The sequence below is a fragment of the Rattus rattus genome, chromosome 7, assembly GCF_011064425.1.
Source record: "Rattus rattus isolate New Zealand chromosome 7, Rrattus_CSIRO_v1, whole genome shotgun sequence".
Taxonomy (NCBI): domain Eukaryota; kingdom Metazoa; phylum Chordata; class Mammalia; order Rodentia; family Muridae; genus Rattus; species Rattus rattus.
Genome location: NC_046160.1, coordinates 12,039,084 through 12,157,899, shown reverse-complemented (window position 1 = coordinate 12,157,899; position 118,816 = coordinate 12,039,084). Strand labels below are relative to the sequence as shown.

At 45.1% G+C, this 118,816-nt stretch overlaps 1 protein-coding gene across 1 annotated transcript; it reads left to right on the top strand.

The window, feature by feature from the left end:
* The first annotated feature begins 50,569 nt into the window (after nt 1–50,569).
* On the top strand, nt 50,570–109,395 carry Tmem178a (transmembrane protein 178A). The gene is made up of 4 exons (XM_032908810.1): nt 50,570–51,066; nt 93,651–93,764; nt 97,403–97,540; nt 108,414–109,395. The coding sequence occupies exons 1-4, from the start codon at nt 50,667–50,669 to the stop codon at nt 108,653–108,655; spliced, it is 894 nt and encodes a 297-aa protein (XP_032764701.1). The 5' UTR covers nt 50,570–50,666; the 3' UTR covers nt 108,656–109,395.
* The last annotated feature ends 9,421 nt before the right edge of the window (nt 109,396–118,816 follow it).

Here is a 118,816-nt window from a genome sequence, read left to right as displayed (position 1 = left end):
ACCATTGACAACCCCAGAGATCTACATTATGGTTCACAGTAATAGCAAAGTTATAGTTACGAAGTAGCGATGAAAATAATGCTATGGCTGGGGGTCACTACAACATGAGGAGGTGTATTAAGGGGTCACAGCATTAGGAAGGTTCAGAACCACTGCTCTAGGATCATACAGCAAACGAAGTACTCCTCCTTTATTCCCGCGTCCTGAAGCCTCATCATTCCATGTCCCCTTTGCCTAAACAGTTCTCTTCTTTGCCCATCCATAATATCGCTCTTGGAAAATGTCTGTCTTGAAAAGCATTCTAACATACCAAGAAGAAGCTTTTGCTGGGCAACTGAACCAACGCTTCTGCTCATCTCTGCAACCTTGCACAAGGTTTCAAATCCCTCTCTCTGGCTCATCAGTCAGATGGACACCAGCAGTCCCTGCCTCTGGCTTGAGGTTGGATTTATCAATACAAAGCACTAATGGCTATGGAGTATGGGGGTGAGTTTGGGGCTCTGTTATTCTGGTTCCTTTCTTGGGGACCCAAGGGGATATCCATATGTCTTGGCCATAATTCAAAGTCAAGTGTCCCTTCAGGTGACCTAGACACAGATGCCACTATCATTTTATTCTTCTAGTCCACCCTGAGGGACTCCCAACAACCCAGGCCTTTTTAAACTACCCCTTTGTTACGCCCCCTTAAAATTGTCAGTCTGAATGTGCCATCTGGGTACTGAACGGGCCTGGGGGAACCTGGGACCTGGTCTGTCTGGTTCCCTTGTTGAGTTCAAGTGACCTAGCCTAAAAGAGAAGGCTATTAAAATTCTATATGAATGGAACTCATGAATGAATGCGCAGCCAGCATTTAATGCATGGGACGGTGTTAGCCCGGGCAGAGATGGAGAGAAAAGCGTTCCAGAGAAGAAACAGTAGAACGAATGTGCTGTAGAGAAAATAATGACGTGTTGAGTAAGTTGAAAAAGAAAAAAAATGACGGCTGACTGTGAGAAGTGAGTCTGATGAAGAAAGAGGCATTTGTCATCGGAGTCCCTGTCAGCTGCATGGAGGAGCTAAAAATCTTATAGTCAATGAGATTATGTCTTAGTCTGCCTGGGCTACGCTCAGGTTGCTATAGCAGAAATGTCTGAAACTGGATACTTTATAAGTAACAGAAATTTGTTTGCATTAAGAAGGCTGGGAAACACTAGTTAGTATTCTGGGGCCTCTTTTCTAAGGGCACTCAGAATTCTCATGACCCAGTAACCCCCCAAAGGCCTCACATTCTATTATCCCATTAGGGAGGTGTGCTCTGGGATAGGGTGGAGGGCACACGTATGTAGACCACAGGAGATAATGAAGGAGGAAAGTTGTGGAATGATGTGTGTATAAATATATACACAAACATAAATGTATATTTACGAAAATCACAAATCTATGGTCTTGCTTCGTCTTAGAAATACATTGTGTGTGTGTGTGTGTGTGTGTGTGTGTGTGTGCATTTGCATGTATGTGCATTTGAATATGGAGACCAGAGGACAACTGCAGGTGTTATTCAGTTGCTTCCCACCTTTTCACTAATTTTCTTCCATGAGATGGGGTGTCATGGAACCCCAGCTAATCTGGAACTTACTGTGTAGACTAGAATGATCTTGAACTTGTGTCTACTACTCCAGTAGTAGGATTTCCAGTATGGGCCACAGCTTGCGGTTTATGTGGTACTAGGGTTTGAACTAAAGGAATTATGAATGCTAAATAAGCATGGGTTGCACCCTCAGCCTGGTATTAGGTTTTAAAATACAGAAATTCTTAAAACTTGAGAAAGAATTATGTTGTTTCATGAGTTTTTGTCTTCATTTTGCTGTGGTTATCATTACCGTGGCCTAGCTAATCATGACTATCTGAAATGACTTATCAAAAGTGTGGGCATGCAAGTAGGGCCAATCAAATCTATGCATGGAAAGTGAGCCATGCGGATGTAGGGTTAGCCTACCAGTTGGCCTATATTTCCTGTCATTTAAACAGAGTCTGTTTTTAATGGAGAGAGTGAAGCCAGAATAAATAAAATTAAGCAACAAAGAACAGAAAAAAAAGTAGAGAAACAGAATCTGTAGTCAGATATCTAGAGTGGTGATTTGAATGAGAATGGCCCCCATGGCTCATATATTTGAGAGCTTGATCCTTAGTGGAACTGTTTGGGAAGGACTAGGAGGTATGGCAGGTGTGTCACTGCGGTGGCTTTGAGATTTCAAAATTCCACACGATTTCCAGTTAGATCTCTTTCTGCTTTGGGTTTGTAGGTGATGGGTGAGCTCCTATCTGCTGCTCCCGTGCTGTGCTGTCTGTTGCCATGTTCTCTGCTATAACGGCCATGGATGTACCCTCTGAAAGTGTAAGCTCCCAATAAACTCTTTCTTCTATAAACTGCCTTGGTCACGATGTCTCTTCATTGCAATTGAAGAGTAACCAAGGCATCTACCTTTAGAGAGAGAGAGCATGGGCAAAGAATAAACCACGGTTAAGGATTTGAGGTCCTTGATCCAGCTACACCTGAAGTCTTACTCTTGGCTTTTTCCATCACAAAACCCAATAAATTCCCCTCTAGATAGTTGGGGGTTTGTCTTCTACACCTGGGAAACCATATTTATTTGGTACCAGAAAGAGGCCATTGCTTGAAACTGACACACCAACGAGGAGTGTAAGTGTGGCGTGTGAGCTCTTCCCTGCTAGAGAGCTCAAGACTCCACAATGCTTGCCCGGCTTTTTGAATCATGTGATTTTAATGGTCACCCCTTGTTTCTCTATACTTAGATCAGATTCCTGCTGAGATTAGAGCTTTAGAGGAGTCATTAAAATTTCAAGATGTTGTCTGCCTCTTGCGTGTCTTTCAAGGAAGGAAAAAGCTTCGGTATAAATTGGTCCCTCTGAAAGCAGGAAGGAAGTAGTTTGTGACTTCATTAAGAGATACCTTGTTCCTATTCACTTGTGGGAGTGATCTGTGGCTGTTGTGGATTAGACAATCAGGCAGCCCGGGGACCTGCAAATGCCATGGCCACCTAGGCTGAGTGTGGCAGAGGCTAGGAGGCGGGACAGATAAGTAGCAGATGTGACTGGAACCCGACGCTTTAAGCCTGTCTCCAAACTACCCTACCGAACCAACCGATTTCATCCAGGCACAGCCTTTCACTGCTTCAGCCTCAGCACCTCAGCTGGAGTCATTCAGGGGTTGTTCAGTTGAGACCTGTTGCTAAGGGACAAAGAGGCAAAAAGAATTCAACAAATAGTCAACCACAGGCCAAGATCTGTGGTGTTTACTTACAGAAGTATGCTCAGACCAGATGACCAGAGACATGCCAACCCAAGGGGACTTGGAATTTCTGGATTTGGAAGGCCACAAGACTCTAGGTAAGAGGGACGCCAAGGAGTAATGGAGGGACTCCCTTCTGACATTAATTTCAGGAATAGCCTTGGAGAATAATGAATTTAAGGTTATCCATCCATAAGGCAAATCCTAAGGCAGTCAAGATATGAATTCTTCTTGTACTATGACATATGTCGTCTTTTGTAAATGGTGTTTGGATAGGAGTCATCTTGTTATTCCTCATAGACAATGCTATAACGGTGTTCTAGTTTAATTTCTCTCCAATATATAAGCCAAGGTAAATATTTTGATTTTCAATTAAAATTCTATTATTTGTGTGTGTGTGTGTGTGTGTGTGTGTGTGTGTGTGTGTGTTGATGCCCTTGGGGGTCAGGAGAGGGGCTTGTCTCCCCTGGAGCTGCTGTCTCCAGTAGTTGTGACTTGCTGGGTTTGGGTGCTTGGAACTGAACTCTTGGTCCTTAGCACTCTTAACCACGGAGTCATTGCTCCAGCTTCATATGCAATTGTTTTTAAAGCTGTCTGGATGCTTATAGAGTTTCTATTTATATTCATATTAAAATTCCTTTCAAGAATACGCTTCGGTGTTTAGACTTTTGTGTGTGTGTGTTTTCTTGGAAACCTTGTGGGCTTTTTAAATGCAAATACTTGAGGCATAATTGTATAATTAGCGATTTTTTTCACTTATGTCTTAGATTATAGTTTTCACTCTGTTTGCTTTGGTTTCTTATACTCAAAATTTATAAGTTGGATATTCACAAAGTGGAGAAGGCAATATTCTGGCAACCCAAAAACCAGTGCTTTAAACAAGGGCAAGCGGCCAGTTTCTGGGGTGTGAGAGATCCCGGATCCTTCTTCCAGGCTTCCATACAGGTTCAGAGAAATGTGATGACCTTTGTACCTCTTTTCGGATGAGCTTCCAGTTAGGAGACTACTCAAGCCTTTCGTCAGTTGCATTCTTTAGCACAGTTCCATTAGCCAGGCGGCTAATTAAAATATCTAAGTTTTTAAGGTTTTTTTTTTTTTTATTTACCTCCTTCAGATTTGTAGATCTTTTAAGAGAACTTTTAGAAGGCTGGTGTCGGATGTCATTCGACACTGGAAGCCTTTAGACTATTTAAAAGGCAGCTAGAGAAAGCACTGAGAACCCGGTGCTCTCAACCTCACTTAATTAGTAACAAAGTAGCTGCACTGAGCTGCGTTTGTCTGCCAGACCCTGCGTTTGCTAGACGGCAAAGCTGAGGAAAAAGCGGTTCCAACTCTTACGGATCTAGCAATCTACTGGGCAGGGTAGACATCAAAATAACCAGCGGATGTGACATGCAGATAAGTCTATGACACACACAAGACCTCAGAGCAACTCGAGAAGGCTTCGTGGGGGAGGCAAAGAAGTTTGCATTTTATAAAGTTGGAGGCAGCAGCGTGCCAAGAAAGCAGAGAGGCGATGACCTACGCCCTACTTAAAGAGTTCTGAGAGGGCTGGGCCTGCAAGTGGAATTTCTTTCTAAATCTTTATCCCACTGCTGTTAAGGTCCACGTTGCCGTCTTATGGCTGACAGTTCTGCATGGGTGGGATCTCACGGTGGCTTGGCCTCCCTCCTTAGTTTTGTTATCTCCATGTGCTGGGTACGGGGTTCCGTGTTCACACTTTAACTCCTGGTGCATTAACAGGTACTTACGTTCATCTTTAAGACAAAGGGATGATTTACGTAAGCAAAGAACGTCAATATTTGAAAGGATAACGTAGTTCAACCTCCCCTTCCGGTTTGCCACTTATGGTTGGAAGAGTTTGAGTGAAAATACCCCTCATGGGATCATAGAAAGCGGCACTATTGGGAGTTCTGACCTGGTTGGAGGAAGTGCATCATTAGGGAGTGGTCTTTGGGGGCCTCAGAAGGCCAAGCCAGGCCTGGTGTCACTCTCTCTTCTTGCTGCCTGACGATCAGGATGTAGAACTCTCTGCTGTCTCTCCGGCCCCATGTCTGCCTGCGAGTCGCCATGCTTCCCGCCAAGATGATGATGCACTAAACCTCTGAACCGTAAGCCAGCCCCAGTTAAATGTTTGCCTTTATAAGAGTTGCTGTGGCCATGGTGTCTCTTTACACAGTAATAAAACCCTAACTAAGACAGGCTGAGGACTGAACGGGAATCCTAAAGATTGGCCAGTACTGGGAAGTTAGAAGACCGCTCTCACAAATGTGACATTGCATAACAGACCCCCTCTGTGTCTGTGTTTGTACCAGTAAGGGAATTAAATTCTAGCCAAACCAAATTATTTGTTTAAAAAATATCATACAAATCTCTGAATTGTCAGTCTGGCATTTTCCGTATTACTCAATGGCATTCTTGTTAATATTTATTTATTTTGTTTCTCTAAGCAAATTCTGCTTTTAAAAAAAAACCCATCCCCTTAGCTGACAGCGTTCTTAGAAATTTTATGAAAAGTCTACAAATGATACTTATTGCCCAAGCTCATTTTCTTGTGTGTCTTGACACCTGAACCACACCTGACACTTTCTGTTGCACACAGCGTTGTGTTGGTCTCTGGCTTGCCTTTCTGCGATTTGTGTTGTCTGAGTCAAGGAGACTTTTTTCCCTGCTTGGAATCTGGCGGATTTCTCTGGCCCCCTCCTTTGTGACTTCCTTAAGTTCACCACCACAACAGTTCTTCCCTGCCTCTCCATGGCAGCCTGCCAGACTTCATCCATCATGCCGTTGGCTGTTCTCCTCAGCTGCTGCAGCAGAATTTTTTGGGGAAAAAAAAATCTTATCAACAGTGTGTTGCAAGGCCAGCAGCCTCTGCTCCAAATGCCTTCCTCTCTTTCTCTTAAAAAGAAAAATACAATGAAATGAAAAATAAAACAATAAGACCCCAGCAGGCAATCAGTAAGACCCTGGTTCAGACTGGTTCCTGTTTGCTGTAACAGAATGGGTTGAGTTTGGATAATTTATAAAGAGGCTGATTCTGGAGACTGGGAGTCCAAGATTACATGTCCGGCCGCACCTTGCAAGTGCCTTCTGCTGTGTGGAGTGTGGCAGAGAAACAGAAGGAGAAGAGGATGCCTGAAGAAAAGGGGAATTTGGAGTAGCCTGCTTGGGAAGGACTGGCCTCACCCTGACTAACCGATATGCTCTGAGAGTAAACTGTCACTCAAGAGAGAGAGGCATCACGCCATTCCTGAAGGCTGCCGCTTAGCGGTCCACTCCTCTATGTCCTTCCTCCCACACCAACTGAAGAATTAAGCCTCCACAGGGGTATTGGCAGTAATAAACTTTATTCATCTTAGCAGATGCTTAGGAGTTAAGACCATTTCTCCTTTCTTCTGTACAGCTGGGATTTCCTAATGATTTAGTCCAGCAGGCTTTTAAACTTTTCATGGTGAAAGACAGTTTGTCTCTTCAGTCAATCCATCCCGTTGTTCCTTGAATTCTTGTCATCCCGCAGTGGAGTAGGAGTATTGAACACCTTCCTCCTGGGCTGCAGCAGAGGTGGATCATCTTGGGCAACCTCAGAGACTTGTCATGAATTAGGATAGCATTGTACACATAAATACCTGGCTGGTCTGAGTGAGATGAGAATGCAAATTGCCTGAGAATAGCATTAGATACACAACATAAAATGCTAATTTTGTGATTGCTATTCTCATAAAAATAGCTCTTAGACTGAGGTTTCTCTCTGCCATTCATTCGCATACTATACATTCAAAAAAATATTTTCTTGTCTTAGAACTTTATGTAAGCTTTGTTAGCTCTACCTGGTTTTTTTATTTTTTATTTTTGAGCATGTTAATTTCCCCCCACCCTATCCCATCTCTGAGGTTGGCCTGGAACTCACTATGTAATCAAAAATTACCTTGAACTTCTAATCCTCGTGACTACCCCTCCCTCGTGCTGGAATGGACCCAGGCTTTTGGTGCTGAGTGACTGAGTTAAATCCCCAGGCTGAACTGTCTTTTTTAGTCTAACCCACAGGAGTTTTCCTGATACACTCTCCAGCATCTTAGAATAAGAAGATAATCCCTCTTAGTAATTCCCCTGATTGTTCAAGTCATTTTTTAGTTTCTACAACTGTTTGCCAACTTCAGGTAATCCAATGAGCCAGTTTCTAAGACGTGAATTTCCATTCATATTTTAGAAAACTTGGTGTCTGTCCCTTTACAGCGATGAGTTCTGGTGGTTCCATTGGCTCATTTCCCATTTTCCTAGGTTCTTAAAGTATTCTGATAAATATTTACCAACTCTACTCATCACTTTGGCTCACAGGCAGTGGCTGCTTAGTTTCAATCTTGCCTTTGTTGGTCGCGGAAAGGTCAAGTTCCCTCCAGATGCTTTTTATATTCAAGAAAGTTGCTATTTGGGGAAAAACAATATTATTGACAACAATAGCAATAAACAAATGACATGAAGGCTGTCTGTCCTTAAGGAACTCACAGTATTTCTTTAAAAATGTATTTACCACCACCACCACCACCATCATCATCATCATCATCACCATCATCATCACCACCACCACTACCACCACCATCATCATCACCACCACCACCACCATCATCACCATCATCACCATCACCATCATCACCATCACCATCATCACCATCATCATCATCAATGTTCAGTGTGCACCACCATCACATGTAGGAAATGAGGAAGGTGACTTTTCTGGGTTACTATTCTTTTCCCCCTTTATGTGGGCTCTGGGAACTGAACTCCACGTTTCAGGCTTCCTGTGAGCACCTACTGTTATCTCACCTTTGCCTATTAGTCCTTACTTTAAAGTTACTCCTATGATTTTTATTTTTATTATCATAGCACTTGGTCTCTTATACAAATCAATATATAAAAGTCTCCTACCTATGAAATAATTGTTACCACTGGGATTATCATAAGGCTTTTTTTTTAAGACAGAAAAAAAATAGGACCCAAAAGAAATGGTTTATGGTTTGGTACAATTGACTTAGCATTTGCATGTCCCTGTTTTGAAAAGGTGTCTTGTTTCAGATGGGAACACCATTACAAATGACAGCGGACTTTTTTTTTTGGCGTTTTAGCTACCTAATTGTTATCATTGCTCTTTAAGAAACATCCAGTCAAAGTTATTTGACAGTTAAATGGAACATGGAGGAACAACACAGAAAAGAAACAGGAACTTAAGAAACCCTCTCAGACAGTAATAGCTTCCATCTGCCTTTTCTTCTGTGGGAGCTTCTGCAGTAAATGCAGCCGGACCGGAGGGAGCTGGCTTGTCTACCGGGAGCTGATGATCTCTCCTAGTCAGCTCCACACTCCATTGTTCCCCTTCCCAGTCTTTGAGCTGGACCATGGGAGGGCTTCTTGTCAAAATACAAACATCAATTCATAGAATTGTACTGCTAAGGAATTTTACAGATCATTAGACCACAGGGTTCCATATCAAACATGTCTTGGGTTTCCTCAGAGTGCCACCAAAACAAACAGCTCTCAGGGATTGAAAAGGTATATAGCATGACAATAGACCTCTGAAAAGCCAGTAACCACTTCACCGGAATTGAAATGTTATTAGTCACAATAGATTATGCTTCAAATGCATAATGACGCCCATGTGAATGAGACATGTTACTTCATCTGTGACCTGCGGGGCACGCAAACCCCATGGACCTGGGGGCTCTTAGAGTCCTATACCTCTGGAAACATTGATCTGAGATGCCGAGTGTGAACAGACGAGTTCATGTGACTCAAGGTTGTGAAGTGACTTCCCAATGCTGCCACTCACTGCTGGCAGTGTCCACATCATGGGCCCCTTTTCTACTGGATCATTTTTCTTCTGGAATGGTACTAGCAGAGAAAATATTAAACATCTCAGTTCTGGGAAACTGTGCACATATGCACCAAACACTGGAGGGCCTGCTCTTACCTAACCATGGCCTGTGAGAGGATTGGGTGGTTAAGTAATCCTTACATCATTTGACATCTGTGTCTATTTGACTGATATTCCTTGAGAATTGTTTTGATGCTTAGTTTTGTTCCGTTTGAGAGGTTCTTTCTCTTGAGAAAGCAGATACAGGCTTTTTAATTGCCGTAATCCTCTCACCTCTGCGCCCCAGGTGCCAGGAGTGTGTTTAGCCAACATCCAATTTTGTATTTGGTACCTTTTAACCCACATAGTGAGCTTGGATAACATTTTTGGCCGGAGGAACTCATTCTTGTTGAGAAAGCAAAAAGCAGCTAAAGGCAGCTGACACTACCATAGAGTTTTGACGGTGTACAGGCACAAAAGTCAACAGAATGGACAGTCTCAACCTCTGCCAAGATGGGGAGGATGCGCTCTGGCTACTGCGTTGAGGAAAACAAATGGGAAAATCGCCAGCCAAATCATACATTATCACATCGGCGAGGCAGGGTGGAGTGTGGAACCACATTCAACAGCCATTGGGTGTTGAATGACTCAATCAGCTGGAGAAAGATGGGAAGAACAATTGATATTTCTTGGACAGCGGCTTACAATGTTTTAAAATGGATATCTCAGGAGCTTACAGATCGGGCCTTTAGCCAGGGAGTTTCTATGATTGATTAACCCAAGGTTGAAGATGAGGAACTAGGCGCTAATCAAGCCCATGCTTTCCCCAATGACCTGTTTCTTCTGTAGCCCTTTCATCTACAGAGCGTCAGGGAGCCTGATTGTCCTTATGCCTCTTTGGATCTACTGGCTTCGGTGGAGCATCTGGGTTCATTCTGATTCTCATTAAGCGTGGTTCATTTGGGGGCAGATGGTGAACAATCCAATCAGATCCTTTTTTTTATTGGTTGTTTATTTTTTTACATTTTCAAATGTTCCTTTCCCCAGTTTCCCCTCCACAACCCCTCCTTATCTTTTACGTGGATATAGCAATCATGAAGTTTCATCAATTAGATCAACGTGTCTTAAGACAAGGCCGCCCCTTGAACTAGTTTTACTCTTCCTTTTCCAAGATGAAGGGTGGATAACACAACCGAGGTTGTAATCTTCACCTTGACCAGATGATGTATGAAAGCAATGAGGTTTTCACTTAAAGAGTCTTAGGAAGGACCCAGAGACAAACCATGATTAATCTCTCTGTCTTTGAATATGTAGAAACAGCCAGAATGGGTTTTAGGGGACAGCATGTGGGTCTTAAACAAGCAAAGTGATTTTAATTGGTGTCAACAGGAAAACTGCCGACAGTGAATTCACAACCCCCTCAATATGGATAATAAAACTGGGTTCAGGGGTGTTGCCTGGCACTTGGACCTCCCACTCTGACCATTCCCAAGACTCCGGGGCTCAGTGAGAGAATGATGTGCCATAGGCAGAAAGTCCTTTCTCATCCATTAACCCTCTCACAGTGCTGCTGGCTGGCACGTGTCTGAGAAGGGCCCTGAAAGCAGGCTGGGTCAACAGGCACATTTTCACATGGGCAGCTCAGGTTGCCTTGGTGAGTGGCTACACATCTGAAGGGGATCCTGTGTCCCTGCTTAGGAACCACTCACAACTACTCTGGCATGGCCCCGTAAGAGCCTCCACCTTGTTGAAGCCAGCTGAACTATGAACATTTACTAAGGGCGAGAATAAGACAGTTTACCTCATTACAAATAAGAAGGCTGGGTTTCTTAGTAAGTAGCCGTGGATGATTTTGGTCATGGGGACCAGGGCTCAGCAGCAAAGTGATGAGGTGGGGGTGAGCAGGACAAGGTGAAACTTCTGAGACCCCAGAGGGGGTTTAGCACAAGGCGAGAAGCTTTGGGAGAAATACCTAACACAGGATGTTGGGGAAACATTTATGGTATGTTGGTTTCCCAAAACATTTTTGCCTTGCCTTCTTAAAGAAACCAAGTCACATTTTGCTCTGGTCAGTAGTGGGACTGTGTGGTAAAGTGTCATACATACTGGACTTTGAAGACTTAGTATAAAAATAAGAAAGAAAATCTAAGTCACCAATGTCTTTTACCGTGAAGATACATAGACAGCATACTGTTTTAATATATGAAGTTAAAGAGAGCATATTGCTGGCATTAATTTGGCCTTCTGTTTTTATATTTTAAGACCCAATCATCCAGTTTGAGGCAGTGTGTATTTTATTCTCCTGGACCCCACTGATCTCCGTTGGTTTTTGAAGCTTCGAGAGTTTAGCTTATGCTTGTCTTGGTTTAGGATTGGTGCTGCTACAGGGTTATAAAATCAAGCACTCACTTCTTTACTCTATTGGTGGTCAAAGAGGAAGTGGGCCAGATGTGATAAATTTCAGACCTCAAATGAAGGGATAGTGTAGCCTCCACTGTCCGCATCTGCTCAGCTTGCACCATAAGCTGGATATTCTCCTTCCGCGTGTTTGCCCATCTCTTTACTGTTGTGATGAACAAGTATGGTAAACTATTATGCCTAGCCTTAAGTATTTTTCAGGGTGAACTATTGAAAGAAAATTGCTAAGTTAAAAATATTAATACTTTTTTAAGGTTTATTTTTTAATTACCTGTATATATGTGTATGTACAGATGAGTTTAGGTGCCCTTGGAAGCCAGAGGAGGGGGTCAGGGCCCCAGGAACTGGAGTTACAGGCAGTAGTGAGCTGCCCAATGAGTGCTGGGAACACAGTCTGGGTCTTCTGCAATAATAGTGCCCTTAGCTACTGAGTCATCTCTCTAGCCCAATATGAGTAAGCTTAAAGCATTAGAAATTCAGATGCAAATTTCCTTTGATAAGTACCTGTGTGCAAAGAGACCGGAAGACATTTAAAGAGAATGGAGTCTGCATGAAATTGTGTCACTTTTACATATGTACAAAGACCAAATTCCCCTATAGAAACAGAGCTGAACCGAGAAACTATGTTGGGGGGGGCAAGTGGGGAAGCTTACACAGGGAGAACTTGAATGAGAGACGAGGGGAGGAAGAAGGCTCCATGTCCACCATGGGTCTTTCCTCAGGGATTCCTGAGAGGACGGAGACACAGGCAAAGAAGAAAGGGGTGGGGGAAGGAGAAAGGAACCAGAGGGAACACACCCGACATAGTTCCTGTGCTTTTGAATAGTTTTGGGGTTTCAGAACAGCTCAAGGATGAACCCTCCATAGCATGAAATCTTCTGTAAAACCTCTGCAGGGCTGGAGCCATGCAGATAGCAAGTGCTCTGTGGCTGCAGCCTGAGCTTATTTATTTGGGAAGTGGCCTTGGGCAGCCCCAGTCTTTGTCCACCCAGAACCAGGCTGTGTGGGGTGGGAGTGAGACATCTGTAAAAGCGACAAAGTAAAATGGCCCTCAGGCACTTCTAAGTCTGAAGTGCTCCGTGAATACATCCTTTGGCGTTCTCTATGGATGGTGGAGGAGACAGGGGGTGAGAGTGGCCAGGCACAGGGGTCTGCAGTGACAGGGATGGCAGGGTATCATTGTCTAGTACCACAAGTAGCTATCTAGAGCACAATTGGGCCCTTCAGTCCATCAGAATGGCACTCTATTTCCCATGGAGACGGGACACGATACGCATTCTGAAGACTTAGTAGAAACATAAAAACCCTTCAACGGAGTTCAGCCTATGGCTTGGGTCTGAAGAAATTCAGTGCAGTTTCTTATGCCATAACTCCTGCGTCTTTGGGGCAGAGCAGTGAAAATGAATGCCCTAAATAATGACCCCGAGGCGCTGCAAGGGTGTGAAGTGCCTCACAAATCATCGAAGAAAGATTAAATTATGTCTTATACTTACCGAAGCCAGAAAGGGAACTGATAACACGTTTTAGAAACCGTTGCTCCAGGAGCTAAAGCTGTATGGCATGGTCCGGTTTAACCCCCGCCTGACCAGAACACCTAAGTCACCAGAAGGTCCCATAATTAAAAGCTATATGCAATGCCCTTGTGTATTGGTAATAGGTATAGAAATACTTTTGTGTAAAAATCCTTTTTTTGTATATATGGTATATGTGCATGTTTGTATGTGCACATAAGGGTGAGTGGGCGCAAGTACCTGTGGAGGTTGATGTTGGGGTCTTCTGAATCTTTTCTTTCTACTGTGTTTCTTCCAGTTTTACATTTACTTCATTCTCTCCCTCCGGCCCCTGCCCCTGCATACATGTGCTGTGTTCATGTGCAGAGAGAGAGATGGAGAACAACTTAAAGGGATAGTTCTCTCCTTCCTTTATGTCTTAGCTACTTTTTCTGTTGTGTGATAGAAAAAAAAGCTTGGGGAGGAGGGTTTATTCAACACAACTCTCAGGTCACAGTCCGCCACTGAGGGAAGTCTGGAGCAGGAACTTCAGGCAGGAACTGAAGCTAGAGGCCATGGAGGATGCTGCTTATCGACTTGTTCCTGCTGACTTGCTCAGCCTCTCCTTACTACCCCACACAGGACCATCCGTGCAATGCAGGTGGCACTGCCCTGAATGCTAGGACCTCCCACATCAATCACAGTTCCCTGAGCTTCCTACAGGCTCCTCTCTTGGAAGACATTTTATCAATTGTGGTCCTCTTAGATAACTCAAACATGGATTTCAAGCCCCAAAAAAAAAGAAACAAGCAGGCCATTGGGCTATAATTGGCAAATAAGAGAAGTTTACTGGAAGAATAGAAACGTGCTTTATTGAATACACATGCATATGGTAAATAATTACTATTGAACTAACCAATACATGCATCACCTCATGCACTTTTCACATGTGTCTGTGTGTACGTCTGTGTGTATTATGAGAATACTTAACTACTCTCAGTTAATTTCTAGTATACCATACAATCTTCTAATCATAGTAACCATGCTGGACATTCAATACTTAGAATTATACCTGAAGATTTACTCTCTGTGACTCAACATACCCAGAGTCAAGGAGGCTTGTTTGACAGTAGACAGAGATCAAAGACTCCTGAAACACTTACTCCATTTGCTTGTTTGCCCCTGTCCTTTTTGCTGACAACAGTGCTCTCTCCTGTGATTGCAGGTGAATGATAATGGCCACTCTAATCCCAATCTGACAATGTCTTTCAGTGTATATGTCAATAACGTCATGACCCTGGTCTCTGCCTATTTCCACAGAAAAGGAATCTCAAGTGGTTTGTCAGTTCCTTACAGCAACTCACCAAAGTTAAGGTGTTATTAAAAAAAGAAAAAGAGCCACCAAGCTCTCCTTTTTTAAGAGGAGTTATGGTGGGTTGGAGAAGGAGGGGGGCAAGGAAGGAAAGAAGGAAGGGGAGAGGAAGGTGGAGGAGGAGGGAGGAGGAGGAGGAGGAGGAGGGAAGGAGGAGAAGGAGGAGAAGAAGCAGAAGAAGCAGAAGCAGAAGCAGAAGCAGAAGCAGAAGAAGAAGGAGAAGAAGAAGAAGAAGAAGAAGAAGAAGAAGAAGAAGAAGAAGAAGAAGAAGAAGAAGAAGGAGAAGAAGAAGAAGAAGAAGAAGAAGAAGAAGAAGAAGAAGAAGAAGAAGAAGCAGCAGTAGTTTGTCATGATGGCCATACACCTTTACTCCCAGCACCCAGGAGGCAGAGACAAGTGAGTCTCTGTGAATTCAAGGTCTACATGTACATATATACATACATACAGCTTGATTTACATAGAAAATTCCCGGACATCCAGGTCTATAGAGAGACCCTGTCTCAAACAATAAGTTGTGGGTTGGGAGTGATATCATATGGCCTTCCTTTCCTTGAATCTGAGGTTGATCCCAGGATTTCCTCTCACATACAACATGTGGCTATTAAATTTTATAAATGACAATATATATGCACAACCACCCACGAGATGATAACATTAATACTACAATGTAAGTGTTATGTAAATTGTAGTTGCTGTTTTGTTTCAGAAATAATTAAAAATCTACACATGTCCACTGTAGGTGCAGTCTAATTTTTTAAGGACAGGGGGTATAAGCTCAGTCAGTAGAATGCTCTTTACCTAGCACATGAAAGTCTGAGGCTCCATGCCTAATCCATAAAACAAAATGAATCAGCCAGATGATTTGACACACCTGTAACCTACACTCTCAGGTTCTTGAGGCTGGACAAGAGTTCAAGTTATCTTCAACTACATTTGTGAGTTTGAGGCCAGCCTGGACTACATGGAATCTGTCCAAAAAATTAAGCCGTAAATTAAAGCTTTCTATCTGGGTCACTAACTTCATGGATACAAAGCCCACATGGATACAAAGAACCAAAAGTGACAGGTTGTGGGTAAGGCTGTCCCTCTGGTGTAAATTACATGGTTAGTGTGATTTACTCAATACAAGAAATTATATCATACCTTTGGTAGCTATGTTTTACAGAATACTTTACTATCATACTTATTACATTTATTCATTTTTTATTTACTTATTTATTTGTATATGTATGTATGTATTGTGTGTGTGTGTGTGTGTGTGTGTGTGTGTGTGTGTGTGTGTACTACAGTGCATGTATGAAGGTCAGAGAACAACTTGAAGTAGTTTATTTTCTCCTTTCATCATGTGGTCCCGGGGGTTGAACTCAGGTGACAAGTGGCTTTGCCCACCATGCCATCTCACCAGCCTCTCACTCCTCATTTTGTAGCCTGTGTAGCCTGTGTTCTAGCACCTGCCTCAGTTCTTCAACTAATCGTTGCTGCTGGATATTCTTCCACGGGGTTGTCAATATATTCAGTGCTGCTGTGAGCAACCATCCTAAAACCTTTATGCCAGGTTTTAAATATTTCAGGTTAATTTTTTAGGATAAGCTACTGCTAACAAATTGCTCTGTTTTATATACAAAAAAAACCAGGCTGTCAAATTGTCTGGGTCAGCAAAGTGCTTGGCACAAGAGCATGAGGACTTGAATTCGGAACCCAGCACTCATGTAAAGAGCTGGGTTCTGTGCCGTGTACCTGTAATCCCAGAGCTGGGAGAGGACGCTAGAAGCTTCAGAAGTCCACTACTCAGATAGTTTGCAAATCAGTGAGCTCAGGTTCAGTGAGGGGCACTCAAAACTAAGGTGGGAGCTATGGAGGGAGGAAGATAGCCTGATGATGATTTCCATCCTTTAAATAAACACACACATACCACACACACACACACACACACACACACACACACACACACACACACACACGTACCTGCCTAACACACAGACACAGAGGTGTACACAAAAACATACACATTCATACACCACACATATATGTGTTTGTATATACACACAGAGGTGCACACCTACACAAGCATGGACACATTCATACGCCACACATATGTGCATACCTATACACAGACACACACTTTTATGGCTCACTCCAAAGGATAAACACATTGGTCTTTTGTATTCTTATAGCACTGGGGAAATCTCTTACATGTGCATTGGCTTTTAGTATTTATTTTGCAGCACACTTCTATTTAAAGCTCAACTATACTTTACAAGGACGGATGGCTTCGGCAGCTGTTGTTAGGTGTCTATTTGATCCCAGACCTAATTGTATTCTGGGGCTTCCTTCAGTTCATTGTCTCTGTGTAAAAATAAGCCTGTATCACATGCCTCCCCCGGGGAAATATTGGAGTCATAAGACAGTATGTAAAACAAACCTTTGATGTAGTTTCCATCAGTGTCCCAGTGAACCTTTCTGGGGATAGTCTAGGCAATGTGAGCTGATCTGCTAGCTGATTTGATCAGATGTGTGAGACTAGAATACCCAGGTGACTTAGGGTGACGAGTTGGGGATGAAGGGACGATATGAGAGATAATGAAGTCATCTGCTTCAATATGGTGGTGGAATTTAGAAGAAAGTTGTTTTAACCATCTTGATCTCCAAGAAAGAAGAGGAGAAAGCGTGTAGGATTCTGACTGCTCTGAAACCCTCACTTTACGTCCACTGGCAGGGCTCCACTGTTGAAGAGTGGGCAGGCTTGGACTCTTCACAATTGCTCCCCAAGACCTTGACATGACTCAGGATAGAGAATTCTGAGCGTATGAGCCAGTCCACAGAAGATTAAAGGCAAAGACCTTTAGAGATAGAGGTACAAGATGGTGGATCTTGACTGTGCCCAAGTCCCTTCATGATAAAAACCACCAGGTGCTCCTACTTAAGTTAGACATTCCCAGGCTCCTTCACCAACTTACGCTTTAGATGATGTCTGATGAAGTCACATTTAAAGATGGTGATCTTTAAGGGCCGAGGGATGGTTAATTAGCTTCTTGTAGCAGGTAGCACTCAGGATGTCCACTTAGCCTGTAAACGGTTCTCCAGTTACACCTCTAACTCATAGGTAGGACTCCAACATTGATATTTAAGTTCTGTCGTCTCTATATCCCTGGCCGTGAAGGAAGCCATGCTGCGTGAGTCAGAGTCTCTCTGTACAATTAAAGACTGAATTCAGGGACAGCCAGTCTACCTCCAAAGCCAACAACATAGACCAGTCTTATTCTGCTATATGAATAATGAGACAGATCAAATGACCTATGCAAGAAATAGAAAAAAGGAAACATAGGTTCTTTCATATCTTGAAGTAGATTGGTTTGGTTTCAATTACTAGTTTACAGTCAGCCCACCCTGAACACACCTGATCTCATCTGATTTCAATAATCACGAGACTTTAAGAAGTCACATACACAAACACATACTTATAGACACATAGCGCCATCTTCAAGTTGGAGGTGAATTGAAGTCAACAAGTCCTCTATCTTAGCACACCAGCTCTTCTGGAAAGGCTATCAAACATTTGTAATTTAATATACACTACTTTAGCTGGGGGAACAGAGTGATATATTTGTAGAAGGGTGAGGGATGGGTGAAGGAGGTGACATGGGGAAAGCGAGGCTAGGCGGAGAGTTACAAGAGCACTGTCAGAGGCTGCAGGGCATCCTAGATGGGTTCTGCTAAGTTCATAATTTCCCCTTGTAGCAGGAAGAGTTTGGGTATTGTCTCAATCTGTGCTTCGTCTGTGATGCAGCATGGATATCGGATGGCATTTTGCATGTAAAACAATATCTGATTGGGATTGTAGATAAAGCTTAAAAACATGAATGGGTTGTTTAATATAATTCAATGTGTTCAGCCAGTTGGGTTGATGTATGCTCAGCTGGTCTGTCCACTGCAGTATCACCCTTGGGCTCCTCACCCAAGGATGAAACAGGTTCTTTCTCAACAGAGATCAGGCGATGGTTGCCTGACTCTTGGGGCTGAATGTAAGTTTGTCCTGGGTATCTTGAGCGAGTGGCCTATGCATCTTGATCTATTGGTTGGGTAGTATGAGCGGTTGTTTTGTTTTACACACATTTTGAGGGCTTTCAATGTATCTCAGTGCTTCACTACGACCAGTCTCAAGATTCTTACATGAAACTGTTAGTTTCTTGAGAATTTGTCAGAAAGTACCCGAAGCGTCTTTTGCTTTCTGAGCACAAAATGAGAAATGCTGCCTTCCCCAGTCCTCTTTTAACCCACCAGCTCCAGCCTTGTAATAGGTAGTGTCTGTGTGTGTTTGCGGGGGTGGGTTTGGTGGAATTCAAGCCCTAAGAAGTCTTGTGTTCTAGAAGGGAGCATTTCATGCCTCTTTTTTTTTTTTTTTTTTCTTTTTTTTTTGGAGCTGGGGACCGAACCCAGGGCCTTCGCTTCCTAGGCAAGCTCTTACCACTGAGCTAAATTTTCATGCCTCTTAAACATTCTTATATGATTTCTCTTTAAAGGAAGTCCACCCTAGAGAAAGGGTAAAGCTAGAGGAACTTGAAGAGTTGGGCAAACCTTTTAGGACCCTCTGAATACCAACCTTTGACCCTTTACTACTGGGGGAATAACTTCAGATTGACTGTAAGATCCATGTAAGGCTAAAGGTGTAGTTTGAGTAGTAAAAGATCAGTGTAGGTCGTTTGATATAACCACGTTTATATTTGATGATACATTTAGAAAAGGGATGTCTGAGGGCTGGTCCTGGAAGTCAACCCCAGAAGCTTGCTGAATTCACAGGAGGGAAAAGGTACAGAAGACTAGATCTCATCTCTTAAGTCAAATGGACCCCAAAGCTACACTTGACCTGAGTGTGATGGACCAGGACCTCCATGTGTGGGCTGAGAATTCTCATGAAAACAGCACTTATGAAGTCTGCACTTTCTTTGATATTAGATGATTTTATTTTACATGTGTGAATGTTTTGCCTACATTCATATATATATATGTCATGTGTATTCCTCATGTCCATGGAGGTCGGAAGAGGGTAGTAGATCCCATGGAACTGAATTAAGGATGGTTGTGAACTATCATGTGGGTGACTGGAATTGACCTCAGGTCCTCTGCAAGAGCAATAAGTGCTTTCCGCCACTGAGCCATCTCTCCAGCCCGAGTCTGTACTTTCTTAATATCGAGTATAAAGCCGTGTAGTTGTTTGCATGTTGAATTATCCCTTTTTATTATTTTTAAGATTTTCAGGATGTTTTGGAAAGGGTAAACTCTCATTCCTTGCTAGATGTGTGCATAATTTATTTATGGTTGCTCAAAGATAAGTATATGGAGGTATGAGGAGAAACTTCTGTTGTTAAGATGCTGAGCACACAGTCATGAAGACCTGAGCTCAGATCACCAGCAATTATGACAAAACCTGGGTGTGACAGCATGTACCTATAGTCATAAAGTGGTAGAGAAAGAAACAGGAGAATCCTGGGGGCTGCCAGCCAGCTAATGTAGAGGAACTAGTAAGCTGATGTTTAGTGAGGAATCCTGCCTCAAAAAGTAAGGTAGACATCAACACCAGGAGACATCAGATGTGGACCTTGGCCTCTACACATGCGTGTGTGTGCCCATTCACCAGCACATGTATATATTCTTGCTTACATACATGCATACCTTCCCATACACAAACAAAAGAAGTATATGGACAGGGCTTGCTGAAATCATGAAATTAGAGAAACAGTCCAATTGCTCCTGATATTAGTCAACCTACCACATACACTGTCTACTGATTCCACTGCTGTCCATGCTTACTGGAGGAAAAGGAGAAAGTCAAGTGTAAATGAAGGAAAAGAAGGGGTTTCAGTCGAACATTCTGTTAACATTTAATCCAGACCCTTGCCACCAGGTTTGCAGCACCCATTTGATTTAATATAATCATGATTAAACTCACTACAGAGGCAAGAAAATATTAAGAAAGTGTACTAATGCATATTTGGTGAGAAAACTGTAAACTCAGGGAAAATATATCTTCATTTCAACATCATGAACAAATGAGATAGTTCTTTGTTTCTTGTCCATTGAGGTATTAAACCGAGACCAAGAAGCCTGGGATAGCTTCAGGATGCCTCCTCCAAGCCATAGGAGGTGCTTGGTGACCTGGATTTTATAGCTCTGGGCTCTGCCTAGACTCTCCTACAGACTGACTTATTCTCGAGGTGTCTGTGGTGTTAGAAAAAGCAGTGTGATATAACGCTATGGGCGTGCACTCTGGAGATGGGAGATCGTAGGTTCATGTTCTATTTAGTCACGCTACGACCGGGAACTCTCTGAGTACCTCTCTCAGGTGATGATCAGACTGGAATATAGGGGGAAGTAATAATGAATAAACACCGCAGTTTATTAGGCGGCATTTTCCATAGAAATAGAACACACACACACACACACACACACACACACACACACACACACACACACATACACACGCATACAGACAGAGAACTGCAGATTCAAAAAATATACATTTATTTCAACCACACAAGCAAACAATATTCCTTATTCTTCCTTATTTCTTTCTGTCTACTCAGGAGTTAAATTGATATTACAGTGCCTGGAATAAGGAAACTTACAAATAGTATTTTGCTTAGATTGACTTACATTAAGTCATTATTAAGGAGGCTGATTTCAGACAATGGCTGCCTGTAAGCTGGAGTGGGAGAGGACCTGGTTACTGTCTGTCCAGGGGCCTGGCAGCCTGGAAACAGAGGATCCAAGGATACATTGCCCAGTCTAAGGATGAAAGCCTGGAGGTCTCCTTGGAAGTCCTTGTGTGTGTGTGTGTGTGTGTGTGTGTGTGTGTGTGTGTGTGTGTGTGTGTGTGTGTGTGTGTGTGTGTGTGTGTGTGTGTGTGTCTCTGTGTGTGTGTGTGTCTGTGTGTGTGTGTCTGTGTCTGTGTGTATGTGTGTGTGCGTGTCTGTGTGTGTGTGTGTACATTAAAAGACTGGATAGATGGAGTCTAGGATCATAAGCAGAGACTGTAGGAGTGTTACACATTCAGGAGGAATGGAGTTTGTGTGTACGGACTGGCTGTTCCCTTACAATCTTACCTCACCCAGGGCTACCACATGCAGATGGCTCTGCTCCCACCCAGAGCAGGCTGTTCCCTTTCAATTGCCCTTCTGCACGTGCGTCTTTTCCAGGAATACTCACACAGACACTTCCAGAAGGTTGTTTTACTGACCCCCATAGGGCTTGCCCTCCTTGCTGTGACAAAGTACCCAAGAGGAATAACCCACATAAGGAAGGAATTATTTTGGTTTGCTATGTCATAGATTTCAGCTTATAGTCCTTGGTTCCATTGATCTCGGGCTGTGAAGATCATCACAGTAGCAGAAGCATGTGAAGAACAAGACCATTCGTCTCCTACCAGGTAAAAACCAAAGAGCAAGACAGGTACCTGGGGCCACATAGAACCAAGCTTTTAAGACACATGATCCATTTCATCTAACGAGGCTCCACCTTCTAAAATTCCTACAACTTCCCCAAATACTGTCTCCAGCTGGTTTCCACCATGCTCAACATATGAGCCTGTGGAAGGACATTTCATATCAACCCATAGTACTCCACCCTTATCCCCAAAGTCCTCATGGCCACAATTTAGTGCAAAATATATTTAATCCATTTTCAAATACCCATAATCTTAACATTTCCAACATTCTTCAGAAATGCAACTCAAGAGTCTCTACCAAGACTCAACGCAATCTTTTAGCTATGATCCCTGCAAAAAAATTTTTTTAAAGTCACTTTAATATACACATTTTTTTCCAAAGGGCATAGAGAGGGATGAAACCAAAGCAAGAACAGCGCCCAACAGGGCAAGCAATAAACCCAGTGGCTCTGTGTCTGTATCCAGAGCCATGGTGATATCGCCTCAGCTCTAAAGGGCTTGGATGGCTCCTCCCCCTAGGACCTTCGTAAACTACATGGCCTCTTCTCTTGAGCTGGCTGCACTCATTATCTGCAATACATCCAACAATCCTGACATCTCCAGAACCCTAGAGTCTCCCTGGCAGATTAGATTTCTCTCAGAATCTTCATGCGTTGTTTGCTCTGGCAACCCCTACGGGAGTTCCAAACCCACCACACATTGGTTAGCCTCCTTGGCTGTCCCTTGATATCTGTTTGGAAGCCTATATGACTCTGCAATCTTTGCATCCTGCATGACGGCAAAATCAAGGCCACATGGATGCAGACAAGGTTAGCCATCAGCCTGAGCAGAAAATAGGCCCATTGCACCATAGTGGTAGCGACCACTGAGTGACTGAGCCAGGAAAAACACTTCTCTAGTCACCTCTGTGTGTACACGGTACTCATGAGCTCTCCCCTCAGAGCAAAATTTTTTCAAATGAGTTACACCCCTTTACATCTTTGATGCCTTCATGGGCAGAAAACATCCTCATGGTCCTTCCCATTGCACCATAGTGTTTGTTTGTTTGTTTACAAGAGTTGTTTTTAATATTTGGGCAACTGTTTTCTCTGCTAACCAGTGAGAGGAAAGTTCCTGTTTGATTATACTTTTATAGAAGACATAAAGAAATCAAATTAGGTACAATTAATTGACATTTGGACACCTGTATTGTTTTCCTATGGAACTGTGTTCATCAATACACTTCATTCGTCCACTCCATTCAAGGATGGGCAAAGCACTCACGTTTTGACAAGATTTTAAAGCTTCCATAAAGTTAAATCAGGGATAGGGTAATGAATGTAAGACAACCACAAAATGAAATATGAATGTATGACGTTTTTGTTTCAGGAGTGAGTCCTTGAAAATATATGTGGTCACTATAGAGATGTTTTAATCACGAGACAGCATATGAACATGTAAATAACTCCCTGGGACTGCTATGTCCAGTCACTTGTGACGTTGTATGGTTTTCCTTTTCCTTCGTTTGAAAAAAAAGTTAATTTTCTGGAGACATCCATCACTTCTACTTCCGGGGGCTGTAATTGGTCCTTCCCACGTTGTTCTCTGTTTGTAGGCAGATTACATCTTGTCTCTGTGTTGGTGTGCTTTTCTGTTCGATGACAGAGTGGGGTCTTGCTGAACTGCACACACAGACAATAGATTGTTGTACGTCTCCAAAATCACATCCATGTACAGTGCCCGCTGAGCATTGAGACTTTCCCATTCCTCTTGTGTGAACTCTGGAGCCCCGTCCTTGAAGGTTAAGAAACCCTGTAGAGTGTTTCCCAGTCTTTTTTTGTTGTTGTTCTCACAGATTCAAATGTTGGAAGTGTTCTTGAAATTTCACAACCAGGTTTGAAAACTACAAAGCTGGATCCTTTGTTAGAAGTCTCTGTGGCCTTTACCATCCAGGGCTCTTAGTTTTGATTTACAATTATGGAGATTGACTGAGCATATAGAGACCTGGAGGACTCAGGCCTAGTCTCCCACCAGGACTTCCTGAACGCAAAGCAACCAAGACACACCGAGAAAGGCCGGGAGTATTCAATATGTTCCTCATGGTTGGGTGGGAGACTCATGTTCCAGTCCCTTTCATGGCTATAGTAAAACTCCGAGGGGAGCGGGGGGTCAGCCTTCCCTTTAAACTACAAACAACCTTTATTGTCATGGTAATCAGACTTGCATTCTTTATATGCTCTTTGGGTGATTAATCATCGCATGGATGGTGTGCTGTTGGCATCCTCAACGAATGGACAGGGCACAATAGGCATTTTAGGTAAGATGCTGAACCTCACCAAGGAACTTATCCACCACATCCGTCACTTGCCAACTATCTGGTGGATAATTGGCAGGCATGATTGGTGTGAGCTTTCTTCCTTCCTTCCTTCCTTCCTTCCTTCCTTCCTTCCTTCCTTCCTTCCTTCCTTCTTTCCTTCCTTCCTTCCTTGCTCCCTTCTCCTTCCTTCTTTCCTTCCTTCTCCTTCCTTCTCCTTCCTTCCTTCTCCTTCCTTCCTTCTTCCTTCTTCCTTCTCCTTTCTTCCTTCCTTCCTTCTTCTTCCTTCTTCCTTCTCTTCCTTCTTCCTTCTTCCTTCTCCTTCCTTCTTCCTTCCTTCCTTCTCCTTCCTTCATTCTTCCTTCTTCCTTCTCCTTCCTTCCTTCCCTTCCCTTCTTCTTCCTTCCTTCCCTTCCTTCTTCTTCCCTTCCTTCCTTCCTTCCTTCTCCTTCCTTCCTTCCTTCCTTCCTTCTTCTTCTTCCTTCCTTCTTCTTCCTTCCTTCCTTCCTTCCTTCCTTCTCCTTCCTTCCTTCCTTCCTTCCTTCCTTCTTCCTTCCTTCCTTCTTTTCCTTCCTTCCTTCCTTCCTTCCTTCCTTCCTTCCTTCTTCCCTTCCTCCCTTCCTTCCTTTGTCTTTTTCCTTTCTGTTCCATTCCCTGGAAATGAGTTTGTGTCAGGATTTATTGAAATGGAAGTTTCTAGTTTCTTTGGAGACTCAGTTGTGTCATGCGATGTTTTTCTGGATGCTGTCTTACGAGAAAATGCTTGCTGAGAACAGATCCATGGTGTTTTCCTGGAAGCTGTTTTGTGAAAGGGCAGTGATGTTTTGCTGGAGTGGATGCTTGAGAGGGTGTGTGATGTTTAGAAAGAATAGAAACATAACCCCACAGAGAGTGCGAGGATGCTCTTGTGTTGGTTTACCTTGTCTCACTTCAGTGGTCTTTGCTGATCTTTTCCTGTCTTGAATTCATAGAGAGAAAAGTGCCAAAGAGCTTCTGTGGTGTTCCAGCTGCTTCTTGCTGGTTCCGCAGACTCATGCCATTCAGAGGAGCCTTGCAGTTTCTTCTGGATCAAGCCGCTGCTACTGATTTATGTTTGGTATTTTGGACTGGACTGTTGTTCTGACAACAAAGACTGGAATCGACCTAGAAAATTACTTCTAAACAGGACCACATCCCCCATCGCCCATTAATCTTTCTTTTCCCTACCTCTGGGAGATTGGCTAGAAGGGAGGTTGAAGAGTTTAAAATTCCTTATTAAAGTAGGTTTTGAAAAATCTAAACCTACAAATTATGATTTAACTGGAAATTTCAGATGCAGGAAAAATTAAAAGAAAAACAAAACAAAACCTACAACCCCGGATGTTTTGACTACGAACCTGCAGAATTTAATTTGTGTCAACATTATTTGGGTTACAAAAAAAAAAAAAAAAAAACTGATAGAGTTTGTGAAGCAAGAGTGAGTCGTGTCTGAAAAGGAAGTCATTTTTAGCATTGTGACAGGAGGATGTGGTCTACCAAAGTTAGAAAACTGTCACCTTTGGTAAATGGAGCAACCAGCTTCCAGAGGAAAGGTCTTGAGTTGTTAGACAGGAATTCTGAGTTCAAGTCCTAGGATCTCCTTTGCTGAAGCATTTGGACAAGTACCTTATGTCTCTGATTTTCAGATGTTGTTGTTTTGTAAGGGATGGGTGATTTTTCTCAAGACAGGGTTTCTCTGAGTAGCCCTGGCCATCTCAGAACTCACTTTGTAGACCAGGAAACTATGTGCAGATCTGCCTGCCTGCTACCGCCTCTTGGAGTTCTGGGATTAAAGGCATGTGTCACCTCGTCTGGCTTGCATTTCTGCTTTCTTGATAGTGTGGTAGGCAAGATTCTATCAGCAATTCTGTGCGTCCTTTTCTGTGTTTATGATTGTGTGCTGTGTGCGTGAGTACGAGACAGTATGTGTGAGTGGGATGTGCATGTGGCACCACAGAGATCAGGGGTCAATGTCAGCTGTCTTCCTCCATTACCCTCACCTTTTTTGAGAAAAGGTCTTTTCCTGAGCCTGGGGCTTGTCAATTTGTCTTTCCTGACTGGCCTGCTTGCTCCTGGAATCCTCCTGTTTCTGACTCCCAGGTTAGGGGCCCACTTCACCATGCCTGCTTTTATCCAGGTGAGAGGGATACAAACTCAGATTCTCATGCTTGCACAGAAAATGCTTTTCCCACTGAGCCATCTCCCCAGCCTCCATAGAAACCAGCATTTACTGCAGTGCAGTAGTTAAATGTGGTGTTTTCAGAAGTTAGATAAGACTTAGTCTCGGGCTGATATGCTCAGGTCAATAGCTATGCGATTTTAGAAAAATTCAATTTTTCCATTTTCCATTATTTCATCACCCTTAAAACTGCTCCAAGGGTAATAACTCCGGCACGGACTGTCCTGGAGGTTAAACACACTTGAACTGTTGGTAAGTAAGAGCTGATGTAGCTGGGCACGCTGTGCCACATTCTTCCAAAACAATCAGCCACAGGGGAAGGGAATCAAAGTCCCTCGGTGTCACAGAGAAAAACAAGTTAAGCCAAACATTTGCATTCAGCTGTCCCAGCCTCACGAGCACCTTGCTCTGATGCGGGTCGAGCATCCGTGAAGAAAAGAGGCCTTGTCAGCTCTTTGCCAACTCAAGGCTCATAGTCCATTGCATTCACTAACACAGGGAGCTGACGTCACTCGCTGCCTTCTGGTTTCCGGAGGGTCCACGGCAGCTTGGGATGTTTCTAGTGTCCTATAAGGGATTGGGGTAGCAATGGCAGATGCAGGCACGGGCAGTATGTTACCTACCCCCCCCCTGGTGTTTGCTGAACATGTATCAGCTTTGCAGCTCAGGAGCCCGTGGCGTTTAGGTTTGTCCTAACTTTGACCTTCATAGGATTCATGTTTGATTCAAGATAGATCTCTGCTAATACGGCTCCCTCGACCTCAGAGTGCCCTTGTTGAATTTACAAATTGAGTAAATTCTTCTCTCTCTTAGAAGAGTTTGTGTGCAGTCATTTGACACCAGACAGCAAACGAAGCAAGGGCCAGAGGGTACCAGTTACAAATTAAAAGATCTGAAACCTAACTAAAATGGGCTGAGCCCTCACAGCGGGCCCGGCAGTGGCCCACGGAATCTTCCCAACAGTTCCCTTAAAAAGATTCTCTTTTAATCCCGATTTAACTGGGGGGAAACCTGAGGGACAGACAGATTGAATCATTTGTTACCCAGCTAGCGAATGGTGAGATTGGGATTTAATCGGTTATGGCGTGGCACTAGGACAAGACAGGTCAGCTATACTTGCTCAATGGCACAAGATACATGTAATAGATTTTTATAGTTTTATTAAATATTGAACTCAGGAAAATTAAATCATAGCAGGCTGCAAATATAATTCAAACTTTTATTAAATGTCAGGATATTGGATCTTTGGATGCATTTTACTTCTGGGCAATTGCCCAGGCTTGAAGCATATATTTAAGTATTTGCTGTCGTGATTTTGCATTGATTTACAATAGCAAACCAAATTACATGGCGGGGAAGATTAAATTACTGGCACACTTTTGGGAGGAGACCTTTTGATCTTGGTGAACAAGTTCAAATGTGACCCGGTAACCAGCAGGCTTCTTTGACCTGGGTGTTTCTTTTTACTCACTATTCTATTGAATGACGTGTTGTCCGATTTGGACCTTCCAAAAAGGAGGGTCATTCCGTATCTTTAAACTGTATTACTGCAGTAAACAAATGATCTTGGTTTGGGAAGAGATGTATGGGTGCTTTCAAAACTATTTTCTGCTTAGTTTAGAAAGCCTAAAATTGCTAACTGTGCCAACTTCCTTTTCTTTCCCTGAAGTTCTCTATAATATTCTGGGAGTCGAAAGAAAGATCGACTTTTTTCATCACAATAATGTCAAAGGCCACACCCCTGCAGGAAGTATCATCATTACCCTGTCTCTGCCCACCCTGCTTTTGACTGCACCCTGTATCTCTTACATTAAACTAGATTCCAGACGGCTCGAACTCCATGCCCACCCAGTTATGAGATCAACTCTGGTAGGAACTATATACACCTCTCCTTTGGAATTAGTTTCCATCAGGGCCCAGGGGCATGGGCTTGGTGTATAGTTCCCGAGTACTTCCTGGTTGACTGGCCTGCACCTCCCACTGCCAACTAGCTGCCTGATGCCTGACACGGTAAATGGACTTCCCCATGAGTCTTCTGCTCCTGTGTTCCTCCCTCTGAGCTTAAGTTTTGTGTAGTCACTAACTGGGTTATGGTTAATCCACTACGTTTTTAAGGATTGTCCAAAGAGTTTCCTATGTCCAAGGACCCAGGGAGAGCGCCTGGCTGGGAGCCTGGCCTCTCCAACAGAAACAATCACAGGAGTGGGTCCCCAAGGCAGACTAAAGGGACCTTGACACTCATTGTTTTAAGAGAAGCCATTTAAGCATTACCAAATAAAGAAGAAACGGCAGACCCAGATGTGAAGTGGGAGGTTGTTGTTGAAAAGAAAATGTAGACGGGGTGCCAGGTTGAAGCGAGCTCAAAGAAAAGAGCGGGGGGTTCTGAGTGCAAGCGGAACAGAGCAGAGCACGCAGGATAACGCAGGGCAGGGCAGGGAATGAATCCTGCGGGTTCTGTGATCCTTTAACCAGCAGTGACTGGCACCTGTCAGCATGGACACAAGACCTTCAGGTTTGCAGCTGGCCTGGCTTGTACTCGGCTCCTTTTGCCTGTTTCTGTCTGTCTTTCGCTGCCAAGACCTCAGCAAGCCTCTCGCCTGCTGGACTCTGTGCTCTGTTCCATTTTCAGTTTAATAGAATTGATGTTGCTCCGCGCTCCCAGGACACATGGCATTGCTCTGTCTGGCGCTGGCAGTGCCTTCAACAGAAGGGGGCGGGGCGGGTGGAGAGAAAGAGGACTGCCAAGAAGCTATTTCCTTCAGCGGCGGTCCCACTGTGCCTCCTGCTTCTTGTGAGCGACAAGCCTGAAGGACTCTGAGTGGGCTTTTTAAATTAAAATGTTTGATGTTTTCTATCACGGAACATAGGAGATCATCTCTAATTAAAGTCAGCAAGTGTTTATTGAATGCAGGGTTTAACTAGCATCGCTTACTTTCCTAACCTGTTATAAAAATCATAGAAGCAAAATAATAATAATAAATTAATAATAATATAATGGTGATGATGATGTAATAAATACAGTGAGGTTCCAGAGTTCAAGGACATTCTCACAAGCCATTACTGTCTTCCCTTCCCCTCGTTCAGTTCTATAGATTGAACTCAAGGCTTGGTGCACGCTAGGCAGTCATTCTACCACTGAGTACAATCCCGGGTACCTCCTGGCTTGAAATCACCTAATGCATATGCGAACGTAGCTAACATCACAAACCACTTCAGAGCTTTCTGTATATCGTGACTCAGATGATGCCAGCTAAAACCGAACCACACAAAGAACATTTATTTCAGTCTCACTCCAGGATCTGAACAGATTCCGATCTTTTCAGCTTTGCCAACGTATGAAGAACTGGAACTGTGCGTTTTTAAGACATTTGAGAGGTACAGCCCGATGTTCAGGTATGTGTGTACATTACGAGGTGACTGCCACGGTCAAACTATTAACATATCTGTCACCTCACAGAATTTCCATTTTCTGTGCTGCCTGGAGTGAGAACATTTAAGAAAATTTCTAGGCTATGACACAATATTGTCAAGTGTCGTCACTCACCAGGCTAACAGAGGCATAGCCATAAGCAGTAGGAATAGACAGCTGAGAGTCTCAGGCATGAAGCAGAGAGAGAAAACCGGAAGTGGCATGAAGTTTTAAACTCTTAAAGCCTGCCTCCAGCGATGTACTTCCTCCCACAAGGCCATACATTCTGTACCTCCTCCAAAAAGCCCCATCAACTGAGGACCCCGTGTTCCGACATCTGAGTCTATGGAGGATAGATATTGTCACCAAACCACCATAGGGTTATATCTTAGATTCCACACAGACGTGATATCAAGTCATATTTATTGTGCAGAGTCTGGCTCATCACCGTAAGGTACCCAGGATCATCCACATGGAAACATCTAGACTGTCAGGGGGGCAGACATTTTAGTTATAATCCCAGCGCATTGGCTTGGACCCTGGAATGAGTTTCAGGACATGCAGATCCCCAGCTGAGTGTGAGGTGCCACCCATGATACCCAGACTGATGCTGGACATGTTTGTAGTTTGGGGGAGGTTCAGGTACGTTCCACTGTTCCGTCTTTCTCCAGCTTAGCATAAGATCCCTTTCCTCTGGTGTGGGAGTATGAAGATCCACCTGTATTGCGGCCCCTTAAGTCATTTTTGTCCATGAGACCTCAATACATTATTCTTCGTGCCATCCTGGATCCGTCTGTCTGTTTTTGGTTTCATGGTACCTTCTACCTTCATGGCCAGTTCTTGCCAGGACTGGGTTATTCTGAAATATCATGATGTCACCAATAACAAAGTCCTTGGCAAGGTCCCAGTGTCTGTATGTATAGTCTCTCTCTGTCTCTGTCTCTCTGTCTCTGTCTCTGTCTCTGTGAGTGTGTTCTCAAGGACCACCTAGAGAACTCTGCATACTAGACAAGCACTCTACCTGTGAACTATAACCACACCCCGATGCCACGTTTAAAAAACAATGCAAGTTTTAGTTGGGAAAGCGAACACCTGTGATGGGAGCATTCAGAAGGCTGAGGAGGAGTTCAAGGTCAGCCTGAGCCAAGCTCGGAGACTCTCACTCAAAAACAAAAACAAAAGCAAAAACAGAAAGAGTTCTATGGATCTTTGAAATTCTAATCAGTAATAAAACCTCTTACACACACACACACACACACACACACACACGCACGCACGCACGCACACACACACACACGAATACACTTGCACTCCACCAAATCAAATTAAATACATACAGCCAGCAAACAAATCGCTAGTGGCTGGCTGGATGATTAACCCATAGATTGTTGGAAATGTTGAAGCAAATCACAGAAAAGGGCCCTCCCCCAGACTAACCGAAAGGGTTAGCTTCCTTGACTTCCTCCTACCAAAAGGGCTCTGTTTAATTTTCACATCCCCACGTCTGGTGTCCTTTGATGAAGTATGTCATCTGCTCTTCAAAACTTCCCTGCTGGTAAAAGACCATGCATTTATTTTTAAATACATTCATAATTTCTGCTCTATAGGAATAAACTATGCCTCCGGGAAAGATGCGCATTGCATGGATCCACTGCGTGAAGGTAAACACACAGAGGCATTCCGCTTTCTGTTAATTAATGATAGCGATGCCAAGCTTTTATAGGAAACCAATTTTGCTTCTGAACACCAGGGAGATCTTTGAGCCTAAGAAATGTTTCAATTTAGGAAAGCCATAGCTCAGCTAAAAGTGCAAACGTAGCAGGTGAATTGCGGTTGGTCTAGAAATTCGGATGCATGAAGCGTCTGTCCACGATTGCTCAGTAAGTACAAATGGGTCCCCGGAAGTGTGTTCTTGAAACTACAGACAACCCTGGAAGTTGGAATTCGTTTCTGCGTTTTCCCAGGAATGGGAGTGGAGCTGCTCGGACTGGGGCTGTGGAGGCTGAGGGAGGTTGGAGCTGTGAGCAGCCCACGGAGGTAGAACCTTGCCTTGGGCATGCAAGGCCTTGCTTGGCTGGCGAGGGATCGATGCTCTCTGTCTCCAACGGAGAAGCGTCTGATCTTTTGGCAGAGTGGAAGTTTGGTGTCCCCTTCTTTTTATTCATTGGGAGGTTATTTATGAAACTCACTAACTGCGACATGACCTCTTTGGTATATTTAAAGCGATCCTGGGCTGATGCTCTTGGAGGCTGTTTTGTACATGCAGATGCTGCTTGTCAGCAGGAATGCGTGATTAGACAAGGTGAAAGGAGAAGGATATGAATGCCAAGTCTTGCTGCAAAGCTCAGTAGAGGCCTGCTTGGTGACCAAAGAATAGTAGAAATCATTGTTACTTAAAGCGAAGGCAGGGGAGCTGGGTGGCGGTGGTGCACACCATCAATCCCAGCACTTTGGAGGCAGAGGCAGGGGAATCTCTGAGTTTGAGCCAACCTGGTCTACTGAATTAGTTCCAGGACAGCCAAGGCTACGCAGAAAAACCCTGTCTCAAAAACGCAAAACCAAAAGGAAAGTGAAGGAAATAGTTTTTACTGGGTGAATACTAGGCATAAATTCTGCATAGATAAACCACGTCCACCAACGCACATACACAACGAGACTAAGCATGGTACCATATGTAAGATTTACAAACTGGAGGGCTGAGATATAGTTCATTTGGTCCATGCCTTAGATTTGATCCCAAGCACCAACCACATTAACCTGGAGTTGTGCCTCAAGCCTGTAATCCCAGCACTTGAAGGTGGAGGCAGGGAGGTCAACTGTTCAGAGTGCCACCCTCTGTGACATCCAATGTGAAGGCAACCCTGAGATACATGAGACTCTGCCTCAAAAATAAGTATGGACTGGGAATAACCCAACACAAGAGGGCAAGCTCAAATGATGCTGTATTTCTACAGTGGAGTATTATGTAACTGTGAAAACAGCTTCCGGCTTTGGAAGAGTGAAATGCCCACCTCAGATCCCCAAAGACAGCCATCAGGTATAGTCAAATATGTACACACACATACTAGGTATATGTTTTGAAACTCTGCGTATGGACCAATGCTACCTATGGGGGACAATATTGGGGACTGTGAGAGGGCCATTCCTCGGTCTTGGCATATTTCGGTATTAATGCAAAGATTGTAATTAGCACGTAGTATTCCTGTAGTTAAATATATACATATTTTAAACAGAAGTTTAAATAATTTAAAAGCGTTTCAGCCAAGTTTCTCAGAGTAAACCTAGGACAACAACACAGTAGCCAAAAAGAGCAAATCTGTAGCTGTCAAGGGGGTTTTATGGTAGCTTGAGGCTATCAGTAGATTCCATTGGAGCGTATTTCTAGAGCATGCACTGGCTTCTGAGACAGGGTGGGATCAGGAGTCTAAGTCAGTGGCTCTCAACCTTTCTAATGCTGGCATGGTTGAACCCTGATGGGGTCCAGACTCACAGGTTGAGACCCACTGACCTGAGTGTTCACTGGTCTCACCACCCCCTCCCCCGTCCCCATTCCATCAGCTTAATGAGACTGCTACCCATATACAGTCAGTCTTTACTTCTTCAGGATTTACAAAGCACTTTTTGAGTCTTGAGCAAGATAGGAAACCTGTGAGGGGCCGGCCCTATTGTCCCCATTTTCAGGGAAGCTAATGGAGGTTCAGGGGAGTTAGTTTATATGCTCCAGTGACACACACAGCTAGTCTAGAGCTGCGCAAGAACTCCGACAAGGAATCTATTCCCAGTGAGGACATTAATCCCAGGTAAATCACTACTTTTCTAGGTCTCGGGTTCTTCAGCTATAAAAGCAGGCTTACAGCAGTTTCCTAAGCATGAGAGTTTAGAGGAAAGCAAGTGCCTTACCCACCCCATTTCCAACTTTGAAACAGCGACCCCACCCTCCAGAATACACAAGCTCATGGTTCTGTGGAAGGGGAAAAGGCTGTTGTGAACCGACTTAAGGGACTGATTGTTTTCTTGCAGAACATCTGGAAAGGGCCAGAGAGAACACATCACATCATTCCTGTCATCCTTGTCAACACTGCCATCCCTGATGCTGATGCGGTCCTCCTCCCTGGGTGTGGTACAGGCTTGCAATCTTGATGTTCAGGATGGTGAGGGAGAACTGCTTTCTCCTGACCTCAATCTTTTCAGCCTCTTATGTAAGGGCTTGGCTTGAATGCAGAGTGAAAAGATGGTCCTGTGCTGTTCTGACTGGTGCGTCGTGACTCTAAATAAACATTCTAAATGATCAGATTTGCTGTGTCACTGGCAATGGGTCGGAGTAAAACAAGTCATCCTGTCTCACGACACGGCCACTGCCTTATTTTTATTGTTTTTCTTGTACTCTTTATATGTGTATATAATGTGTATGTGCACATGTGGGAGGGTTATGTAAGGTGTTTGGGCAAGAGTACACCCTGCATAGCATGTGGTGGTCAGAGGACAGCTCTGGGTATCAGTCTTTGCCATCTACTTTGTTTGAGATTGATCTCTTACTGTTTGCTGCTGTGCACGATAAGTTAGTTGACCTGTGAATCTCCTGTCTCTGCCCACCTCACTGTAGAAGTGCTGGGATTATAGACGAATACTGTTGTGTTTGGCTTTACACAGGCTGTGGGGCATCCAAACGCAGGTGTTCATGCTTGTGTGGCGAGCACTTTATCTACCTAGTCATCGTCCCAGCCCCTACAACTGTCACACTATTAATAGCATCTGCCAAGCAACTGAGCCTGAAACCCGGGCTAATCAACAAAGCTTCATGCACCTATGGCCACAGGGCAATGCTTTAAGGTATAGTTTTTATTAGTATTCTGATACACTGTGGAAAATAAACCAGAAGATGCCTTCCATTGGAAAGGAAACGTATACCCCACAGACCCTGAGAGAAGGAAGGAACAGCCTATGGGGACCCCAGAGAGGAGTATACGCCTTTTGGGAGCCTGGAGAAGGAAGTAATAGGAAACACAGGACTGAGTCTTTCTTGGAAGAGTTTTTCCTTCAGAAAGGAGTGGGCAAGTGAGGTAAGCAGGCTTAGGGATAGCTAATTTGAACCTTCTAGAAGGTTCTAGCCTTAGTAAATATTACCAGTTCAGAGCATTATCTCTCAGGGCATATACTTTCTTTCAAAGGGCTCAAGTCAATTCTTTTTTTAAAAATTTACCAATGAATCTATATATCTAGGTATCTACTTATCTGTCTGTCTTCTTTTTCTTTTTCATTATCATCATCATCCATTTATTTACCTATCCATCATCATCATCTATTATCAACTTGTATCTATCATCTATCTATCATCATCAACTTATTTAACTGTCTCCATTTATTATGTATGTATATATGTATGTATATATGTAAATATGTATCTGTCTATCATCGATCTGTCTATTGTGTCAGTGTATGTCTTGTGGTGTGGCTGCACATGTGTGTGGAAGTGAGGGAACAACTTTCAAGAGTCAGTATTTTCTTCAACCTTGTGGGTCTTGGGGATTGAACTCAGCTCCTCGTGCTTGGCAGTGAGCTCTTTACCCTCACCTGCTGAGCCGTCTCGTGGACTCCCACATGGAGTGTTTACATAGAACTGACTTCCTTCTTCAGTGGCTCATTCCTTGCTTCATAGCCATTCTTCCACCAGCCCTACTCAGGTCTCTCCGTGTGGTGTCTGGTCAGTAACACGACCTCCCACAGGTGACGGATGGACCTTTGTCTTGCCATAAAACCATTAAAAACAGAAGCCCCAATTCCAGCACAAACCTGCTGTAGCATGCTTACTTCACAGGAAGCCTCTGCCCCTGCTGTGTCCATAACATTCCCTGTTCATTCCCGTGGTAAGTAGGCTAGCATCTACAACACCCCCGTACTCCCCACCGTTGTCATTATTTTCCTCATGAAGTCTTTCTGTCTAGTCCTCCACATTCATCTGGATTTATTTGCTTTCCCCTTTTATTTTTACCAGTTAACCTCTATGTCTTTGCCCTCTCCAATACAGCTACTCACTCAGTGTAGAGCTATCTGTCTGTAACTCTCAAAAAACTTGAGTTCTTTTGTGGCATCCATAAGCAAAAGCCAAAGGCTCCGTCTGTGGTCTTGGCAACTTGAGTTCAGGTAACCAAGGCAATTGCTACACATGCTTCATTCTGTAAATGTCAGGTAAAGATCCATTCTGCTAGCATTCTGTGTGTTGGAAGGGAAAGACATCTTCACTACTGTATGATACTGGAAACACCTCAAGGTTCTGGATGAACACTAAGGTCTCTAGACCGATCATGCCTAAGACTGTTATTGACACAATAATCCTCGCCTGGGCTTCTTTTTGCTTTCTGGGGAATCTGTTACAAGAATTCTCCAACCCTTACTGTCCTGGATGGCACACAGAGCAGCGCCTTGGGCAATAAAGGGAGAGTGCTCAAGTGAAATAACGCCTGAAGAAAAAGAATGCAGGAAGCTCAGGAGATCTCTCAGTCGCCCTCCAGCTGTGAGGTGCTGAGAATTCTGCCATCTCTTGGAATTCATTCAGTACACTGAGGGGTCATGGAGGCGGGGAGGCCATGGTGTGTGGTGAGCTGTGGTGGGGTTGGGTGGTCCTGTCGGAAAATAGCAGCTTAATAACCAGGTTTGCTTCCAAGGCTGCCACAACGAATTATTAGTAACTTAGCCACTTAATACAAGTTATCACATTATAGTTCTGTAGATCAAAACTTAGACCCTTTGGGGTGAAGGCCAGTGATTTCAGATGGGTTCCTTCTGGAGATCTGGGGACATTGGGTTCCGTGTTCCTTCTGTCTTCTGGAGCTCAGCCTGCATTCTGTAACTCACGCTAGCGCCTTCCTTCAAGGCCAGTAACACTGTATCCCCCTGGCCATTTTTTCTATTGTCATACCGCTTCCTTTCCCAGACTATGGCAGGGGAAAATTCTATGATTATAAGATCTCACATTGATTAGATCGGATATATGTATATAATTCAGGATAATCTCTCATTTCAACAAAATCCTTAAGTTTTAAGTTTAATGCTTAAATTGCGTGCATGTGTGTATGCGTTTTCACGTATGCGTGAGTACATTTGTGGGTTGCACAGTGGCAGGGTTAGGGGTTGGGGGGGGATTGAGATACACCCAGAGGTCAACCTCAGCTGTTTCTCAGTCAATACCCACCCTGTGTTTTGAGACAGGATCTCTCACAGTCTAGGGATCACCATTGCAGCTAGCCTAGCCGGCCAGCAAGCCTCAGGGATCCTTCTGCCTCTACCTTTCTAACACAAAGATTACACACATAGGCCACCACACCCAGCATTTTAATGTGGTCCTAAGACTGAACTCTGATCCTCTTGCTTGTACAGCAAGCATTTTACTGACCAAGTTATCACAGCTGCAAAAATTCCCTTCCGCTATGTAAGGGAACTTGTTCTTGGGTTGTGGAGGAAGCTGGCAATTACCGGATCCCACCCCAGTCCCAACGCTGATATTTCTACTGAGACACAAGATTCTCACCTTAGACCTGACTTTTCCATCTCCTGAGGAGCTAATTACTCTCCAAAGATATTTTTTAAACTGTCTGACTGATTGGACATCAAATCCGTTTATAACAAGGTTTTATAGACAAGCAATAATAATACTGACAATGGCTTAATTTTTCTTTATTCAAATTATAAGCTCAATTTGCTACACCATAAGCTTGGTGTCATCTTCTCTATGCCTCTTCTTCAAACGTACATGGGTCCCCTCTACTTTAGGAGATTGGGACTTAGCTCAGTGGCAGAATGCTTATATACAAAGCACGAGAGGCTGGCTTTGGTCCTAAATATTGAAGAAAACAAACCAATCAACAAACAAACAACATGACAGAAAAAAATCTACAAAATAGCCTTTACTTTTCCTATCATTTGCAGCAGGACAATGATTCCTCTCCCTTTGTTGCGATAAAGAAAAAAAAATTTCAACATCTGCTACCTATTTTTTTTCCTCACATTTTATTTACCCCTCAGAATCCAAAGGCTTAAGGTCTGTTTTAGTTTCTTTCTGCTCGCTATTGAAAGCATTCCTGAAATTCTTTCAGTTCACCTTGAAGTCCAAACACCATGGTTCCTGTGGCTCTCCTGATTCCTCACATCTGACTTCTGATTCTTCCACCACCTCTGTCTCTCATGGACACCATCCAGTGAACATTTCTGCACAGACATCGTCCTGCCCTCTAAGTCTCAGTGGCCAGGGCCTCAGTCTTTTCAACTGTTCTCCCGCCTGGCTAGTTTGCTTATCCATCTACATAACTCGATCATTGCTTTAGCAATCTTGGCCTAAGCATCTGATCTTCAGTGTTCACTTGACTTCTTTCCCCATTTGATTGACTTACCCAGTGTTGTTTCCTTAACCACAATGTCTGTGTCATCTCTTGCCTCTGTGCTGTCCTTATGAGTCCTCTTACTCATGCAGGAATGATTCTGGGTGCACTGTTACCATTTTCTTTGTCACCACGGCTACAGTAATCGTCATCTTTCTTTTTCCATGGATAGTGTGACAGCTCTTTTCCCCATTGCTTAATATCTTGATGGCGTTTTAAACCCCCTGGGCTCTGAATCAATGTATTGCCATTTTATCCAATATTCTTCCTCAAGAGTCTCCCATCTTTGCTGGACCATGGTGTCCACTGGCCATGAATGAAATGCTTCTTCCTTACCACCAAAGTGTTCCCATTCATCTACAGCCAACCACATTACCACTGCCTGAGAAATAGCTCATCTCCCTGCTCCTTCTGCTGTGTCCTTTAGCATTCCTTTAAGTGACATTTGACCATTCCTATAGGTGACAATGTTGTACACACCTACGACAATCTTTCCATTTATCTAGAAGATCCTTTTATTTCTGGCTTGCATATGTGAGATGAGAGATTAGGGAACAGATTAGCAACCAGTGATCCATTTGGTTTGGTCTATGCACACCCATCTTCTAGTATTGTGTTAGGCATAGTACCTGTAAGCACTATGATAGAGACCTCTGAATATGGAGGGTATGGGGGCAGATCCAGCACAAACTGGATTGGAGTACAAGGCAAATTTGTGTCTTTCAGTAAACTTTTAAGGAAGATCTTCTATTAGCTACCTAATACCTACCAATAATAGGGTGTAATAGTGACATCAGATGAATTAAGGAATCATTCACAGTGAGCAAATGTTGATGTAATCCAAGCTGATAGTCAACATAGAGACTCCCTTACTTACAGCCCTAGCACCAAAGCTCCCTCTTCTTGTGTATCCTACAACGGGAAGCCCCAAACAGTACTTTGGAGCCTTGAGTCTCTCATACATGTAGCCCAATGTTCTCTTGCAGAATATTCTGTTCTGTTGCTTCTCTTGAAGAAAGTCTCCTCAGTAGTTTGTAATCTGTAAGGGCTTTGGTTTCAGGCCAAGAACCTGGAAATACCTGACCCAGATCCTGACTGCTATCAACATACCACCTTTGCCCAGGTTAATAACAAAGCAGAACAAAACAAGACAAAAAACAAAGAAACAAACAAAACAAAAAACAAAAATCCCAACCCCTCAAAAATCCACAAAATTCTTTTGTGCTTTATTTTCCTCATTAATCATTCCCATTAGTGTGCACACACAGGCCACGCCTCATCAAAATACACTGTGCCTTCTTTCCATGTCACCCCTCCCTACTTATTACTCCTATGAACACGAACACTCTGCTCATATTTTCTTCCTCCTATTCTTCCTCGGATCTACTCCAGTCAAGCACACACCCCAACGCTCTTAAAGCTCTTACAGTTAGGCTTGTGGTGACTTCTGCACTGTCAGGCCCCACACTGAAGTCCCAGCCCTTGTCTTGGACAAGTCACTGTCTCTGGGGGCTGATGAATCCCTCCTGTCTGAAATACTTGCTTCTCTTGGCTCCCGGGACTCTGAACTCTTGTATCTCTTTGACCGCTTCCTTTCGGCTCCTCTTGCTTCCCCAGGCTCCGATAGCCAGCGATTTTCCATGTCTCAGCCCTTGACCTTTCCTGTCAAGGCTTACTCTCTGGCTGACATCATCCAGTCTCATGGTTGAAGCCTCGTCTATATTTGGATTCTCTTGGTCCCCAGTTTCTATCTTTAGCCTGAACTTCTTCCTTTAACTCTGTGCTTGCACATCCCATGGCTTGCTCAGTGTCTACTTTGGTAGCTAAGAGAACTCAGTGCACTCCGCCTGAGTTCCTAATGTGGTCCACACTTCCGCTTCCCTCCAGCAGCCTGTGCTTTGTCATCCTCCGTTTTGTTGTCACATTGGAATTCCTTTGGTTTCACTTTTAAGACCTCCCCAGAAACCACATGCTTGTCACCATCTGACAGGCCACCTCCATCATGGTCTAAAAGCTGCTACCTGCCTATGCATTAAACAAACAGCAGGTACCAGTCAGTACAAACCCCGAAGTCCCACCATGCAGACTGGAAACTGCGGCCCTGCCAGTGAAGAAAGACCTGAGCAAGGTGCTCAACTCTGCTTCTCCAGTTTCCTCACTGAGAAGGCTGGGCTACTGGCAACAATGGTGCTACTATCACTAGGAGTTGTAGAAAGGTTTAAAGAAAAAAAAAATATATAAAATACTACCAGCTGTTGCGGTAAAAGATAAAAAGGCGCAACCGGTTCCCGCGCATGCGTACCCTTGCGGTCTTGCTCTCCTTAGTTCTAGCTCTAGCAGGGCCATTGGAACAAGCGCTAATTCATCCCAGCGGCTTCATGCTGCCCCCAAAGTACTCTCTGACCCAGGCAGGTCTCTTGTCACGCCAGTTTCATACAGAGACCGCCTATCTCGCGGCTCTCTTACTGCGGACTCTGAGCACATTCCCAGCATCCGCCCCCTGCTCCCAGCTGAGGCTACCCTCTCGTAACTCTCTGCCTCCGCTCTGTTTACATCCCCAACTTCTGCCCCCTAACGGTTATGGTAGAAACTCCCAACAACCCGTTAAAATCAAGACTCTGCAAACGACAACCCAACAATCAGATTTATATATTAAATTTTCAATCCACTATCCATCCACACAGTAAACTCACAACCAATTGGTAAGGCTATAAACTGTCCACCTAGATAAGATAAATTTGCCTACAGAAATCCATCCCAACATCCCAGCTACCTTGGCAACTCAAGACTGCCCTGATCTGGGTCATCCTTCCCTGTCTCCATCTTGATTCTCCTTCCTTGTCCTTCTCTCCTGCCTTACAGAAGCTTTGTCCTTATTTATTTTTTTACTGTCCAATCATGACCTTGACCTAACTGGTGCCAGCCCTCACCTGCATATTGACATCAACCTACAACCAGCCCCTGTCAAATAGTATGTGACCAATACATGCTAAGCCTTATCTATGAACCTAAAAAGACTCTGTGGCAACAGGCGAAGGGTGGTCTGCAGAATCAGAGAAGTTATGGGAATGACTACTCTGCTGAGCATAAACCAAGAAGATCTTTAGATCCTAAACCTAAGACAGGCGTGGTGTTGTGTGCAGTAATCTAGGTGCCTTGGAGGCAGAGCAAGGCGATCAAGACTTCAAGGCCATCCTCAGACAATAGTGAGTTCAAGGTCAGCCTGGGCAGCATTGAGATGCTGTGTCAAAAATGCAAACATGACTAAGTAAGTAAAAATTAATTAATTAATTAATACCGAACCCATGCCGAATCAGGATAGAGAATGTTTGCGTCAACTACTCCGACCTGTGCTTGTTGCTTGGTCCATTGCATCTTGGTGCAGCTTGTATCTGTCTTGCAGTTTTACAGACAGCCCATTGCGGAGATGCCTTGATCTGGTAGTATTTAGTGTCATCGTGCTGCTCTCCTCGGCTTTAAGAACAATTCCTTCTCCAAATCTCCTTCCACATCCCAGAAATCACAGAGGGCCTTCATCTCAATCCTGGCTCTATTCTAGGTCGATCCCCCAATAACTCTTAAGGATACCATATCTGGTTTACTGTCGCTGCTACCAATTATCACATATAAAAGTGGGCCCTATACATCTAGCCTGCGTGGCTCAGGGTCAGGTCCTCTGCCTCTATACTATGGCTCCCAGTTTAGTGTTTTATGGGATTCCTGAGTGTACGAACAAGCAGGTCTCTGATTCTTGTGCCTCCTCTTGGGCTCTTTTCCTTCTGTTGGTCTGTCTTGTCTAACTTTGATGAATAGTTTTATTTTATCTTATTATATTTAATTTTGTTATATTAAGAAGTGAATGCATGAATGAATGAACGAATGAATGAAAATCTAGACAATAGGGTAAAGGTTAACAACTGAACTGTCACTTAGACTTGCTGGGAGGGACACAGAGTGACACTGGGTATATCAACCACTCCAGGACAGGGCCCATGTTCAGGAGCAGCTGACCAACACATAACTGGACTCCACAATTATTTTTTGTATGTGTACTTTTGTCTGGTTACAGTATGGGTATGGTTCTTACCTTGTTTCCTTGGTTTTGTGAGGCTCTGTTCCACTGAGTTTTGTTTTTTTGAGAAAGAACTTAAAGTTGGGTAGATAAGGAGGGAGAGGGGATCTGGAAGGACAGGCGAGGTCAAGAATATGATCAAAATATATTGAAATTTAAAAATTATTTTAAATAATAGGATATGATTAAAGCTAAATTTAAAACGAGCCCTATAAATATAATTAATGCAGTCATGAATACCATTTTAAATTCTCATTTTATTGGGAGAAAGCAGGGCCAGAATTTTTTGAGAAAAGCGGTTACTACAGAAAATTGTTAGCCACCAAGCAAGACTGGAAAAACTAATTATTACCCACAAATTCCAAGGTGAGCCCAGCCAACCAGGCCTCTTTGAGAGAAAAAAAAATGGAGTAATTAAATAATTTTCCTGAACACCCGAAAGTAACCTTTCCTATGTACGACTAAAGGTCATCAGTTGAAACTTTAGGAATTTCTTTTGGCTAAATGTTGGGGTTTCTCGGAGAGAACCATTTTCCGTGGTGTTGGGATTTCCTCAGGGTTCCTAAAGCATGAGGTGCCTTGGCCGGAAAACACTAAGAGACATCTCCCTCACTGCCAACCCTCTCTCTGACTTGCCACTCACACGATCCAAGGCTCTCCATCACAAGCAGGTTGCCGACACCAAATAAATTAGGCAGATGGAGCTCATATATCAACGCCACCTACGCCGATTCCTTTTTGGCCACTGATGCGTTCCCCTTCTCTCTTCTAATCAGCCTCATAAATCTGACCCTGACAAGGTCCTGCCCATCTCCATCCTGTAGTCGGGGGTGAGATGGTAATTTGTCCCCAGGCTTTCATTCGAGTCTCTCCTTGAGTGACCACCAATGCCATGCGGTACCCACTCATTACAGGGGCTCAGGTGTGACCATGAGGGTCTTGTGCCAAGAGCTGCCAAACAGGTAACTCCTTCCAGGACAGCATGGCTCTCCAAGCACTGTGCACATCAGATGCCACACTCCGCAGTGCCGATGAAATCCTGGCGTGCTGAGCGCTGTGCCGAATAGATCGCACCCTGGGCTATTCTTCCGAGCATCCAGTTGTTGATAGTTTTTCACATCCAAGCTAATGAATGCCAGGACTCACCCTGTTTTTTCCAAGAGATTTATCCAAAACAAGAACTGAAGACAAAAACAGAGCTGTCCAGGGTGTGACTTTGCTCTCCCGAGTGGGGACAAATGCTTATGTGACCCTGTTGATTTGAGTTTGACTCGACCTTTGTCTCCAGATCTTGGCCAGGAGAATCAGGAACATTGACCCAGCTCATGCTGGTGGTGGAGTTTATGTTCCTCATTACGTAAGCAGTGGTGCTTTCTGCCTTCTAGGAGATATGTCTTTCAGTCTGGACTGTGTCCAAATCCTTGTTCTTCTCTCATTCCCTTCTTAAAAGGGAAGGTGGAGAACATATCCCATCCCATCAGAGAAGAAGGAGAGGGGGTGATGGGAGAAAGGATTGTGGAAGGGGTGACCGGGAGTGGGCAGTGATTTGGATGTAAAGTGAATAATAGGTAAGTAAGTGAATGAATGAATGAATGAATGAATGAATGAATGGGGAGGGTAGCTTTCTCTCTCTTCTCATACAGGTGCTGTTCAAGGCTGACTCGATGTCCCCGTGTCCTCCGAGAGCTTCTCAATGGTCCAGATACTCTTACCCATACCGTATGATTTGTGCAGCTGTGGGCAGTCATTTCACACACAGGCCTTTCCAGATCGTCCACTTTAAAGAGCTTGGAGGGTGAAGACACCTCATCGGGCCCAGCAGCTCATCTCTGCTGCCCGCAAATCCGCATTGACCCCCCTCTGTGGGCCCATAACAAATAGGCTATTGAAAGAGCACAATGGCCCCTCCTAGTTTGGGTACACATCATCTACCTCACTGACACTACAGGGAATTTATGTATCTGGGGGCTTTAAACCAGGCCCTCATGCTTTCCAAGGGCCCAGTCCTTGGAAGGGTCATGTTCTGAGCACAGGATAATGGCCGGCCAGAGTGAGCAGTCTCCAGAGCGTGCTGTTGGAGATGCTGAAGTGATGAGAATGAGCGCAGCCATTGGTTATGTTGAGTGCTTGCTGTGCGTCAGCTCCACTCATTGTCTCTGAGGGCTTGGTCTTTGTCTTCTTTAGCGTCTTCCGGCATCCTCAAGGAGGGTCCCATTCTTACCCCCACTTCACAGACGAGGAACCAGAGGCTCAGAGTCTTTTCTTTTAATGAAGTTCCGTATTTTCCAGGGTCCCCGAGCCTCGGCCCCAAACTCCCAACCTCTCAGCTCTTTAAAGCCATACTTCCCTTGGGCAATCTCACGTAGTCCCATGAACTTAATTGTCCCTATGCAATCTGTACCTGTATGTCGATATCACTAAATCTACATCTCTACTCTAAACCCTCCCCACTCGCTCTGCTTGGGAACAAACCCAGGGCCTTGCACACATCAAGAAAACATTCTACCGTCAAGCTACAGCCTCAGCCAGGCTGCCTGTCTTAGTCGTAAATTCACACATCCGACTGCCTTTTCCACTGGGCTTGCTAAGTGCCGTCTCAAAGTCAACATGTCCAAAACATTCTTCTGCTTCTCTCTCTAAATGCTTTTCTCCTCCGGTCTTCCCCTCGGAGCTCCTGGCAAACCGTTTAGAAGCTCACAGCATCGCTGTGAGTCAGACCTCCACCCGTCTCCCTGTTTCAACTCCTGCCTCCTTGACTCATGTGCTAATGGTATCTACCGTGACTAGGTCATCCCCTCTGACTGGTTGTCCTGCCTGACACTGGCCATCCCCAGGCCCTGGCCAATTTCACACAGCAATCTGAGTGACATTTACAGACATGAATCAATTCATGCCCTTTCCCTGCTTAAAACTCCTTAAAGATTTTCTTTTGATTCAAGTCCAAGCTCCATGTATGGTTGGACTTGACTAATGCTGCAATGTCATCTTGTACTTGAGCTATTTCCCATTCCTTCATCCCTCATCAACTGTGCTCTATCCACGGCACTCATTTTCAGTTCCTTCTTGATACAAAGTTCTGTCCTTCCTCGGGGCCTTCGTGCTTGGAAGGCCCTCTCCCTGGCCTATAGGAACTCTGCAAATAGTGTTGAATCAATGGAGATGATAGGTTGTCTCTTTTATTTGAATGTAAATAGCAACATGGACATGTGTCACTAATAAATTACCTAGCCATTTGCATCTATGACATCTACATTAGATTTTCTTACTATTACAGGCACAGGGGAGGGAAGAGAGTGGGAAGGATAGGATGGCCCTGCAAGGTAGACGTTTATAGCCTGGTCGCTCATATTTATGTATCCGAGAAGGTGGGTGACTGCTTGCCTTGCAGAGCATGGTTAGAGAGCATTGAGCCTCTGTTAGGCAGGCTGTTTTGGCCTAAGCACCCATGTGGATTCCCCAGGTCCTGGGTTCTTTGTACAGATACAGCTGTGATAGAAGGTTTATGTCTGAGAAAATGGGTAGACATTTGGCAAATCTGACCCTTTTGTCCAGCAGGGCAGCCTCACAGATGGTTGTGAATCGGAGGCATTGGACATCTTAGCTACATCCAATTCACTTTAGTTGTGGAATATGGCCCAAGAGCATAGAATCGAACCCTAGTATCTGCAAACACAGACAAGGTGGGGGGAGGGGTGCAGTTAGGTATGACAATTAGCCAGCCGCCATCTGCCAGCACATCACACTTTGAGTGGGACTTAACATGGTTATGGGTTTCTTTGAACATTTCCCCCCTACCATATGTGCTTAAAGGATCCAAAAAGGAATCAGCTTAATCCAGGAATGTGTAAAAGAATGGTGACATTCTGTGCTGTGTCAGTGAGATGAGAAACGTATCAGCCACCATCTATTTCAGGGCTTTTGTGGTATTTTGTGGTTTCAGGCATCTAGTCTGTGACAAAATGGCACTGTCAGGATGATTTGCCACATGTGTGGGATCCAGAAGAGAACCATGGTGTGGGTGCTGCCTCTAAAATATACCTCTGGGTTTTCCCTGGACTTAGCTCAGAAGAAATGACTTCCTCTCATCCAAGGGCCTGAGATGGTGTTGCCGCCACGTTCTCAGAGCGGTAACTTCTGTCTCTGGACTAGGTTTTCCTCTTGGATGTTGTTTGTGACCCCGTGACGTCATTTGCCCAAGCTTCTCCTTGCTCCTTACATTTCTGTTTTCCTCCTCTAGCAACCTAAAGCTTCCTGAGGGCATGCATGGGCCACGTTTCCCTCATACTGGCAGAAGCCAGTGAGACCTAGCACCAAGACTTACATTGGAAGTGCTTAATATATCCTGAGTTAAAATAACACTGCTTCCAGAGAAAAACTTAGAGAACATACCCCAAGTATTTTTAGAAACGACATATTGTAGATCAAAAACATAATTGACTACATCCTTACATTAAGTACTGGAAAAAAAAATGTGTGATATTACCAGGAAAAAGAAAGCCTCGCTTTTCATGAGTTGGTTCCTAGTTTTGGTTAAATGACATGGGCTTGATCCAAGTTCAAAATAAGGAAGGGTGGTACTTGGAATCTTGGCACTATAGCAGAAAGGCAAAGGTCTCTTAGAATATTTATGACCAGCAATGTTAGCTTAGCATTGACGTGTCAATAAATCATTGTCATAGTGCCATAGCTCTGGGATACATGGAGGGGTGTGTGTGTGTGTGTGTGTGTGTGTTGTAGATCTTTTTATGAGGAAATATTTGTGCAAAGAACTTCTGACTCTAATGATAAATACAATCAAAGTTTGGCAATCAGATATTATGGCAAATGTGTTTAAGGAAGGCGAAAAGTGTTGTTTTCTAATATTTCAAGATGGCCAATATAACAGTTGGGGCGTTTAAATGCTTTGGGAATGATGACTGTAGGAAGAGCTTGTTCTAAATCCTAGGGACCAAGAACACCGCTATGCCAATCCACAGGTGAGGTGCTAGAGACACCGCAATGGCTACTGGAGAAGACCCAGGATGGTGGACACAAATGACACTTCAAAGGAAAAAGCTGCATAATTTGGAAAATTCTGAAATACCGAATTTGAGGGGCTTATACGGATTATCAACAGGAGAGGAAAAGAGAGCGGGGGCAGGGCAGCTACAGTGTAGGGAAGGACAAGCTTGACATTTAGACATGCTGTTCAATACAGCGGAGTTCCCAAGCAGAAATTCTCTGGATTTCTCTCTGTCCCCTTCAAGACAGGGCCGATTGGTGAGGTACTGGGGCATTTGGTCTGGAGATAGCAAAGACAAATTTTAGACGAGTGTATTAAGCAATGTTTGAAAACGTTGAGGTCCCAGCCTGCTGATGCCGGGCCATGTAAGAAGCCATTAGAGCAGCCCGACTAGATGACAGAAAGACTCGGAAAAATATTTGTTTTACAATGTCCATAAACACTGAAATTTCCAAATGTACTAGATGGACATAAAAATGGAAGAGTTATAACCTGAGTGGGACGCTAATATCACCAATATCATTTCCTTGGCCAAACTGAATCTGTCCTTGGAGAACTAACTCAAATGTCTGTCCACAGCCCTCCTGACTCCCGCTCCCCAGGCAGTGGGTCATTTTACTGTCCACCTTCCCACAACACTGTTTACGTTTCTGTCACAGCCCTCGCCTCTAGTTCTGTGCATGTTTTCCCCCTTGCCACCGGGTGGGAAACAACATGTAGATGGGAAGTGTTTTCCCATCTCCGCATTCCTCACTTCCCAGCCAGCGGTGCTTGGTGGGTGACAATTCATCACTGGCGATCTCCAGCCAAGGGGATGCTGAAAGCGTGGACGAAGCGGTGTGCTGTAGCGAGGCCAGTATACACATCCCATGTCACTTTTCTCCGACGCAGATAATGCAGAACCAGCAGAGGCAGTACTCTCATTACACACTGCTGGCCTGTATTTGTAATGTGTGACATTTTTTATGAAATACTGTCAAAGGCAATCCATCACCGAGTAACCTTTAGATTATATGCCGAGGTTGGTTTTAAACAGAGACGTAAGTGAACTCCAAGGATGATGCTGGCTTCTAAGAAGGGAGTGATCAAAGAGTTCCACAGGGGCAGAACACCATGTTCTTCTATACGCAGGACATTATGTTCCTTCAAGTCACATGGCAGTGACTGAAGCGGGTTTCTGCTGTCTGTTTTCACTTGGGGATAGGGTGATTGAGATGATAATCATGTGACTATGAAATGTGGCTGACTATTTGTGTCCTGTAGTACATCAGGTGAGGACATGACAAAGAAATGAAGACAACTAAAGGGCAGGCAATCTTTGACACGCTCCAGGTTTGTAATAACTATCTTGAGAGATATATATTTGCACATATATATACATACATTCATATATATATACATTAACACACGCACACACACACACACATACACACACACACACACACACATATATATATGACACAGGGCACCATAAGTTAATTTCAGATGCCAATTGGACTCACAGTTCAAGGGGCTCTGTAGATCTGGAAAGGTCTACAATCTTATACATATTATTGAATATAAATAAAAGAAACCTTCTAAGTCCCATCATTTCTGTGTAAATCCTGAGTGAAGCTGCCTCTGCCGGGCTTAGTGCTTCCTGTTAAGGCAAGGCTGATTGTGAGAAGAACACTAAAATTGTAATTCTTTGTCTTCCTTAATTAGACCCAGAGCTCACCACAGTTCTTGCTGAAGCTATGAGAAAATCCAAGCAATAATTCACTTTGTCAGGTCAGCAGAAATGGACACAGGGGTCTGATATGACCAAGATTTGCTTAAGGGATCTTTCTGTGGATTGAATAGCTCAGAAGAGGTACGTACTCTTCCACAGAGAAAAAAAAACAAGCCCCAAAGATGTTGAGCACAAGCAGCAATGAAAATGGATGGCAGTGGCATCTCATGCCACCTTTCCAGATGCCATTCCGTAGGAGGCAGATAAAGCACCTCGATACCAATTGACGTGGGGCGCTAATTAATAAGTCCCATTAAATCACGGAGTAATGACATTTAGCATCTAATGAATGCCTCATAATCTCTTGAATCATTAATATTTCATAGCGTCAGAGCATAAGGATAGCCGTTCGAGGCTGGTACAGCATGGTTTTCTGCCTCTGACGTGGCCCCCAAGGGTGTAGGTGGGACCCTTGCCATGCAGAATATATGTGCACGTCGTTCACTCCGTACCTTGGACCTAAGGATTCCTCTTTTAGAAAGATCATGCCTGCCATTTTTGGAGTGAACATCTGTGACTCCAGAAAGCCCCGGGAGAGCAGAAAGTCTCAGATGTTGACTGGTGTAGAGCACTGGTTTGTTGTTGACCCTCGATGACCACCAGAGAAACTGGCACAGGAGAAAATCGTTAGTTTGATTTATCACTGGAGGGAGGGCTTGCCTTATTCAAAGGCAATAATCACTTGGCAGAGCAGGTGCCACTGCAAGGCCATATTGATCCAGGAGGCCAGTCAGTCACTCAGGCGTGGAGATAGCCCAAGAAAAAGAAGTCTATCTCGGAGCAGGCAGAAATGAAGTGGGCGGCTATTATCTCTGACTGTGGCTCTGTGGCCCCAGGGGCACTGGGCATCTTCTTGCAGAGGAGGGGCTGGAGCAGAGAAAAGGGTTCCGGGCTGCCACGAGCAAGGTGAGAGGGGAAGGTCTGTCTACAGAGCTGGCTGCCAAGGTCTCTGAGACTGCATTCTTCAGAAGTCTAGAAGAGAGGCTGGCTGCTCTAGATCAAGAGTCTGAATACTCAAAACCGCCCACGTTCAAGGATGAGATTTGCTCCTGGGGGCAAAACAGAGACAGTGATCAAAATCGACTTGGACAAGAGGCAAGATCCAGCCTGATGTTGGTGGATGTCTTGTAAGGTCGTGGGAGGGACAGAGGACCGGAGGCGGTGTGCGCGGGGGCAGGTGGCGAGAGGGTTGGAATCTAAGGCAGGTATATAAAGGCAGAAGGAGCCAGGGGCGCAGAGGCCCGCGGGAGTGGGGGAAAGAGCCTCTGGAAGAGTTGAAGAAAAGTAAAGAGAAAGTAGGGACTGGGTTAAGAGGAGAAAGGACGGGAGAGAGAGCAAAGGGAGGACGGAGAGCAGAAGTGAAGAAAGGGAGAGGGGGCTGGAGAGAGGGGGCTGACCGCGGGAGCTGGAAGCAGGGAGAAGGACGAGGGGCGTGCTCGGCCCGGGTAGGGGGTGGGTTGTGGAGAGTGTGGCTAAGGGGGAGGGCCGCGGGAAAGTAAGAGCGCCGCGGGAGGGCGCGGGGCCGGGCGGGAGGAGGCTCCCGCGGGGGAGTGGGGCGGGCGGGCGGCCGTGGGAGGGAGAGTGCGGGGCAGGTGGCGGGGAGGGAGGGCGCTCGGCGGAGCGCCGAGGCCAAGTGCATTGTGTCTGGCGGCGGCGGCGAGCCCACCGGCGGCTGCTGCGGCTGGCCGGGAAGCCATGGAGCCACGGGCGCTCGTCACGGCGCTAAGCCTCGGCCTCAGCCTTTGCTCCCTGGGGCTGCTCGTCACGGCCATCTTCACCGATCACTGGTACGAGACCGACCCCCGGCGCCACAAGGAGAGCTGCGAGCGCAGCCGCGCGGGCGCCGACCCCCCGGATCAGAAGAACCGCCTGATGCCGCTGTCGCACCTGCCGCTGCGGGACTCGCCTCCCTTGGGGCGCCGGCTGCTCCCCGGCGGCCCTGGGCGCTCCGACCCGGAGTCCTGGCGCTCGCTGCTGGGGCTCGGTGGGTTGGACGCCGAGTGTGGCCGGCCGCTGTTCGCCACCTACTCCGGCCTCTGGAGGAAGTGCTACTTCCTGGGCATCGACCGGGACATCGACACCCTCATCCTGAAAGGTGAGCGGCGGGCGCGCCCGGCGTCCCTGCGTCCGCGCGCGGGGCACAGTCCGGGCATCCCAGGGGCGCGCTGGTCCCCGCGGTTGCCTCTCCAGTCGCTGCGCTCCGTTGCCCCGCTCATTTTTCACCCTTCCAGGCTGCTTCCCTGCTTTCCTTTTCCAGCTACTCTTCTCTCTCCCTTTCCTTGCTGCTTCATCCTACCTATCCTTCTTTTACCATTTTCCTGGACTCCGTTTTACCCCTCACCGCTGTCTCTCTTCCCCTTGACTCTCCTCTGATCCTTTTCCGCCCGTGCACCTGGCTGACTTGGGATGTAGATGTGAATTTTCTTGACACTGTTCCCAGGGAGGGTGACAGCCCAAAGACTGATCTTTCTCAACTAGGTTTCCTCCCTCAAGTTGCATTTTCCTTTGAGGCATGCCCTCTGCAAGGGATGAGGTATAAACCCTAGAACGAGGGAGGAGGGCTTTCTCGTGCATTGAGCTGGGTGATGTATGTGGGCATCCCAGCCTGGAGGGCTCATGGGGAGCGAAGGTCTGTCCCCCAAACACTCCCAAGTTCAGGGTCTGTTTGAATTGGACTTTGCATTCCCTAATTCATTAATAAAAGCAGCTAAGACACCTGCTTTATTCATTATTCAACATTCCCAATGACCACCCTTCTCAGGGTCAAAGTAGCTAAGGAGAGCCAAGGGCCAAGTCCTTGAAAGTAGACTTGGGCTCGGAGACTCTACCTGTCACACTCTTATGGTTGTGACACTCTGTAGGCTGTCCTTATTGTTTGGTTTTTGGGCTTTGTGTTGGTGTAGCATCACTTTGCTCTTCTGGAATCTATGCAACACCCACCTTCTGTATGTAATCAGGTAGTTTGAATTTTTTTTTCAATCCCATGCATGTAAAAATATTCAATGTGACAGTCCTCTTCTGTAGCGCTTCCTTTAACTTCTAAAGCTCAAACCTCCACAGAATGTTTGTCCCCTGATAGAAAAACAAATAAACAAACTTCTTTTCCTTGGACTCACTGTTCCCCCAAAAGGAAGTCAGAGGTCAGCCCGTCTGGAAATATTTAGAATCAAGTGAGCAGATGTGCACTGAAATACAGCTCGCCGTGAAACTACCGAGAAAGGAGGGGGTTAATAACGTGCTGGCCTTCCCCATCTTGTTGGTTGGCATAGTCTTCATTTCTCAAACATGTCAATTTCCTCCTTCCCATGGCTAGCCCAGCTGGGGACTGCCATCCAAATCTGTCTGTACATGGAAGGGTTCCAGCAATTCGGAGAGCAGTCGGATCCAGTAATCTTCCTTTGGGAAGCAAACCCTTTTCTTTTCTGTTCCAACTTGCATCCAAATCTGATTTCTCCTCATGAAGACACTGCATAATTAATCCTGATAGTAGCGTGCTACATGGACGAGCTGTAAGAGCTGGCTGTGGAGGCTCGGTTATGGAGTGCTCATTCAGACGAGGCAATTTTGAAAGTAAGCAGTTCAGTTTGTCTTTGGAAATGGCAGAATTGCATTTTCCACACACACACACACACACACACACACACACACTCCTCTGTGCATAGATTATATCACTGCATACAATTTGGATAGAGTGTGATGTTTGAAACAGCAGAGCAGAGTCTGGCCCACAGCAGGAGAACTCGCTCCCACGGGGATGCTCCAGGATCCTTATGGAATTATGCTGGCTAGCTGAGGTGCCCAGCTCCTAGAGTGTCCAGAATCAAGTGATCTCAGGAGATGAAGAATGTTATCAGAGGTCAGTGAATCCAATCTTTCAACCCTCTGTTCTAACCCTGCTACGATTTCTGACAGATGGCTGCCCAGTACAGTACCCACACAACAGAACTCATATACTAATTAGATGGCTTACATTGTTCTGGTCATGAATGCATCTTTTAGATGAAAAAAAAATTACCTCACATTGATAGTTGCTAGCTAATTCTTTGTGGAGAACACTGGGTCTTTCTGGCCTGTCAGAAAAATAAGGGGTCCCATACTGCGCCTGTTACTAAACCCCAGCGTATTTTCTCCCACAATCATTCGACTCATTTGGCCTTTGGTTTGGTTGTCTCTGTCTATGAGGGCTGACTGTCCTTTGGGGGACTTGCTAGATCTGAGATGTATCGATGTTTTAATAACAGCCATGTGAATTTGGAATCCTGGGAAGTTAATGAGCTGATAATGTTAGGAATGAGATGCTCAGGGCAAAGCAGGACACCCGTCATTACAGGGTCACAGTTTGTCGTTGGGGGAAGGGGAAGGCCGGAAGAGCCTCTAGTCCTTCCAGCAGCAGTTTGCTGCTAACCCACTGTTAGGCTGGAGGAAACTAACTTCCTACTTCTGGTAACTTCTGGGTCTGCTTCACCTCTGGGGAAAGACAGGGACATGGACGTTTCATTAAAATTCTGATTCTGTGAATAATATGGAAAAGCAAAATCATCCAGATTTACCTGCCTCCAGCAGATGGTTCGGGCATCTATATTAGGAAACATTGTTTAGCATTGTTTCGGCACCTGATATCAGATGACTGTGGTCTGACTTTCCTAGTCCTCATGTGCACCTCAAACATCCCTTTACCCAGAGCCTCAAGGTCTACTTCCTACTTTCCTCTCTGAACTGCCTTGGGGGGTCTTATAATCATTTAGAAATTTTAATTATTGATACGTCGACTCAGATGGGAGACCAGATAGGGGTCAGAATGTGGCTTACAAACTTTCTGGTATGCCTAGTGAACTTTTTTTTTTCATGTTTAGTGAACTTTTGAGATGGGAATAAGTCAAGCTTTTAAACCCGTGGACACAGAGGACAGAGGTGGGATGCTGATGAAGGCCGCAGAGGGGCAGCATAGAAATGTTCTCCCACCATAAATGTTAGTATATCCCATTCCTGGAGACTCTAAGCATTTCTCATGATTAAGAGATAAAAGCACACAAGACAGATTGGTTTGGAAATGATGTGTGTAGACTCTATAGTATTAATCTATCCAAGAGAAATCACGACCAGGAAAGCATCTGACCTTGAAGTTCCACCTTGAATCTTTCAGGCTTCCTCTCCCAGACGCTGGGATTACACATGTGCTGGGGATCAAATCCAGGGTATGCTAGACAAGGGCATGCTCGCTAAACTCCAGCCCGTGGCTGAGGCAAAGTCATTGGTAAGCATTTTAAGGACTGGGACTATAAGCCTGTGCTGCCTTTCCAGGCCACAATGAGCTATTCCCCAACAGTTTGAACACAGTGTTTCTCTGGCATCAAGCTCTCCCCGCTGAACCGTCTCTGTCTCACCATCGTGCTCACTTGGTGTGTTAATCAATCTTTTCTTGCTGTGACAAAATACCCGAGAAATCCAACTTACTTTTGGAGCATGCTTTAGGCTCATAATTTGTTGCGGTAAAAATTAAAATGAATCGGCAGCTACCGGTCCCCACGAGGGGGGATCCACTCACTCTGGCTGCTACTCTGCCACGAGGTCCACATGCCGCCCTCTCCTGGCTGTCTCCCTTTTAGCCATCCTCTCTGTTACCATGCCTGCGCGCACACGCGTGCACGCACACGCACGCACGCACACCTCACATACTTCTCATTCTGCGGGCCCTTCGAGTTCTCACTCCGCGGGCAACAGAACCAGATTGGCACAGTCCAACTGCCTCTCAGCCATTTCTTTCACACACTGTCCACTTTAGCCCGGTAAAATCAAAGTCCCAGAAACTTGTAATTTAGCAATTAGATTTACATGCTAAATTCTCAATCCACAATTCATCCACCCAAAAAAATTCACTGCCAATTGATAAAGATATAAACCTCCCGCCTAGACAAGATAAAAATCGATCTAGTTCTCCTAAATCTGGACCATCCCCCTCTGTAGACTCCATCTTGATCTCCTTCCTAGACTTTTCCCCACCTACCCTCTTCTTCTCATCCAATGACAGGCTCCGCCTTATCCTGGACCCGCCTTACTGCTGAATGACATCATCCTACAATGCTGGCTGGCTAGTTTTGTTGCATTTAGTAACTGAGGGAAGCAGAAACACTGTGCTGGAAAGCTGCTTACCTCTTGTGGGCCAGGAAGCAGAGAGTAAGAGGAGGACCTGGGAAGGGTACAACCTTTCAAAGCATACGAGAGTACACCCTGGTTCACCAATTCCTCCAACTTCCCCGAAATAACACCATTAAGTTTTGAATCTGTCAGTGATCCAGTCAGTTCCCTTGACGTGCGTCTCTGAACATTAAGTCCATGGATTTACTCTATCAGGGGGGGAGGGCAGGATTCACGTTGAAATATAATTCCAGGGTAACAGGAAATCTTATAAAATACTTAAAAAAATAGTCTGCACTATACTTCTTTAATTTACTTTCCAGTTCAGTGAAAAACAAAGCTTATGTGTGGAAGGTACAATTAGAAGATCTCGGGACATTTTGAGGGTTCTTTTGTGTCTCGTTGTAAGTTACTTTTTCTGCGTGTTCTTGTGGTTCTGGCTTTTTAAAAAGATCATTTTATGTGTATAGCTGTTTTACCTGCATATATGTCTGTGTACAATGTGCATAGCTGGGGGGAGGGGGAAAAGGGATTGGATCCCCTGACACTGGAGTTACTGATGGTATGGGCCATTAGATAGGTGCTGGGAGGAACCCTGGCTCTCTGGAAAAGCAGCCAGTGCTCTTAACTATTGAGCTGCCTCTCCAGCTGGCCACTGCTTGTTTTGGCTCTGAGAAAGCAGAAAGCTTTCTCCGGTCAAAGGATGAGCTCTGAGAATATGCAAATGAGTTACTTCTGCCTAATCAATGAGAGGTGTGGAATAGTTGGGCAAGCCAAGTAGGCACTTCAACAGAATGGACTTAACGCCCTGGGCTTCAGGTTCCTATGAGCTGCTGGGAATGCAGGAGGTTTGAAAGAAGCCCTATTGTCTAAAAGTCAAAGAAAGCCTAGGCCGGTGGACTTGTCGTGGTCTCTGTAAGGTCTCAGAAAATAGAAACTGACCTAAAGATAGATGCTACATTCGTTCAGTCATCATCCATTTATTTACTCAAGAAATAGATCATGAAGTGTCAGGCATCGTCTTGACGTAGAAGACACACTGAGAGCTGCACAGAGTGGACAAATCCCTTCCTCCTTAAGGGTGCATTTCAAGGAGCAGAGTTTGTATTTTCTAGTGGATTACACAGAAGCTACTCATAGTAGGTGGGGGAAGATTACCTGAAGGGAGTGGAGAGCACTTTGGGAGAGCTGATGGAGCTAGTAAGGAAATGACAGAGAAGCCAGCCCAGTGTGATGGAGTGTCAAGCCCTGTGGGGACAGGATGTCAGCATCCTGTCCAAGTGCAGTAGTTACGAGCTAGAAGCGCAATGGAAGGCGGGCCCTTCGGAAACGTTTCCCCTGCTTGCGTTCAGTTCTTGGTAGCCTTCACTTTAGTAAATAAATATTGGTGAGACCCGTGGCTGCGTCCTACAGAACTTTGGGGAAATCAGGTGTGAATTGGAAATGGCCGCTGGACTCTATAGGAAGTCCTAGCTATTTGATTAACTCTGATGTAAAATTGTTTTCATTACAAGTTCTTATTAAGAGCAATTAGCTTTACTCTTCAACTCTATGCCCTTTGAACGTGCAAATCAAATCTTAGTCCTGCATTCTGCCTACAATAAACAAAATGAAACTTAGTGTTTTGCTTTTACGAAATGAAACATGACGGGATTTCAGAGATGCGAAGACTATGACTCTCATGTTTGTAACATTAACTTGTGAAAGTCAATGGGGATCGAACTGAGACCTGAAGTAGAAATACATCCTAATGGTCTCTGAAGCAGTCTAATGAGGTAAACAGAGATATCAAAGACACTGAGTGGTACATAAATACCCTGTCATTTTGCTCTCTGTATGAAAAGGAGAGAGAGAGAGAGAGAGAGAGAGAGAGAGAGAGAGAGAGAGAGAGAGAGAGAGAAAGATCTGGAAGGAATTTACTGGGCCCGTTCTGCTTTGTGCTAATGATTGATCTGTCCCTCCTGTTGCTTATTCTCAACAAAATTAATAGTCTGTACAGGACCCACCAAGTCCTACCTGACACAGGAAGAGATTGATGATTTTTCTACAGCTCATTTGTAGACCAAAGCATCGTCTGCGTGGGAATAATTATCTACCAAGGGCAGATCTATCTAGGGAAGCGAAAGGCCAGCATTCTTTCTCCTTGGACCAGGAGGGTGCAGATTGTTGCCGACCTTGCCTTACACAGCTGGCACGGTGATGCCTCCATGTTAGGGAGTCTACAGCTGTGATTAAGAGTGGTCAGGAGCACCTGCCTCTCTTTCAGAGGACTTGAGTTCCTTTTCCAGCCAGATTGCTTGCAGCCTTGTTTATCTACAACTCCAAAGACACTGATGTCCTCTTCTGGCTTCATCCGTGTTTTGTGTGTGTGTGTGTGTGTGTGTGTGTGTGTGTGTGTGTGTGTGTGTGTGTGTCCAGTTTCAGGGGTCCCATTACCCTCTGGCCTCTGAAGCCACCTGTCTATACTAATATATATGGTGCACATAAACTCTTACACACACACACACACACACACACACACACACACACACACACACACACACACAATCTTAAAAAGATTTCCTTTGTGTCTCCAGACAAGTGGTATCTGGGATGTTTTTGAGAATGCATTACTCGGATGCTCATATAGACGTAATTTTTCTTATTCATTTAAAGTTGTGCGCAGGGGCTGTGTTAGTAGGGAACCATGAAGCAAAGGCCAAAGCAACCTTTGCGGGGGGATAGTATTAAAATGGTATAAATAGACATTTTGCTTGAGCACCCGATGCCTCCCCACACACACTCAACCCTGCTGCTCTTGATGCTCATTACTTAGGCTGCGCCCTTCTGGGCAGAGGAAGGAGAGGTTTGCTCATCATGGCTGAATGTGTGCGTGCTCTCCCCAGTGTTCCGTTATACCACACACATTTGTCTTGTGCAGAGGAGAGGAGACGAATTTTATTTCCACATCAATTCTGACACTAGGCGCAGTATTAAATGAGCCCTTTTGATTAAACAACTGCTACTTCATCCTGCCCAACTCCTAATGACTAGATTTGTAGTTTCATCTTGTCCCACGGCGTGTGGAGGCGAGTGTGATATTCCGTTTGAACACATTCTGTCACCAACACTCATGAAGGTTGTCTGGAGCAGGAATTAAGTTCTTGCTACTCTGTCATCAAAGGAAGCGACTAGTTCCCTTCTCGCCTGATGGTACATCGGCAATGTCTTCGAAACGTCATTTAGAAATGCGAGAGTCAACGGTGCTGTAAGTGGCTTGTGATCGAACTTTCCAGAACCACTGACATTTTCATTTTCTATGTCCTGTGGATAACATTTAGCAATGGCCTTGAGGGGGGAAATGGAAAGTTTATTTTTTGCCATGTCATAGAAAGTTCACATTCAATTATACCCGAGTTGCTGTGTTTTTTTTTTTTCTTCTCCCCCTTAGCTACTGATTTTTCTTCTTCAAAGCTTGGAGAAAGCCCTCCAACTCCATCAGCAGACTGCTCATAATTGCCAGTGTTCTTGATTGCTGTTCAACACGCGCTTCTGTTGGAGGAGCATCTGGGGTCACAAAGACTGCCTGTGTCACTGCTAATCATGAGGTCCAAGGACAGGGAACATCAGTGGGATGGGGGAAGGTCTCAGGATTTTCCCGACACGACCATTGCATCACTGTGAGCACCCACAGTGCCCCGGACTCCAGCTCATCAGCCTGTAATGACCGACTGTCACAGCCTCATCATAGATTGCTAATACTGAGACCTCTGCCAAGCAAGCTGTCTGAGGTGACATCTGTACCCTCCGTCCCTCAGCCCACCTTTCTTTTGCCCGTCTTATCTCCCAGAGAAAGTCCACTGTCTTTCTACGAGTCTAAAGTGTGTGGATGAGATCCGTGGTCTGTTTTCTTCTGCGGGTTTGCTGGTTTCCAAGAAGGAAAGCAATCGGACTTTGTCGGGCTGTCTTCTCCCTACCTCACCCACTTCCAACAACGGCGACTGGTGGGGTGGGAGGGGGAAATTGAAAACAAACCACCCCAAAAGATTGGCAGTTAATACAAATAGCAAATAGGTCTCCTTCAAAGCAAAATATCAGCTCATTATTTTGATGACAGAGATAATTTTTAACCAGGTAGATCTGCCTTAGGCTTCAAGATATTTGGTTTTATTCCCGTGTGCATGCATGTGGTGTGTATGAGTGTGTGTGTGTGTGTGTGTGTGTGTGTGTGTGTGTGTGTGTGTGTGTGTATCATGTATGTGAGTGCAGGTGCCTTCAGAGGCCACAGGGTGTTGAAGCCCCTGAAACTGGAATTACAGGAAGTTGTGGCAACTGAGGCTGGGTCTTCTACAAGAGCATTTACGTGCTTTTAACCATTGAGCCCTCCTTACAGCCTGAGTTATTATCTTAAAAAAAAACAAAAAACAAAAAAACACCAAGTATTGATATTATCTGTAGCCGTGCATAGCTTTTGGTAAAGAGTTTTTTTTTTTTTTTTAAATCAAAACAAAGACACTGTGACTACAGAACAGACTTTATCTTCCAAAGCTGCTAAAATTGATAACGTTTGTCTGTTGGCTTGCTCATGGCGTTTCCCTGTGGTTAAAAGTGATTGCGGTAATTAATCTGCTTTATTGCAAATTTTAACTGAAACGACATAAGTGAACTTCTTGGAGTGTGAGCTTTGGAGGTAGTGTGGCAGACAGCGTCTGCTTGCAGTGCAAGGAAGCTACAGGCTGCATTTGTCTTTCCTGCAACTCAGGCCTGATCAGCTGACTGGAGACCAAGCAATCATGTCTCCAGGGGACCCCATCAGGGAACTCAGCAGCGGTGGAAAGGAAGAAGAATAGGCCCTATGATTTACTTTCTCCTTTCTTGAATTACGGAGGATAAAGTGAATTACTTACTGGGTGTCCCTCCCCACCCCACCCAGCTTGAATTTTTTAAAAATATTTTGTTCATAGGTTTAAAAAAAGGAAAGAAATCAGTCCATTCTCTCTCCCCCTTCAGAATCTGAGGGATTTCTGTTCCTTTCGGTTCCTTCAAGGTTTCTGACATATTTCAGCCAGAAACAGATTCCTGAAATTCTTGAAGTGGCAAATTATGTCTGTTCAGATGATTCTAGAAGGCTTGGCTGTCTTTATCACACGACAGTCACCTGCAAATCAGCAGCGATGCTTGCGTCGGCCTGACGCGCTTACGGTGTAGCTGTAGCAATCACAGGACGAGTTGAGTGGGGAATCAGGACAGGGTGGGGGATGTTTTATTTGGCTGGAACCTCATTTCACTACATTTTAAGGAATCTTTAATTTGGTGGGGGAGATGTATTCGCCTCATTCAACAGTCAATAAATATTGCCGTTAGAAAACCCTATTTTTAAATAGTGGTTTGTTAGTCAAAAATGAATGCCAAATGCTGCAGCTTCCGTGTTGACCGGGTTGCCCTCTTTATCCTATCCACAGAAATGGACAAGGACCTCTGAGTTGGGATTAATTTCTTGTATTCTAGCGATACTTTATAGAGTTTTTAAGTCTGAGCATTGTGGAAATGCTATTCATGAGGTTACTGAGGGAAAACCCCCCACACAAAGTTTATCACTTATGGTATGGTTGAGAAGATAGGGAGCAGGTCACCAGAGCAGCAGTTTGACCCTAGATAACTTTCCAGAGATGGAGGCAGGGGAGAAATCGTGATGGTCTACTGTACCACTGAGAGCTCAGGATCTGTGCTGGGCCACCGATGGCTAGGACTAGCCCATTGTAGTTCATTTATATTGAGCATCTGGCATACTGGGGAAGCTCTGCCTGTCAGTCAGACAATCAAGGTGTTGGTAGAAGAGAGCTTAGACTCTCCAGCAAACAGGAGAGCAGCAGCCATGACGAGAGTGAAGGGCTCTGAAAAGGACTGTATTTTTCTTCAGGTGCTCGAAACAAAAGACACGATTTACTGCTCAGCAGTTAACAGGGGAAATCTAGCCAGATGTCTGCTGAAAGAACATGGAAGCTGTGTTGTGCCGCTTTCTCAAGGGCTATGCGTCTCTTTCTCTCTCTCTTGGATCTCTCTTCCTCTGTCTATGTCTGTCTCTGTCTCTCTTTATCTCTCTCCTGCCTACCCTGTCTCCCTTCACCAACCTTTCTGTCCCCCACCTTCTTCTTCCCTCTTTCTCCCCTCCCCTCCCCTCCCCTCTCTCTTCTGAAAGAAACTCAAATTAGTAGGAGGTAAGTAGGAAAATACAGGCAGAATCAGGTTCCTGGCCACCTGATTTTGAGCTGCAAACTTCCATCAGTCGCTTGCCCTTCCTCTGACTCCCCCTCCCCCACCCCTCCCTCCCTCAAAGCTTGTTAGCTGTCTATGCACTGGGTGAATGTTGTCAAAGCATGGAGGGTGTAGGGGGGCAATTGACAGGTGCAGTGGCATGGGCGTTTCAGTCCTTTAAAGTCATCCTTAGGTGCCACCACTGATTTAGAAAAGTGGCAGCTATATAAATAACTCATTACCCGTTGGTCCCCTGAACAGGTCCCTGAACACCTGATTTGGAGAACTTCAAAAGGAAATGACAGGAGGGGCCAAAGAAGGGGATAAGTGTGCGTGTCCTCCGAAGGTGACAGCTACTGAAATGAATATGTCCTCCGGGTCCTGCGTGGAGTACTCCCCTGCTCCCTTATGCATGCACACAGATGCTGTGCAGTGGCATTTCGATTGTGCCATGGTGGAAATGGACTGCTCTGTACCAACAGGCACCAGAGTTTCACGCTGGAAGTTTGTGGCAGGTGTACCTTGTCAAGGTTTTTCTTCCTAAACTCTCACAAGATCCCCACTTCTGGTCTCATTTGCAAATTAAAATGGCAGGCCCACCCCCGTGTCCCCAAATTCTTCCGTGTATTTAGTTATTTTTCTGAAGTTGTTTATATTTCCCAAAGGGTCAGATACAGTAGCGTTTCTGACGGGGTCTGACACATTATAATTTGGGTTGTGGGTATAATTTTTTAAAGGGAGTAAATGAAGTACTTGATAAACATGTATGCACTCCTCTGGGTAGGTTGATTGGTTACGAATCTTTTAGTGTCAAATAACAGAATATCCAAATTAAAACGGCCTAACCTAAGAGGAAAGGCATTACTGTGCATAATAAGCAGTCTGGAGGAAGTCTGCATCCTGGCTACTTAATCACAGAGGTTAGGCGCTGGAGGGCTGTACAGCTCCAGCAGTGAAGGCTGCTTTGCCTTACGCCCGCTTTCTTCCTGGACATGGCTATTCTGAGTCACTGCCTCACGCTGTGACAGTTTAAAAGCTAGGCACGACAAGAGGCTGAACCCTTCTCTTGGCCCACTTCTTAGGAAATGTTCGTTAATCTTTCCACAAGTCTCACTGGCCGGAATTATGTCCTGAGATCATTTCTAGACTAACTCCTGGCAGATGATGATTGGTTCTCACAGACTAGTCAAGCTCTTCAGCTTGGGTGGAGGGGTGTCAGTCTTCTCTGGAATCTCGTGGCTAACTGGTTTTCCTCAAAATCGAGCTTCGGTTAGCTGAGGACACGTACGTATACATGTGGAGCTGCCATAGTGGGGGACATTCAAATGGGAGCCCCAGCCTAGCTGTGGCCATTGCACCGTAGGGTTAGACTGAGGCTAGAACTTGGGTTTTGTCACTAGCTCTTCCAGTTTATCTCTTCCTCCACACCCTGCCCCCTGGGTCTGCCTTTTCCTTTCTGGAAATCCCATTGTTTTCCCTTAATCCAGAACGACCCACAGGTTGTACTATTGTTTCTAACAGGCTTGTTTATAATTGCACTTTAAAAATGCAATACGAAATGTCCAAAATTATGCATTTTGGGGGATATAAATGTACTCTACATGAAGTAGTGCAGTTGTTAAAATCCAATACACATTAGGTTGGTGTGGCCCATACCAAAACACTCCCCAGATATGTAGCCCTTGTCTCTTTACCTTTCCCAGGAAATGGGCCTTCAGCTGCTACCAGGAGAGTCTTGTGGGGATCATTACTTAGAACAAACACCCTTTCTCAGAGGCCGGGTCTGCTGACAGACCTGTTCACACCTCATCCTGGCTTAGTTTAGTTTCTCGATTGATTCCGAGGGAAACAGCATAGTAACGACACTGTATTTCATTCCCAGCTCCGGACTGGTTCTAAGTGACCATCCTGGCAATATTCAAACAGACCTGTAGTAGGCTCCAGGAGGAAATCAGCAAGGCCCTCTGGGTCATTGCTTGTCTCCTTGAATACCTATAGAGGCACATATTCAAAATCCGAAGAGCTAACCTACTCCAGTTCAAAGAAATGCTAGCTGCCTTTGAAACCACCCATCTAGAAGGGCAGCAGAGGAAGCCACTGCTTGGCAGTCCTCTGTTTGGAGGAGGGAGATGGAGGAAAGGGATACGACAACGGGTCCTTGTCGTCTCAGCAGGAATGGGCAGGACACGTCTCTGCAATGCACATTGTGTCTCCTGGTGGAATGTCCATGCTCCTCTGCGCTGCTCCTTGGGCTCCAAGAGGTCTGTTTATTTAAGTCTGATATCTGCTCAGAGCAGGAATTACGAAGCAAAAGTGAACTCTTGCAGATGGGCTTAGCTAGCAGGATTTTCTAGCACAGAAAGCCTGAGAAGATGCTGTAAAGCCACAAGGTGTGTGGGTGGGCACAAATTTGGACCACTGGAATGCATGCCAACTTGTAGGCCTGAGAGAGAGGGAAGGTGTGTGTGTGGGGGAGAGAGAGAGAGAGAGAGAATGTATGGATATATGCATGCAGGGGAAAAGAAATGAAAGGCTGCAGGAAGACCAGGAGAGCATCCAGGAGGAGCAAGTGTTTGCTGAGTCCCTGGGAAGCCATCTCTACAGGATCTTACTTCCTGAGCAATCCGTGGAGAGCAGTCAGCATTTCCAAATGCAATCTCACTGTGTCTTATCTTTTCCCTAAAAGACTCTGACGAGTTGTCCCCAAGTTTAAACCTATCATTTCCAAAGAAACCCTCCACCCCGTCATAGATACATACTCGAACAATAACTCGTATCTATCCAGAACTGCACTCTTCATTACCACCAAGAGCAGGAACAACCCAAATGCCCTTCGCCAGAAATGTGATTTGCCCGTAAATCGGACCATTATTCAGAGGTTAAAAGGGGGGTAGGGGATGGACTATCGGCACATGCTACAACACGATGGACTCTGTGAACCGTATGCTCAGCCAATGAGGTCGAGCATGCGAGGCCACGCACTGCGGGATTCCTTACGAAATAACCAGAGGTAGGAAAAGCCACAGAGACGGAAAACAGGGTGGGGAAGCGACTGCTTGCTGGGTGTGGAATTTTCCTTCCCGTTTATGAAAACATTCTAGAAAGAGTGGGAGAGGGCACGATGGACTGTCAGTAAAATGCAGGATTTAAAATGGTGAACAGCAACATCCAGGAGCTCCAAAGCTCGTGATTTCCTATTACCCACAGCTACAGGTTTGAACATCTGATAAGGGGCTCCCGTCACCCTTCTGACTTCTTTCCCTGCACCTCTCCATTGAGAGCCGGGCTCAGGCTGTGCTACACTTTGCTATTCACACACACACACACACACACGCTCACACACACACACACACATTATGGCCATTTTTTTTTCTGCCTGAAATCCCACTCTGTCCCTTGCATCTACATCATGTCTGCCTTTTTCTTGAAATTCAAGAACCATTGTATTTTCTCTGTTTTTTCCAACTCTACGCTTAGCTTTACTTTCATTCCCATTAGAATGACTTTGAGCTGTTGTTAATAAAGTTCGTCCTTTGACAGCTTCGGACACTCATATGATACAGGCTGGTCGCTGCCCTCCTAACATATCTGACCTCTCCCCCATCCCTCCCAGCTCCTCCTTCCTTACACACTCATTTTCCTTATCGCTACCTTTTGTTTTTGCCTAGTGTGCCACCGAGTTTAACTAGGGCCATCTGTGTGACCAGGGGCTTGTAACTGTCTATTGCAATTTGGTGGACTCACACTGAATGCTATGCCCCCTTCTCCCAGAGTCCGTTAGCTGCCAGTAGATCGGCAGTAAGTGGTAGGGACCCACGAGCCCCTTCCCAGTTGTTGACTATAGTGCGAGCCCAGTGACTCTGAGTTTATGAGTGCCATCTCTGCGTTGGACATTCTTCAAGACTTCTCCCAGTTGGTCCTTATGAGAGAGTGCTTAAATGCTCTCAGGCATCCTCTAGTCTCAGAATCCTCTGTAGCCAGAGGTCTCTGGCTCTGTTCACGGCAATGAGAGGCCCCGGTCTGTAGAAAGTAGTTTGATACAATGTAAATTCAGCAGTATTAGGGGCCTTTCCTTTCAGTCATGGGTTTTCATCCAGGTTCGAAATACTAGGTAAAGATATCCTTTTGTGAGGCAGGCATCAAAATCGAATGGAGGAACACTTGGTTACTTCCGTAACAGCTGTACCACTATTGCGCCATTTGACTAGCAGGTTGGGACGGAACTGTAGCTTATGGAATTCACAACCAGATAAGATGGTTGATACCTTTAACCCGCAGCGGCCTGCATAACACGACTGGACACCAGCCATTAGGGAGCAAGGTTCCAGCTCAGTTTCAGCTTGGTTTTTCTATACCTTGAATCTAACCTGTGTAGTAAATTCAGTAATAGGGTCTTATCAACAACTTCTAGTGGGTAACCAAGGAGAATTGTATGAGCCTGGATTGTAGGGGGGAGCAGGGGGAGCTTCTGAGTTCTTCTTGACCAACAGTTCAGTTCCAACAGAGCTATTCAGTATCAGGTACCGGGGCTTTTGTTTAGCAAGCCATTACTTCTAGGACTTGTAGTGTCTAGCCTTGTGGGTATCTACAGGTTACCATATAGTAGGTTTCTGAGTGATTTAATATATATTCACTTTATTTTGATCACCACCACCACACCTCCCGTCCTGACATCCCTCTCCCTGTTTGAATTTTTACACCAGAATGAAATTTTTTTTTTTTTTACAGTATTCTATGTTTGTGAACAATTTTGCTATCCGATGTCAATTGCGGTCCAACATTATTAAATGGAAAGTTCTGGAATATATAGTTCATAAATTTAAATTAAACAGTATTCTGAGTGATACGATGGAATCTTGTACCCTTCTGCTCTGTCTGCCCAGGAATTGAGAGTCCTCCCTCCATCAGTGTAACCACCTAGTGTATATGCACCTGGCCCTCCAGTGACCTAGTAACTAACCACTGTGCTATCAAGCCTGTCCTAATGTCTCAGTGCTCATGCTCAGAAGATCCTTATCTCATGTAATAATATCCCGAAGGGCAAAAATGGTGATTCTTTTATTATGGTATACAATGGTTATCTTGACAGTTATTTTAAATTTTAACTGTATCTCATACATAAATCAAACCTTATCATAGTTAGTTATATATAGAAAAGGCATATGTATATAGGAAGTTTGGTTCTAACTACAATTTCTGGTATCCCCTGGGGGCTTGGGGGGTATAGTGTTCTTGAATAAAAATGAACAACTATTGGCTAGGACCCTCCTGGGCTATCTATGCCTCATTATAGCGATGTCTACCGTGTACCGTGCCTTTCCTTGTCCATTCTTTCTCTATATCTTGCAATGAGGAACAGATGCCAGCTACCCTATTATTTGGACCATGCAGGTCTTCCCACTGATTGACGGCTCAAAACAACCATGTTTGGTGGACTCAAATCACAGCCAGGCTCGATCCATCAGCTCCCTAAGGTTTTATTCCAAGCACAGAAAGGGAGTAATTGTTCTGTTTTTCAGAGACTGGGGATTAATTAGACTAAGACACTAATAAGTAAGCAGTACTTGGCATTTTAAAAGTATTCCTCATAAGTAGGAAACATAGAAACCACAAAAGCTAGCATTCATGCTACTCTTTTCTTTTCCTGTCATTCAAAATATAGGTGTAACATCAACGGAGAGCTTCTTAATGGGTTTCCCTCCAAAAATGCCCCAATCCTTAAGTGAAGGACTGTAAGACTGTTTGGTTTTTCCTGTCTCGCTGTGTATCTCCACAGGGAGTTCCTACCTCCAGGAATTGGTTCTTTGTCCTTTTACAAGGATAAATCAGGTGTTTTCAAACCACAGGAATACAGGAATAGCGCTACTGTTTTGCCAAGTTCGTTCTATGCATCTCCTCATACTAAATGTTCTTTTTTCAGTAACATTATTGCAAATCCAGTAATGTTCACGTCATCACCAGAAGGCAGAATGGCAGGAAAGGGTTGCTGGGGGCCTCCTGGTTGGTGTCCCTCGCTGCTCTTGCACCGAACTGTCTGCTGGTGTTGGACTTGGCCCTATGGAAGCTTCCAGAGAGAATCTCTTGAGATGCAAGGCTTCTCTCCTGCCACTTCAGGAGACGAGGGGGCTTTGCTGGGATTCTGAGGTGACTTTATTTCGGCAAGTTTACTTTTACAGTCTATTGAAGCTGTCAGGAGCATTGGGGTCTTATTTCACTGTGTTCTTAACTGGCCTTGGGCAAGTCATCTCACCTCCGGATGTCAGTCAGCCCATTTGTAGACAGAGAACTTGGGTCTGAGTAGAGTCTTTTCAGGTCTCTTTCAGGGTTTACCGCTATGATGCGAGGGTGTCTAGATGGCTTAATTACCTTAGCCAAGTGCTGGGCCTTGCAAAGGTCATTTCTCTGGAGAAGCAGGTGTTAGGACAGTTAGCAGCCAGTTGAAAGGTCGTTCCCTCTTTTCAAATCATTCAACCCACACCGCTTTGCTTTGCTCTTTTGAATGTGACATGCTTTCTTTTCGCTAATTTTCTTTTTCGTTTCACAATGGAACTGAAAGAGAAATACAGGTTTTCCTGTACTATTTCAGCCTTTGTATTTTGTGAGCACAGTGTTTGCCACTGGGTTGGAAGAATTCAGTCATCACTTTTCTTCTCTGTAGATGAGTTCACAGGGGACGGCATCGGTAAGATGGATCTGCGTTTGGGAGTTGGAATTTGAGTGTCTATTTAATGGAGAGTATACTTTAGAAATTTTCATAGTGTGTCCAATTTAAATTTTGCCTTACCAGTTCATTTCAAATGTCTCTGAAGAAATTTGGAAAAGATTTTGATGGAAGGAAGAAATCTACTGTCTCTTACTACTATGGGGAAGGTCCTAGGTTGCTTTCCTTCTGTGCTTCATGAGGGTATTTTATTTGCATAATCCGTGATTATGCCTCATTTTGGTCAACTGTATTGGCACACTTTCTGAATCTATAGTTAATGTGTTAAATACCCAGAAGTTATATTTGATAGACTTTAATTCACATTACGGATCTCGATCATTCATTTCAATTTCTTCCTTTCTCCTTTGAATGATATTTCTAGGTAGGTTTGCTGAATATTGCGATTGGCATAATAGTTAATTTCATTCAAGTCCTACACAGAAAACTTGAACATGACATCCCCGTCCTCAAACTCCAGCTTCTTCCTTCGTGCAGAGGGAAGGCACACTGAGAAACACCAGCCTTCTTTAGTTGACCTAGGCAGCCCTTAACACTGCTGATCTGCAATTCCTTCTCTGACACTTGGCAGGACTGTTCTGTGTGGTTGTTCTTAAATCTTTCCATACCAAGCAGATACAAGGTGGACAGATCAATGTCCTAAGGTAGCTGCATCAGAGTCTGGCTGGTTGTCACTGAGAGAGGCACTGTAAGACTTCCAGTAGACATACTGTGTGAGGTCCACTCCCAATAGCCATAGTCTGTGTGGCGAGCATACTGTCTTACCTTTGTCCTTGTTGCAAGCATTGTTTGTGGCTATTTGAAAACCTCACTTGCAGGATTATTTAAGTCAAGACAGGTTAATCTGTCCAAAACAAGTCAACCAAACACCTCCCAACGGTGATGGGAAGACGAATCGGAGAGATCCGTAGGGAGGATTGAAGGCTTGAGTAGTGTTTCTTGGTCTTCACTTTGCTTCTACATTTCTCAATAGGTTCCTTAAAGTTTTTTTTTTTTCACTCATTGGGTGGGATGTTTGTCTCCTTGAAGGCAAGAAGCTTATAAAGTCTGTGAAAGATGAGGAAGGAGGCAACTTGGTCTGTAATGATTGGGTGATGAAGAACGCATTGCTGGTGGAATAGAAACGGTGCCCTGATCCACACAGCACCTTCTTGTCACATAATTCAAAGGTGACTTTATGAAGAGAGGAACGAAACACTGTCTCTGACTGGAAGTGTATGCTTGGGAATAGTGGGGAGCTGTTGGCAGTTATGGTTGCTGTACCATGGAGAGCACATTTCTAGTAAGCCGGGGTGGGGGGACCCCTGAGAACTAGACACTGTGCCCCGGTCCCAGAACATTGACTAGTCATTCAAGGTCTCCCTCATCCTTACACTGAAGGCTCAAGCGTCATACTTTCCAAGCATTTCCCGACGCTTACATTCTATGATTTATTCATAGCACCAGCAAGTCAAGGGCGCACTTCCCAAGTACCTCAAATGTACCTCTATGTGCGTCAAAGTTTGTTTTATCTAACCGGAAGGATGAATCTACTCAGAATGTCACGCATGCTCCCGTCTTCTGAAACAGAGAGACCTGAGTCTAATTTTCGCATGACTCAAGGCTATTGCACGACGTGACACAATAGCTAAGTGTCCCCGAAGGGATGTGGGGCTGTGTAAGAGTGGTGTGCCTTAAGACTTGGTGCCACAGTCTGATTTAAAATTAAAAAAAAAGAAGAATATTGTGTTTGTTCCAATTATTTTTTTCATGTTTTATGTTTGCTGCTTTGATCAATATAATCTCCCGATGTCTATTGTCTGTTTCTGGCAATTCCTCTTTACTGTTTCTAATGGTCAAGAAGTAGAGGCCGTAGATGTAACAGTTGACATTCTGTCTGAAGTTAGGGCATGTGACGCTTCAGAAGCTACTCCTTTGAGTGAAGACTTACAGATCTTGTTGCCGCTGCCTGAAGCTTTTGAGGTATTTTCCTATGTCTCGGTAAGTATTAGGTACAGTGCCAAGGTATCCGCTGCTCTCTGTTTAAGAATGCTGTGAGGTCTGTGGCTTTCCTTCTAAAGGAGGGGAAGATGAGAGCAAAGGGGATTATGGGAGGGCTGAGGGAAACAAAGGGCAGAGCCAGAGGGTCTGTTAGAGTGTCCAGATGATGGACAGGCCCCACCCTATCTCATGAGTGCCCGCCCCACACAGTCACCCTGTTTACAGCCCTGTTTCTCACCCCACATTGGTAAGGTAAAACAGAAGAGGGGAGTGGGCGGCTTCGAAGGTAAGGTGAGGAACCTGGAAGGGTGTGGCTCTTCTGGGCCCTTGTTTTGCTCATCCCCAGGGCTCCTTGCAATAGATTAAGAACATTTAAATTGGTTGTTCACCTTTTGTGTATTTACAAATACAGGCCACTGTGTTTGCTTGCAAACCGCAGTCTGTCCATTTCAGAACACAGTTGGTTGCTGACTAATCTACACTTGTTTAATCTGCAGAGCTGGCAATTTTTGGAATCCTCCTACCCCTCCATCTTCTCTCTCTCTCCTCTCTCCCTCTCATGGTCTCATCTCGCCCATCCAACAACGAAGCCAAGGGTGTTATTTTGGGAATATGGGAGCCACATTGAACATATCGTTGGGTTTCTCTAAGCTTTTCAGAAAGTTTTAAAAGAAAAAATAATAGGTTCACTCTTCTGCATAGTTTTCTTTCTATTTGATGGGTGTCCATGCTTGAGGAACAAACAGGGCTGTAAAGTCATTGCGCTTTCTGGGGCCTCACACCTTCCCAGGAGAAGAGAGCTCATTAAGAGTTGAGCATCGGCGCCTGGGACATCTAGGCCAGTGGATCTCAACCTGTGGGTCATGACCCTTTGGCATCAAAATATCCTTTCACAGGGGTCCCGTCAGACCACTGGAAGACACATATATTTGCATAACGATTCACAACAGTAGCAAAATTACAGTTATGAGATAGCAATAAAAATAATATTGTGGTTGGGGTCACCACAACGTCAGGAAGTGTAATAAAAGGTTGCGGCATTTGGAGGTTGAGAAGCACTGCTCTAGTCATATCTGTGGGTGTAACTTCATCTACCATGTGTTTTTTGTAGCGCATAAGGGTGATGGAGAAGTGTTTGGGAGAGCTGTGAAGAGACTAGCCATTTGCGAGCCAGAACCCTCCATGCTACCCGTGATGGTATGGTAGCTAAGCGTGTCAGAGCCAGGCATCTTCTAATTCAACACAGTCAATGTGGATGATTGTGAACATAGGGTGCGGGCCACTTCTAAAGCTGACTTTCTGCGCAATGGAAAGGTAATACCTTTGGGTTGGAGAAATGGCTCAGTAGGTAAGGAGCTTGCCCAGAATGGGTAACATGCATTGGTATTCCTAGTGCCAGAGAGGCAGAGACAGGAGGGCCGTGCCAAGACCTTGGTGAATTCCCAGCTCAGTTAGAAACTGTCTTTTTAAAAGTAAAGAGTGGCTGAGGAAGATACTCACCATCAACCTCTGGCCTCCATACATGTGCCCGTGTGTGTGTGTGTGTGTGTGTGTGTGTGTGTGTGTGTGTGTGTGATGACCTCGAGCACGCGTGCATGTACACAGGTCATCTCATACACACACACACACACACACACACACACACACACACAGACACGTGCACATGTACACACAGGTCATCATACACACACACACACACACACACACATACACACACACACGGAAACATAAAGACCTCCTTAATTAAGCAGGCAACTCTGGGACTGTCATCCATGTAGTGGTGTAGCCTGTCTTGCTTATTCTAAGGCTTGGGATTGACTCCTTCTGTATTGATTTCGCCTGATAATCATGCAGTCTATTGGGCTGTTTCTAATTATTTTGGCTATCTTAATTATTGGATTGTGCATGATCTGTTTTGTTCAAATAATTTCTCAGCCAAAAATAATGAAGCAGCTGAAGAACGCAGGCAGCTACCTAATGCCTGCCGCCTCTGCCTCAGCCTTTCGTGTCGTGTTAAATGAATCAGTTTGCTCCCCGCTTTTCATTTTTCTCTCTGCGAGCAAGAGAGAGGGTAGTATTTACCTTGTAGCGTACGATTTAGGGTAATTAAATATCAGGTGCCAGCAAAACAAACTGTCGCTATCAGTTTGATAGGATCATCTGGGCTGATTTCAGGCACTCTGGGTTTTTCTTCTTATTTAAATTCGTAAATATATATTCAGCATAGAAATTGCGGGGAGAAAAAATGACCAAGAAGGAAACAAAAATCATCTATAATCCCTAACTTCGTTATACAAATCTGTTAAAGGACTTGTTTTAATCCAGTCCTCTTGTGCATATAGACACACATATCTGAGATAATACCAAACATACTGTCTCACAACTGCGGTGAGTCACAAGGGTTGTCCGGTTTTAGTCATTTTTTTTTAATATCTGTGTAATATTTTAGTGCGTGGATGCAGAGCCACTCAGCTAGCTCATCTTCCTGACTCCTTATCTCCTCCTGGTATCTTTTCCACCAGCTGACAGAACCAGCTCTCTTAAATAAATTTGATGTATCTATCACTCTGAATCTTGACTCCTCGGTGGCTCCCGCTCACCCTGGATGAGGGCCAGCTGTGTTGGGGAAAATCTTCAGTCTGGTCTCTACTGCTCTCCTAGCTCATTATTCCCCCATCACTGCCCCTCACACTCCAGCAGTTCTGAGCCTCCTGACAGTCCCTATAAACACTTCCCCCCTCTGACCTTTGTGGCTTTTCCTGACTGGAATGCTCCTTGCTTCTGCCACCTGCCTGGCTCCTGAGGGCACCCAGCAGCCCCACCCCCACGCCACCGCCACCGCGCACATGTTGGAACCTCTGCTGTCGGTTCCCTGGTGGCCTGTTTATATCTCTATCACTTAAGTCGCTGCTGACCTTCCCCAATGCATTCTCCATGCTAGGACAGAGTGAAACGGCTTTGGCTTGTTTGCTAAAGTCTCAATTCTGATCGCGTCTTCCAGCTCACCGTCTGAGGCCACAGAGTCTCAGCCTGGACATCAGACTCTCCCCAGCTCAGGGCTGCTTCTCCCTACCTCAATGCCCCCTTTTCTCTTCACCCCAGGCCTGCAGGCCTTCCTGTTCCAGGCCTGACCTGCTCCCTCCCAAAGAGCCCTTGAACTCATGCTGTTCCAGGTTAATCCTTCCATCCTGGGAGCCTCCACCTTCCCCTGCCACCTCTCCAGTTCCCTCCCCACTCGGGTACCCCGTTCTCTGATCTCAGAACTCTGCACACTTCTCCTTTATGCCAGAGCCCCGTGGTTCTTAACCTTCCTAATGCTTTGACCTTTTACTACAGTTCCTCATGCTGTGGCGAGCCCCAATTATTTTCCTCGCGACTTCGTAACTGTAACGCTGCTACTGTTGTGGGTTTTAATGTAAGTATCTGATATGCAGGATGTCTGGTGTGGGACCCTGTGAGAGGGTGGAGAGCCACTGTGCTGGAGGGCGTCCTTTTAGATCTCTTCATCCTTTTATCTCAAGGATGCCAGTGCCCTTCATTGGACCCCTAAGTCTTCAAGGGAGAGACTGTGCTCAGAGTGGGACTTGGGATGCCGGGAGGGTGAAATCACAGGGTCAATAGCTCAGGTTAGACAAGTGCTTCACCAAGGCTGCATAAGACTAGTTAAATTAGACGAGAGCAAATGGATAATGACAAGGAGCTTCTATTAAAGATGATCATGAATATGAAATGCCTAGAGTCTTAGAGGCCTTTGAGTTATCAGTCCTTTTAGGACTACGATTCAGAATTATTTTTTTCTGCATGTCCTAAAGCAAGCATTTAATAAGGCTACCATCCATTGTTTGCCCCGTGGACACGCAGAATAGGACAACGAGGAATGGAGCACGCAGGCCCAGGTTCTGTTTTGAGAAATGACAGACTTCCTGATAAGCACTTGATTTGTCTCCCTGCAGTAAACATTGGCAGCTGACCAGTTCACTGTGGGTTTTGCTCCATTCCCCATTTTTTTTGAGTTGAGATCCCTTGTGGCTCAGGCTGGCCTTGAACTTGCTAAGTAGACAAGGATGACCTTGAGCTCCTGATCCGCCTTCCTCCACCACCAAGTGCTATCCAGACGAGTACTGCCACATTCTGTTTATGCAGTGCTGGGGATTGAACCCAGGGCCTTGTGCAAGCTAAAGAAGCCCCACTGTGGGTCTTAAACCAGCTAGGTATCAAGAGCAGCGGCGGGGGCGGGGAGTGGGGGGGGTTGAAGCGCCCACAGAAACTGATTTCACCTCTGCACACTTGCGTCTTGACAATGGGTTACGCTCTCAGAAGCATCAACTAAAGCTGTGTGCACATCAGCCTGGATACTACACAGATGTTCAGCCACTGGCCAGAGTGCCTCTGAGCACTATGTTGATTCTCAGCAGGAAGTCACCTGATGCACAGACTGGAAAACTCAAGTTATTTCCGAGCCCTGAGGGAGAAACAGAGGCAAGGGCTTCACTCCCAGCACTGGGCTCTTGCGCTACTCTGATAGGAAGCACGAGGCCTGTGGGAAAGCCCTAGAACATTGGCTATCTAGCCCCGGGCTTTAAAAAACAAACAGATTCAAATCAGAAATCATCTGGTAAGAGAATAATCCAGAAAGGATGTTGCCAGAGAGATTTGAAGGGGGAAAAAAAAGTCCTTCGAATTTTCTTAAATTAGGTTTTTCTTTTAATTACCTACTTATCCTTCAGAAACTTGGAGCGCTCCCATTCCTTATCAACATATTCCTTGTCAATTATGCACAGGCTCAGGCTTATGGTGCCTAGGGTGATGCTTAAGCACGAGGCAGCTGGAAACGTTTCCCCCTGGGTTGAGGGGCTGAGAGGAATGCTGACATGCTGAGCAGACTGGCTGCTGAGGAGAGCCAAGGAGCAAGGCGCCTGGGGGCAGGGAGCCAAACGGACCGGGCTGGCGCCCAGGCTGGGGAGCGCGTGTGGGGGCGGGGCGCGCGTAGGGGCAGAGCCACTGACGACCCGGGAGGATGGGGGATGGGCGCTAACCTTTTGACTTTTGCGATCCCGACGAACTGTGTTTTCTGGCTGGTTCTTAATATCCTTTCCTTCAAATAGCTAATGTAAGGATGCTAAGCAAAACTGCTTATTGGTGCGTTTTTCCCCCCTTGCTTGATTGGCTACATCATGCTGCTTGACGGAAGATTAATGCTGGAAACATTGTGTGGGCACGCTCTGATGAGATGTGGGGGTGGGGCAGGCAGGAAGGCAGTGGTGTGTGTGTGTGTGTGTGTGTGTGTGTGTGTGTGTGTGTGTGTGTGTGTGACTATGAGATGCAGCGTGTAGGTGAGGTACCAGTCCACGTTATTTCCCAGAAATCTTGTGCTCTCTTTGTCCTTGATTAGGCGATGTGTATGTCTTTGTTAGGACCAGATGTGATGGGGGGGACAGGTGGTAAACAAAAGAAATCGCAGTTCCCCTTCATGCTGGCATTGGACCTGAACCAAAAGTCCATTTAGGCTCAAGCCCTTGGCCATTTGGGTTGTTTGAACTGTGTGGATAGGTGAGGAGATTGCAGACTGAGAAACCAGTTTGTGAGTGAACAAACAGGCTGTGAGATGGGTTTTCTACCCTCATGCAAACAGAGATTCCCATATGGAAATCTCACCTTCACTTAGTCAAACTGTGAGGTATCTCCTTGCTTTTGTCAAACTGGGGTTAGAATACGCCCCGCCCCGCCCCGCCCCGCCCCGCCCCCTCACTCTGACGGAGCTTGTGTGTGTCTGGCTCTCTGGGGTTACCTCCCCTCATCCTTCCCCTCATCCACAACCCACATCTCTTCCTGGTCATTTCTGCATCTCTTGTTTTCATTTGTCTCAGGCCCAGTCAGGTGCCCCAGTACTTGACAACCTGCTCTGCCTCCAGGGAAAGATGTCTTTACACAGTGATTTCGGTGAACTCTTTTTCCTTCCTGCTTCAGCGTGAAAGAGGACAGCCCCAGCGCGCATCCTCATGCGAGCGGAATGGGACAGGAGTGTAGACAGATAACAACAAGAGCAAAGCTGACCTCGGTGTGGGCCTGCCTGCTCTGCCCTTGTCCTTTTAGAAGAATTAGCTGAGTGTGATGAGGTATGATCGGGGTGATTCTTTCTGGTCAGGTCTGCTCCCGCAGCCAAGGAGAGGCTGAAAGGGATAGCTTGTTATTCTGAGTCTTTACTTGATCTTAACTAAAACTTTAGGGAGTCACTAGGCAGGTGGTTTAACTTCTCCAAGCCCAGTGTCCTCCTTAAAACAGAGGTAGCAACAGAGCCAGTCACAAAGAACTTGGAGCAAAGCCTTGTGCGTGGAGCTCACCATAAGGGAAACCCCGGAAAAGTCCAACCATCACTGTTTGTTTCTGGGGCCGTGAAGCAGCTCCTCAGTGCCCTGTGCTTTGTCTTCTTATGTGGGGGGGGGGGGAGACTGTCTGCCATGGTTAAGCAATAGGGCTGGTGAGAGGAGCTCTGAGCAGAGCATCCCGTGCTCTGTAATGAGTAAGAGCACGGCTGCTGTTTCCCTATACTCCAGCGACCAGCATTCTGATGGGCTCAGACGTGTGCTTATCTGGCTGCAGGCTCATACAGCGGCTTCCAGACATGTGCAGAGCTGTTTGGAAGACACACAACACATAAGACGTAGTGACAAGGGCAGCCAAAGCCAGAGGGTCCTGTCTCTGATTGTCACTTCCTGCTGCTGCTGCTAATGGCTTCAGGGTTTTGGCTTCTTCCTATCCATCCATTGAAGTTAAGGAACCCAGCCTTCACTCCTGCTGAAGGACCCCCTGGAAAGGTATTATTATCTCCTTGCTTCCATCCCTCGTAGGCAATCTGCCTACAGAGAGAGTGGGCCAAAGAGGTAAAGAAAAATATTCAGGTATTAGTTTTATGCTTAACTATTGCTTAGAAAAAGTTAAGAATATTGTTTAAAACCAATTTATACATGATTTTTTTAAAAAAATTGATTTCAACAATCCACAAAAACCCAAGAGTACACTTCTGTCGATTATAAAACCAGCTATACAATAAACTCTCCTTTTAAAATAGTTTAATGGACTCCTAATACATATTTATAGGGCACAGTGTGACATTTCAGCACAGGCATACAGCGTGTGTTAATCAATTCCGAGCAATCACTTCCTTGTGTTGGGGACGTTCACCGTTCTCTCCATTAGCTACTTGAAAATAATTAATTGTTGTTAACCATGGTTATCCTACTGTGCTCTGGAATATTTGAAGGTATTACTTCTCCCTGCAGTGTGGATCATACTTGGCGTGTGTGTGTGTGTGTGTGTGTGTGTGTGTGTGTGTGTGTGTTATGTGTGTGTATGCACAAGTACAGACATGCTCATGTGGAGACCAGAGGTCAGCATCAGGGGTTCTTATTCTCCACACAATTCTTTTTTTTTTTTTTTTTGGTTCTTTTTTTCGGAGCTGGGGACCGAACCCAGGGCCTTGCGCTTCCTAGGCAAGCGCTCTACCGCTGAGCTAAATCCCCAACCCCTCTCCACACAATTCTTGAGGTAGGGTCTCTCACTAAACCTGGAGCATACTGACTGGCTGGACTGGCTACCTCATCAGACACAGCGAGCCTCATGTCTCTGTCTCCAAGCCTTGGGATGACAGGTATGGGATGACGGGTGTGCACAGCCAAGCCTGCTTTTGTTGTTTGTTTGTTTTAATGTGAGTTCTGGGGATTGAACCTAAGCCCTCATGCTTTCTTGGCCAGTACTTTACCCACTGGGCTATATCCTATCCTTGTTTGCTAGACTTTCATTAGATGTTAAAGACCAGCTTTAAGTGGACTCCTACTTTCTGTGTGTCTTGGTGTGCCTGTGACGTAAGCACCACGATTCCAGTAGACCATCTGGTGGTGAAAGGGACAAGAGAGCATTGTCCGTCGTAGCAAATCTTCGTAGATTATTTTTATAGTATGAACAGAGTGATTGCCCTCGACGACATATTTCATAAATCAGCCATACTAAATGCCATTTCCTGATTTCCATAAACAGTAGCAATAATTAGACAATTTGGCTTGATCCAGGGTCTATTCTGTAGAGGAAGCAAACTTCAAAAAAAAAAATAGCTCAATTAGAAAGATGCTATCTAGACACATGGACAAGAGCAGCAGCACACGGCTTCAGGAGGCCTTTCTGTAGAACACTGCCAACTGCTCTAAAACAGGTAGTCTTTTCCACTAAGTGGTTCTCGTTTGCATACATGGGGAATTACTAAAGCCATGAGGTTTATTGCTCACCGTGAGGTAGGAATTCTTGTTCTCCTGTTGCCTCCTTCTCTCCCTCCCCGTTTCCTAGTTCTAGCTTAGTTTCACTTCATCAACTTCTAGTCTTTGTGGTACCATATTCTAGAGTCGGGAAGTAAAGGGCGCTGGCAAGATAAATATTTGTTGAGTTAATGACTAAGTGAAAGAGTGAAGAAAAACACAGTGTAATGATTGAATTCTGAATACCAGTGCTAATAACTGACTTAGGAACAGAAGGGAGGGTGGTGATTTTCACTGGGATCTGAGAGGGGATGGTAGGGAAGTTTTGTTTGGTAAGGACAGTTTGTCAGCTGAGAAGGCTATAGTGGGAGTGGCTGCAGGACAACATGAATGTTCTCAGCCCCAGTGAATAGTGCATATCTAAAGGTCATCAAGACAGAGTAGCGTCAATGAGATGACCAAATCAGAGATTCCTGGCACTCGTGCTAAGTCATGGCCACAAATACCTTTGTCGTAAACCAGAAGATCAGAGAAAAAAAGGCATTTCTCTAGGGAAAATAAATTGGAGTTTTTAGCAAAGGCCTGATTTTTGTGGTCTTTAAAAATGGCCAACAATCCTAGGGCTTTATCTTTAAGGGGAGAATCAGTAGAGGGATCGGAGGAATCCACAGGAAGGCCTGAAGGATTTTTGGAGTCTGTCGGTGGTGACAGTCATTCTCAGAAGCCAAGTGGAAAAGGGTGAAAGAGGGGGATAGCTCTAGATATACATGAAAAAAAATGTGAGTGCAATGCTGTAAAAGGAACAAAATAGAATTCGGGGCCTGTTCCCAGCCGGATGGAGATTGCTGAGTTACCTGACAGAGCATTCACATAGGCATCTCGACCAATCCCAACGGAACAAACGCTGAGCAGAACGACGTGGTCGAGCTTACAGAGGTCACACAGCACAAAGGCAGCCAAACTCCGGACCTGAACAACGCAACAACACAGAGGAGCCCAGGCACACGCGTAAGCGAGACGACCACACACATGAAGTACTGATAGGAACACAGTGTTTAAAAGCCACAGGAAAGTTCTGTAGACGGCTCTCACAGCAGTCAGGTCACTCTCAAGGATGTGGCCAATCCACAAACATGCGTGTCATTTGAATTACAGTCATGGGAACATGAAGAAAAGGGAAAGGGCAGGAAGTAAAGGACACGACTGTGGCACACAGAGTTTCACCAAACAAAACAATATTCGCACCATAAAACCCCAGGAAGAAAACACAGGAAGAGAAACCTCATTTCAAGAAACAATGAAGGGTCTAGAGAGCAGGTCAACAGTTAAGAGCACCGGCTGCTTTTCCCGAGGACCCAGGTTCAATTCTCAGCGCCCACATGGTGGCTCACAATGATCTGCAGCTCCAGTTCTAGGGGAATCTGATGCCCTCTTCTGACCCCTTTGCAGGCACCAGGCACACAGGTGGTGCACAGGCATACATGCAGGCAAGACAACCATACACATAAAATAACAATAATAAAATGTTTAAAAAGAACTAATGATGGGAGACTCCCCAAATTTGGGGCTAGGGAGATTGATCGCTGGTTAGGAGCACATACTGTGCTCACAGAGGCCCAAGTTGTATGCCCAGCATCCAAGTCTGGTGACTTACGGCTCCCGGTAACTGAGCAGGGAGATCTGATGCCTCTAGGTTCTGAGGGCACCCCCATTTCACATTCAAATGTGCATGCTATACTTTTATCAGATAAAATAATCTTTAATGAAAAAAATCACACGAAATAAGAAGGTAGCTATCGGGCTGGAGAGATGGTTCAGCGGTTAAGACCTCTGACTGCTCTTCCAGAGGTCCTGAGTTCAATTCCCAGCAACCACATAGTGGCTCACAACCATCTATAATGGGATCTGCTGCCCTATTCTGGTGTCTGAAGACAGCTACAGTGTACTCATATACATTACATAAATAATATTTTTTTTAAAAAAGGTTATTGTCTGATGATAGAAGAGTCAGTTTAGGAAGAGGACCTAACAATTAAAAAATTACTACTACTACCACCACCACCACCACCACCACCACCACACACGCACACGCACACACACACTGATAGGCACACAGACACACACATATACATGCACACATACATACATGACTAATATTGGAATGTCTGACCATGTAAAGCAAATGTCAATAGCACTGAAGGAAGAAATAGGCAGCCACTCAGTAATAGTAGGCGACTTGCATACAGCACTTTGGACAGTAAGCAGATCGTTCAGACAGAAAATCAATGAAGAAGCAGCAGATTTGAACAGCACTATAGACCAAATGGACTTAACAGACAGCTATGGACCTTGTAATCCTATGGTAGCAGAATGGGCATTCTTCCTACCCCCAGGGAGACATACTTCAGACCAGAAGGCATGGTCAGCTACAGAACATGTCTTATGAGAAAGTTGTGATGGTAGCATCCTCTGTAACCACAATACTTTGAAATGAGGCATCTATACTAGGGGCAAAACAGGAAAATTTGCCCCCAAAATGGTTTAAGGTAGAAAATCAATATATAAAAACCAATTGCATTTCTTCACACTACAACTCAACCACTTATAACAGAAAAAAGGGACACAATCCCATTTATGATTGTATTGCAAAGAATAAAATAATAAATTTAACCAAAGAACTAAAACATATGTACACTAAAAATGATAAAACATCAACAAAATTGAAAAACACCAATAAAATGGAAGCATGTCCTACACTAATGGATTAGGAGATTAATTTTGCCAAAATTCTCCATAAGTGGCCTTTAGACCTGGTCAGGTCCTGCCAGTGCTCCAGCGGTTTCTACAGAACTAGAAAGAAGCTCTTATGTTCACTTCGGACCATAAAAGACTCTAAAATACAAAGATGGACTGCATCACACTTCTTGATTTCAAATTATATTAAGCAGGCCATGTGGTCGTAGCAAAGAAATGGGTGACAGATCAATGGAACGGAATAAAGACCCCACATGTAAACACACAGTTTGTACAATTGATCCTGCACGAGGATGCCAAGAATGTGAATGGGGAAAAGACGCCCCTTGTTGGGTAAGTAATGTAGAAAACCTAAATGTCTCTATGTGAAAGAATAAAATAGAAAAAAAATACCTTTACTGTATTAAAAAAAATCAACTCAAAGTGGCTTAAAGAGTTAGGTCCTCGTGGGTGGCTCAGAGCACTTGCTGCATTTGCAGAGGACCTGGGGTTGGTTCCCAGCACACACGTGCTAACAACCTTCTCCAAGTCCAGTTCAAAGGGATCTGTCACCATCTTCAGGCCTCTGTGGGCACTGCATGCACGTGGCACACAGACACACATTCAGACAGACAGTCGTACAATTAAACAAAACAGAATAAGAAAAGATCTCACACTGCCAAGTGCTGGGAGGAAGTAAAAACTTCTTAGTGTTCGTCTGTGCAATGATTTTTCAGTGCTGAAGCCAAGATCACAGGGGATGTGGGCAAAGGTAAAAGAGCGAGGGTAAGCAAATGAAACACCTTCTATCAGTAAAGGAGACCAGTCAGCACAGGGCAACCTCCAGAAAGGGAGAGAATGTTTCCAACGAAGATACCTGAAGAGGTTAATAGGCGAAACATATAAGGAATCATAAAACTCAATAGCAGACAAATGGTGATATATAAATGGTAAGTGTGTGTATGAAAATGTGATTAACATGGCTAATCAACCGCTGGGAAATCAAATGGTGGCGTAAAGACCAAGAGATTGCAGGGTGGCATTTAAAACGAAGAGACATCTGTTGGGAAGAGTGCACAGACACAGGAACACTGGGACACACTCGATGGGAAAGGAAGTAGATGCCCCACAAAGGGAAACCACAGAGAGTGCTTCAAATTAAAAACCTCCCGGCTTTATTTTATCGAAAAGAACTTGAGATCGCCAAACGAGTATTACTTCCTCTCATTCTTCGAAGCGTTACTCAGGGTAGCTGTGGTAGGAAGGCAGTGTGAACATCCACCAACAGTAGGAAGGCAGTGTGAACATCCACCAACAACAGGAAGGCAGTGTGAACATCCACCAATAATAGGAAGGCAGTGTGAACATCCATCAACAATAGATAGGCAGTGTGAACATCCACCAACAATAGGAAGGCAGTGTGAACATCCACCAACAATAGGAAGGCAGTGTGAACATCCACCAATAATAGGAAGGCAGTGTGAACATCCATCAACAATAGATAGGCAGTGTGAACATCCACCAACAATAGGAAGGCAGTGTGAACATCCACCAACAATAGGCAGGCAGTGTGAACACCACCAATAATAGGAAGGCAGTGTGAACATCCACCAACAATAGGCAGGCAGTGTGAACACCACCAATAATAGGAAGGCAGTGTGAACATCCACCAACAATAGGAAGGCAGTGTGAACATCCACCAATAATAGGAAGGCAGTGTGAACATCCACCAATAATAGGAAGGCAGTGTGAACATCCACCAACAATAGATAGGCAGTGTGAACATCCACCAACAATAGGAAGGCAGTGTGAGTATCCACCAATGTTGTGGTTTGCCCTGGAGTTATCTGTATTTTGATGCTAATTCCACTGCCCCAAGGACGGCTGCCTAGTCACATACTCAGGACTCAGGTGACTTCACCAGAACCTTCTCCCCACTGAATTTGTGAGGGGCAGGTACAGGATAGAAGGAGGCCTGTCATTGGAGGAGAAGGAAGGATGGGCGGGAGAGAAGTTTGAAGGAAGAGGAGGAGACTGGAATGGAAAGGAGAAAGAGACAGGTGGGAGAGCGAGAGAAGCCGTGGCAGGACAATATGGCGGGTGACGTTAAGATTCCACGCTGTACCTTCACAGGTTGTTACGAATGTTTTTAAGGGATGGATATGTATTGGGCTTTGTATGTTTAGGTGGGCAATTATATCTTATCAATTGGGTCAGAGGTTATTGTGTTGTGTGTTCTTTCATGTACAGATTTAAGGGTAAGGGAGTGTGGGGCAGCTGATCTGGGCCACCACGGAATTGGAATGCGTGCTTCCAGCAAGATATCTTGGGGCAGTGTGGTGTAGACCTAGTGGGGATAAAAGACAGCATTTTCATTTTTTACATTTTTACAACACACGAACAATAGGAAGGCAGTGTGAATATCCACCAACAAAGACCGAATGAGGAACGTATCATTACTTAGTCCCAAAAGAGAAGGAAGAAAACTCCTGCCATTTTAAAAAACACAAAGGACGTGTGTCACATGCTAAGCCAGGGCAGGACAAACGGGGTGGCACATGATCCCTGTTCTATGTGGAACCCCAAATAATCAAACTCGGAGAAACAGAAAGTAGAGTGTGGCTCTGGGGGCTGGCAGCATGCGAAATGAGACAGAAGTAACTGAAGGGCATGACGTGTGACGGAAACAGGATAGAGGACGTGTCCAGCCATAAAATGAGTCTCAACAAAGTTAAGACTCAGCTTGGAAGACCAAAAACACAGGCAACATGGGCAGAAATGAGAACTAGTGGAGCTAAGCTCATTCTATTGACAAAGGAAAACAGGCAACACCGGGTAACCCATAGACAGGAGACTGTGGAAATGAAATCTTATTGTTTTCCGTAACTACAGTGACACGAAGCCGGAAATCAATAGCAGGAAGAAAATGGAAAACTTGCCAAGAAATGTCTTAGACAGAAAATCCACATATAAAAATCAATCGCATTTCTCTATACTAACAACAAACCATCTAGAACAGGAAGAAATCCCACTTACAGTTGCATCAAGAAAGAACAAGTTACTTACCACGTGCAATGAATAGGTTTCTACGATGTGTACAGCCAAGGGCACCGGGAAACAGTTCTGTACTGTATACCTGTGAGGAGGTATATCCTAAATGTTTCAACACATACACAAGCACATGCACACACACACACACACACATACACACACACACACACACACACACACACACACTCACACTCGCTCCAGGTAACGGTGAGTTTCTAGGAGTATGCTAAATGGCTTGGTTGTGGTGATGTCACAATTGTATATGCATGTCAAAACATCAAGTTATATATCTTAAATATGTCCAATGAGGCAATGAAGATGGTGAGTTTTATGCTACAGTATTTTACCGAAATAGGCATAGCTGTCGGGTGATTGCTACTTGGCCACTTACTTTCTCTTAAACACAGGGGTCAGAATGAAATCTTTAGAACGACTCCAGTCTCTGGCTCATGCCCTGCTGGTCCTTCTAAAGAGGGTCCATAGACAGGGCTATGGGCTCATTGGGTCCTAACGATAATTCTGGGACCGATTCATACTTCATCTGTTTCACAACGTGAGGAAATACAAGCTTGAGTGTTTGCATTTGTTGTTCAGAGCTAATGCGTGGCTTACACACATGCTACAGCTCTCTCTCTCTCTCTCTTTCTCTCTCTCTCTCTCTCTCTCTCTCTCTCTCACACACACACACACACACACACACACACACACACACACACACACACACTGAATGCACTCCCAGGCGCTTTCCAGTATTTTTGAGCATGAAGTTGCAACCTTGCATTTTTTTTTTTTTTTTAATCACTGGTATTCAGAGTTCTTGAAAGAGCCCTGCTGGAGGAGGAAGGAAGCTCAGATTTGCTCAAACCATGGTGCTTTCCACAGTTCAGAACAGCGGTTCTCAACCCTCCTAATGCTGTGTCCCTCACGCTGTAGTGACCCTGACTGTAAAATCATTTTCATGGCTACCTCATAACTGTAATTTCGCTACTGTTATGAATTGCAATGTAAATATCTGATATTCTATCCCCAAAGGGGTAGCAACCCACAGGTCGAGAACCACTGGTTCAGGAGGTCGTACATTCAGGTAGGCATCAGTAACAACACTGAACCCAAGCACTGTTCGGATAGTTCTGCTCCATCTTTATTAACCTCTCGGAGGTCTGTATGTTGGGAACATAACAAGAGGGGCCAGTTGTGACCGCTGGCCTGTCCTTAGCACAGTTGGTATTCCCTGGGGAAGGAAAATGCCCCAGTGTGTTTGGGCTGAACATCTCTTGAGCTGTTGGCTGGATTCAGTTCTATCTGAGGCTTGGGGAAGGAGCTGGGGGGTGGTCCTCTTTTTCACCTTGCCTTCTCTGTGCTGGGGGAAAAGGAAAGGACTGGTGTGCTGTGTGTTCTCTTGTCTCCTGCTAGCAGAGGAGGATATGGAGAAGCTGGGGTTGGGGAGAACACTAGCGAGGGCTGAAATCTTTCACAATTGGACTTGTTAGCCTCAAATCTTTTATACCAGCCAGGCCTCTCACTGTATGCCGTGATTCTTCTGAGAAGCTGGGAGTTTCTGGCATTTTGCTGCCTCTCTTGGGGGCGGGGGCTGGTGTGTTTTTATCGCTGCTGTGGTCTGCTTGTTAGTTTTTGATAGGGTCGTACTACTCAGGCCTGGCTGGTCTAGAAACTGCTATGTAGATCACACTGGCCTTGAACTCAGATTCTACTGTTGACGGCCTAGGCCACCACACCCAGCTCTCTTCTGTCCCTTTTTCTATAGTCACAATGTAATGGCAACACTAAAGAAACATTAGACCTGAATGCCCCACGCCAGTGGCCAGCTCCCCCTCCCCCAAGCTAAAGGACACCCTCCACCTTTGCACGGGGCCGTTCTCATTTGGGCACTGGACCTGCACCTCCCCCCTCTCGCTGCAGCGATGACCGTCAGCCACCCAGGATGCTGAGCACCTGCTAGGGAACAAAACAGAGGGAGAGACTTACTGACCAAAGAGGATGTCAAAATAGCACTAAGAATTTTCAAGGAAACAGTTTCAAAGTATCGATTGTATGTTTAAAATATTAAGTGTGGCATGGGAATATACTTCAGTTGGCAGATATCCACCTAACATTCACAAAGCTCTGGGCTTGATCCCCAACACATAGAACTAGGCGTGGTCGCGTATGCTTGTCACCCCAGCACTTGGGCGGTGGAAACAGGGGGGTCAGAAGTTCAAGGTCATCCTCAGACATCAGAAGTTTTGTCCAACCTTGGGCTGTATGAGACCCTGTATTAACAAACAAACAAATAAACAAAAAAGCAAACTTGGGGCTGAAGAGATGGATCAGCGGTTAGGAACACTGACTGCTCAGTTCCCAGCACCCACATGCATGGCTGCTCAGAACTGTCTGCAACTCCAGTTCCAGGCGATCTGATACCCTGGCATAGACATACGTGCAGCTAAGACACCAACACCCCTAAAATAAAAATAAATAAACTATAAACAAAAAGGTAAAATTGTATAGTTATATGCATATATAATAATAAAGTTAGTTCCTCTGTTTAGTTTTTAATGTGACTACTAGGACATTTGGAATGGGGCCGCATGTGGATTCTCTTTCCTCTGGGCAGTCCTACTCATAATCACCACTTCTGCTTGCTTGCTGTCCTTTCAGTACGCAGACTGGGTGGGTTTGCCCTCCAGAAGGTGCTTTCAGCTGCCGAGTAGTCAGTAGAAGCCCCCGGCACACTGCATTTGGCTCGTTTATTCAAGTCAGCACTCTATGAAGGGACGACGAGGGGGACATTTCTTTCATCCGCTTGACACTGGCTTCACTCTGAGATGAAGTCTCTTTGACAAGAACGTAGCTACCGCCCTGGCCCGTGCCCCTAGGGTTGATCTCCCCTTTAAGCTGGGGCAGCCGTTTGCCGGCAGAGCTTTTGAGAAACGAAGTGTTCTTTACTTCCTGTCCACGGACCACTTACGGAATTCCAAGTGGCTCTTTGAGTGTTTTAGGATCAGTGCACACTGTTGTGACCTGTCATCTAGAGACTCTCGGGTATTGGAGGGAGGTATTGCCGTTATCAGATCCATCTCGGATTCGTCTGAGAGATGCCGCATTCTGACAAAGAAGCCATAGCCTCTGCTCGTGACGAACTTGGGTCCTGGGCAGAGAGGGGGACTCTCTGACCCACCAGAGACAGAACTCTGGAGCTAAGGCGTGGGCCCAAGAAGACAGAGCTGTGTTTGGGAAGAACTGAAGGGGAGCATTGTAGGAATAGGAGGGTCATGGAAACAGGCACAGCATTGGCTTGGGATACTTTTAAGAAGGATGGAAGCGACCCCTGTGTAAGTCAGGTAGGGCCGCAGAGATTTCAGTCAGTGGGAAGCTGCTCCCACATTCTCAGGGTGTGGTACAATACACGGAACAATGAAACCTAATACCATGCACTGAGGGGGCATGAGATATTCTCTCTCTCTCTCTCTCTCTCTCTCTCTCTCTCTCTCTCCCTCCCTCCCTCCCTCCCCCTCTCCCTCCCTCCCCCTCTCCCACCCTCTCTTCTCTCTCTCCTTCCCTCCCTCCTTCCCTCCCTCCTTCCCTCTCTCTCTGTCTCTCTCTCTCTCTGTCTCTCTCTCTCTCTCTGTCTCTCTCTCTCTCTCTCTCTGTCTCTCTCTCTCTCTCTCTCTCTCTCTGGTTGTCAAAATTTGAAAGTTGGCATATTGCTAGAACACTATAGCTGTTCAGTAAATAAATACAGAACACTTATATGTGCCAAGTACTTTATTTTTAAATAAGTACATATATTATGGCAGGTAAAACACTTGCAGCCACTAATTAAAAACAACATAAGCTGGGAGTGGTGGCACACGACCGTGATCGTAGCACTTGGGAGGCAGAGGCAAAAAACGTCACACAAGTTCGGGCTAGCCTGGCCTAATAGCAAGCTCCAGGCCAACCAAGCCTCTCTCAAAACGGGGTTGTAAAACTATAGCACAGGGTGGGGGTGGCCCCTTACTGCTCTTCCAGAGGATCTGGTCCCATTCCCAGAACCCAGGCTGTAGTAACTCAAGTTCCAGAGTATCTGGCGCCCTCTTCTGGCCTTCCTGGGCAATAGACACACGAGGCTCATACATTTGTGCAGGCGGAAGCAATCATACACATAAAGTACACAGATCTTAAAAACGTTAAAAGACAATAGAACATTGTGACACTGTAAAATGCAGAAAGCTCTCCCATGCCTTCAAATTACATTTAACTCATTTTTTAAAGGAACGTGTGTGTGTGTGTGTGTGTGTGTGTGTGTGTGTGTTTGCCGATATATCTGCCTGTACACCATGCGTGAGCCTGGTGCTCTTGGAGACCAAAGGAGGTTACTAGATCTTTTGGAACTGGATTTACAGATGGCTATGAGTCACCATGTGGGTGCTTGGACTCAAACCCAGGTCTTCTCGAAAGGCAGCCTGTGTTTTTAACCACTGAACCAATCTCTGAGCCCATCTCCCTAGCCTTCTCGTGGATCACCGAGGCCCCAGACTCCGTACGTGATCACATAGCAGATTAGCCCAGCGGTGGCACATATGTGGCCTGATGTCTGAGAGGAGAGTGATAATGACGTTAGTTGGCGATCTCTGCAGGAGTTCGGTGCTGGGAGTCTTGCTTAGAAGACACGAGTGGACAGGAAAGTGGGAACCAGTGGTTCGGTCACTGCCCAGACAACTGTTGCATGGTTCTGCTTATCCCTTTGCACACATGAGCTAATCCGTGATGGCCATTTAGAGTCCAGCCTCCTGGTATGGGGCAGCGGTTCTGTCTAATGAATGTGAGCGAGTGCCAAGAGATGACTCATGGTCCAGCCCTGGACTGGGCTTAGCTTTCCTCAGAATAACCCTATGGAGTATATACCATCAGGCCTCTGATTTTACAAGAGAGGGAACTCAGGCACAGGCTAAATGGTTTGCTACGATCACACAGCTGTAATTCAAACCCATGTCCTGAACAGGCTCGAAGCCCGAATAATGTCTCAATGTTAAATTACCATGAGTTTTGTAGCATCTTGTACTTGCCTTGTCTTTCCCTTATTTAACCTCCGTATGGGTCCCTGGGACTCACTAGCTTGGAGCTGGTTCGCCATTGTTAGCAGTGGAAACAGCAACGATTCACTAGACCAAAGGCTCCATTCCTCATCCAGTAGAACGTATTTATTTATGTATCTTATTCTATGGTTTTTCACATCCTTAAAGTGGCTTTACTTGGCCCTGTAAGGAGCTAATTATTCACCAAATATAAACCACGGCTTGTTCTTTTCAGCCCCCTGCATGCTTCTTCCCCTCATCGTGCGATGCCATCTGGTGCTATGAGCTCATGCTTTCTGTGTTCCTTTGCACAGCACCAGATTCGTCCTTTCTAAGCCCAGAAAGCAAGGTTGCTTTCAGAGTTTGCCTTCGTGGTTTTGAGAGCGCTGGAATCTAACGCCCCCTAGTGGATCTCACCGGTATCACTCCTTACCATCCCCATAGGGAATTCGTCCTCCCTTTTCCACCGGGAATTTGTCTTCTCCCATGTAGACTGCCCAGGCCTTTCTCTTTTAATCAGTAGCTTTCGTGAGCCACTGAGCACCAGCGTCCTTTTCTGTGTCATTTCTGTTGGCTTAACGCATGGGATGTGGGAAGTCAAACCTTAATGATTACACTTACCTCTTCAACTCTGTCTCCCTTTGAGCTGTGCCAGTGGAACGCGTATTTAAGAGTGGGACACCAGAAGTCTTGTGGCTGGCCTCCTTCACACACTTTTTCTCTTCTAGTTCTGCCAAAATCCAGAGTCTCTCTGATCGTTTTTCCCAGGAGGAGAGCACTGGGAACATAGGACATTTTCTTGTACTGTGAGCTTAGGATGTCAGGGCTTCACCAACTTATGCCTAACCTTTGAGACGTTTGAGTGCTGCCGGTTAGATCTGGCCCCACCCCTTTCCACCTTCTAATGCTCACGTCAGCATCCTTGGCAATTAGGTGTAGACTAAGATCCTAGGAGGAGGAAGTGTGCTTGGTGATGTATGTGCCGCTCCGTTCTCACGCCAGCACAGCACCGGCCAGCTGTTCGCCCTCTTCCTGTACCCCCGCCTCCTCGGGTCCTGCTTGGTACTATCAAGTCACAGAGGAGAGAACCAGTCCTCAGTGGTGTAAGGGAGCTCACAGTTCCCTAAATGCAGAGGTCGTTCTCAGGCGAACCCCTCTGACTCTGAGAAACCTTGCTTTGTTTCTCCAGTTCTGCACTTCATCACCAGCAGGAAGCAGCTTCTAAGAGGTACAGGTGGGGAAGCCATGGAGTCAGCCACGGAGCTGGTCTCCAAACAACACGTATAGACGGGCGTGGAAAATACACGGACACAAGCCTCCACCGTTTCCCAACAGCTCACGTTGGTACTGAATTGGAAAACTCAACTTTGATATCGAATTGACCATATTATTTTGGAATAACAACTGTAGAAATCTGTAGAGTTGGCATGAGTTTCTAAAAGTTGAAGAATTCAGTTCGTCTAATAGCGGACACAATAAGACTTGCTCACCTCTCTGGACTGTGGCCTTGGCTAATTACTTACCCTCTGAACGTCAGACTTTTTCTGTTTAGTGGAAATAATCATACTGGGGGTTGCTGGTGAGTGCCAATTGGATTCTTTTCATATGTGTATGTATGTGGTGTGTGGTATGTATGTGTCTCCCCTTGTGGAGGTACAAGTGTATGTGGATGCGTGTAGAAACCAGAGCTTAATGTTGGGCATCGACATATATCACTCTGCACCTGGGATACTGAGGCAGAGTGCCTTACTTGAACCCATACCGTGCCTATTCTGGTAGTTCAGCTATCACCTTGCTCTGGGGACCCTCTCTTTCTCTTCCCCAGGACCAGGAAAGCAGAGTGGACTGCCCACTCCCAACCAATATTTATGTAGTTGTTGAGGATCTGAATAGCAGTCACCATGCTGATGGGCCCTTGGCCTACTGAGGCATTTATTTACCCCACTCTCAGGGCAGTTTTCTTAGATGCTTTTTCTGTGTGTTTGGGATACTCAGATCATCTCTGTCTTCTGGTCCATATATGGTATGCTGCATAAATGGAACTTTGTATAGTGAACCGATTTGTATTCCCAAGATACACCTCATCCGGTCGTATAGCCTTTTAAAACGTGGCCAAGTTCAGATCGCTAGTATTGAGAAGGATTTTTTGCATGGAAAAATATCAAAGAATGTAGCATATTTTCCTGGAGTTGTGTAAGAGGACAAAATTTTGATCTGCAGAACTTATGATTTTTTGTTTGTTTGTTTGTTTGTTTGTTTGTTTTTAAAAGGGGGGAGAGAGATTGACAGCAGGGCTGGGTGGGATGGTGGACACTGTGCTCCCAGCACTCGGAATCTGGGAGCAGGTTCATCCCTGAAGACTTGCTGGCTGGTTAGTCTATTAGTGAGTTCCAGGCCAGTGAGGGGTCCTGTCTGAGAGAAAGAAGGAAGGAAGGAAGGAAGGAAGGAAGGAAGGAAGGAAGGAAGGAAGGAAGGAAGGAAGGAAGGAAGGCAGGCAGGCCAGGCAAAAGGGCAAAGAGCATCTGAGGAATGACACCCAACGCTCTCCTGGTATTACATACATGTACAGACATGTGCACTCACATGTATGCAAACACACAAACACAGGATACTGCACAGTTTTCTTTCTTGTGATGTCTTGATTTCAGATCCAGTTGGGAGGCATTGCCTCCACTTCTGTTTGGTGTTTGAAGAGTCTGAGGAGCGCTGGTTCTTATTCAAACATTTGGTAAAACTCCCTGGCCAAGTCTTGGCCTTTACCTCACAGGTCTCACTAAGCTAATCACTAACTCCATCCCTTTCCTTGTTATGGATACAGTCAGATTAGCTCACCTATTGCCTTCAGTTAGCCTTTGGGTTTGTGTCTTCCTACAATGATTTTTCTGTCTAACTTAATATTAGTGTTTGGCAGGTTTGCCCAGTATTTATTTCTGTAAGATTAATCTCCTTTTAATTTACGTTGTTTTTTTTTTTTTTTTAATTCACTTTGCCTTTTTACTTTTTGGAAGTCTGTCTACCCACTGGAAATTAATTGGCATCTGTGAGGATTCTCTAGTTAACAGCTGCTGCAGTTAAACACACACACACACACACACACACACACACACACACACACTACACATACACACAAATACACACACATACACACACACATACACACTCACACACACACACATACACACACACACTCACACATACACATACACACACTTACACACACACACATATACATACACACACATACTCACACACACACACACACACATCCACACACACACACACACACATACACACACACACACACACACACACACACACACACACACACACACACACACACATACACACACATACACACACACACACACACACACACACACACACACACACACACACACACACACACACACACACACACATACACACATACATACACACACATACATACATACACACACATACACACACACATACACTACACATACATATACACACATATACACACACTCACACACAGACACACCACACACACACACAGACACACACAGACACACACATACACACACATACACACATACATACACACATACATACACACACATACACACACACTCACACACACTCACACACACTCACACACAGTTTTTAAGGTTAGTTTAATGAGATGCATTTATCCAAACAACTGGCCAAGATGACTGACACAGAGAAGTAGGTTTTGTTTGTTGCTGAGTTTTAAGAGAAGACAGATGCTGTTCATAGGATTCAGAAGGCCGGAAGGGAAGAACAGACAGACACCAGTCAGTGAAAGCACTGGGTTGGGAGGATGAGGATGAGGGGCGCACACGACCCCATGACTACACATGGTGGTATCAAATATAGGACTGGCTATGCCACCAGCTGAGGGGAAGAATTCCTTTTCCGTCATCCTTTTCCGTCACATCGAATGACTTTCTCAAGACTCATAGTTCAAGTCAGTAATATTAAGGCTGACACAGCCTCTGGAAGACTAAGTAGACTCTTGTTTGTCGATTGTAATCACTTCCTAAACCACCATGTGGAAGCTGATTAAGAAACAATGTCTTCTGGTTTCGAAATAACACATACATACTAAGGCACTTTTGGGAAAAACTTAATTGAGAGATTGACTAGATTAAATTCAAACGGGGCTTTCAAGGGTTAATTTAGAATTCTGGACCGGTTTTTCTTCAACCATTTGTAAATTTGAGCACATTCTCCTCCCTTAATAGCTTTGTGTTTAAGTCATACGAACTCGGTGTTGAAGAGCATTTAGAGATAATATATATGTGTGTATACACACTCATAAAAATGCATTTAAAATGGAATGTGACTTTAAAACTCTATTTCAAGGTTTTGGTTTCCGCCTCTGTTAATGGCAGTAATCAGGAGATTCCCTGCCCCATTCCCCATTCAACCTGGTTTAGGATAAATTATTCTGCCTTGGGCTCCAGAATTCTATTACAGCCGAACAGGCTGGTCAATCGAATTTCTTCTTTCTTTCAAGGTATTGCACAGCGATGCACCGCGGTCAAGTACCACTTCTCTCAGCCAATCCGCTTACGGAACATTCCTTTCAATTTAACCAAGATAATCCAGCAAGATGAATGGCACCTGCTTCGTAAGTATTCCTGGGAAAGAATTAGACAAGGCAAAAAACCCAAGATTCCCCACCACGTTCGGATAGAAAACTGCTTATCTTAGGTTCCCTCTGGGCCCAACGGAACTGGGTCAGACACCCGGGCATCTGTTTGCTGTTCTGTGAATACTGCGTGTTTACAATTCAAGTGTGAGGGAAACAAAACAGATGTGAAATACGTGACAGGCCGTGTGGCTGTTTACCCAAGTAGCAATGCGGTTGTTTGTTTGTTTGTTTGTTTTGTCTTGTCTTTAAAGTTTTAGTTTTAATTATGTGTGTTGTGAGGGGATCTATTCAATGGCGTTTAGGTGCCCTTAGAAGTACCACTAGATGTCCCTGAAGCAGGAGTTACAGGTGGCGGTGAGCCAGCCAGCCTGGGTGCTGGGAACCAAGTTCAGACGATCAAAAGCAGTATTTTTACTTTAACCACCCAGCCATCTCCTCTTTTTACCCCATCTCAATCTCTTTTTAAAAACCAACATAGCAGGTATACAAACTTGACCCAAACACTATTCCTCAATTGCCCTCATTTTGGCTTTTCTTCTTTTTTTTCTTTTTTCTTTTTCGGAGCTGGGGACCGAACCCAGGGCCTTGCGCTTGCTAGGCAAGTGCTCTACCACTGAGCTAAATCCCCAACCCTTTGGCTTTTCTTATATATTTATTTTAGCTACCGTGTTTAGCTCAGATCATTGCATTTTTGCTGAGGTATCTTTATGAATCTACGCCATAGCATTCTCAGAGAGAAAGCTCTTACCTCGGCATCTTCGTGGAACGAACTGCTCTTTTTCACTATCAAGGAAATGTGAAAGTCTAGATAAAATTGTGCGGTTCAAAATAACAAGGGTGGGTATATACCTGGAAATCCTTGATTCAAGCTGAATCAAATCCTTGATTCGTGGGAGTGGCACGTGATAGCAAAACAAGACACCGTGTTTTTTCCAGCTCATCCCAGAGTCAGAAGTCAACATTGCCATCTTTTCCAGTAATCAGTCAAGAGTGCCGTGGTCATGTTTTCTTGGTGGAGAAAACCACTGCGGATACTGTCATGTTCTTTGACTCAATCGCCACATAGAGTGAAGGGCTCTGTCTCGATTCTCACTATGAGCATGGAGGCTCATACATCATCAAGGTGGTGCCTCATATAAATATTAATGACTGCTAGTCATTGGATAAACGCCAGATGGTGATGGCGCACTTCTTTAATCCCAGCAGAGGCAGAAGGATATCTCTCTTCAAGTTTGAGGCAAGCCTGGTCTGCAGCGTGAACTCCTAGACAACCAAGGCTAGAGAGAAACCCTGTTTCAAAAAGAAAAAAAGAAAGGAAGGAAGGAAGGAAGGAAGGAAGGAAGGAAAAGAAGAAATAAAAGGAAGATAAAGAAAAGTCATCAAAGGGATAAAATGTGTTTTATTTTCTGAAAACTTAATAGACTTCTTCCGAGTTCTTTCTTGCTTGCAAACGTGAAGCACTTCTCAGTAGACCCCACTGAGCCTTATGGAGTGGAATTCCTTCTTAGCGCCTTATGAGCACGTTTGGAGTTCTTTCTCCTGAGTGTCTATGAAGACCAGTCTCATTATTATCGACTTTGGTCAAGTAGAAAAATCGCAGGGCCTTGCAAAGAACCTCATTTCTTTAACTCAACAAGTTTGGGCCTCTTTACTCAGCAAGGCAATGATTTGAGCATTATCCTTTGGGGGGAGTTTCTAAAAGAAACGTGCCTTTGACGCTCGTGTGCCTGTTTCTAAGAGAGCCACCTGGCGACCTGTACCAATTTACCAGTAAGACACCGTGTCTGGAACTGATGCCAGGCTCCTGTGGGGTTATGTCTGACCTTTGTGCTTTGTAGTCACAGAAGACAGAACTTCTGAATCACAGGGCAGGGTTGTCACAGGGAATGACTGAGCCGTTATTAGTCCCTCTCCTCATATGTGGCCATGCCAAACTATTTATACCCTTGTACCAATAATAATTCAGCATATTTAAATTGTTACTATCCATAACCCCTTATTTTGCGATATATATTCTCTATTCTGGGAGGGGGGAACATTTAGTTTAAGATAAATAGAATTTATAAGCTCTGAGCTAGAAATGAGAATTCCATTCTAAGCCGCAGGGAAAGGAAGCTGGGTGGTGGCCTGCTCCTTTGATCCCAGCACTCAGGAGGCAGAAATCTGTGAGTTCGAGGCCAGTTTATTCATACAGAGAGAGTTTCAGGACAGCCAAGGCTACACAGAGAAACCCTGCCTTGAAAAACAAATAAACAGCCACCCCCCACCCCTGCTCCCCAGAAAAACAGGAATGGGGCAAGCTGCTTATGGATAAGATGCTATGGCCAATGTTGGAAGCTACTGTAGCCCATTTTCCCTCCATGTAGTGCCCCTAGGCATTCCACAGCAGTGGGGAAGCCCATCCGCCAAGCCCTGCAGTCTGCTGAGCTTGTGCACTTTGCTCAGACTTGTTGCCTGACCTCAGGGGCCGCAGGTGTGTGTGGAGGTGTGTGTGTCTTGTTTTAAGAAGAATGTGTTGTTCCAAACAAAGGCACAAGCAAAGGCAGGAAGGACAGATAGAAACAGCGAGAACGTGAAATAACCAGAAGATGGCCAACCTGAGTTGCCGAAGTGCTGTAAGGGGGAGATACCTTTCCGTATAGATCAGTGGGTCTCAACCGTCTTAACGCTGCGACCTTTTCATACAGTCCCTCATGTGCTGACCCCAACCATAAAATTATTCTCGTGGCTGCTTCACAAACTGTAATTTTGCTACTGTTATGAATCGTTCAGTAACTGTATGACATGCAGGACATCTGCTATGTGACCCCTGTGAAAGGGTCGTTTGACCCCAGAAGGGGTCGTGTCTCATGGCTTGGGAACAGCTGAGACAGATGCTGTCAGTTATGCCCATGGTGAAGACTTGTCCCATGGGCGTAGCTCCTCGTCTTCCATCGGTAAATAAGCTCTCCACCGTGAGGCTTGCACTTGAGGGGTAGAGTGTGTTTATGAGCAGCTAGCCGCCTTGATCATGCACTTCAGGCCGCTTCCTTCCCCGTGGTGGCTGTGCTCGCTCACTTTTTTTTTCTTAAATACTTCTCGAGAACAGACAGGAGTAGCTAGAAATGAAGAAAACAACACTAATTGGCATCCGAGATGCTCAGACAAAAACCTGTTTTTCGTAGAAGCTCGCCTTCCGGGCTCTTTCCTCCAAAGAGGAGAAGCCAGGTTAATGACAGCCACTGTGGTACGCCGACCTCCATCCCGGCTGCTCTTTGAAGGCTGAGGATGTGTTTCTCGAATCTTCCTCGCCCAATTTACTTACTGCGTGTGATGTTTGTTACTCACGTTTTTGTCTGGGGTTGTCCCCTCATCTATTCTGTGGGTGTAACCAACTTCTCCACAGACGTAGAGGGGTCCAGTGGCAAAGGTTACTCATCCTACATACCCACAGCTAATGTACCCACAGATGCATGGGAGCAGAAGTCCCTAAACCCTTCACCCTGAAGGCCCCGTCCGTGCCTGCCTGGGTAGCCTCTTCTCACAGTGCATGTGGAATTCTTGGTCCTGTAATTTTCAATTGCTTTTCTGCCCCTGCCTCCGATTTTAACAGTCTGTTTCTGTTTTGAGATTAGATCTAAGAAGAATAACAGCTGGATTCCTGGGCATGGCGGTGGCTGTCCTGCTGTGTGGCTGCATCGTGGCCACGGTCAGCTTCTTCTGGGAGGAAAGCCTGACCCAGCACGTGGCTGGACTCCTATTCCTCATGACAGGTAGACTGTACACCATCAGCTTCCTCTCTGCGGCACAGAATTCGGCTCGGTCCTATCACTAGTAATGTTGGTTTCAGTGGTGAGAAGGAAGCGAGCAGAAGCTCATTCATCTTTGAGAGAAAATAAGGAATTTAAAGGGAACAGTGGACAAAGTGCATTGCCCAATTTTCCCACAACAGCATTAGTAGGTCAGAGGAAAGTGTCCTGCATCCATTCTCAATTGAGTCAATGCTGGCATTTTCTGCCTTATTGCTTAACGCTATGTCTTGGAGAGAAAGGTCAGTAGCTGAAAGTCCCCTCATACTCTATGTACCGGGGATGGTGTCCTTGGCATTACTGTTGGTGGATTTCCTTTGTCATGGGCTGATCTTGGTCTTAGAGACATAGAGAAGAGAGCGGGCAATGTCCCTGCCCCATTTTTATTGTGGAGAGACCTAAGAAGTGATTTGTGATAGCAATAAAAACTGGGAAGACGAGCAGGGTACAGTCTGGTTGGGAGATGCGGAGGCAACAGTTTCCGAGTTGAATCATGAGAAGCAGCCAGAAGTTGGGAGAGAACTGTGAGCTGGAGACGCCCCCAGCTCAGAACCCGGAGCAGGAGTCAGGCGAGTGTGTTCTGAGAAGGAGGAGAGGTAGGAGACCGGAAGGCATGCACAGAGTGGGAGCCATGGTCAGGACCAAATCTTTAGAGATCTCTTAATGAAGAGAAGAGAGAGGAGCATGAATGTAAAGTATAGATGGTGGAAACCACTAGAAGGCTTAATGGAAGGATAACTTTATTTAAAACATGAGGGGTGTGGAAACGTGGCTAGCAAGTAAACGAGTTGGTTTAACAAGTAAAGGGTATTTTGGTCTATAAAGGAGTTGGGAGTTGGGTCAATGGCTAGCCAAAGGAGGCTGCAGAGAAAAAATGGCTTCCCCTTCAGCCTCCACAAGAAGTTAAGGCGTGGATAATGAGGGAATGCCAAATTAAGTTTCCCAAAGTAGTAGTCCCAGAAGAGCCAACACTACCCCAGATGGCCATTCCGGCCCAAAGAGTCCTGGGGCTTCACAATCAGTAAAAAGTTCTCCCTCTGCCCCTCCCCTTTGTCAGTTATACTGCAAGATTTGGGGTTCTAGCCCAATGTACGTCAAAGATGTGTAGGCTTCTCCCCCGACAGCTTTAGTTTTGCCGTTATTTATTTTTGTAAGATAAGATCTTGCTAGGTGGCTCTGGATAACCTGTAACGTCCAAGTAATCCAGGCTGGCTTCCAACTTAGAGCTTCTCCTGCCTCTGCATCCTGAGTGCTGGGGTCTCCGTGTGTACACTGTAATGCCTGGCTGCTTCCCCCAAACTCTGCAGAGGCCCCACGCCAAAAGCCACAGAAGGACTTTATTTTTTTAAGGCCTCCTTTTACTATAGGGGACGCATGAATACTCAAGGATGTTCAGAGTAGGAAACAGTTGTTCTAGTTGAAATACATCACGAGGCCACACAAATCCGGCTCTACCAGTTCTCCTGCCTAGGCAGAGGAGGTGAATTTTGCAGAAGGGAAGGCGTAAGTCTGGTGTCTGTCAGTGACACAGAAGGGCCGACAGTTTTCAGGGTGCTCGGTTTGCCTGTCACTTGAAGTGGAATATAGGGAGGTTTCCTTTGGGTTTTGTTACTGCAAACAATGCCTTTACATGCCTCCCAGAACACTGAGATCGTGGTTAGTTCTGTAAATTCTACACGAGTAGGAGGAGGTCGTTAGCTGGACGTAGACAGGAGATAACTTTGCTGGAGCACCTCCTCAGGCAATGGCAGGCAGTGAGAACTCCGAAGGGTTAAAGGCATTGATTTTAATTAAGCAGGCTGTCTTCAGTGGCTCTAGACAGCAGCCTTCCCACAGACTTTGGATGCTAAACTTAGCCCCTTCTAATATGCTGGCGTCTCCATTCTCTGCCTGAACTGATTAGCCAGCCCTTCAACGGAGAGCCTCAGTGATGTGACAGTTGAGACGTTAAAGCGGAAAGTGTAGAACACAGGCTTCCTCCTTCTGCCATGCGGCACACGGGCCAGCCTTGATGACCCACGGGTGAAACAACCACTTCTATCAGTGTGAATCTGAGAGCTGGGCTGTAACACCATATACCTAGACCCCACTCCACAGCCTTTCGAGGGTTCCTGGAGAAGGACCTGGGGTAGGCAGCCTCCAAGGCCTCGGCTTCATGTTAGACCCATGGTAACACATGCTCTGAGATTACACAGGCAAGCACAGTGGCGTACATGAAAGACGGAGTCAGCGAGATGCCCCTTTCCAGCTCCTGCCCTTTGCTGAAGTGTTTGTAGCATTTCCACCACAGCGTGAATACTCTGTCCACATTAAATGAAGCATTTGGACTGGGGACATCACTGACCCAGTAAAGTGGTTGCTCCAAAGTGTAAGGGCCTCAGATTAATTCCCAGAACTCACATTAAAAATAGAATTCTGGGTGTAGTGCTTGTTGTGTGCTTATAATGTCAGTGGTGGGGAGGTAGAGGCTTTCTAGGGATTGCTAGTTAGCCAGTCATAGCTATTTGGTGAGCTCCAGGCCAGTACGAGCTCTGGTCTCAAAATGTAGATTAGCAGAGTTCCTGAGGATGACACCAGGGTTGTCCTGAGACATCCATGTATACGTGCACACTCTACATTCATGCACATACACATAGATACATGCAAAAGACCATAAATTAAACACTCTATTAGAAGACCATAGTAACATAGCTGCAGTTGTTACCATTAAAGGACTAATTCATTCAATATTATCAGTTTTAATAAAATTTTATTTGTTATAGAATTTTAATCTATCTCTTATTGCTCTGTGTGTGTTCATGTATTTGTGTGTGTGTGTCTGTCTGTGTGTCTGTGTGTGTGTCTGTCTGTGTGTGTGTGTGGGTGTGTGTGTGTGTGTGTGTGTGTGTGTGTATGTGGTCAGAGGGCAAGTTGTGGGATTCAGTTTTTTCCTTCCACCATGTGGCTTCCCAGGATTAAACTCAAGCTTTGTAAGTGCCTTTATCTGTTGAAACCTCTCCCTGGCTCTTAACTAGTTTTTAATACACCAGAAATCTCAAAAAAAAAAAAAAAAAAAAAAAGAATAAAGTTTGTATTCAATTCTCCCCTCTTGGTGCAGGTCTCACTACCAACTGCATCCATTGTTCTTCATAGGCTGAAGCCTTCTGGGAGAGTTCACTTAGCCTGTGACCCTCCCATGCTGTCAGCAGAGGAAGAGACAGAGTCCAGGCAGCCCTCTCAAAGCATCAGGGGCGGTTAGCACCCATCCTGGCCCAACCCTTCCTTTGCTTCAATGCATCTAAATAAAGGGAGCCTGCTGAAATAGGTCTAGAATGATCTAGGCTACCCGTCAACCGCAATTCTAAACCGAGGGCCCTTAATACATTATCTAAAACCCTGGAGACTGAGTGTGGTTTGGAATTCAAGACTTAAATATTTTATTTTAGAAAGAGAATATGGCATACGTAGTCTGTTTTATCCAGCATGTCGGCAAGGTTTGGGGCCTTGTTGCAAAATAAAATACATTAACATTTCTGCAACAAAATGCATGAATAACCACGCTAGGCGGGATCAGTGAGGACGGTAATAACCTTACCGCAGGGAGGGGAACACTTTGCGATACTGCCGATTGCAGACTGTGTACCTTTCCACCGTGTTTGTTTACTTATTTTTTATACGTTTTTTTTTTCCGTCTCTAGTAGGCCCGCCACACCATTAAGTTAAGATGGGGGAGGCGAGGCTTTTTGAGTAATCTACGTGAAAAGGAGCAAGTCCGTTTTGCTGAAAGAGCGAGAAGGCCAGAATGATGGGCAAGCTATCTGTGAAAGGCCCAGGGAAAAGAAAATCGATGCTTCTGCCTCTGGGTGTTGTAGTTGGGTATTTATCATGCAACCTAAGCAGAAGGAAGCAGCTTCTGCTTCTCGGCCTTTTAAGCACATCAAAGGAGGGAGGTCAGAAAAGAATGGGCCTCCGTTACCCTAATTACATCTTCTGAGCTGGCCATGCGCACGCACCTCAGAGGTTTTAGGGAGGAAATCAGGTTGATGATCTGGGATGGTGGCATGCACTTATTTGCTGCCCTGACCCTAAACACGTCCCCTCCAGTCCTGCTCTTGTGTGATGTCATTGGTGAGCTCTAATTAAGAATATTGTATAAGGGAAGTCTCCACAGGCAGGGGTTGTCAGGAAACCAGTAATTATTCCTTCTTTGAAGATAACTCCCAGCAGTCGCCAGGAGCGAGCTCAGGATGGGGAACCTCTCTCTCCTGGGTCCACCAACCAGCTAGGCTGGAAGTGTGAGCTTGCTGGTGGAGAAGCTGGAGGAAGGGGAAGGTAGGAGGAAAGACTGGAAAACTAACTGCTCTCCCTATGGGTCCTCAAGATAGCCTGTAGCTTTTGAACTTTCTGAAAGCAAGAATAGCTGCATAGCCCACTTTGTACCTTGTGTGAAGTAGGTCGCTACCGATCAAAAGCCAGTATCGCCTGAAGTAACTTGTGGTGCCCATTAAGTCCTTCATGGGACAATTTGGAATAAACTACTTTCTAAAAAGAAATTTAAAAGGAAGATTTATTTTTATTTTTTATGTATGAGTAGTTTTGCCTGCATATGTATTTGCCTAGTATGTGCATGCAGTTTCCATGGAGACCAGAAGAGGGCGCTGGATGCCCTGGACCTGGAGTTACAGAGCCACAGTATGGGTGCTGGGAATCAAACCCTGGTTCTCCAAGAGCAACAAAGTCTCTAACCACTGAGCCATCACTCCAGCCCCCACAGATTATTTCTTAAGAGGATATTAATCAATCTATTGTAGTCTTCAGTTTTGTTTAGTTCAGTTTTGTTAGAGCTTACGTCTATTAGCCAATATGTCAAAATTACAGATAATCCAGGAAGTATATACTATGTCTGCTTACAACGCATGTTGGGAAGTGGACGGAACACTTTGGGCTCCTGATCAAGAAGAACATATGGAACTACCTCTTATCTAACCAGAACTAGGTCCAGGGCATAAAAGATAAGAAATAAGTGGTAATATAACCGTATTAAGACAGAACGGGCGTGCTAAGACCAGTAAGATAATAGAAATATACTCCATTCAGTTAGCAGCTCAGACACAGACAATGCTAAGGGGTAAGTTTTCTTCCCCACAACTCCTGTGTTGAGTCCCCAGTCCCCAGGATCTCAAAGTGTGACTTAACCAGGAAACAGGGTTTTTAAAGAGAAACTCACAGTAAATTAGGGCAATATGTTGTGTCTTAAGCCAGTACGGATAGTGTTGGCCACAGAGTAGGGGGATTTGAAGAGTTATGTGTAAAGACATGAGGAGAAGGCAGCTAAGTCCAAGGCAAGGTGGGTTCAGAGGCAAACCATCATGTTGTTGCCTTGAGCTTAGATTCACAGCCCCTATGAAAATATCTTTGTTTTTTCAAAGTCTCCCTGTCTGTAGTACGTGGTTCCAGTACTGTTATCTACCTCATGCACATGAACACTTTAAGATGTGTATGGGACCTAAACAGAGATCATTATATCAAAACTGACCTAAACTGTGCATCTGACATGACAGCATGCCCTTATTACATAAATAAATTTTGTCCCAGAGTGATCAAAGTTAGGATATTGTTTGTCTGTTTGTTCCAAGACAAACTATGTAGTTCTGTGTGTCCTGGAACTCATATGTATATGCACAAAGCTGGTCTCAAACTCATAGAGGCATGGGGGCATCCCATTGCCTCCCCAGTGCTGGGATTAAAAGTGTGCACCACTGTATCCAGGGGGATTTTTTATTAGTATCTTGAGTGAGACAAACTTCTTTTTACAATATTTTGTGGTAAATGTTTGTGTTCTTTCTCCATTATGCCGAGAACAGCTGTAGCCACTAGGCATTTGCGGGCTTCCTCACGAATGCGAGGGTCTGGACGGATGGAACAGCGCTTCTTGTTCATCTCTCTTTTGTTTTCTTCTCACCCAGAACAACTCAGAGGAGCTTTTAGAAGCAGGGAAGTTTCAACTGGGTGGCAGCACCTCTTAGGAGGGCTTGTGAGAAGAAAGAAGGGCAAACAGGGGGCGCATGGGTGGGCCAGGTGGCCTGCTTTCCCTTACGCCACGTCACCAGAGGATCAGTTTGAGGAGTACCTCTTCTGGAAAGGACCTGAGTGGCTGGGAAATGCATATAGTATTTCATGATAAGATTAATACAAGCAAGGGAGAAAAAAAAAACAAGAGAAAGGGACAGTTCAATTTGCAAAGCGTGTTAGCCTTCTGTAAGGGTGGCAAAATACTTGGGAAAGTATTTCTAAGTATGACAAAATCACTTGAAGAAGAAGTTTTGTTTTTGTCTTCATGAGGGTTTTACTGCTGTGAACAGACACCATGACCAAGGCGACTCTTGTAAGGACGACATTTACTTGGGGCTGGCTTATAGGTTCAGAGGTTCAGTCCATCATCATCAAGGTGGGAGCATGGCAGCATCCAGGCAGGCATGGTGCAGGAGGAACTGAGAGTTCTACATCTTCATCCGAAGGCTGCTAGGAGAAGACTGGCTTCCAGGCAGCTAGGATGAGGGTCTTAAAGCCCATATCCACCTACTCCAACAAGGCCACACCTACTCCAACAAGGCTACACCTTCTAGTAGTGCCACTCCCTGGGTCAAGCATATTCAAACCATGACTGCTTTGTTTTGTCCTTGGGTTCATGGTTTCAGAGTTTTAAGTTCATGTCCTCTTGGACCCGTTCCATGGACAGAATGAACACATGGAGTTCCAACAACCCCCTCAAGAGTGCACCTCTGTGACCTAATTTCCTTCTACCAGTCCCCATCTGCTAAAGGGGCCTCTGTCTTCCAGTCATGCTCACTGTTAAATGTAATAACCAGTGGTCAGCTCCAGAAAGGAGCTGAGTAACCAGCTGCCTTACTCCAGCCGGCTACCCCATTACTGTAGTTAACATGGGTGCTGTGATTTGAGATCTGGGGAAAGAAGCTAATGTTAATTCCCCTCCTGCTCCCCCACTGGTGTCTTCCCTTTTCTCCCCACTCTTTGGCTCATGGGGTAACTATGTGTCAACTTCCTTTCTCAGGCCCACGACTGACATATAGTTGTTATTCTTATATTTAACACTCGCATGCAGATAAACAAAGCTCTGACACACGGCCTTTGATGGGACATTTAAGCTACAAACCATTACACAGTACAAGTTGGATCTAAGAGTGAGGGTGGAAACTAAAAGCAAGCAAAACTAGACTGGGTGCCAGGAACAGATTTTAGTTTTAGGGAGCTTCAGACCCTGGCATCTTGGAGAGATCCAGTTAGAGACACTCCATACAGTGTCTTTGTGGTCTGCACTCATCAAGGGCTGAGGAAAACACTCATTCAGGGCACATTGCAAAAGAAAAAAAAAATTTTTTTGTTTTTGTTTGTTTTTTTTTGAGTGTTTTTGTTTTTGTTTTGTTTTTATTTTTGTTTTGTTTCTTTTTTTTTGTTGTTTTTTTTTTTTGTTTTTGTTTTTTGGAGCTTAGTTTCCTAACTCACCAAGATATCTTAGAAAACAAACTTATTCCATATCTTATTTTGGATTAGCAGAATTACAAGCACTTGACACCATAATAGACTTGTGTTACCAAGCCCCGCGCTACACTGAGACTCGAGGGAAGGCAGGAAATATCAGGATCACACTGAGCTAAGACTAGAAGGAGTGTTTCTTGCAGCCCAGCCCTGTGTGTTTTACATCAAAGGATGCCTGGCAAGTCTCAGTTTGAACTGAAGCTTTCAGGGGTCATGAAGCCTGCGCTGCTTGTAAAAATGCTTGCTTTTAGGCAGTCAGCTGTGTGCAGACATCTGGGAGTGAGATGAAGCTGTTTTCCCTGGGTCATCGTTCCACCACGATGGTCTGCATGATGGTTCTCCAGAGATCATTCCCCCACCGACAGCCTTATTGTTCTAGCATTCCTCTAGGGCCTTACTGTGCACATACATGGCTTTCGTCCTCAGGGGCAACCATGTGCACAGACGTAAGGACATTTGCTTGTCACAGGACTTGGATAAAGCCAGGAAGTATTCTTTTAAAATGGTTTATGTCTTGATAAAAGAATGAAAAAAGCAGCAGAAAGAAGTCAGTAGATATTACCATATCCAGTTCAGAAAAACAAAAATCATTTATTTTAGAGATTGGAAACAAAGCCAGATAAAGAGTAGGAAATAGTACATTATCTCAGATAGGGTACCTTTAAAAAAAGAGAGAAGAGAGTATTTATTTTCCAAGTGCACAACGGGAAAAAAATTTAAGTAGTGCGCCCTGGCACGATGTGAATGAAGCCGGAGTCTAGAGCTCGTAAAGTGGCACTGGAGTGAGCTTCACCCTGCCAGTTGCTGCCTGCTCTGTGTGTTTCCCCACCAGTGGCTTTGATCTCCAAAGCTGCAGATTAAAACAGGGGTTGGGCTCTTGCTTCGTTTTGCCTCTGTCTTTTCAGTTCTAAAGTCTGTGCCTTGTGTATCCCCAAGGGATATGAAAGCCATTTTCTAGCAGGCAGATGCCACTTCCTTTGTCCACAGGGGTAATCCAGAGAGTGACAAGGGACTCTGTGGGGTTTAGACATTCTGACACTTGATTGAATGCCTGTTTCTGTTTTCATTCGTGTGTTTTATTTCATGAACTCAACAAACACCCTGTTCTCATCCTATGCCCACCCGATAAATTGTCCCTAAGGGTGTCCTCCCATCATGCCTTGAGCACTAAGAAGCTCTTTTATTTTGTGGTGTATGTCTGTGTGTTGCTTAGGGTATGTGTGTGTGTCTGGTAATGTGGTGTGTATGTGTGTGGTGCTTGTGGTATGTGTGTATCTGGTATATGTGTGTAACATGTGTTATGTGTGTGCAGTGCCTGTAGCGTGTGTGTGTGTGTGTGTGTGTGTGTGTGTGTGTGGTATGTCTGGTATGTGGTATATGTGGTATGTGTGGTATGGTGTGTGTGTCTGGTATGTGTATGTGGTATGTGTGGTGTGGTGTGTATGTGTATGTGTTGTGTCTGGTATGTGTATGTGGTATATGTGGTGTGTGTGGTGTGGTGTGTGTGTCTAGTATGTATGTGTATGTGGTATGTGTAGTGTGGTGTGTGTGTATGTATGTGTGTGTACATGAGGGTGCTTGCACTCGTGCACACCTACATATTGGAAGTCAGATGGCAAGCTCAGGTGACAAGCTTTGTGTTTTGTGTTTTGACAGTGTCCCTTTCCTGGCCCAGTGAGCAAGCCAGGAGGATATCTATCTGCCTATCTTTATTCTTTTAGGGCTGTGATTATAAGTAGGTGCCACAGGCTTGGCTTTTTATGTTGGTATCAAACCAAGACCTTCATGCTTGCAAAGCAAGAACTTTACCAAATGACCACTTGTTTTGTCTGCTCAATCCTGATGTTAGTGTTATTGAAAGACAATTTTTATACACATGTTGATATAATAAGGTAAAATTTGATATATATATGTACATATATATGTATATGTGGTATATATTTTCTTACCACCCAAATCAATTACAATTTGCATGATTGAAGTGAACAGTACATTTAATAAGATATTTACACCAATCCCAAATTCCTAGACTTAATTTATAGTATTTGGAAGTATTCATTATTTTATTTTTTTAAAAAAATCGCTGAAGGTCGGTCCTCCAAAAAATAGTCACTTCTAATAATTCATTTAATTTTACAGGCAACATGACAAATACAATAATTGTCACTGAAAAAGAAAAGATGATATATTTGCATAATGGTTGCAACTATATGAAAAGTAGGCCTGGTATAGAGCAAAGGAAATGACAGCTGTCTTACGTTAGATTTGAGAGATCGTTAATAACAGAGTTGATAAGGGTGAGGATGTCACTCTGAAGGTAGGGTGCTTGCCTGGTGTGCCTGAAGCCCTGGATCAGCTTCCAGCATTCTCTAAAACCAGGCGAGGTGGTACAGGCCTCCGACCCCAGCACTCCAGCAGTGGTGAGAGGAGGGTCAGACGTGCAAGGTCATCCTCCTGACTAGCCTGGGCTAGAAGAAACAGTTCTCAGAAAAACAAACAAACAAACAACAACAACAACAACAGCAACGTGGCCTGGAATAAAGACACATGGCCTGGGAGACAGCACCATTGGTAGAGCGCTGGTTTTCTTGAGAACTGGAGTCTGATCCCCAGCACTGAGGAGGCAGAGAAATGGTTGAGCTCTGGGCTTTGAGAGATGCTGGCTCAAAAAGAAAAGGGGAGAGCACCTTAAAATGACACCAGAGATCATCTTCTGGTCTCTGTGCATGCCTGCCCATGTCTATGCCAGCACATAGACATTTATACATGTGCACACACACAGACACACAGACACACATACAGACTTACATACACAGACACACACAGACACACACACACAGATACACACAGACACACACACACACACACACACACAGACATACACACACACACAGATACACACAGACACACACACAGACACACACAGACACACACACAGACACATACACACAGACACACACAGACACACATAGACACACACAGACATACACAGACACACACAGACACACATGCACACAGAACCAAAGACCAGATTATTTTTTATTAAACGATTTTTAAAAACTAAAAGCAAAATTAAACTGAAACTTGCATAGTTAAACTAGGCAAAACAAATCCGAATGATTCAAGTTCTCCAAATTTTTCCTGCTCTTTGTCACAGCTTCTTGAATGAATCCATTCAAGTAAAAGAATTCAGGTGTCCCTGGATTTGGAGTGATGTGGGCTTTATAAAGGCTTGTCTGGCATTTACCTGGTTGTCAATCAGCAAAGGCCCGACTGATCACTCTGTTCTCTCTGTGTCCAGGGATATTTTGCACCATCTCACTCTGCACGTACGCTGCCAGCGTCTCCTATGATTTGAACCGGGTCCCGAAGCTAATTTACAGCCTGCCTCATGATGTGGAACATGGCTACAGCTGGTCTATCTTCTGCGCCTGGTGCAGTTTAGGCTTTATTGTGGCAGCTGGAGGTCTCTGCATCGCTTATCCGTTTATTAGCCGGACCAAGATTGCACATCTAAAGTCTGGCAGGGACTCCACGGTATGACTGGCTGCATCGAAGAAGGCCCAGCTATGGAGCGGAGCGGGTCTGAGTTCCGTTAGGAGCAGAACTGAGTTCACATCAGGGTTCCAAGCACAAAGAGGTCTTTTACATTCCAACCTGTTGCCTGCAGCCCTTTCCGGATGACTGACTGGAAACCTTGCAGAACTTCCCAACCTTTCCAAGGACAAGACAACTGTGGGTTCAAGTGCTTTAATGACTATTTATGCTTTGGTTGAGCGAAGTGAGGAACGGGCTGGAGGACATTCGTAGGCATCAGAGAAGAGGGGCGGCGGTGGAAAAATTTGTACGATTTCCACTTATTTCAGAAAGTTTGTATATAACGATTACGGGAGAGTCGTTTCTATTTGCGAAAGGATTCATGACAAAAACGAGCATAATTTTCTTGTCACTGTGCCAGGCTTGTTGGACTTTAATGCAGCATCTTCAGAACTTGTCCTGGTGGCGTCCTGTTGTGTCAGCACCTGATATTTATGCATTACTTGTGAATGTTCCGTGTCACAAGAGGATTCTCCTTCTGTTGCCTTATTATTACTTTTAATGAATTGAAGTCCCCTCTCTGTCTTTGTACTGGAGTTCAAATGCATAAGAATAACAGACCAACCGTGTAAGAGCTGATCCGTAACACTATGCAGCATCCTTTGAGGTCTTCTCCGTTCCTTGGCTTGTGTCTCTTTATGTTAACTGGATTTCTGCATTAAATGACTGCCCCCCTTGTTAATTTAGCTGTGCCTGTTTTCTGTCTTCTAGCTGGGTCGGCAAGTCTTCCCTGGATATAGGCCAGCTGAGAACTCTGTTTTGTGAACTCTGTTTTGTTTTCAATCGTTATTTTTGTTTGCTTGGTTGGTTGGTTTGGTTTTTCAAGGCCAGGTCTTGCTATGTGGTATGAGCTCCAACTCACCGTCTGACCCAGGCGGGCCTTCAACTTGGACTGATCCTACTGCCTGACCTGAGTGCTGGGATTTCAGGCATGAGCTGCCCTGCCCAAATTACACTAAGCCCAGTGTTTAAGCTGGTCATTACTATTTATCGTTTTGTAGCAGTTGTATGTTTGCTATTGATAGAAGATGCTGTTTTCAAAATTTTCTAATATTAGGTTTTAAATTTCATTATATTTAAGTCCCCACCGGTTTACTGCCTGTCTGGTGATACACGTGGGTTTTGCTTGGCCGTATGGGTTTTTCGACTTCACATGGCAGCACATTAGAAGCACCTGAAAAGTTCTCCAGCAGGACAGTTAACTCAAGGTCCAAGGGTGAGCAATAGCTTGAATTAACCAAACCAAACCAAACCAAACCAAACCAAACCAACACCCAGAAATCCTGATATGCATCTAAGACCCAAAAATACCACCATCTGGGTCAGAATGTGACTTACTTCCTAAGCTACCAACTAAGCACTGATCCTGAGCCCCAGCTGAGCTGTACTTGGAGCTTTCCAGATGTTACTTTATCCATTACTCTCAAAAGCTCTACCAGCTCTATTTCGGGGAAAGCAGAGGACCAAGAATGAGAATATTTGCTTCATTTTTATTCCCACTTAAAAATCTTCCCACTGTGTTTTCTCATCTTCTGGTGGAGGGATGGGCACCGAGCTTCTCCTTCTTGTTCAAGACCAGCCCCTATTTCCTGTGACACTGAGTGACAAGGTTCTATAAATAAGGGGAAGAAATGCCACATCCTCGATAAGACTGTTTTATATTTTAATTTCGCTGAAGAAACGTCATTCTTTAAAAGCCTGTCTTAGTGGCTGAAGATATACCTCAGTTGGTAGAGTCTTTGCCTAGTGTGTCAAAGCCTTGGGTCCAATCTCTTTCACTTCATAGATTGGGCATGGTGGCACATGACTGTAATCTCAGAACTTGAGGAGAGGCCAGAGGATCAGAAGTTCAGAGTCATATTTTGGGAGGGTTGAGTTGGACCTTTACCAGGACCCCTTGAATGAGACTCACAGAGGCAGTGATCGATGCAAAAGCAAGACGAGTTTTTATTATTCCAGCACGTTGGGGTTGCCCCACTTCGAGAGGGAGACGACCCTGAGCAGACTCTAACAGGGAGTTATATACCTTTGATAAAGGCAGATTTCAAACAATAGTAACTAAGCAGGGTACTATTGGTGGACAAAGCAACCTTCACACTGACTCATGGTCAGTGGGCCATCTGGGACTTTCCAAGGGGGTAGGTTGGGAGTCACAAGTGACTTTGTCTGATAGTTGGCTTGCAGCTGTTCCAGGAACTAAGCTGGCTCTACTCCTCCTGGAAGGGAGGGGGTGTCTTTGTGCTTAGAGGTTTGTGGTGGGATTTTCCCACTGGCCTTAGATTGACCCCCAACCTGGCTCTTTCAAATTGACTGCTACGAAGTGAATTTGAGGCCAGCCAGGGCTACATTGAGACCATCTCAAACAACAACAACACCTGACAAATTCATTACTTAGGAAAAGGAAAATAGCAATTTCTCCAAGAGAGAATGAAGTTTATTTCCAAATTCCAGTGCCCACATATCATCCTGGGGGCTGCTGGGAAGAGGTAGTGATAAGAAGAGCAGAGCCCCTCCCCAAGTGCTCCCCACTGGAGTCCACACACTGCTGAGGCCCCGGGCAACATTCACATTCACTGTCTCTCCAGCCTGTCTAACAAACCAGACTCTCTAGATGAGATCAATGAATCTAGAAAGGAGCAATTATTTTCATTTATTACTTATGTGGGAACTTCTCAAAGCAGGAGAGTGCTTTCTTTGAAGTCTTTCTGAAAGATCCCCATAGAAGATGTCAGGACTCTTGAACATTTGTATTCCAGCCACCAGCAGCAGTGTCTGAGCAAGCTACTTTTGAAGTCTCCGAGACTCTTCCTAGTGGTTTGAGGTGACAACGGAATAAAGCTCCACCGTGGCAGAAGGTGGAAAGGGTCACATACCAGACAGGTTCCTAGGAAGCTTGGGGAGTTAACAGAATCCAAACAGGAGCTGGCAAGAGCCTTCCAGCTTTAAGAGCTGGGAATATGGGGATTAAGCCTGGTCAAGATTCCTCCGTTTCTGTTTATTGTTTGGGCCATGAGTGAATGGTGTCAATATTGGGCATTTAGCCTCCATCTTGGGGCCCTCCTAGGGGTGTTTCTTTAGCTGGTGCTTGAGTGAGACTGGTTGAAATGGCTGAGGAGAACTCTGTGTGGGATGAAAAATTCTTGATATTCTCTGCTTATTCCCTGCCCTGTTTTTTATTGTGTGTGTGTGTGGGGGGACTATTTCTTTGCCTCAGGGGATTTTGATGGGCAGTAAGTAGAGGTAGCTGAGCTCATTTGAAGTGGGGTCGGACAGGAGTGGACGAGTCATAGGAGAGGCTCTTTATGCTGGAATTGGCCAAGGACACCTCAGAGACAGCAAAGGGAAGATGGGGGTGACTGAACTGTACCTTCCCTGAAGTATCAGGGTGTCCAGGGATCCTAGGGCTCTTGGTATAAAAACTCCCATATTTAAGCAGGGCAGAGGTGGCACACACCTTTGATCCTAGCACTCGTGAGGCAGAGGCAGAGGCAGATTTACTCTGAGTTTGAGGCCCGCCTGGTCTACAGAGTGAGTTCCAGGACATCCAGGGCTACAGAGAGAAACCCTGTCTCAAAAACAAACAAACAAACAAACAAAAAACCCAGAAAAACAAAAAACCCAAAACCACCCAGAACAAAACAAACAAACAAACAAACAAACAAAAACAAAATATCCCAAGACCAGATTCCCAGATTCCCAGCTGGGAAGAACCAAGCCTTGGTCGGGGACTTCTCAGAAGTGGCCATAGTGGCTGGTCTTAGCCTTGAAAAGTCTAGGGACATTGACCCATCTGCCCTTTGTCTCTTTAGAATGTTGTTGTTGTTTCAGTCCTACAAGGTAAGACTCCGAATGATGAATGGATTTACAGAGCATCTGAAAATGTACAAAGCACTATGCAGCCTGAAAAAAAGATACACCTACCTGCCACCCAGAGGTACATTCAACAAAGGAGGCTCCACACTGCCCCTCTTCTGAACTGACTTGTCTGTGGTTCACTTGCATTATTAGAACCTCGACCACCCACTGAGGAAACCCTGCTTCTTACTTTGGACCACTGGGGGCTCCTGAGAGTCAAGATTGTCAGGACATCATATCCCCCATACAATTAATTACATATTTCAACAAATATTTCTGGAATGCCCAACATGAGCCAACCACTCTGCTGGACGCTTGAAAAACACTGCAGCTGAAGAAAAAGACTCTTGGCGGCATGGAGGCTCGTGCTGTAGTAAAACGAAGTACGTTGTGGACAGGTAAATCTATGCTTTCCTAAATTGTGTGAGTAGAGAATTGAAGTTATTCAGACAGTTGTTTCCCCAGGGTACTTTTGAGTGACAGTCACACCCTGGACTGTGCATTTCCCTGCGCATTGTTCATATAGCTTACAGGAATCGTTTCGGAGATTGGACGGCGCCTTCTGAAGAGTTCCCATTGGGAACAGAGATAAGAGCTGGTTCCCATTTAGGGGGACCGAGGAGCACCTGGGGGTTCAAAGGACAAGGAAGTGGAGGCCTGTGTGCCCCAGGGAAACTCTCTGAGGAAGGCTGAGTATCTGGGGTGCTCGGTGCCTGGATGCTGCCTCTAGGTCCAGTCAGGCTGGTTCCCCTGCTGAGGGCAAGGAAAGGGACTACGCTAGTGTAGCCTGTTCAAGCACAGTGTCTAGGAGGCTTGTGATATGGTGGGTGTAAATTCAAACAAATCAAGCTGAGGTGTGGAACCAGCCTGACTGGACCTAGTGGCAACATCTAGGCCCTGAGCTCCCCACATACTCAGCTCTCATCAGACAGTTTCCCTAGGGCACACCACAGGCCTCTGATTTCTCCACGTGCTGATTACATACTAACTAGCATTAGCCCGACTCGAGACCCAAACTGCCTTGTTCTGACTATGTCTCTACTGCTATGCCCAATGTCTGGTTCACAGTAGGTGCTCTTAAATCTCAGTGGGATCAATGAATGAATTCAGTGTCGCAGATATAAATTCTCCTCCCCCAGACAGCACCAACTCCCTTGACACCCATTTTAGGGAAGCCGTTAAAAATAGACAGTAGTTTGAGGAAGCCAAGTGGTTTGAGAATATTGCTTGGCGAGCAAGTAAGCCTCATTAGGATAATTAAAGGGACTATTAACCCAAACTAACCCAGATAGAACTTGCATGTGTTATGAACAAAGCACTATGGAACATTTATTTGATGGCTCAAACATTATTGAGTTAGTAACCTCGATATGACTCTACACCTCAATTTAAGCCTTCCTGTTTATGTGCAGGAATTTTACCTCTCTAATTAGAATTCTGAGGGGGATGCTTCAGAAATAATTTCTTTTGAATGCAAATGGATACACTGACCAAGAACTCTTTTAAATTGCATTTGTATTTCCCCAGGGCTTTGTCCTTTGACCGGAAGGAGTGGAGGTTCTCTGTTTTGCAAAACAACCACAAACGTTGAAGATGCCTAAGGCGCCCAACTGCATGCTGGGAATATGGGTATTCAATATAGTTTCTCTTTGTATGCAACCTATATTTTTGCAAACCTTCAAAGCAAGCTTTTTAATTGTTCTAAACTTGATATTTGAGGTTGTCTGCTTGGAGAGACATAAGAGGAAAACAAATCGGTTAGCTATAAATTAAGACTCTCTCTCTCTCTCTCTCTCTCTCTCTTTCTGTGTGTGTGTGTGTGTGTGTGCGTGTGTGTGTGTGTGTGTGTGTGTGTGTGTGTGTCCTTCTCTCCTTCACCATTCATTGTTAAAACAGTGCCTGTGTGCTTAGACTGCCATTGGTCTCCTTTGGGTCTCTAAGTGACTTCATTGCCGGTAGGAGACAGAGAGGGTCAAGGGTCTGGCGTAGAGAGAACAAGAGGTCAGTGGTACAGGCGAGACCCGGAGACCAGCAGAGCTTTTCCTGGCTGCCTCTAGTAGGGTGTTGCACTTTATTCTGGCAGTGGGAAGCAATTAAAGGATTTAATGAGGAAGAATTATTTGCTTTCATTTCCAGTTTAGGGATATGAGAACTGCAGCTGGGCAGGGGAGGGATCAGAAAAGACCGAGACTAGCCATGATGTCACAGGAGATGAGACAATGGCCTGGACTGGCGAGGAGAAGGGAGAGGAGTGGGAAGATACCTTTCAGAGGCGGCATTGACAGGACCAGCTAGTAAACTGGATGTGCGAGGAAGGATAGGAAGTGTTGGGGGCAGATAAAGGGAACTTGTCTGCCGCCATTTTGATTTCAGACTCCATTTTACCTAAGCTGATCAGCCCTACTCTCTAAGCAACAGTAGTTACCCAGAACACACCTGTTCAACAATAGTTACCCAGAATATAATGCCTGTTCCTAACAACAGAAAGATCAAATGAATTTGATTGCTTGGGCAAAGGCACTTGCATTCAATGCCAGTTGACAATGGTAGAACGCTGGGGAAAGTCCCTAATCCCCTGAGTTCTGATCGGTAAAAATTAGAACTGTAACTTGGTCATATGCTTGTGGGTTTTATGCTTATAAACCCTGCTTCAGCCCCCACTCAGGGATGCCAGAAGAAACAAGACTTCTAAGCCCCCTGTCAGGCTGCCTGGATCAATCAGCGGTTCTGCTCATGTGGTGGGAATAATAACGATTTTGCTGTTTCAGGAGCCCACAGGTGTATTCTCTCCCCCTTCCTCATGGTGCCTCAGAGTAACAGAAGGATAATCAAGGACGATGTCTTCGGAAGCTTTTAGAACCAGATAATTTACTTAGGTTCTTAGCCTCTTCGCATGGGTATGGTGGCATGTACCTCTAATCCCCGCCTTTGGGAGGGAAGATCAAGGTCATCTTTGGCTGGCCACATTGCACATTGGAGTTACCTTGGGTTACTGAGACCCGGTCTCCAAAAATTAAACAAACAAAACCTGGATGCCTGTCCCTCTTTTTGTTGTAAATTTGATCCTCCTGCCTCAGCCTCCTAAGTGATAGGGTTACTGACACATGTCACTACTTCTGGCTTGTGAAATACTGGACATTGAACCTAGGGCTTTGTGTATGTTAGGCAAGCACTCGACCAGAGGAGCTAATTCCTAGTCTGAGAAATTGCGGTTCTTCTACTAAGAAAGAAAAGAAAAGGATAAAATAATCTAAAGAAAAAGAGGCCAGTGAAAGAAGAAAGAATATTCAGTTTCATTATAAAGTCTGTGTTACATACGATGGAATGCATCCCAAACTTGATATACCACGGAACTGAACATTGGGGCTGAGAATATGGTCCCAGCACTCTTCCCTCACTGAACTTGCCCAACTTCTAGCCCATCCGCTTTCATTTCTAGATGCTCTCTAGAAGCTGGCACTACAGGGCTGGAAATCATTGCTCAAAATGTGGGACTGGCAAGATTTCAGTTCAGGCTCGAGGGAAATGCTTCTAATGATTATGGGTAAATGATCAGGATCGGGAGAGGCAAACGTCCCATAGTGGTGACTTCCACTCTCAGCTATACCCACTAGGATCTAGGTCTTTGGTCAAGTGTTTCCCTCCTCCAGAGCTTACTAAAATTGTGAGAATGTGCTCCCCAGCGACTTAAGACTGGTAATTCTGAAATGCTCATGTCACTGTGAAAATAATTCCTTTACCTAAAGTGGCCAAGATTCTGACCTCCTTGAGTGTTATGAGGCTAGGTGAAGCCTAGGGTTTCACCAAAATGGCACTTTAGGTCCACACAGGCCCTCTGTGCATTCTGTTCATGTGTCTGTGTGGAGTGACACCCTCTGGGGATTCTAGAAAGCACACAGAGCCATGCAAGATTCCTGGAGGTAGCGTTAGACTGATGAGGAGGGCCTGGGCTCTCTCTGTTGACCATGTCCCTAAAACATAGTAGGCACTACATCTTATTCATTCATTCATTCATTCATTCATTCATTCATTCATTTTCGAGACAGGGTTTTTCTGGAACTTGCTCTGTAGACCAGATTGGCCCAGAACTGGAAATCTGCCTGCCTCTGCCTCCCAAATGCTGGGATTAATGGCATGCGCCGCCACCACCTGGCTCAGGAGAGTTCATTCTCAAATCACCAACTATCTACCCTTTAGATCTTTATGGCTTTGCTCGCCTGTCAGGTTGACTGTGATGAGCACATAAATACTTGCTTGAAAAGCTCGGCCATGCCTGAACTGAGCTTCATTCAGCCATGGCTGTAGTGGGTTTCAAACGCATTCCTTACAAGTCAAACACACTACACCTCAGCTTGTCACTCTGCTCCGGTCCGTTACACCCAAGTGTTTAAAGCACACCCGAAGACATTGCTGAAGTCCTCTCATTTCTCCCTGGAGCCTGGTTTTCCACTTCTTGGTTCTACACTCCGTGGGGTGCTTAGGAAAAAAACAAACAAAACCAAACAACAACCCAGCATTAAACTTCGCTTTTGCAAAGCACTTTCGTTTAAGAAACCTATCCCGGAGTCACATTCATATTAACTTAGTGCTTCTTCATTCTGTTTAGACATACACAAGAGGTAGAGAAGAAAGCTCTGGCCCTCCGAGTCCTCCCCACCGCTGGCTCTGGGCGTTAATTAGAGCGAGCCTTTGAGCGAAGGCCTGCCTCCCAACCTCCTAAAAAGTACCAAGTAGCTGGGCTGCGGGTTGCTTCCAGCTCACTCACCTCACAGACTTTCTTTCTCATTATGCAGCCTCCCTGTGAGCGCCCACCCCCAGACCCCGCAGACACCCCCGTCATCTATCCCTAACCAGGATGCGGGATGAGACGCCCTCAACATTTTATGCGTCTAGGTAGAGTCTCATCGCCTCGCGATTTTGACGATTCCTCTCAGAGGTAACTGCTCCACAGTTTTTTAATCAAGCAGCCGTATTTCTAAACCAGAACAAACACTGCCCTTTGTGGCTCCTCGCAGACTTCCCGGCTTACGTTTCCTACGCAGAGGCGTCTCTTCACATGACTGACCTTCAAGGGACCCCACAGTCTGCCGTAGCCTAAAGGTATGACAGCAATTTTAATTACCTTCTTGGCACTCCCCCCAGAGCACATTATGAGAAATTCTCACGTCACCAGGACTGACTGAAGATTAATATCCAAGTGGGTGAATCCTCCCTATTTTGTCCTGTGAAAGCATCCCTGATGGCTTTTAAAAAATTTATTAAATGAAAGCAATTATTTGAAAAAAAAAAAAAAAGAAGCAGGCTACAGAGCCTTGCGGTGAGAGGCAGGGTAGCTACTCAGAGACTCAGGAATTGCAGTCAGTCCTTGCTTCGTGGCTGTCTAGCCGCACGACTTTGAAAGCCAGTCATCTCTGTTGATTCTCTCAGGAGACGTTCACGAGCCGATGTACTTTCCAGAAATGCCGGCAATAGCCGCCCGTTAAAGAACCACTCACAACCACCTCCCCCGCCAGCATCGTGAAGACAGTGTAAACTGGTATTTTCTTTATCCACGTTGAATGTGAACTAATTAAAAAGACATCGCGTATTAAATCGCATTAACAATAAAATAAATCTATCTGGTGTTGTCGCTACAAGGATACCTTCCAAGTAATTTCTATTACGTATTAAGGAGAGCAATCCATTTTACATTTTTTCTTTCTGAGATTGGTTCACTGTCTGGCCATTTGGCAGTGGTGGTGGTGGTGGTGTGGTGGTGGTACAGAATCTGCCTCAAACGCGATAAATCAAACCTTGAAGCAGCCTTGGTGGTAAACAGAGACAATGATTGTTGTCCTTGTTAGCAGTTGAAGAGAGAGAGAGAGAGAGAGAGAGAGAGAGAGAGAGAGAGAGAGAGAGAGAGAGACCCAGAGGATTAGCCAGACACCCACAAAGGAATGAGCTTGGCTGTGAGGTGGCCATGTCTGAGGAAGTGTCTGTCTCTCTGCAAACGCATCAGTGAAGCATCAGCCCCTGCTTTATGCGCCTCTGCTGTGGCTATGGTAAATTGCTGTCCTGCCAACACGGCTCTCAGATAAAACGGACTTGGGAATTGAAACTAAACCAGCTGTGAAAGGTAACCTGAGGAGATAATGTGGTGATTAATGCAGTACCAAGTCGGAGGACGAGCCAGCTCTTAAATAAGGAATTCTCCAAATAAAGCAACGGTTTAAACAGTGTGCATAGTGGCGGGGAACGGTCTTCAAGGGAAGC

Bases quoted from the DNA above. Each gene is read 5' to 3' on its own strand.
- Tmem178a (XM_032908810.1), top strand. From the start codon at position 50,667: ATGGAGCCACGGGCGCTCGTCACGGCGCTAAGCCTCGGCCTCAGCCTT. The intron at 51,067-93,650 runs GTGAGCGGCGGG...CTTTCTTTCAAG, and splicing joins CGACACCCTCATCCTGAAAG to GTATTGCACAGCGATGCACC. The intron at 93,765-97,402 runs GTAAGTATTCCT...TTTTGAGATTAG, and splicing joins AGATGAATGGCACCTGCTTC to ATCTAAGAAGAATAACAGCT.